The following is a 144,179-nucleotide window of genomic DNA, read 5'->3' on the forward strand; positions in this document are numbered from 1 at the left end:
GCTCTATTCGAGTTCGTTTGGAGAAGAAGAAAGAAGGCTTGTTCGTGAAAAGAGTTCTGAGAAGAAGCGTTTGTTTGTTTCCTTGTTTAAAAATTTTAATTTTAAATGGGCTACGCCAGCGCTTTTAAGTAAAGCGCTTTCATACCTCCCATTTACCAGCGCTTTTAAAAAAGCGCTCTCGTACCCCCTCCCCCCCTTTACCAGTGCTTTCAAAAAGCGCTCTCGTACCCCCCCAGGTTTACCAGCGCTTTTAACAAAGCGCTCTCGTAACCCCCCCCCCCCTTTACCAGCGCTTTCAAAAAGCGCTCTCGTACCCCCCTCCTTTACCAGCGCTTTTTTCCCCTTGTTTTTTAGTTTTGTTTTTAGCGCAACCTATAGCAGCGCTTTCCATAAAAGCGCTTTCGTAGATGCGCTGCTAAAAGACAAAATTGGCGTAGTGATTTACATTGTGTGATGTATATTAAAATAATTTTATTTAATTTATTTTTATTTGAATTTTATTTTTGAAAATTATTTATCTTATATACTATTCTCTATGATTTGCAAAACATAATTACTATATGTTTAGAAAAACTTGGCAAAAATATGTAAGTTTTTGAAAATTATTTATCTTATATACTATTCTCTATGATTTGCAAAACATAATTACTATATGTACGTTTTAGAGGAGAGATATTTCTTACTACAAGAGTAAGTTATTCTAACTTATTCCACATATTGACCATTAATTCTTTTCAATCTAATGGTTGAAAATAATAAGTAATATTTTTTTATCTCCAAATTTAAATACTTATTATTTTTAACCATTAGATTAAAAATAATTAATGGTGGAGTAATTTATAATAACTTATTCTTGGAGTAAGAATATCCCACTTCATATATATATATATATATATATATATATATATATATATATATATATATATATATATATATATATATATATATATATATATATATATATATATATATATATATATATATATATATATATATATATATATATATATATATATATATATATATATATATATATATATATATATATATATAGGGGATGTATCAAGTAGGAGGGTTTTTAAAATAGGAGATAAGAGGATTAAATTATAACCATTTGATTGGACATATGGTCTTGATGAACATTAATTGTTTATGCTTGTAATTAATGTTCACCAAGACCATATATCTAATCCAATGGTTATCATTTAATCCTCCTATCTCCTATTTTAAAATCCCTCCTACTTGATACATCCCCTATATATATATATATATATATATATATATATATATATATATATATATATATATATGGGGTGGGCCCGAACGGAGAGCCCCGCAGGGAGCCCCCCGCGAATGTGAGGGGAATATGCAGCAGTGGAGCCCTGAAGGGGCGAGAGCTAGAGTGAAAGAATGAGCTACGGGGGCCGGAGGGACAGGGTCAGGGCGGCCAACCCTGCCCGGTTTTTTAATGCAATGCTCAAATCGATTCTTAATTAACTGAAAGACTACTTAAGAAGTCTTTGAGAGAATGCTTTTCACCCTCACTGTTGGTTCGACGGGATGCGGATTCTCGAACAAGAACACATGTAGCTCCTTCTCAAAGACTGAATTCTCAAGCAGGAGTTTTGAAGATTCTTCTATCATATATATATATATATATATATATATATATATATATATATATATATATATATATATATATATATATATATATATATATATATATATATATATATATATATATATATATATATATATATATATATATATATATATATATATATATATATATATATTTATATATATATATATAAACATACAAATTAGGTTAATGAATCCTAATCTTGACATGCTTTTACCAATCGATTAAAACCTCAACTCTTTTTACTGTAAATTAATACTTTTCATGCAATCATTATGTTTTGAAACCAAAACCCTTTTATACCCTTTGCTTAAAACAATTTCAATTTTAGAACGACGGTAGTATCATCCAATCTCTGTGGATATGATAAAGAAAATATGTACCCTGTAAAAGTGTTTCAACAGTCTTCACCGACAACCATACTCCACCATAAAGAGTATTGTTGAAAGTATATTGGAGTACTTTTAACTATCGTTTCCACAAGGATTGATGAGATATTACCGCTGTTTTATATTTTATAGTTGTTTTAAGCTTAAGATTCATAAAAGGTTTTGGTTTTGGTTTTAGTAACGAAAAATGTTCGATATCATAAAAAGTACTAAGTACCGCAAAAGAGAGTTTTGGTTTTAAAACGATTGGTAAAAGCATGTCAAGATTAGGGTTCAATAATCTACTTCATATGTATTTTCATAGTATAGCATGTGAACTCATAAATGATCAATATAATCACATATCCTCTCAATATGTTTCATCTCTAAACTATATTATGAGTTTTATCATTTTGATCCTTAGATGATCTCTCAACCTAACTATCAAAATGATAACATCCAAAGCTTGATATTAGTGGATAACTACTCACAAAGCTATCTCTAAACTTTATTTGTTGATAGATGAAAAACCTAGTTCAAGACTTGAAAGATATTTCCTAATAAAAATTCAAATCACAAATAAACATAAACACAAGGTTTTTCACCATATATTAATCATCACTTGTTCACATACAAAGTATTAAAAGAAATACATAATACAAGAAAGATTATCTACCTCTACTCTTGACACAAAGAAGGATTTAGCCATCCATTATCATGGTGACTTGAGCAACAAGTAAACAATCAAGCTTTATGAACATCAAACTTGAAGTCTCAAAGATTGATGGTTGAAAGCTATGAATTTGTGTAGAAATGAAGAAAAGAGGATTTTTGCTCAACAATGGTGTTTTTAGGTCAAGAGAGAGAAGCAAAAGATGGAATGTCCACAAAAATATCTACAAAGTGCTTAAAGTAGCAAGTCCTAACTGCCCAGATTCGTCGGGCGGCTCCTTACTTCGCCGGGCGAAGCCCACTAAAAATGCCACGTGACAGCAACAGTGCAAAAGAAGAAGCAAGAAAATATCTTCATTCGCCCGGCGAGCCAACTGCTCCGCCGGACGCTCTATTACAGAAACTTTGTCAAATTTTTGCCCCTTTCGCCTGCATTCTCTCCCACTGCTCGTCAGGCGAACCTTCACCCACAAGTCCTCCACCGGGCAAAGCTTACAAGACACTGACACCTTCAACGTTGACCAAATCTTCGATTCTTCAACTTTTTTCCCTACTTTCTGTAGCATTCCTCCATGGTATGACCATTTATATTGCAATGAGTGCAAAATATTAGAATCTTCCTTTATCCTGGATGCATATGATTCTTACCACGATCTTGAAACTTTATTGAATCATAAGCATTTATCTAGGTGTTAGATTCTTCAATCTGAGGGCTATTGTCAGGTTTAAGTAAAAGAACAATGTTGTTACTTTCTTCTTGAATGACCATCGAATAGATTTTTTTGATGGAGGGTAATGATTCCATAAGAAGAACTTGAGTCTTTATAACAAAAAGGTTGTCATTCAAACCTGTGAGAAACTGCATTATTTGATCTTCTATGCGAAAATTTCTTGCATAGCGCATAGCTTAACATATACATTGTTTATTGCAAGTACATGATGGCATTCGACTATGTGAATTCAGTTCTTCCTATGATCCATGCATTTTAGTGTAGTAATCAAGAATTGATTTTGAACCTAATTTCATATTGTTGATCTCAGCTCGAAGATTTGAAACTCGAATTCTATCGACTCTTGCAAATCTTTCTTTGAGAACTATCAAAACATCACGAGCATTTTCCAGAAAAACGATAGTTTGAGCAATTGGCTCAGAAACTGAATTGAGAATTCATGAATGAACCAGATAGTTACAACCCTCCCATGCTACTCAAATCAAATCAAGAAGTTCCAAAACTTCAATCGATCCATCAATGAATGATAGCTTGTTCTTAGCACTAAGTGCTCTTTGCATTGATCTTGACCAAGATAGGTGGTTTGAACCATTCAAAAGAGGTGTAAGTTTAACAAAATTGGGACCTTCACTCGGATGAATGTAATAAATTGAAGAGAAAGTAGAGTATAATACGATGATACCATATTATGATGAGAGAGTTCAACAACGATAAGCACAAAAAAATGAAAAGTATTTTCTCATTACTTATAATAGCTGAAAGTTACAATATTTATACTTGAAGATGATGGCTCACACTATGCTATTGTGTGTCACATATATGGTAAAAAAAACTTGTAGTGTAAGCTAACTAACTTTCTAACTATATAACTAACTTTTCAACTAACTTTCTCTTATTATTCTTATTGGTTGATAGTTTCCAAGTGAAACTCAGTTTGACCTACAACCCTTTGATGCATTATTCAATAATTAGTCCACTTATGGAGTTGAGAAACTTGTTCGATCAACCAGAAATATTTAGATCCAAAGTCAGTATATTTTATTTTATGTTTTTGGGGCATGAAATTAAAAATAGACAAGATGATCAGAACCCTCAAGAAGGTTCGACTTAGGGGTGTTCATGGTTCATGAACTGCACTGAACCAAACCATATTTATGATTCGGTTCAGTTTACAATAACCACTTCAATAAAAATCTAGTTAACTGTTAAAATGGTTTCAATTCAATTTAAAACTAGTTTAAACCAGTTTATATTTTTGAACCACTTTATATTCAATTTGCAATTTTAAACTAATTTTATAATCTGAACTATTTTGAAACCAAATTTTTTAATTTTATAAAAAAAATTATATTTTCAGAATATTTAGTTTAAAAAGAAAATTTTTTTATTTGCAAAAAAAAGTTATTTTTGAAAATTGTTTTTTCAAAAAAACATTTGGAAATTCTTTCTCACACATGTAAACTGTATTTGCATGAAATTCTTTCTTTCTCGCTTTATCTATATATATGCGTTTTCTCGATCCATCTATCGCTTTGTGCTTGCTTTCTTCCTCACACAATCACTGCACCGTGCACATAATGATAACATGTCCAAATTACTAATATAACCTAATGTTTTATTATTTTTTTGGATTTTAGTGATACTTTCTTTCATATTACGATTCAGATTACAAGCGCCACAAAAAATAAAACTTTATTTTGCTTTATATCTTAATTTGATAATTACTTTTTCTTTCTGATAGTTATATAAGGAAATATATTACCAAAAGTTAACACAAATATTAATTTGTGTTTATAGTGAAAAAAAGTATTTTTTTTAATTTAAAAAGAGTTTTTTATATTTTTATTTTTTTAAACATTTTGAAAAAAAAAATTTCAGAATTTTATTTTTACTTTCAATTGATTTTATTTTTTTTAAGAGAAATTAATTTAAACCAGTTTATAAATCAAAACTGGATTTGAACCGGTTTTAAATTGAAATTGAATTGTTTAAATTAAATGGTTCAATTCATTAACCATTTAAGTGGTTCAAGTTTTTTATGGTGCAATGCAATCCAGTTCAAAAATGCAATTCAATTAACCATATTTTTGAACACCTCTAGTTCGACTGAGAATTTCAAGAATCATGCAACCATAGGAGCTAAACCTCCCATTCAATGGAAGAAAAAATATGAGATTGAAAAATTATACTTATCATTATTTAAATATTAAAGTATCAATTATTACACACAAAATATATGCCAAAAAAAAAACACACACAAACAAAGAACACATTTTATTCAACCAATAGAGTGTGATATCCTCACATGCATGACCATTGTGTTTGTTTACTACTTGTTAAGAACACATTTTATTCAACCAATAGAGTGTGATATCCTCACATGCATGACCATTGTGTTTGTTTACTACTTGTTTTGATTAGGAACACTAGCCTTCTCCAACTTCTCTTTATCTTCCTTCTCTTTTTTTTCCTTCTCATTTTTTTCCTTCTCATTTTTTTCTTTCTTCTTACGGTGTTTTTCAATCCATTCATCGATGATGAGAAACCTAATCCATGTGAAAATCTCCAAAGCAAATGCAATGGCACCTAAACATATAAGAATTCCAATGTAACTCCACTTCCATTTATCACCTCCATTCAAAATGCCAATTCCTTTAAATATGTTTATAATTATGATAGCCAATAATCCATATCCAAGAAAATGATGATATATATTCCAATATTTCCTGTAATCATCTGTTACCGCAGGCTTTAACCGAAATGCCAACATCTAAAATATAGCAAAAGATAAACATTAATAGAAGATGATTTATAAAGATAAAAGATGAAATATGATTCCATACAGACGGGCCATTGTTCAAAATAATGCATGTTTAATATTTACTATATAATTTAAAATAATTTAAAAATTCTGAGATTAACTTTAGATCATCGAATCTAAATCATGGTCCGAAATAGATGAAAATTAATATAATACCTGGATTGTACTAAAAGTGAAAATGATAATTCCAAAGTTTCTATGAGTTTGGAAGATATAGTATCTAGATGAGCGTCCAAGAACCAATCCAATGACAAAAGCAGCAGTTCCAATGAGAAAACCAGTTAATTGGCAACCAATGTGTAGGAAAAACCACCATGGTTCCCTTCTAAAAGGATACACTCTAAAGTATCTTGGGATTATTACTCCAAGAGGTAGCATTGTTCCCCACCCTATAATGCTTAGAACTCCATGCACCTAAATTTCATCATAAAAAAAAATTAGAATGGAAATCAAATGCTTACGAGTTCATGGTTTTAAACTGCAATCTGCAACTGCAGTTTCATTTTTTGTCTGTAATATATATGACTCCAACTATGATTTGAACTACAATTTAAAACTATGATTGAGTTGTTAATCTAGGGCTAGTTACCGATTGAAGGGAACTCCGGAACTGTCCGGTGCTGGGACCATGAGGAGAAGTCAAGTCTATAGTCTCAGTGCTATCCACATTGTTAAGATTTATTGGATGGCGCAAAGGACTTTCCCAACTAACAGCATGTCCAATTTGCCAAACATGGTTCAACCTTGTTATGTTATATTCATCAGAGGGTAGAACCAATCTAGCATATATAGTATAAAAATTGGACCCTTCATCTTGAAACATCATATGTGAAACATTAAGGCCAATGTTTTTGCTAGGTAAAAGAGTACAACCACGTTTGGTTTCATTTGTAACATCATAAGTATGAACTCTTAAAGTTGATGATGAAGTAGTAGCAAAATCGGGGTTTTTAATCCCTATGATTGCTTTTGTTCCAATCATTTCTGCTCTTTCTTCTGGATTCACACCCCAAGCTATCCACCCTTGGCTAGTATCTAAAATTGCACCAAATAAGATTTCAAGTGTGGTTGAGTTTGGGCTGTTGTGGTAGTTCCAACCGAATTCGGCTCCTTGAGTTCGTAATCTCTTGCATGCTGTTATGTTTTTTTGTTCGATGAGTTTCGCGAATTTTTCTCCGCATGGTCGATGATTGGCATCAATATTTACAAGGAGAAAGGACAGTATCACGAAGGATATTAAGGTAGGAGAAGATGACATGGTTTTTTGGCTCTTATGTTTTTTCTTTGTTCACTTATGGTAAAGAATATGTTATATAGAGAAAGAATATAAAATACTTAACTCTTTTGTTTCTGTTGGATACTAAAGTGTTTGTTACAGTAATTAAAGGTTACCAATCATATGTTATGTTTTGTTGCTTTTGTTATGCTGTCTTTTTCAGGAGATTAGTTTAGACTTGTTTGAGAGGGTAAGAATATTAGAACCTTCACAAAAACATTTACCAAAGAATGCTGTGTTAGAAATTTGTAGAAACCAAATCAAGTTTTGAAGAGAGAACGTGTATCATGCAGCATCAATAATTGTTATGAAAGTGACACAAGTACTAGGAAGTATGCTTACGTGAGATGTAAGAAATTCCTTTCACCTTTATATATGCTTGAAAGAGAACCACTAACAGTCAGGTAGGTTGCTAGTATTTATTTGTTCTAGGTCATATACCTTACTTTATGAGGCACTCACTAATTATGTTTCGTGGAAGGTTATTAAAAACATAAGAGTGAGAATTGAATCGAACTCTATTATGTCGAAGTGTAGTTCAATAGAGAATATGCAAATACCGCCCACAAATACAACACAAACTACCCTCTTAAGAAAACGAGAGGGTTAGAGTTCCAAAAATTAAAATTACAAATAACCGAGATTTTACTATAAGCGTACATCCACTTCCACGATCTCAAAACAATAGCCGTCTTACATTCGTTAAAGCTGAAAAATGGCATTGTTAAAAATCATATCAATCCTAACCAACCATAGACTCCAAACGGTTGCAAACCAAATCACCGCCACAGTAATTATGTGAATCTTATTTTCCACTTTGGTCGAATTAAACAAGAAATTCTTGAAATACTACAGGGATATCTTCAGCTCACTTCCCATCCAACTATATATGTTCTTCCAAACGCCATCTGAAATGCAACAACAATTGAACAAGTGCAACACTGACTCGTCTTCAGTTCTGCATAAAATGCACAATATGTCCACCATCACACCTCTCCTGCATAACTCATCCTTGGTTGGAACTCTCTTTAGAATTAACCTCCAACCGAACATAGCAATATTCGATGGAATTTTTAAATCCCAAATGAGCTTGATAACTTCCACAATCTGGCCATCCAAGGGACCCGAAACCTCCCTGCTGAAACAATTATAAAAAGAACTAAGCGAATAAATACTGTCTTCGCATAAATTTCAACTAAAGTCACACTACGCCAAAATTAAGCTGTAGCAACGCAGCTACTAAAGCGCTTTTAGCAAAAAGCGCTCTCGTAGGGTTCGCTAAAAACAAAATTAATAAACAAAGGGAAAATGATGAAAAAAAGCGCTCTGGTAGGGGGGTATGAGAGCGCTTTTAAAAAGCGCTCTGGTAGGGGGGTGTATGAGAGCGCTTTTAAAAAGCGCTTTGGTAAGGGGGTATGAGAGCGCTTTTAAAAAGCGCTTTGGTAAGGGGGGTATATTAAAGCGCTTTTCAAAGCGCTGCTATAGGGGGGTTTAATGAGAGCGCTTTTTAGTCAAAAGCGCTGGTATAGACCAGGCTATGAGAGCGCTTTTCAGAAGCGCTTTAGTAGCCTTTATTACTAAAAATTAAAAACAAAAACACGCTTCTCACCGGTTACAGTTTCTCACTTTCTCTCTTTCGTTTTCTGTTCACTGCAACCGAAAAACCCTCACTGTATCATCCTCCATCGCCCTTCCGTCCACCACCATCGGTGCCAGCCACCACCGTCGGCGTCCCTCCGTCAGTCGTTCTCTCCTCCGTCGGCGTCCCTCCGTCACTCGTTTTCTCCACCGCCGGTTAGTTTAGTTTAGTTTATATTTCCATTAGTTTATATTTTCATATTAAGATTGGGAATGATTTATGGGTTTAGTTTTAAGGGTTTCAACTAAGCATATTACATGTTTGATTAAATGTCTTTAGAGTGTATTGTCTTTAGAGTGTTTTTCATTGAATATTTTCTTTTGTTCTGTTTTGTTGATGCTAACTCTAACTTATCCAAAGCTTTACTCTACAATGTGACTGTACAATCAAGAACATCCGATTCTAATCCTGTTATTGTTCATTGTATATACATGGTGAAAAACATTTCTCTATTATTTTGATAGATATAAGCCATCTTTTGCATTGTTGTGCTTGGAATACTCACTGTTGAATCTAGCCTGTGATTCTTGAAGGTTTTGTAGAATGTAAGGTAGCTAGCTATATATGGATTCATGCTGTTTCTAGCCTGAAGATTCTTGAAAGTAGAAAATAATTTTTTACCCAAATTCAACATTGAAGAAAAATTTCCTTGATTTGTGTGACAGTATTTTACAGTTATAAAGCTGAATTAATACTTTGTTTTATCTACTTAACATTATATTTGTATCCAACAAGAATAAGGCTTGCTTGTTTTCATGACCATAATGGTAAGAATAAGCCTTTCATTTGGGTTTTTTCTGCTATTAAATTGATTAGGATTGTCATTTTTATAAAATATCTTATTTGGATTTTATTGCCTCATTTTCATTGTTGGTATAAATTTAGTCTTTTGGCTATGGTTGAGTTTACTTTCTTTCATCTTGAACTTGTTTGAAGTGAATTTTGAGAGCCAATTTATACGTATATCATGGCTGTCCGGGATGTTGGTTTAGGGATTTAGAACTTGTTTTGAACCCAATTTCTCATGGTACAATGTGACTTCTTGCATCTTGGATATTATAATGGTATTATATTAGTATATATATTGTCTTACTGATGGCTGAAATAATATCGTCGAAAATAAATTACAGGTCGAAAATATTACAGGTTGAAAACATATTACAGGTCAAAAATATTACAGGTCGACTGGGAGGATTAAATTACAGGCTGCACATTAAAATACCTCATTTAGCAACGACAGCTCTTTTAAAAAGCGCTCTTAAAGGTCCACCTACTAAAGCGCTTCTTAGTAAAAGCGCTGCCAAAGATTAATAAAAAAGCATAAAAAATAAAAAAAACGCAACATACGAAAGCGTTTTGGAAAATCGCTCTTATAGGGGGGGCTATCAGAGCGTTTTTTCCAGAAAAAGCGCTCTCATAGGGGGGGCTATCAGAGCGCTTTGCTGGAAAAAGCGCTCTTAAAGGGGGGTCTACCATAGCGCTTTTTCCAGGAAAGCGCTCTTATAGGGGGGCCTACCAGAGCGCTTTTTCCAGAAAAGCGCTCTTATAGGGGGGGTCTACCAGAGCGCTTTCAGAAGCGCTTTTGTATGCTACGCCAGCGCTATCTTTTACAGCGCTTTTAAGCGCTTTAAAAGCCCAAAATAAGCGCTTTTAAAGCCTCAGCGTGTTGTAGTGTCATCTGCTATTGAGACATCTAAAACCGCTCCATCTAGGCAATCGGTAAACTCCTCCTAGACTGCTGTAGCAACCGGCTTAAAATTTTAGAGAGTCGCCACCATTATTTTTATCTTAAGGGAAGGGAATTAAATGGATAACCCTATATTTTCAGAGATTCTAAGTTCGCGAGTTAATTAAATAAAGGGAAGGTGTTAGGCACCCTTTATTTCCCTTGTACTCAAGGGGACCCCCTTTTGATCTAGGTTTTTTCTAAGGTTTCTAAAGCATTATTTTCATATTTATAAAAAGAAACGGGATTTATTTATTTATTAGGGGACTCGCTTCAATTTTCGATTGAATGCCTACGTATCTCCTTATGGAGAATCAGAGTCCCAATTCGTAGTTCGGGTTTTTGGTTGATTATTTTTTATAGGATTGAATAATTACTTTTGAATTCTCCTTTGAATTTCGTCCGGTTTAGAAAATAAGGTAATTGTGGGCGTAGTTCGAAGTTTAGTAAAAAAACAATTGTACAATCCTTTTTTTTTATGAAATTAACATTGGTTTAGTATTAGTAAAAAGTTTTAGATGTTTTGAGTTTTTTAATTGGATGTATCTATAATAATTAAATTAAAATTTAGTAAAATATGTATTTAGAAAATATTTGAAAGTTAATAAAATAAGAGATTTATCTTAAAATAACTATATCCAACTTAGTGATTTTTTATAAAATATATTAAATAATTATATGTTATGTATTAAAAAAATAGATTAGAAATTTATAATGACATAAGATTAATAATTTAATTGATTAAAATGAACCAGAGGTGTTAAACTAAAACTAGAGGTGTATTAGAAAAGATAATTAGGTCCAGATGTATATCTGAACCCAATAAGCCAGGGAGGGGTGTATTTTATACATCTTTTGTAAAAAAGAGTAAAACAGGGGCGCAAAAAGCATTGGGCTGGGCCCATTATCAACACACCTTGATCCGTTCGGATCAGGTGTGGGGGGACGTAGGCGTTACCGTGGTGCTCACGTAATTTGGCACGCACGTTGAGATCGTACGGCTATGATTTAATATGGACCGCGGGTGTATGGTAAAGGAGAGCACATACATGGGGATCATTTTTAATTCATTTATTTTATTTTCCTTTTCATATATCCCTAACGATTCTTTCTCTTCCTCACGATTCTCTCTCATCTTTCTCTAATCACCAACAACATCCATAACAACCAAACAAAAGAAAAAAAAAACCAGAAATTATCCCACGTGAATCCAAACCATCAAACTCTAAATCCCCAATCACACAACAATCAAAAATCAAGCATAATCACCTACAGCTAAGTGTTTTTTTCGAATTACCTCCTATTGAATCTTCGAGCGAGTTCTTATGATTTCTGAACCTTCCTTCTTTGACCTCCCTTTCTTCTCTTTCACAAGTGCAAGACTTGAAGGCGGCGGCGTAGCAAGAGGACGGTGCGGATCGACGGCGGTCTGGGGTTTCAAACGTGAAACCCAGATTGAGTGGTGGCGGCCGATTGCTTTGAAGTTTCGGCTAAGGGTTCGTAATGAGGATCTGCAGCAACAATCCCCTTCTACTCCTTCTTTTCGCTTTCAATTTTTTTGTCTGATTTTTTCGGTTCATTTTTTTGGTCCCCATTCAACTAGTTTTAGGATGAATTTATAGGGTTTTAGAATTAGTTAGATTAGGAAGTACATTGATTAGTTTGATTCAGATTAATGGAAGATTTGATTTGGCGTTATTGATTTTGATTGAAATTTGATTGTGAATTAATTTCGGATCCGATTTGATTTTAAGGTTTATTGATTCAGATTTTAGGTTGTTTTTGTAGAATTTGTGTTTTAATTATGTATTGCATTTGGACGAATTTCGTATTCTTATTCACATGATAAAAGTCAATAATTTCCTTATTAATCTTTACCTTCGATTCAATTTGGACTAAGATCTGAACAAATTAGGGTTTGTAATTTAAATATTCTAATTAAGTTAATACTTTAATATAATAGAAAAAGCTACTAATAAAACTTAATGATAATAAAACTTAATTAATGTTATTCTAATAACAGTAGTAAATTGAAAGTTTCTTACTGATTGCAAAAAGGTAGTAACCGTAGAGGTTTCCTTCTTTTCGTTTTGAATTAATATTCTCTTTTTTTTTTGGAAAAAAAAATTTCTTTACTAATTGAAAAAAAAAAAAAAAAAAAAAAAAAAAAAAAATAGTAACCGTAATTCTAAAAGTTTTTTTTTTATTTTATTTTTAAATGACATTCTAATAAATAATAATCCTAATAATAAAAAAGTTACAAAAGTCTACCAAATATTAAAAGAAGATTAAAATTCTAAAAAGTAATAAATTATACTAAATCTTAAAAGTAATAGTTAATATATTAATTATATAATAATATTAATTAATAATAATAAAATAATATAATGACCATGGTAAATATATCCTTTTATTTTCTTTTTAAAACTTATGACAATAATAGTAACGATAAATTTTAATGAATTCACATCTTGAATAACCAAATAAATTCAATGATAATAACTATTCTATTTCCTATAATAATGGCTAGAATTAAGACTTACAGCAATAATATTAAACCATCTTCAAATTTTTCTTAAATGCCTTGAAACGTGATCTTTGACCATTTTTTATTTTATTATTATTTTAGATTTTATTTTTTTATTAATAGGAAAAAAAAAAAAAAAAAGTAATTGTGATTCATATATAAAGTTTTTTTTTTTTTTATTTTATTTTAAAAGGATGACTAAAATTAAAGTCTAATTTTGTTTTTTTTCTAAAATTTATACTAATAAGAATAATGTAATAAAAATTAAATATTAATATATACAACTATTAACGGTTAACAAGAGCCAATGAAATTAAACTTGAATTTTACTATTTAAAAAATAAAAAATAAAAAATAAAAAAAAAATAAAAATAAAAATAAAAATAAAAATTACACCTAGAAACCGTAGAACCAAAATAATAGCAATTATTTTTAATTGACTCATTCCTTTTTAAAGAAAATAGCTACAGTAACTATACTAATTCCTAACTATCCTTTTTTTTGGAACAAAAATAATTATAATAGTAAAATAAATTTAAGATTTTAAAAGTAACGAAAATTTAAAAAGTCATTCAAAGGGATCGAACTTGTGACCCTATGCTTGGGAGTCTTACCTCTTACCAATTGCACTGTTTGATTTATTTGAAATATAAAGACATTTGAAATTATATGAAGGGCAAGTGAATATTTGTTACAAGTAATTTAAAATACACTGTATATTTTGGAATATGCCAAATAAATTAATGTCAAAATATTAGTAAAAATAAACTGAAAATTATGAGACTCAAGTTTAAGAAAATTCGACTGTTAGAAATATGGCGGGCAAATTTGGGGTATGACAGCTGCCCCTATTTAATATTGTTCGATCGAAGGGCGCGAGAATACAGAGTTCTCGCGCGTTCGGATTGAAGAATTATTAAATACCGGAAGACCCCAAAAATTTGACCAGAAGTTAGAAAGGATGATCTACTAAAGCCTCAGGACTAACATAGCAGATTTGTGTGGTAGATTTTGCGTATTCGTCACGACCTAGAGAACGAATAAGACATATTTGGATAGTTCGTCGTCGTTTATGGACTGACACAACGAACTATATCGTAGTCACTATGCACTTACCACAACCTAGAGGATAAGTAACATAGATCAGATAACCCACTGCTGCTCAGCGAACTATTTTGAACTCCTTTATATCTTATCACAACCTAGAGAATAAGAAATAACGGGTCCCAACTCTTTTAAGATTTTGATCCTAGTAGAGCTTGAGAAAGATGGAGAATTGACTTGCCACGACCTAGAGAGCAAGTAGTCGCCAATCTATTCTTTATCTATCACGACCTAGAGGATAGATAAAGTTTGCGTTTACCCAAGATTAGTATAATGATTGTAAATAATCATATCTATGCTAACTGATAAACGTTCTCACCAAATGTTTGCACCAAATGTTCCCCAAAATATTCTTACCAAGAGTTTGCACCAAATGTTCCCCAAATTGTTCTCACCAAGAATTTGCACCAAATGTTCCCCAAATTGTTCTCACCAAGTATTTGCGTTTAACCACAATTAGATAGTAAAATGACTGTAGATAATCATGCCTATGCTAACTGGTAAACTTTCTCACCAAATGTTTGCACCAAATGTTCCCCAAATTGTTCTCACTAAGAGTTTGCACCAAATGTTCCCCAAATTTATGATATAACTAGTTTTGATACCCAAATGTAATATTGTATACATGTTCCCCAATGATGATTGTTATTGATATGCACATGCACCAAATGTTTATGTATCTTGATTTTGATGACCTCCTTTTAAACCATCAGTTTTGTTTTTGTTACTGACTTCCCCACATTCGTCATTCGCTTCATTGTGACATTCTTCAAGATAATTTGAAATTGATAACTTTGTGGTGGACCAAATAATTTTGATAGTGCACCTTGGACGCAGTCGTAGATTTCCTTTGACATATTTCTAACCAATGTGTTTTTTTCAATATTTTATTAAATGTTTTTTTTTTGTCATGTCCCCAAAATTATTTCACAAATAGTGTTCACCAGAAAATAACCGTCGTATTCTACAATCAGGTTGAATAAAGAAAAAAAGCATTGGTAAAGATTTGAAAGCAAGCTTATTTTATTAGATGAAAATGCCTTTGAATAGGCTTGAAGTACAAGGAGTAATTCCTAAAAGAGGTGATTACAAAGAAGATAAAAATAAATAAAAATGGCAATTGAAGACGATAATTGATACTGCTATTTCTCCAATGTCTTTCGATAACTCCAATGACCTTGCTTCTAAGAACGGTGATTCTGATCTAATCCATCTCTTTCGTAGTTATAGTCGTAACGAGTCCTCGTATCGCAGTCTTTTTGTTCTTTATTATTTATTTGAATGAATCCCTAATTTTTGCCTGGATCGCCCTTTCGGGTTTTCAATCCACCGGGATGAGCTCTTTTTTTTTTTATTTATGCCCCTAATTTTTGCCTGGACCGCCCTTTAGGGTTTTCGGTCCACCGGGACGCCCCTTTTTGCTTAAGTCGCCTTTTCGGGTTTTCGACTTCGCGGGCTTTCTTTTATACATAGTATTTTTTAACTGCATCCGAGTTCAGTGGGTGCGACAGTTCTTCTCCATCCATGGTAGTGAGGATAAGAGCTCCTCCTGAGAGAGCCGTTTTTACAACATATGGACCTTCATAGTTAGGCGTCCATTTCCCACGTGAATCTAGTCGAGGTAGTAGAATCTTCTTGAGAACCAAATCTCCTTCTTGGAAGGTTCTAGGGCGGACCTTCTTATCGAACGCCTTTTTCATCCGTTTCTGATATAATTGTCCGTGACACAAGGCTGTCAAGCGCTTCTCTTCGATAAGATTGAGTTGATCGAGTCGTGTTTGAACCCATTCTGCTTCTTCAAGCTCTACTTCTGCGAGGACTCGTAGTGATGGAATTTCTACTTCAATAGGAAGCACAGCCTCCATACCGTAGACAAGAGAATAAGGAGTTGCACCAGTTGATGTGCGCATTGTAGTACGATAGCCATGTAATGCGAACGGAAGCATCTCATGCCAATCTTTGTACGTCTTCACCATTTTCTGAACAATCTTTTTGATATTTTTATTTGCAGCTTCGACGGCACCATTCATCTTGGGTCGGTATGGTGATGAATTATGATGTTCGATCTTAAATTCGTCACATAGCTCCTTCATCATTTTGTTATTCAGATTGGATCCATTGTCTGTGATAATTCTGCTAGGAACCCCATACCGGCATATGATATTATGTTTGATAAATCGAGTAACCACTTGTCTCGTCACATTCGCATAGGAAGCAGCTTCGACCCACTTGGTGAAGTAGTCAATGGCAACCAAAATGAATCGATGCCCATTTGAGGCCTTAGGTTCGATCATTCCTATCATATCTATTCCCCACATCGAGAATGGCCATGGAGAACTCATAACATTCAAAGGAGTAGGTGGTACGTGCATTTTGTCGGCGTAGATCTGGCACTTGTGACATGTTTTCGTATAATGGTAACAGTCTGTTTCCATTGTTAACCAATAGTAACCAGCCCTCAATATTTTTCTAGCCATGGTATGTCCACTTGCATGAGTTCCAAAAGTCCCTTCGTGTATTTCTTTCATGAGTGCATCGGCTTCTTGTTTGTCCACGCACCTGAGTAGCACCAAGTCGTAATTTCTTTTGTATAAAATATCCCCATTTAAGAAGAACTTTGATGCTAGCTTTCTCAAAGTTCGCTTGTCTATGATTGATGCATTTTCAGGGTATTCTTGTTTCTCCAGATATCTTCTGATGTCATAAAACCAAGGTTTGTTGTCAGGCCCCTCTTCAATTGCGAGACAGTGCGCAGGTTCTTCAAAATGTCTGATTGTAATATGTGGCTCATGATTAGGCCATGCAGTTTTGAACATAGATGATAACGTAGCCAAAGCGTCTGCCATTTGGTTCTCTTCTCGAGGAATGTGAAAGAAGGTGATACTTGTAAACTGCATAGCTAGCTCCAAAACATGGTCTCGATATGGAATTAATTTGGGATGCTTGGTGTCCCATTCGCCTTTGACTTGATATATAACTAGTGCTGAATCTCCATATACATCTAAGAATTTGATTCTGAGATCGACAGCAGCTTCTAAACCCAAGATGCAAGCTTCGTACTCGGCAACGTTGTTAGTACAATCGAAACACAACCTCGCAGTATAAGGTCTGTGGAAGTTTTCTGGAGATGTCAATACAGCCCCAACACCATGTCCCAAGGCATTTGATGCGCCGTCGAACATGAGTGTCCATCGTGCCCCTAGTTCAGGTCCTTCATTAGGTCCTGGTGCCTCGCAGTCCTTTATAACCATAATGTCTTCGTCTGGAAAATCAAACTTCATCGATTGATACTCTGTCAATGGTTGATGGGCCAAATGATCAGCCAATACACTACCTTTGATAGCTTTTTGTGTCACATATTGAATGTCGTATTCGGATAATAACATTTGCCATCGAGCGATTCTCCCTGTGAGGGCGGGTTTCTCAAACACATACTTGAGAGGATCCATTCTTGCTATTAACCACGTAGTGTGTGTTAACATGTATTGTCGTAGCCGTTTAGTGGCCCAAGCCAGAGCACAACAAGTTTTTTCAAGGTATGAGTATCGAGACTCACAGTCGGTGAATTTCTTGCTTAAGTAGTAAATAGCATGCTCTTTTCTCCCCGTTTCATCTTGTTGCCCCAATACGCACCCCATAGATCTTTCAAGCACTGTTAAGTACATGATGAGTGGTCTTCCATGAACGGGTGGCATCAGAATCGGAGGCTCTTGTAGATATTGTTTTATTGTTTCGAAGGCTGTTTGGCAGTCTTCATTCCACTGTATTTCTTGATTCTTTCTGAGTAATTTGAATATAGGTTCGCAAGTGGCAGTTAGGTGCGATATGAACCTTGAGATGTAGTTCAACCGTCCTAAGAAACCACGAACCTCCTTCTCTGTTTTCGGAGCTGGCATTTCTTGTATGGCTTTTACTTTGTCAGGATCCACTTCGATGCCACGCTGACTCACAATGAAACCCAACAGTTTGCCTGATCTGACACCAAATGTACACTTGTTCGGATTCAACCTTAATTTGTATTTTTGTAGACGCTCGAATAATTTTTGTAAGTGAACTATATGATCCTCCTCCGTATGGGATTTGGCAATCATATCGTCCACGTATACCTCAATCTCTTTGTGTATCATATCATGAAATAAGGTAACCATTGCTCGTTGATATGTTGCTCCTGCGTTCCTCAGACCGAAAGGCATTACTTTGTAACAGAACGTGCCCCAAGGTGTCATGAAAGTCGTTTTTTCCATGTCCTCGGGAGCCATCTTGATCTGATTATAACCTGAGAAACCATCCATGAATGAGAAAACTGAAGCCTGTGCTGTATTGTCCACTAATACGTCTATGTGAGGTAACGGGAAATCATCTTTAGGACTTGCTTTATTTAGATCCCTATAATCTACACACATTCGTACTTTTCCACCTTTCTTGGGTACTGGAACGATATTAGCAATCCAAGGTGGATAGTCTGCTACGGCTAAGAAACCTGCGTCGAATTGCTTGAGAACTTCTTCTCGAATTTTATCGGCCATGTCTGGACGAGTTCTTCGGAGCTTTTGTCTAACCGGAGAACATCCTTCTTTCAAAGGTAATTTATGCACAACAATGTCAGTATCCAACCCTGGCATATCTCGATAAGACCATGCGAATATATCTTTGTGCTCATGCAGAAGCTTGATTAGTCTTTGTTTCACACTTTCTTCCAAGGTTGCCCCTATTTTAATCTCTTTTGGTTCTGCTTCATTGCCAAGATTGATGATTTCAATTGCCTCGTGGGATGGAAGCGTGTCTTTTGATTCCTGTTCGATTAACCTTGTCAACTCTTTAGTGAGTTCATAGTCTTCCTCATCTTCCTCTTCAGCTTGGTTAATTGGTGCATCAAAGTTGTATCGGATCGTAGCAGTATCATTATCAATGAGTATAGGTGTGGATCTGCATTTTTTATTATGTTTTGGTTCTTTTTAGAATATGAATTGGAAAATGTATATGAATAGAAAGTATTGCCATTTTAATGAAATAATGAAGAAAGAAATAGATCTTGAATGAAAGCAAAAACAACTTTTATTAATGGGAAATACTATTTGAAAACAAATGGGGGCCCTTACAAGCAACCCCTATGCCTCGGGCGGGACATAGGTTCTTTTTAAAACAAAACAAAGAAAAATTACTTTGGAAAGAAAAATATCTCTGGAATCTCCACAATAGTCCAATTCTTGAGCTCTTCATCTGGAAGGCACTCACGAATGAGGTTGGATGCCCCTTTGATGTTGCCTTTGTCCGATATAACTGACACTGATCCACCATGCTCTATCCCCTTGCTGATGAAAATACTTGGAATAGGGGGAAAGCGCTCTTCATTCTTCTTGGTAGTATCTGATAACTTATAGCCCAAACCCAAACGATCTTTCTTCTCAGGTATATCTATAAGTTTTCCCCAGCCTTCAGGTGCTTGATTTCCTACCATTGTTTGTAGGTCCCTCCATGATGTTATAGGGGTACCTGATTTTTTAATCTTTTCCACCGGGAGGGTGGATACCGCAGCAGCCTCTAGTACTTGGAATGGTGTTTCTACACAGTCCTCTTCAACACCAATATATCGATAAGATTCCAGATGACTGACAAAGATGTCTTCCTCTCCTTCGATCACAACTAGTTTCCCCTCAGTAAGGAATTTCAATTTTTGATGCAAGGTTGACGTGACAGCTCCTGCTGAGTGGATCCATGGTCGCCCTAATAGGCAAGTATATGCTGGTTCTATGTCCATCACTTGGAAGGTGATGTAGAAAGTGTGTGGTCCGATCTTTATAGGAAGATCCACTTCTCCAAATACGGTGCTTTGAGAACCATCAAAAGCTTTTACCACCATAGAACTTGGTCTTATGATGATACCCTCTAGTGTCAACTTCATTAAACTGGTCTTTGGTAGCACATTTAGAGAGGAACCAGTATCAGTGAGTACTCTGGATAGACTTGTGCTCCCACACCTGATTGAGATGTGTAAAGCTTTATTATGAGCTCTACCTTGTGGAGGTAGCTCACTGTCATCAAAGCCTAGGCGTGCCCCTGATGTTAGGTTAGCCACGACTCCGTCAAACTGATCCACTGTGATCTCCTTCGCAACATGAGCAGCATTTAGTATTTTCATCAAGGAGTCTCGATGTGCTTCAGAACTTAACAGTAACTGGAGTATGGATATTTTAGATTGGGTTTGGTGGAGTTGATCCACCACTCTATAATCACTCCTTTTGATCATTTTCAGGAACTCCTCCTTTTCTTTGTCAAGGAGGGCTTTATTGGAAGATTCAGGCTCTTGACTGGCTTCAGCTATTGCCTTTCCTTTGTCTTTAGTGGGATTCTTATCCTTTTCCTGTAAATCTGGAGCGTATACACGACCACTACGGGTTATCCCCCCTGTTCCTGCTATATTTATTATTGCAGGCTCTTGTTTTTGCCCGTTGATGTAGACAGTGGTGTCGTAACTCCATGGTACAGTTTTGTCACTCTCATAGGGAGTGGGATATGGTTCTTCGATTACCAACGTGCTTTTTGATGGTGTTGGTATCGTTAATGGTGCTTTAGCTGCGTTTGAGTCTGTGTAAGGAATTACAAGTGGTTTCTTTGTAGACATAGGACCTTGGCAAGGAATCACCAATGGTTTCCTGGTATTGACATTGATAGTAGCGATGTACTCTTCTTTAGTATAATATTTGAATTGGACCATCTTCTGATCCACTAATTTTTGCAACGTGTCCTCGAAAGCTTCATTATGTTCCAAGAGGAAACCTTGTTCGAATAAATACTCCTTTAGTAGGTCTATTGGAGCCTTTACTCGTTTTGTTCCTTCATGATCAGTAGCCACCTCGATTGCATTAACATTTGAGCCACCATGCGGAGGCATGGGGTTCGTCTTGATATTAGGCTTCTCAAAAGTGATATCTTGGGATTCTATTAGATCTTGAACTTTGTGTCTGAAAGCCCAACACTTCTCCAAAGTATGTCCTGGAGAGTTGGCATGGTATTCACACCTTACATTTGCATCATAATTGGGCGGGAGTTCTCCAATTGGAGGGGCAAGTGGTTTTAATTCCACCAGGGATGCTCTAATGAGATGTTGTAGCAGCTGCCCATGAGGCATGGGGAGAGGATCAAATCTTCTCGGAAGTCTTTGAAATTTGTTTTGTTGTTGATTTTGTGGAATCACCCATGGTTGTTGTGCTCTTAGTTGTGATGCCACAGCATTAGTTTCTCCTTCCCTCTTCTTTGTGAAGTTAGGGACGGGTTTCTTCGAGCTGAAAGAGGTACTTGGCGGTGCCCCTTGTATCTTGCCATTTTTTAGACCTGTTTCGATTCGTTCTCCAATCATAACCAAATCTGAGAAACCTGAGGAGACACTTCCTACCATTTTCTCATAGTATATTCCTTGTAGAGTACTCATGAACATGTCTACCAACTCCTTCTCGAGAAGTGGCGGTTGTACTCGTGCCGCAATTTCCCTCCATCTCTGTGCGTACTCTTTGAAGGATTCTTCCTTCTTCTGAGATAAATTTTGTAGTTGCATGCGGTTAGGAGCCATGTCCAAGTTGTATTTATACTGTTTTAAGAAGGCATGAGCAAGATTATCCCATGTTCTGATGTAGTTCTGCTCTAGCTGCATATACCAATCTAAGGACGCTCCACTCAGACTGTCTTGAAAAGTATGAATCATCAGCTTTTGATCATGAGCGTAAGCAGCCATTTTTCTACAGTACATGCGTAGATGATTCCTTGGGCATGTGAGTCCCTTATATTTCTCAAAGTCTGGCACTTTGAATTTGGGAGGGATCACAACATCAGGTACTAGACACATTTCCAAAGCACCAACCTCGAAGGTATCATAACCTTCAACAGCTTTCAACCTTTCTTCTAAAGCCTTTATTTGGTTATTATCCTTTGAATCTTCCATAACGTTATGTGACGACTGCTTAGGTTGAGGTATCCGGGTTGTATTATCTCCCTCCTGGTATCCGTATTGTAGATCCAGATAGTCATCCTCCTTAGGAGGATTGTTAGAAGGAATGCGCACTATGCGGGATGTCCCTTCCTTCTGTGGAGGGGGGATGAAGCCTTCTTGAGAAGTCTCTCCTTCCTCATGGGATTGGATGACTTTCTTAGAAGAACGCGCATGAGTTCCTTGCTGGGAGTGTACATTTTTAGAGGGACCAAATCCCGGGATATAACCTAACAGTGGGTTGCCATCATCTGGTAAATCATCATATTGCTCACAGGTTTCCTTATTTGAAGTCTCCTTAACTTTCTCTTGCTTCTCCATGAAGTCTTTCATGAAGCTTAACATCTGAGTCATCCCTCCTTTGATTTCTTCTACGCTACCCTTTAGTTGGTTTACTTCCTCACGGAGAGATGCTTGGTTTTGTTCGAGTTGTTCCATTACTTTCTTTCGGTAAGCTCTTGTTTGAATAGGAAGTCGGGAAGTCAGTTTGACTTGCTTGACGGTTTAACTGAAGATGATATGAAAAATATGAGTTTTTTTTGTATGAAATGTAATGTAATGTTTGGATGAATGAATGCAAAGATTTAAAATTTTTTTTTATGTCTTATTCACTTGGAGTTTCCTTTGATCAAAATTTTTTTTATTCTTTATACTTTTTAGGTTCTTATTTTTTAATGGTGAGCATCTCAAGAAGATAATATATTGAAACAAAAGTACTTTTTATTATAGGAAGAAGAACATTATAATCCTCTAATTGGGAATACAACCAAAACAAATACTGAACGTGAAAAGCAGAAACAAATTACTGAATACGAAGAACATAAGCAAATTGCTGAATACGAAATAACAAAGGGAAACTAAAAACTCCTAACGGCGTTTACGAATCTCCGCCCTAAAATTGTTAACCATCTCCCTACAAAGCTTGAGGAAGTCTTCGACTTCTTTTGGAAGAAGGACCATTGTAGCTTCAGCTTCTTTCAAACTCCTTGGGATATCATCAATTAGGTTGTTCGCCAAGAAGGCAAGCTTTTCATGCTTGTCCTTATACATCCTGTAATCCCGGTAAAGGGTCGGGATTATGCTTCTATTGTCCTCCCCAGCTCGGGCCATGATCTCATATTGTCTTTCCCAATATTCTTTTTCAGCTCTTATTGTTTCATATTGGTCTACTAGTGCATAGAATTCTTTTTGGCAGCCTTCTAATCCTTGAACCACTTCTTCATAATTTTTCATTTGTCGGGTAAAACGCCCTTCAATTTTCATTCTATAGATCCGTTCTCCTATCTCAGATTCTTGGCTTTCACGAAGTCTCGTGGTGAGGTCTTGGATCTTATCTTCTTGCTCTCGAGCATTACTAACCAACTTTTGGATTTGTGCTTCTAGATCTATTTCAGTTGTCCTCTTGTCTTTCAATGCTTGAGTATACCAACCCCTTAGTTTTTCAATCTCCAGCTGAGCATCCTTTATTTGTTGATTGTGAGAATCAAGATCAAAATTTGCGCTCATGAATCCATCAGTTGTCCGTTTCCTCTTGAACCTTTCTTTGTTTACCAGTTCGTTATTCTTCTGAATCTCTTTCTTATCTTGATTCATTTTTTTTTTGATGCTCACCAAAACCTTTCTTTTTTTTTTATATATTTTTTCGAAGAACTCCTGTGAATAAGACATAAAAAAAGAATATTTTAAAATTTAAATGCATGCATGTATGATAATGTAACTTGGAGGTGAGATGGTGATAAGGGTATCCTTAATAGGTAGGTTCATAAGTTTGTTCTAAGGATATTCTACCCTCCCCACTCAGGGTGGTTTTACTAAGGGTATCGTGGATGACGCTATAGGGAAAGGCAAAGGGGCCTCCCTTAAGCGGAGCCTCTTTGCAGACCGAGACTTATCTCATAGGTCATGCAAAGTCTCACCATGATGTTTTATTTTTGGTACAAAGAGTCATTGGTCAAATCCAAAGTCCTGACTCTAAGAGAGGCGAGCCCTCTTGAGACATTTCTCGAAATTTGACCGACTCTAGGCGAAGTTGTCGCAAAGACTCGTAGGGATGTTAAACCCCTTTGGCCAATTGACAATCCTTCTCTTAATGTTTCTCACTTTATTTGAAATATGATCCCACCAACAATACATATATGAAAAATAAATAAATAACAAAATAACAAATAAACAATATAATAAATAAAACACAATATGAAAAATAAATGCAAAAATAATAAAAACCCCAACAGCAAACCTAGACCTAAAGGTAGGGAATACTCTATTTTAAGGAACTCCCCAGCAGAGTCGCCAGCTGTAGCAACCGGCTTAAAATTTTAGAGAGTCGCCACCATTATTTTTATCTTAAGGGAAGGGAATTAAATGGATAACCCTATATTTTCAGAGATTCTAAGTTCGCGAGTTAATTAAATAAAGGGAAGGTGTTAGGCACCCTTTATTTCCCTTGTACTCAAGGGGACCCCCTTTTGATCTAGGTTTTTTCTAAGGTTTCTAAAGCATTATTTTCATATTTATAAAAAGAAACGGGATTTATTTATTTATTAGGGGACTCGCTTCAATTTTCGATTGAATGCCTACGTATCTCCTTATGGAGAATCAGAGTCCCAATTCGTAGTTCGGGTTTTTGGTTGATTATTTTTTATAGGATTGAATAATTACTTTTGAATTCTCCTTTGAATTTCGTCCGGTTTAGAAAATAAGGTAATTGTGGGCGTAGTTCGAAGTTTAGTAAAAAAACAATTGTACAATCCTTTTTTTTTATGAAATTAACATTGGTTTAGTATTAGTAAAAAGTTTTAGATGTTTTGAGTTTTTTAATTGGATGTATCTATAATAATTAAATTAAAATTTAGTAAAATATGTATTTAGAAAATATTTGAAAGTTAATAAAATAAGAGATTTATCTTAAAATAACTATATCCAACTTAGTGATTTTTTATAAAATATATTAAATAATTATATGTTATGTATTAAAAAAATAGATTAGAAATTTATAATGACATAAGATTAATAATTTAATTGATTAAAATGAACCAGAGGTGTTAAACTAAAACTAGAGGTGTATTAGAAAAGATAATTAGGTCCAGATGTATATCTGAACCCAATAAGCCAGGGAGGGGTGTATTTTATACATCTTTTGTAAAAAAGAGTAAAACAGGGGCGCAAAAAGCATTGGGCTGGGCCCATTATCAACACACCTTGATCCGTTCGGATCAGGTGTGGGGGGACGTAGGCGTTACCGTGGTGCTCACGTAATTTGGCACGCACGTTGAGATCGTACGGCTATGATTTAATATGGACCGCGGGTGTATGGTAAAGGAGAGCACATACATGGGGATCATTTTTAATTCATTTATTTTATTTTCCTTTTCATATATCCCTAACGATTCTTTCTCTTCCTCACGATTCTCTCTCATCTTTCTCTAATCACCAACAACATCCATAACAACCAAACAAAAGAAAAAAAAAACCAGAAATTATCCCACGTGAATCCAAACCATCAAACTCTAAATCCCCAATCACACAACAATCAAAAATCAAGCATAATCACCTACAGCTAAGTGTTTTTTTCGAATTACCTCCTATTGAATCTTCGAGCGAGTTCTTATGATTTCTGAACCTTCCTTCTTTGACCTCCCTTTCTTCTCTTTCACAAGTGCAAGACTTGAAGGCGGCGGCGTAGCAAGAGGACGGTGCGGATCGACGGCGGTCTGGGGTTTCAAACGTGAAACCCAGATTGAGTGGTGGCGGCCGATTGCTTTGAAGTTTCGGCTAAGGGTTCGTAATGAGGATCTGCAGCAACAATCCCCTTCTACTCCTTCTTTTCGCTTTCAATTTTTTTGTCTGATTTTTTCGGTTCATTTTTTTGGTCCCCATTCAACTAGTTTTAGGATGAATTTATAGGGTTTTAGAATTAGTTAGATTAGGAAGTACATTGATTAGTTTGATTCAGATTAATGGAAGATTTGATTTGGCGTTATTGATTTTGATTGAAATTTGATTGTGAATTAATTTCGGATCCGATTTGATTTTAAGGTTTATTGATTCAGATTTTAGGTTGTTTTTGTAGAATTTGTGTTTTAATTATGTATTGCATTTGGACGAATTTCGTATTCTTATTCACATGATAAAAGTCAATAATTTCCTTATTAATCTTTACCTTCGATTCAATTTGGACTAAGATCTGAACAAATTAGGGTTTGTAATTTAAATATTCTAATTAAGTTAATACTTTAATATAATAGAAAAAGCTACTAATAAAACTTAATGATAATAAAACTTAATTAATGTTATTCTAATAACAGTAGTAAATTGAAAGTTTCTTACTGATTGCAAAAAGGTAGTAACCGTAGAGGTTTCCTTCTTTTCGTTTTGAATTAATATTCTCTTTTTTTTTTGGAAAAAAAAATTTCTTTACTAATTGAAAAAAAAAAAAAAAAAAAAAAAAAAAAAAAAAATAGTAACCGTAATTCTAAAAGTTTTTTTTTTATTTTATTTTTAAATGACATTCTAATAAATAATAATCCTAATAATAAAAAAGTTACAAAAGTCTACCAAATATTAAAAGAAGATTAAAATTCTAAAAAGTAATAAATTATACTAAATCTTAAAAGTAATAGTTAATATATTAATTATATAATAATATTAATTAATAATAATAAAATAATATAATGACCATGGTAAATATATCCTTTTATTTTCTTTTTAAAACTTATGACAATAATAGTAACGATAAATTTTAATGAATTCACATCTTGAATAACCAAATAAATTCAATGATAATAACTATTCTATTTCCTATAATAATGGCTAGAATTAAGACTTACAGCAATAATATTAAACCATCTTCAAATTTTTCTTAAATGCCTTGAAACGTGATCTTTGACCATTTTTTATTTTATTATTATTTTAGATTTTATTTTTTTATTAATAGGAAAAAAAAAAAAAAAAAGTAATTGTGATTCATATATAAAGTTTTTTTTTTTTTTATTTTATTTTAAAAGGATGACTAAAATTAAAGTCTAATTTTGTTTTTTTTCTAAAATTTATACTAATAAGAATAATGTAATAAAAATTAAATATTAATATATACAACTATTAACGGTTAACAAGAGCCAATGAAATTAAACTTGAATTTTACTATTTAAAAAATAAAAAATAAAAAATAAAAAAAAATAAAAATAAAAATAAAAATAAAAATTACACCTAGAAACCGTAGAACCAAAATAATAGCAATTATTTTTAATTGACTCATTCCTTTTTAAAGAAAATAGCTACAGTAACTATACTAATTCCTAACTATCCTTTTTTTTGGAACAAAAATAATTATAATAGTAAAATAAATTTAAGATTTTAAAAGTAACGAAAATTTAAAAAGTCATTCAAAGGGATCGAACTTGTGACCCTATGCTTGGGAGTCTTACCTCTTACCAATTGCACTGTTTGATTTATTTGAAATATAAAGACATTTGAAATTATATGAAGGGCAAGTGAATATTTGTTACAAGTAATTTAAAATACACTGTATATTTTGGAATATGCCAAATAAATTAATGTCAAAATATTAGTAAAAATAAACTGAAAATTATGAGACTCAAGTTTAAGAAAATTCGACTGTTAGAAATATGGCGGGCAAATTTGGGGTATGACAACTGCATAATGCAGAGTTGCTGTACCATCCACCATAACATCATAGCTCCATGCCCATATGTCGTTATCCCACGTACCTGCTTGTTCAACAGACATACCAGCCTCTGTTGCGAAAGCGAAAACTTCAGGAAAAGCGTCTTTTAGAGACTGGATGCCCAGCCAGTTATTATGCCACAGAGCCGTATGGCTCCCGTTCCCTGCACCACAATTTACCGCCCCTGTAAACCCGCCGCTGACAGTAGAGGAAAGACGTTTATCACACGTGACTAAGTCCCACCACCATATTGAATCTTTACCCGATAGCGTCTTGTCGTCAGCAACTAGCACCTTGAGCTTTACATTACCGTATCTACTGCATAAGAGTCTCAACCACGGCGTATCGGATTCCTTCAAAATTCGCCACTTCCACTTGTTCAACAGTGCCAAGTTCATAACTCTAATATCTTTGACACCCAAACCACCTAAATTGCGAGACTTGCAAACAATTCCCCAACTCACCCAATTCCATAACTTTAAATGTTGGTTTATGTCTCGTAAGAAACCATTAATTGAGTCGTGTAATAGATTGCTCTATTTGGAAGCAGACTATCAACTACAAAATTTTTAAAATAAAATAGCTCAGTTAAATTATACGGTTTTATAAATAAATGTTCAAATAATGATTGTTTGACCACTCAGAATAATTTTTTTGGATGAGGAGAAATTTATATGTTGTTTCATCCATGAGTGGTGTGCCCTTAGTCAAGACTGTTGGAACTTGGAATGATGATAACTTGGAGGAAGAGTTGGAAATATTTATTGACATTAAATGAGCAATAAATAAACACAAGTAAGAGCTAATATGGAGATGAATTTGAAAAGATTCATTTATAAGTCCCACATTGGAGGGAACACAAATATTAGTAGTGTATATATATTCCAACTTGGACAATTGTTGTTGGGCCTAAGGGCACCTACAATTTTATAAAGGAGTGAGGACACACCAATGTGCCAAGAAGACACACGCGCGCGCCGGCTCGGCTCGGTCCGGTCTACATGAATTAATTTTTTGGAACCCGAATTAATGAAAATTAATTATCATTGAATAATTAATTAATTCGGTAAAAATTAAATAATATTAAATATGGAATTAATTAAAATTTAATATTAATTAATACGAGTTGGTGACGTGTCCTTAGACCAAGTCTTAACCTAGATTTTGACTAGGTTTACTTGTCCTCCAAGTCTGCTGACCAAGTAAATAACGGTTACCTTGACTGGGCCGGTTCAACTCTCCCACTATATTTTCGCCCACGATTTGGTCCATTCGGGTGGATCCTTTTGCCTATAAATACATTTCCCTCATTCACTTATTCTGCACTCCAGAATTCATATCTGAATTCTCTCCTCTCTCCCTTACTCTGCTTCATCTTCTTAAATATTCTTTTCTTTTTCGACTGGATCTACTCCAGATACTAAGACTGGTTTCTACCATCAGAAGGTGTATCATTTAGAACGATTCATCACACGTGCAAGTGTGAATCGTATTGAAACGAGTTGTTTTATCCTAGAGGCGTCGTGGGTATTTAAGAGCTGCTTTGCATAAATCTGGCAGTACCGCGAAACGTCTTAAAGAAAGCGTACTGATCCGCGACTCAGCCGATATTTTCCTCTGTGGCATTATTTTCTTAAACCAAAAAACAACAAAGACAATGATAACATTTCTCATTGCCAAGAAAAATAAAACCTTTTGTTGTCATCGTTTGAAGTGATTTTCCTCAAATTCAAACGGTTTGTTGATAACAGAAACAATGCAATTATTACCAATAATTTGTTCGATAGACATGGCAGAGAGAAAAGTTTTAAAATTGTTGTTTTTGGATTTTGAAAAGTTTTGAAAATTTGATCTATACTACGTGAGAACTTATTAGTTGAGTCGTGTATCAAAAATCTCCTTATAAGACGTTTCGTGACACTATCCAAAATTGTGCAAGTAGACTATCGACACGAAGTCCCATAATTAAACAACTCAGTCAAATTATAAGTTATTCTACTGCACTATGGACATTGTTCTAGATTATACCCTCAAACAATGGTTGTTTGACCTCCTAAAATAATTTATCAGACGATGAGAAATTGCTTAAAAGACAACTAATTCTCTAGAGAGAACTCAAGAAATACTCGGAAAATTCAATGAGTAAAAAGAGCAAGAAGATGAGTCTCTAATAACTCAAGAGCGTAAAGATAAGAGAACAAGGAAGGAAAAACTTAGAAGAGCTTAATTTTGTTGTAAACAGAGAAGTGATTGAAGGTCTCTATTTATAGCGAATGAACGATCCATATCATTTGACCGTTAACAAAGTGGACAATTAGATGGAAAAACGCGTGGGAGAAAACTTTGGAGCAAAGGATTGGTCTTCTAAGTGGGAGAGATTTCGAAAAGAGTTGACACTGCTCTCCAAAACCCTAAACTCAGTCAGAGTAACCGACGAATGATGTGTCAACTATAATAGACAAATGATGTGCCAATTTGAATATTTTTTTTCTAAAAAAATTAAACTTTTTAGTACCAAAACAAAATAAGATTAATAGCAAGCCAAACCATAAGCTCAAGTCCACTCTGAACCTAGTTAGTTGGCCAAACCGATCGTTATATTAATTATTGACATCGCTTCATCCGTTTACCAAACTTTTATACCTCTTGGGGAACGCCCCAAGAAGACATCATCCACTATATAAACCGTTAAAAGAAGTGAAAATTGTCTAACGTAGGACTTTAAGAGTTTTTTCAACTCATACCCACATTTGAACTTTGACACTTGCTTTTGACAAAAGTTCTAACATTTGTTGGGTAAGCATATGGAGCAAAGAAACACTGGTGAACACCAAAAAAAAAATGAAACGAAAGTAATTTCTCATTACTTAGAATAGCTGAAATTTATAATATTTATACCTGAAAATGATACCTCACACTAAGCTATCGTGTCACATGTTATAACTAACTTTCTAACTATATAACTAAGTTTCCAATTAACTTTCTGTTATTGTTCTTATTGGTTGATAGTTTCCAAGTGAAAACTCATTTTCACTTACAACCCTTTAATGCATTATTCAATGATTAGTCCACTTATGGAGTTGAGAAACTTGTTGGATCAACCAGAAATATTTAGATCCAAAGTTAGTATATTTAATTTTATATTTTTAGAAATTAAAAATAGACAAGATGATCAGAACCCTCAAGAAGGTTGGACTGAGGATTTCAAGAATCATGCAACCATAGGAGCTGAACCACCCCATTCAATGGAAGAAAATGTTTGAGATTGAAAAATTATACTTATCATTATTTAAATATTAAACTATCAATTATTACACACAAAATATATGAAGAAAAAAAAACACAAAAAAAAACACATTTTATTCAACCAATAGAGTGTGATATCCTCACATGCATGACCATTGTGTTTGTTTACTACTCCTTTAGATTATGAACACTAGCATTCTCTTTATTTTCCTTCTCTTTATTTTCCTTCTCATTATCTTCCTTCTCTTTATTTTCCTTTTTATTGTTCTTCTCATCGATGTAGAGATACCTAATCCATGTGAAAATCTCCATGGCAAATGCAATGGCACCTAAACATATAAGAATTCCAATGTAACTCCACTTCCATTTTTCACCTCCATTCAAAATGCCAATTCCTTTAAATATGTTTATGATTATGATAGCCAATAATCCATATCCAAGAAAATGATGATACATATTCCAATATTTCCTGTAATCATCTGTTTCTTTAGGCTTTAACCGAAATGCCAACATCTGAAAAATAGCAAAAGATGAACATTAATAGAAGATGATTTATAAAAATAAAAGATGAAACATGATTCCATACATCCATACATACGGCCATTGTTGATTGTCCGATCTTGATTTAATAATTCAAAATAATGCATATTTATTTAAAAATTTAGATCATCAAATCTAAATCAAATGGCTATTATTCATTAAATTTAGCGCGACTCAGTCAATAATAGTCTTAAAAAAGATGAAAATTAATATAATACCTGAATTGTACTAAAAGTGAAAATGAGAATTCCAAAGTCTCTATGAGTGTGGAAGATATAGTATCTAGATGAGTGTCCAAGAACCAATCCAATAACAAAAGCAGCAGTTCCAATGAGAAAACCAGATAATTGGCAACCAATGTGTAGGAAAAACCACACTTTAGAGTTTTCCCATTTAACAGGATACACTCTAAAGTATCTTGGGATTATTACTCCAAGAGGCAACATTGTTCCCCACCCTATAATGCTTAGAACTCCATGCACCTAAATTTCATCATAATAATAAATCACAATATATAAAAAAATATTAGAATGGAAAACAAATGCTTACAATTACTAGTTCATGATTTTAAACTGCAGTCTGCAACCGCAGTTTCAATTTTTGTCTGTAAAATATATTACTCCATCTATGACCTGAACTGCAATTTAAAACTATGATTGAGTTGTTAACTTAGTAGTATAAAAGAAAAAGGGCTAGTTACCAATCGAAGGAAACTCCGGAACTGTCCGGTGCTGAGACCATGATTAGAATTCAAGTTTATAGTCTCGGTGCTATCCACATTGTGAAGATTTATTGGATGGCGCAAAGGACTTTCACCACTAACAGCATATCCAATTTGCCAAACATGGTTCAACCTTGTTATGTTATATTTATCCAAGGGTAGAACCAATCTAGCATATATAGTATAAAAATTCGACCCTTCGTCTTGAAACATCATATGTGAAACATTAAGGCCAATGTTTTTGCTAGGTGAAAGAGTGCAACCGATTTTGGTTTCTTTTGTGACATCATAAGTATTAACTCTTAAAGGTGATGATGAAGTAGTAGCGAAATCGGGGTTTTTAATCCCTATGATTGCTTTTGTTCCAATCATTTCTGCTCTTTTTTCTGGATTCACACCCCAAGCTATCCACCCTTGGTTTGTATCTAGAATTGCACCAAATAAGATTTCAAGTGTGGTTGAGTTTGTGCTGTTGTAGTGGTTCCAACCGAATTCGGCTCCTTGAGTTCGTAATCTCTTGCATGCTGTTATGTTTCTTTGTTCGATGAGTTTCAAGAATTTTTCACCGCATGGTTGATGATTGGCATAAATATTTACAAAGAGAAAGGACAGTATGATGAAGGTTTTTAAGGTAGAAGAAGATGACATGGTTTTTTTGGCTCTTATGTTTTTTCTTTGTTCACTTATGGTAAAGAATATGTTATATAGAGAAAGAATATAAAATACTTAACTCTTTTGTTTCTGTTGGATACTAAAGTGTTTGTTACAGTAATTAAAGGTTACCACCAATCATATGTTATGTGTTTGTTGCTTTTGATTTGTTATTTTTCAAGAGATTTGTTTTGACTTGCTTGAGAGGTTAAGAATATTAGAACCTTCACAATTACAAATTTGTAGAAACTAATTCAAGTTTTGAAGAGAGAACGTGTATCATGCAGCATCAATAATTGTTATGAAAGTGACACAAGTACGCTTACGTGAGATGTAAGAAATTCCATTATCCTTTATGCTTGAAATAGAACCACTAACCGTCAGGTTGTTAGTATTTATTTGTTCTAGATCATATACCTTACTTTATGAGGCAGTCACTAATTATGTTAATATGTTTCATGGAAGGTTACTAAAAAGATAACCCAATAAAATGTGAGAAATTTTCAATATAGTATTCTAATATGAAAAAACAAAATCCATACCTCCAATTTAACTGTCTAGATTAAGTCTTCGAAAAAGCAAAAATGATTATAGAACAAATTTTCTGTTAAATAACTTTGTTGAAAACTTCAATAAACTTTACTCCCAAACTGCCTTGGCTCTTTGGACTAGAAACCTTGCTCCAACTAACCTAATTAACATAATGGACTTTCCTCTTTTCTTCAGAATTTCCCCACAAAAAGTTTTGTTGGATTTTTATAATTTCCTTCCAAATTTTCACAAGAGCCTTAAAAAATAGGGAGACTGCTAAGATAAATAACTTATTTTACGAAAAGATTATTCTTCGAATTTATGGGCGACGTAAGAAAAGTGTCCTAGAAAGTCGCCACTTTTTCCTTAGTCAATCTATAACTGAGGAGAAAGGTGGAATTGATAGTAGGTTCGATCTCCAACAACTACATATTTGTATTTTTAAACATGCTATTTTACCTCTCGATTTATAAAATACCTGAGAATATTCATTGTTTTATTAAAATATAAATTTCTTATTTTTATATTGTTTGCATTTCAATCTACAAGATTATATTTTTGACAAATTTTAAATCTGATTCATCGTCCATCAATATCAATCTTAGTGAAGATCATTGGATCCTCATCTCATTGAATCTTAGGGAAGAACAAATGTTGGATCTAAGTCTAATGGTTTTCGTATGCAATATATTCTCAATGACTTTTGCATGTATTTGTTTAGGCTTAAATACACTTTTCGTCCCTGTAAGTTAGCGTGTTTTTGATTTTCGTCTCTGTAAGTTATTTTTTTGAGTTTTAGTCCCTATATCTTACTTTTTGCTCGAGGTTTAGTCCCTAAAGCAAAAATCCGCAGGAAAATCTGCAGGTTACCTGCGGATTTTCTTGTGAAATTTCCTACGGATTTTGATTTTAGGGACTAAAACGAACGCGAAATTGAAATATAAGGACTAAACCCCAAAAAAATAACTTACAGGGACAAAAATCAAAAACACGCTAACTTACAGGGACGAAAAGTGTATTTAAGCCATTTGTTTATGATATAAAATAAATAAAAAAGGTTAGAAAAGTAAAATAAATTTTTAGTTACATGATAAAAGATTATGTAAGAACACCAACATTGCACCAATTTTTATCTGCTCTAGCAATCCATCTCGGCAATTATTTTCAAGTTTCTTTAAGCTTCACTCATTTCAATCCAAATGCTTTCATTATCAAATTTTGAGTTTCACTATGTTGCATTCAAGATATATAGTTGTGATGTCCACATTCTGAATGGATGTAGAGTGTTTCTAATCCATCTCAGAAATTATTTTCAAGTTTCTTTAAGCTTCACTCATTTCAATCCAAATGCTTTCATTATCAAATTTTGAGTTTCACAATGTTGCATTCAAGATATATAGTTGTGATGTCCACATTCTGAATGGATGTAGAGTGTTTCTAATCCATCTCGGAAATTATTTTCAAGTTTCTTTAAGTTTCACTCATTTTAATCCAAATGCTTTAATTATCAAATTTTGAGTTTCACAATGTTTTAAGATATATCGTTGTGATATTCGCGTTCTGATTGGATGTAGAGTGTTTCTAGTGGATTATGTGTTAGCAATATATCTTGAGCGTTGTTAGTGAAGGTGCAAGAAATGGGGGGCTGAATTGGGTTGCACCAAATATAATTTTTTCTCCAACTCAAAACAAGAGATTAACAAGTGAATAAAAATAGATGAACACAATCATTTTTATCTTGGTTCACTGTTAACGAAGTTACTCCAATCCACTCGCCAAGGTGATTTTGTCTTCTCAATATGGACTTAATCTACTATAGTCAAATTGATTAGAGACAACCACATTGACTGCATCCAATGTCTTCTTCAGACTCTTGACTAACACCTAGAGTCTCATAGAAACAATCACAATAAGCTTATGATCAACCTTGTTGAAAATTCCAACAAGTTCAATTGATCCTTGTCGTGAAACCACTATGACCGTAGCCACAGTCTTTCTCGAGGCTTCTAACAAGCACTTAGTCTCCCAAGGAATAACCACGTTGATTACAAGTGTGTATTACAAGATGCTTCTAATAAGATGATTACACAATGTTTAAGTACAATAACATAAAAAGATTGATAAGCAAGATACGAACAAAAGCTCCTTGCTAAAAATACAAAACTATACAAAGAATTTCTCTAACAGAGTTTGTGCAGCGCTTTGGTGTAGTTTTGTAGAACTGATTCGTTGATTTCAAATTATTTCAATGGCTTCCTTTATAGAGAAGGATAGATCCGTTGGAGGAAAGAATAAGAAAGCAAAGTACAACTGTAAAGTCCCCAACGATCATGGTGGGAATGATAAATAACAAGTACAAATTGGACTGTCCTTACGCCACCGTATAAAAGTAGAGGTCGCAGTTTACGTTAGTACTTTTATACTCACCATCACAGGCAAGTCGTCTTTGATCTTCTAAGTCTTCATAGGCTTTTGATTGTATGTTAATTGAAGCATGTTGTAGATGATAAGAACTTGAGTCTTCAGAACCTAAGTCTTTGAGTCTTCAAAACCTGTTTAGTAGAACATTTGTCTTCACAGTCTTCAGCACTTGGTCTTCAGAGGCGATGTCTTCAAATTTTCATAACTCGTTCAAAAGCAGGGGACAAAGAAGCAAAGCTTTAGAAGGCCTCTAGAGCTTTCTTTATAAGTCACGACCAGGAGCTCTTTTAATAACGTTCCTTTGAACTGTTGCAGAAGTAGCATTCTAGAATCTTGACTTCCATTGTAATACAACACTAGTATTATTCCAGAGTGTTGAGTTCAGAACCTGATGATGTCACACGCCTTCTTACTAGAGTCTAAACCTGCAAGGCAAATCTACACACTAGAAAAAAACCGTTAATGTATATAATTGATCCTTAAGATAACATGTAAAGTTATCATTAAAACGTAAGACCAGATGTAGAACCAATCAGACTAAAAAGCATCGTAAAGGGCAATATTACGAATCAGGCGGGTGTGACATGGAGGGTCATGAGACTCCCATTCTAACCCATCACGCCTAGGACATGACTCACCCGACCCAAACTTGTGTCCATCAAATGACAACCATATTAACATGTATCAAATTTTTGAAATTTTAATATACTTTAAAATGAATTTTTATTTAATACTTTAAGCACATTTTTGGAAAGTGAGAAAGTTTGTGGAAAGAGGTGTAAGAAGGGGTATGAGCACTAGGTTTAGAGATAGAAAGTTTGAAGGAAAATTTATTTTCCCACCCTTATACTTTGTTTTAAATCCGTTGTGAAAATTCAAAAATACCCATAATTTTCGGAGATGTATTCCCAGACACACTTATTTCTTACAAAATTGAACGCAAACGAGCGAGTCACCCCTATTATACTTAATTTCATATATGCACATCCTGATAAATCTTTTTTATAGGAAAATATGGTGTTTTCGGATATGTATATCTGAAAATTTTCCTCTTAGGTTTTTTTTTTAATTTGGTATTAGGTGTATCGAGATAACTAGACCTAGTATTTATGCATCAACAATGAAACTGACCCATGATGTAGACCTTGCGCTGGTCTCCCCTACCCACGTAGGATCCTGACAGTCTTCTATTTTGGGCTTAAGAATCCGGCCCAAAATGGAGACTTTGGCTCAGCGTTGGGGCACTATAAATACCCCATTTCATAAGAGGGTCAAGCATTTTATTGATTCTAATTTCACATTTGTACTCTTTCACTCTTAACCTTACTTGAGCATCAGAGTGTCTTGCAGGTACACCCCTTTTTTTTTTCATCCACCGCAGAATACCAAGTGTTGCAGGACACAAAAGATCGTTCTAATCTCGTTAAGATCAACAACAAATATGTAAATACCAACAATGTTCATATTGAGAAAAACAATTAAAAATAGAAAAAAAATTAAAATAAAACTTAAAAAATACAACTAAAATCAAATAAAGAGTCTACAATTTTTTCTGGATTTTTTTGAAAATTGAAAATAAAAATTGAATCAAATAAAATAGAAAAACAAATAATTTAGGGGGAGGTGTTGCGTATTTAGGAGTTTGGGACTTTGATCCCTAATTTTTTCTGATGAAATGACACGGTAAAATTTTTTCTGGATTTTTCAGAAAACTGAGTTTTTCGCTAGACCGCGTAAAGGGCAGAAATGCAGGAACGTAAGGGTCAATATGCAAGGATACAATTTCTATGACTCTAGTATTGGTTAAAATCGAAAGAGAGTCCTTGACAACTACGCCAAATTCAATGAAAAACGTGTAGCAAATGGTGTCATGAGTGTTTTCAGAGATGTATCTCCAAATTCATCATGGAAAATTTCTGAGATACATCTCCCAACTAATTTTTAGCTCAATTTACGAAGGATGAGGTGATTTAAAGTGTTTTCAAATATGCATTTCCGAAATTGTTTTTGAAGATATTTTTGAATTTTTAAAAGTGTGGTTGAAGGAATAAGGGTGGGAAAAGAAATGGCCTAGTTTAAAATTCATTTAATCAATGGGCCTAAGGCCCAGACTTACCATTGAATTTGAAAGAATAGGCCTGTCCTTACTACTAGGGTATACTACGAGGGACAGAATCATCCCAAATTTTCATTTCATTCCTAAGCAAATTATAGCGACAAAATAACAAATTATACAATCTTCAATAAATCATCATTTAATTCATACTATGTTCAATTTTGTTTTCTGAGATTCAGGGAGAAAAATACCGCGTGTGAATTTGATTCATCAAATCAGATTTTCATTCATCAACCAATCTACGGTCGAGAATCGATGGATCTAGCGGTGGTTGGTCGACACGCGATGCTCTTCGACGACGACGGCATGGCGGCGTTCGTGAATTCACCGGAAGCTCTCGTTGATTGGAACTCCCTCTCAATCGATCGCTACGATGTTCGACATCTCCTCTCTGGTCCGATTCCGCCTCGCCCCAAGCGCCGTCCTCTTCATCCTCCTTCTTCCGTCGAAGCAGACCTTGATCATCAACGTTATCTGGATCTTCCTTCATCTCCTCCTCACGAAGAATCACAAGGTAAATTAACGTAGTTTCTCTTCTAGCTTCTTATTCCTTTCTTTTATATTTTGTTTATTCGCTGTTGTTTTATGCTTAGTTTCTCTTTTATTTAGCGTTGTTTATATTGGATCGAACTTAGCGGTGTTGAGATTGCTTTATGTTTTACTGACGAGAGGAATTGCAATTTTTTGTAAGTGTAAGAGTTGGAACGTTAATTAGTGGATTTAATGGAAGATAGTTTAGTTAATAATTATATAGGAAAATTTTAGCAAAAAATTATGAAACTGTTTGACTGGAATTTTGGTTTCTGATGTCAGTACTACCTAGTGAATAAGGCATTATGGCTTGATTATTATTGTAGTGCTGATTTTTGTTCCGTAGATGGAAAAGTTGAATGTTTTGATGTTTGATGAAAGGATTGCATGAACATATTGTTGTGTGTAGATTAATTTTAGATTTATCCACATGGAGGAGGGGATGTAAACCATGAATTCAAGCTGAGTGGTTGAAATGGAGGAGGATTTAAGGGGTTTTATGTGACGCAACGGTACCACTTGAGCTGAAGGGAAAATTTTATCGGACTGCGGTAAGATTTGCGTATGGTACGAGATAGAATGTTGGACAATTAAGAAGCAACACAAGAATAAAGTTAGTGTAGCATAGATGAGGATTGGATGTGAGGTAAGACCAAACATGATAGGATTAGAAATAAAATAATAGAGTGTTGGGTTAGCACCTATAGTAGAGAAGATGGTGGGAAATAGACTTAGGTGGTTTGAGCATATAAAGAGAAGACTTGTAGATTCTGTGATAAAAAGAGTAGATCTGATAGAGAGAAGTCAAACAATTAGAGGAAGAAGAAGACTTAGAAAGATTATAATAGTAGTTATTAAGATAGATCTTGAGATTAACAATTTGGATAGAAGCATGGTCTTAGGTAGAATATTATGGGGAACGTTGATCCATGTGACCGACCCCACTTGTGTGACAAGTTTTGTTTGTTGTTGTTGTATTGCTATACTGAAGACTTTTGTATTTTTGGAACAATATTGTGTTAATGAATCATGGCTAATTCTCTACTTTTTTTTTTTAAAAACAAGCGAGAATGAAAAGTTTTTTTAATTGGTTCTCATCTTGGTGACACATCACACATGGATATGTTTAGTTTTTTTGTTTGTACAACAACAATCTTTACATTTGCAGGATGCAATCTAATATGCTACGGTTCCTGTGTCAGACTACAAGTAAGGATGTTTTCAACTGGCTTCCTTTTTTGTTGTTTTAGTTTCTTTGGTGTTAGTGCTCTTACTCTTTTAGGTGTATGATATAATTGCAGTTGAGAATTGTATGTGATTCTGATGAAGATGTCTTCTTTCTGTGTTTGTTTAGATAATGATTCAGGTGCAGTGGATTCAGCTGGCTATCGTGCTGTTGCATTTTCATATGAAAATTCTAATGTGTCAACTGAGACAAAGGGCGATGATACTGAGTCTGGTTTTCGTCCCAACTTTCCAGTACCAGAAAGCTTACGTCATAACCTGGTGAGTAATCTGTCTTAGAATATACTCCGATCATGTGATTTTCATATGTTTTAATTGACCCTCTCATTGTTTAACCAATGTGACTAGGTGATAATTGTCTAGGGTACATATGTTATTCTAAGGCTTATGATGTCTAAGTTTCAGATGCTTGGAGCATAAACGAAGTTCTTGTGACTCGAGGTAGCCATTCACAGGCCACCTTTTTTCCTTTTGATATCATGAGAAGGGGCTGTGCAGGTGGGATTAGAATGGTAGAAATTGTTGATTATTTGCCTCTTGAGAGAAAATGGGATGAAACATATCTTCATAAACCTCTATTTCTTGATCTTTAAGATTATTCAAGTATATATGAGGTTGTCTTGTGTCTGTTTAATAAGTTCTTTATGTATATATATTGCCTGGCATGACCCTTTTTCAAAATTAGAGTTATGCTAATGCTAATTTGAAATTCACATTTATTGACAAAAACCATTTTTTGTTTTTGTTTTTGTTTTCCAGCCTCCAAATGAGAAGCTACACCAGATTATTTCAAGGACTGCAATATTTGTCAGCAAGCACGGAAGCCAATCAGAAATCATTCTGAGGGTGAAACAAGGAGATAATCCAACATTTGGGTTCCTGATGCCTGATCATCATCTTCATCCGTATTTTAGGTTTCTGGTTGATCATCAAGAACTTCTGAATGTCGAAACAGTTGATGCAGATTCAGCATTGGACAAGAATAGAAGTCAGGGGCTGGATCAAACAGGTGGTGCATTGTCTTTGCTTGGATCTGTCTATGGATATGGAGAGGATGAGGATGGCACAACAGAAAATGCTAGTGACCTTGAGAGAAACACACATGTGGGAGTTGTTGATGTGAGTACCACTTATGCATCTAAAGGGATAGAACAAGCAGAATCATCCTCAGATGCAACCAAGAAGGATGAAAGCATTTCTAAAACTCAAATACCTTTTAAAGAAAAAATTCCTGTTATAAAGCGGAATCAGTTTATCACTAATGTTAAGACAGTAACTTCAGGAAAGACAAAAACAGGAGATATCCTGGATTCAGGGTCCAATGCTGCAAATAAATCACAGACTTCTGTGCCCAGTACAGCTAAGATTGAACTGCCTGTTGTTGAACCTCCATCTGACATAAAAATTGTTATTGAGAGGATCGTTGAGTTCATCTTAAAAAATGGCAGGCCATTTGAGACTGTTCTTGCTGAACAGGATCGTGCTCATGGAAGGTTCCCATTTCTTCTGCCTTCCAATCAGTATCATACTTACTATCTGAAAGTTCTTCAAACTGCTGAAGAGGTGTGTTTCTAATAATCATTAAAATTTCCCCTTGCAATTCATTTGTTTCTGTGATTGAAATCATGCCCTGAGAAATGAGAAATTAGTTGCAGTTTACTGCCTTATAGAACATGATTCAAGAACACTGATTTAATAATTTACACATTAGGCTTTCCCTCTAATTATGTTGGTTATTCTTGTTTGTAATTATTTCATGTTCGTATTATGTGGACGAAATGCATGCTTTTGTATAATTCATTCAATAGTTCACAAATTTCACAGTATACAAAATATTTTGTTTGGCCACGCAGTACATAATTGTGACAACTTATGTGTATTCAAAGCAATAATGGTTACTTCTATTCATCTTTGCTTTATAAAATATTCCTTTTGGCTAAGTTTAAATATTTGGAGTTATTTTATTTGGGTTCAGGAAGATTTTTTGTGTGATTAGTTCATCTTAGGAATTTTGGGTAGACTTTCATTTGATTAATTTTAAGGTTTGTTAAATTTGATTTCGATCTGACCATCTTTTCAATTGCTCTCAGTCTAAATTACCAGGTAAGGGCTACCAGAAGTACAATCCAGCTGGTCGTGCAAGAGATAATAACTCTGCTGCATATGAAGAAAATGACAATAAATTCAAGATGAATATTGGCAATTTAAAGAAGGATGGTCAAGAGCCAACTCCCAAAGACAGCCAATCTCAAACTACAGTTAACATCCATGCGGCGGCAGCCGCTGCTATTCTTCAGGCAGCTACCAGGGGCATTAAAAGGCCCAATTTAGAAATTTTTAGTAAGACGTCAAGTGGTAATGGTCAAGGCCTTGGAAGTGATGGTAGGAATTTGTCCAGCTCTGGGAGTTTGCCGTCATCTCAACTGCAGGGTTTTGTTCCACATTGCAATCTGAACGCAGAGGCTAGTGCTTCTGTTCCAGTTGCCAAGGCTATTGCAGAAAAAGTGGCTATTGCAGCAGCAGGCGAGGCAGACTCCTCTGAAGCACATATGACTAAAGAGCAAAAGCTTAAAGCAGAGAGATTGAAACGAGCCAAGATGTTTGCAGCTATGATAAAAAGTGGAGCTGGAGCACTTAAAAGTGAACTGCCAAGAGCTTTATCTGTTGAGCCACCAGGCTCTGGGCTCTCAGGTTCGGATGCTGAGATTGGAAATCTTTTGATTAAAGAAAGGGAAGGAAGTTCTGTTCCGTTCAATGCTGATAACTCAGATAAAAGTCATAAGTCTGAAGAAAAGCTTTCTGATGATAATTCAGATGGAAGTCACAAGTCTGACGAAAAAGTTGCTGTTGATGATAATATTGAAAGGCGATCAAAAAGAAAATACCGTTCAAGGACCAGTAGACTTGAAGAGGAAGAAGAGGAAGAGGAAGAGGAAGAAGAAAATAAAGAAGATATAAGGGATCAGAAACGGTCCAGAAAAAAGCATCGATCACATCGATCTTCACACAGAAGTCGGGATAGAGATTCAGACAGAGACAGGGACAAAATCAGGCGGAAGCACAAGAGAAGAGATTCAGACAGAGATAGGGACAGGATCAGGAGTAAGCATGATAGCTCTTCAGATGATGAGCATCAACACTCAAGGCATCATCGCAAATACAATAGCTCCTCTGATGAAAAGTACGGCTCTCCTAGGCGACATCGTGGAGAGAATGACTTGTCAGACCGGGAGCGTAGACATTCGCGTAAACATTATAGTTCATCTGAGGATGAGCATATACACCGACACCGAAGCAGAAAGACAAAGCATAAGAGTAGGAGGTCTCATGCTGAAAGAGAGGCTGAGTTGGAGGAGGGGGAGATAGTGAAATCAGACAAGTCGCAAGTAAGCGAACTTGGGCGAGTTAGCAGGGAGGCTTCTGCTGAATTATATAAGTCTACAAAAGCACCATCTCAATCACCTGAAGTAACTAATGTTTCTGATGAACTTAGAGCCAAAATTAGAGCCATGTTGATGGAAAATTTGTGAAACCACATTTGGGCTCATAATGTATTATTGTTAATCCTCGTTAAGTTGTTGATTATTTATCTAGTCTTTTGTTTCACCTTACCTAATACATTGCGTATCAATCATATAATTTTATTACTAAGTGGATTTTGTCTAAGTTAATTAAGAAGATACTGACCAGGATTTGAGCATCATTCTTATAATTCCAAACTCTAATAAACACTTTTTTCTGCATAAATTTATCGACAAAGTAATAGTAGAAGTGTGCTAAAGAAAAGAATCTAACCACCAGCCAATAAATCATCTTCTAATGACTTTGACAAATTTTATTCACTTATGTGAATTTATATGTTCTTATTTTGATACATTCCTTTTCTATAAATGCTTCTTTGAGGGCACACATAACCAGATGATCCTCACGAGTTTTATCACAATGGGAAGATTCATTGCAACAACAAAACTATTAAACATAAAATAAAACAAACTAGTGTTAATAATATTATTTTGTTGTCTAAATTTGTTTATTTTAATTTTAAATATTTATTTATCATTTTTTTATATGTTAATATTTTTTAAATTCATTATGAAGTGAGGTAAATAGAGTGGCTCCATTAAAAAATTAAAATTGAAATTAGTCCCTCAATTAAAAATACAAAATGTTCTTTTTTTATTATTGAATTTTTAAAAATTTAAAATAAAAAAACCTTAAACCTAGAAACCTTTTAAAAAATAAATAAAAATAAATATTTTATTAATTAAACTAATGATTATTATTTTATAATTGTCTATGAAGAGAGTTGAATTTATATCATAAAATTATAAGGTTAAAAATTTGAATTAATATATTTCATTTATTTCTATTATTAAGTTAAATTATTAAAATAATATTAAGAGATTATATTTTTTCATGAGTATTATATATTTCATTTAGCTTGTTTAAAAGTTTAATTTCTCATTTTCAGCAAATCAAATTTAAATATATTTAAAAATCATATTAGATGATAAAATAATATATATATATATATATATATATATATATATATATATATATATATATATATATATATATATATATATATATATATATATATATAAAGTATTCAATAATACTAATTTAACTTTAATATACCTTTGTTGTAAATAATAAGGTTTGGCAAGTTATCAGGGATGATGCGTTGAGGATTGGTATCCAAGCTTATCATAATTGGTATGATTGGTTCTTAGCTAGAGAAGAGCATAATTTGGTGGCGGGTAATAATTTATCTATAAGTTGGATTCTGCCTTCAGTTAATCACTTGAAATGTAATGTTGATGCAGGTTTCAATAATGTGTGTGGTACAACAAATAGAGGGTGGTGTTTTAGAGACCACTTTGGAAGGTTTATATCTGCAGGGGTGTCCTGGGATGTGGGTCTTCTCTCCGTTGTCGAAGCTGAAGCAACCGCTTTAAAGGAAGCAATCGAAAATGCTATTTTTCTTCAGTTATCCCACGTCATTTTTGAAACTGATTGTCAGAATGTCACTAAGGCTATTTATGCTTCTCATGTTGGTTCCTCAGAATTTAGCGTTATTATTAAATCTATTCAGCATTTGTTAGTTTTATTTCCGAACTTTGAGGTAAAGTTCATCAAACGCCAAGCGAATTCGGTCGCCCATACGTTAGCTAAGGCGGCCAATTCTTGGTCTCGGCGTAGCTTTTTCAGATATGTACCTCCTTGTATTGAACGTTATTTGATTAATGATATCAATTAAGTTTGTCCTTGTCAAAAAAAAACCACAGCACATCATATTTGTTATTATTGATTGAAAATTTAATGTTTCTTAAGATTTTAATAAATATAATTGATTGAAATACATAATGTTTATTTCTAAATATTGTCTATAAACTAAATATTTTTATTGAGCTTTTAGCTTTATTTTCTTAAAAGATATATAACTAAATGTCGTAGTCAAAACTTATTTTATTTGTTTATTAGTTTGTTTGAGCTTTTTTACATATATTTAAAGATACTTTTAAAATGAAACAATGTAATAAATTCTAAAATGATGAAAATAAGATAAAAATAGCAAGAAAATGAATTTATTCTAAATTAATACAATGCTGAAACCTTATCCAATCTTAAAGACTTGTTACAAATTTTCATTTTGCTTATTACTACACATATATTAGTTATCTCAATGATTCTTCAAGTTTTGGTTATGTTGTACATGTCTCATATTGTAGCATCACGAAACCCTGTACAATAAAAAACAATGTTTAGAACAGAATACACATGTGCTAAAAATTGAATAATACTAATTTGTTTTATGAAGAAAAACTTACGTGTTGCAATCAATGCTAGGGTCAAATGAAACAGAAAGCTTAATGTTACAAAGTTGTGGTAATTGTTTAGATCTGTCAGGATTAACATTAAATCTGGTTGCAGCAGGTTTGAGACAATTGCAGACATCTCTTCTACTCTGAGTGGTGTCTGCCTTTTGATTTAAATTATTGGCACCTGCACAACATGCACTAGTTGGTGGTGTAGCAGGACCAGTTCCTTGCAAATAAGGAAGACATGGAAGCAAGGCTAAAAGTGCTTCAGGACAAGTTATGGCATCAATTTGACGTGCATCTAATGTTGTTACTAACATGCCTAAAATCATAACAAAAGAAACAATTCTCTTATCCATCATCTTAGTTTGATAATGTGTACAAGTATGATGTTTATGTAGAATTTTAGAATGTTTGACTTACATGAATATAGCTTAATTTATAGGCAAGATATGTTATCATTTTATGGTAATTTATTAGTGTCGATTTGTTTTTAATATTTTTTTTAAAAGATTTTATTAGTGATTTATTATTTATTTAATATGTTTGGTAAGAGTTAATTATTATCTAACTTTTAAAAGACTTTATTAGTGATTTATTATTTCTTTATTTCTTTAATATAATTTTAAATATTTAATTAGGCATTTGTTTTTATTTTTATTTTTAAATAATTTTTGAAAGAAATTGTTTTAAATAATCTTTAATTATGTTAGGTCAAAGTTAATTATTAAGATAATAATATTTAAAGATTATATTGTGAAATGTTAACCACTAGACAAGGGCACAAGTAATTCATTTCAGACAAAAAAATTAGAGAAGGAAAATTTTATATTAATAATTGAAATACTAATAACTATTTTATAATTACATTCTATGTAATATGAAGTTTTGAACTCGTTTCTTAAAATTACAAAATCAAGCTTTTAACAATGGATTGACACTTCATAGAATAATTATTCAAAATTATTCAAAATTAATACTTACAAAAGTAATTCTTTTTTTGTTAAGTATTAAATAATAATTAAAAGGTTATGGGCAACTTTAAATTAAAATTTGAATTGAATTGAGAATTAAATTCTGAGTAAACTTTTTAAAAATATTTGCTAATATATTTTAAAAAGAAACGTATAGATCTTTTAATTATGTACGATAAAAATTGTTTAATATCTGCGTGATTGACATCTCTCATGAGATTTTTTAATTTTGGTGTGTTAATCTATTTATTGACTCTAGAAATGCATTTTAATATATCATCTATTCATCATCAATTACTTGATAAAGATAGAATAATTTGCATGCCTAATATGCTATCCATTCTTTGATCATTAGTGCTATTGAAGAATATACTCTTTTTATTTTTTATTTGTAGATAAAGTGCCATTAACTATCATAAATGTATTTTTATATATGTCGGATCAACTTTGAACCAATTGATATCTATGCAGTGAGAAAGGAGTTTGAAAACATATTATATGATAGAAAAATACAATTTTTATAATAAATATTTAATAAATATTTTTTGAAAAGTTCAATTAAAATAATTCTAAAATATTAATGATTAAATTATTTCAAAATTATAAAATGTTGAATAATCATAAAAAGCACATGTAATTTTCAATAATGCGTATTTTATTATTTTTTATAATTTAAAAGACTTAAAACTTATATAATTACATTTCAAATAAAAAATAGAATTGATTTAAAATAAATATAGTTAAATTAACTCATATTTATAAAATTAATAATTATTTGCAAATGTTAAATCTAAATTAAAAAAAATTATTTTGTATTAATTAATTTAAATGTTAATATTGTTTAAATTTGAATTTCTCAACTCTCGTACTGAGAAAAACAAGTGTGAAATGGAACAGTTGAAAAAGAAGTGTGAAAAAGTCCCACATATGTTGAGATTTTTTTCTATTATAATAAAAAAAAAATCTCATAAGCAATTAGTTTATTTCCTCTCTAGAGCACATGCTAAATGATGCCATCAACTTCATAAAAGGATCAATTTTCAAATGTTTTGTTAACATGTCAGCTATTTGCTCGTCACTTATTATCACAAAACAAGATAGTTAGGCCTTCTTCAAATTTTTATCCAAATACCTTAACAAGCACATGATAGAACATCTATAAATTTTACTTCAATTATTGATAAAATGACTACAAGTATTTATTCGAAGACCAAGAGACTCTATCTCCACTTTAAAAAGGACATATCTAAATGTACTTTTGCGATTATTTAAATTTTCGACTTAATTACTATCGTTAAATCCAATTAAATCTTTTGTTTTAATTTTCTTTTATAACAAACCATAGCTAGCCCCTTATCCAGGTGAATTTCTGCTTGAACTAGAGTTAGAGCATAACTCCCCCGGTCTCCTCCTGGAATCAGAGGAGGAGTCTGATGCTTTTTACTTTTGCATCGATCCTTTGACTAGGGAGCCTCGTCTCCTTTTGTCCTAGAGGGCACCGGGATAGCAACACGAATCTTTTTCGAAGCAGCTTCTTGAATTATATTCTCGCGTAAAGGAGCATTGTGGAGGTCCTCTTCAAGGTGTTGAATCCTTTCTCCGATAGCATTTGAGTTTTGTTGTCGAACAATGTTAAAAATATTGTTTAGTAGTTTATACATCGAGGTTTTCTTGTAGCATATGAAAACGGGGTAAGGGTTCATGTTGCGTAGTTGAAAGTGGAACATGAGTTTCATGGGATTGATTGGAACTGATCTAGCCACTTGTGAAGCTAGAATTGGACCTGGTTGTGGAGAAACTGCCACTCTAGGATCTACTGCATTTTGCGGTGGAGGAATATGTGGTTGACTACATGCTACTAAAGTAGCAATGACAACTTTTCGTGCAACAATGGATTTGGTTACCTTGGATCCAACCATTTCTATTGAAGATGAAATTTGATGATCTGACGATCTCAAAGAAATGATACTGAAGTTGTGCTAAGTCGAATCGAAATATAATAGATCTTCGCGTTCGATTACGATTAATTACACCGGTGATTGGAAAGAGTTACGAACTGCGAAAGTCGAATAACAAATATGAGTTTATGGAAATCGTAGAAATCAAGAGTTGATTCCCACAGACAACGATATTGTTCCGTCTTGGAACCAGAAATAAGAAGTTTGAACAGAGGTGACAGTGGGTCGTAGCCTCCGATGCAGTTGAGTGGGGGTACCTACAAAGTTAGCATACAAGCCCAAATCAATATATGAAGAAGAAGAGTGAAATGAAATTGTATTTGAAACTTGTTACCTTAATCTAGAGCTACTCTATATATAGAGAGGGGGAAAATAACGAATTAGCTATTTGCTCATCGTTCTTTATGGATGACCGTTGGATGTGATTTATGCTTGAAATCTCTTAGAATCGTAAAAGTAATTGTCTTCACTGACTAGGAAGATTATTGGTGGAACAAAACTTTTATTAGCTTGTGGAACGGGTCTTTATGATTGGCCCAGAACACCATTCTTATCATGTCATGCCACATTACTAGTGTAAATACTTCATAATAATCAACTTTGTACTTTTGAGTGTACTTTTTAGCTACTATACGAGCCTTGATTGAACTCTATTTATCAATCTTTGTGTTTTATTATTCCATATTTATCGCTTTTCATTAATCTGACTTTGGAGAAATTTGACGAAGTTTCCTAACAGTTGGATCCTTTATGATACCACATAACAATACAAGATTCAAAATTGGTGCATGAGAGAAGATATAGTTAAATGGAGAACATGGAAATATTATTCGGGAATATTTCAATTCTCATGAAATATAGTGGGGTTAATGATGACTCCAATAAAGAATAAGAAGGAAATTGAGAAGAAGAATGAGACAAAGATGGGAAAGAAAATTACATGGAATCAAATTTTAACTGAAATGGAACGTCATAGTTGTTAAATGAAATTTTATAAACCTTCCATTCATTTACTTCTTTTGATTTATGTTTCGTGCCGGACAAAGTCTCAATTACACAAGGCACATTTATCTAACCTGCTCCATCGAGCCCAAGGTATAAATGTTTTTACAAAGGGTTTCCAGGTACACAATCTCTAATCTTCACTTCCACTATCACTATCTTTAACCCTAAACTAACTTGGGCGTTGAGTGCTAACCATGCAATTACCACCTTCTCTGGTCCTTCATATTAGAGAATAACGACGCTGATTCAAAATCAACATCCCTGGTTCAATGAGCACCGTAGTCGCAACATTCGATATGCAGTGCATTATCACTGTAGTGCTCAAGGAACCTCGTTCCATCGTGATTCCCCTGATTCTCTCTATTTATAGTTCTGCAACGGAACAATTTCAATAATTTTTATTTGGTTCGTAAACAAAGTGATAATAACTACTAAAAACTCATACACACAATTGTAAATACTAGAATTTGAACCATGGTGATGACGTCTAACCTAGCCATATCTATTTCAGTAATCTCCTTCTCATGTTTTTTTTTTCAATCAATATAAACTCAAAATTTTTTACCAAGTAATTTAAGAAAGAAAAAGTTAAAATAAATGTCATTTGGAAATGGGGGGTATATGTCATTAGAAGATAAGCCCGACCCGACCCGACCCAAAAATAACACAATGAACAGATTGGGCTACACAAAACTTTTGCCCCATTAAGTAAACAAAGGTTTTAGTTTCGACAAAGCCGCCTTCTCTTGACGCATCTCTCTATATTCACAGACAGACAAACACAGTGGAATCTTTGTTTTCAAGCCGTTGCTTTCTCGTGTCTTCAAAATACAACATTCGCGGTACACTTTTTATTCCTCCCATTTCATCATAATATCTCTGTTTTATTCATCAAATTCACTCTATTATCTTCAATAACTTGTTGTGTTTTCACTCTAGATTCTGTTGCCGTCTCTTTCTAATCCGTGTTAGATTTCAGGTGATTCTTCTTTTGTCTCTTTTTGGTTGTATTAAAAAAGTATATCATGTTACTTTCATACTCATACCCTTTTGCTTTTGAGTATTAAATTCATTGTTTTTGGTATGCTTCTGTGTAAGTTGTAATTTATAAATGATGTTGTAATAGTTCATTGCAAACATTACATGACTTTGTTCTGTGTTTTGTTTTGTGTTTTGTAGCTGATTATTGTATAGAACAAAACACAATGACAGTTGCTTCTATGTTATTCTCATGCTCTATGCATGTGGGAGTTTCTAATCCAAAGATGTCTTCAAAAGCCTCTGCTTGTTGTTTGCTAAACCGGCCATGGACGTCGAGTCGTTCGATGTCAATTTCATCATGTGGGCAGGTTGGAGTTTCGGAAAAATCGAAACTTTTGTGCCGGGCAGGTGCGCTTCAAGTTGAGAGTGCGCCTTTGTTTTCTGTTGGGCAAAAGTTTCAACTTGATGATGTGATTGAAGCTCAACAGTTTGATAGAGAAACTCTCGGGGCTATATTTGAAGTTGCTCGGAGTATGGAGAATATTAGGGGTAACTCGCCGGGTAGTCAGATGCTTAAGGGTTACCTCATGGCGACGTTGTTTTATGAGCCTTCCACTAGAACTAGGCTTTCGTTTGAGTCTGCTATGAAAAGATTAGGTGGTGATGTTCTCACAACTGAAAATGCTAGGGAGTTTTCGTCTGCGGCTAAAGGAGAGACGCTTGAAGGTGTGTATGCCGTATTATGTGACAAAAAACAAAGTTCATTTGTGGATTCATTTCATTTTTTTTATGTTTTTTCATACGAGTTTTCTTATTGCAGATACTATAAGAACAGTTGAAGGTTACTCTGATATAATTGTATTGCGCCACTTTGAAAGTGGTGCAGCGAGAAGAGCTGCAGCAACCGCTAACATTCCAGTTATCAATGCAGGGGATGGCCCAGGACAGCATCCCAGCCAGGTTTGAATGAATTTTCCATCATACAGCAAAGTCGTCTTAAGTTTTTGGAGACCCTATGTATGTTAGTCACGGTTCAACCATGACAAAATAATTAGAGACCCTATTTAACCAATTAAGATAGAAACATATTAGGATGATACATTTCTATCTCTTAAAAAGCAAATGAATGGTACTATTATGCTCAAACTCTCGCTTTCTTTCAAACTTCTCAGGCATTGTTAGACGTTTATACCATTGAAAGAGAGATAGGAAAACTGGATGGAATTAAAGTTGGGCTTGTCGGAGACCTTGCTAATGGAAGGACAGTTCGCTCACTTGCATACTTACTTGCCAAGTACCGTGACGTTAAATTATATTTTGTATCTCCTAACGTGGTTAAAATGAAGGTAATTGTTTCACTGCAAATGCTTAGTTATGATATCATGAACAGGATACACGACATGCTGCTGAACTATGGAGTTTTCTTTTACAGGATGACATAAAAGAGTATCTGACATCAAAAGGAGTGGAGTGGGAAGAAAGTTCCGATTTGATGGAAGTGGCTTCTAAATGTGACGTGGTTTATCAAACTCGCATTCAGAAGGAAAGATTTGGAGAGAAACTTAACCTTTACGAAGAAGCAAGAGGAAAGTATATCGTGAATCAAGATGTTCTAAAGGTGATGCAAAATCATGCTGTTGTAATGCACCCTCTTCCAAAACTCGACGAAGTAAGTACACAAAATACAACCATGTCGTATGATATTTTTACGTTCTAAGTCATTATATAACCTAACTCGGTTGGTTTTATTTGATGCAGATCGAAGCTGATGTCGATAATGATCCTAGAGCCGCATATTTTAGGCAGGCAAAGAATGGTTTATACATTAGGATGGCTCTGCTAAAGGTTTTGCTTCTTGGTTGGTGAAAGATGCATTCACTTTCCAAGTGATCAAGATGATAAATTGTCTCAGTTGTTATCTTTGTTAACTTGTTTTTGGTTCCTATGTTGGTATGAGAGTCTCACATATAAAGTGAGAAAGAGAGGGAAAAATAATTTTTAGACATTAGTATTAACTTTTGATATGCAAGTTTTTCTATTTACCATAGTGCAGCATGACCAAAGTATACTATTAAGAAAAATTAAAAGGTAAATATATTAAGTCCTTATTAGACATTCTCTTGTGAAGTTTAGTGCATATAAATATTCTATTGATGTTAATTATCCAATTTAGTAATTTTTCGAGGCTAAACATAAGTGTGGAGTTTTACTAAAATCACTAAACTTTCAAATGTTAATTTTTTTACCGCATAATAAGGCGATACAATGTCGGCGACAATAACAGTAAAATCCATGCAATAAAGGAAATGCATTACTATATCGTTTCGAAAACTTTAGGTTAGCTCCCGTGTTTGTTTTAACGCTTCTGAATGGTATGTTTCAAAATCATGGATCCTTTTATCATGATAATGATTTATATGAATATAAACATACACTTGAAAAATGTTTTTGGAGACAAGGCGTCTGGATGAATCCTTTCGAACCAGATCGATGTGAAGTTTTAGGAAGTCCCTAAAAAAAGAAATGGGTAGAAACAATATAGATTAAGTTGCACTGTAAACCAATCCATTACAAGGAAAATAAGGTGAAAAATATTCTAACCAATGCAAAAGTTTCTCAAAGGATTCTAAAAATAAGGTGAAAAATACAAGGAAAATGAATACAGCACCCCTACAAAAATATATAATAATCAAAGTTAGAAGTATAAAACTTGATCAAAATTTAACTACATAGCTAATAAGTGGGAAAGTTAGGATCAACATTTTTAGCCCAACCCTCCAAACCTCCAACAATATCTTTAGCAGAAGCAAACCCCATTTTGTGAAGGTATTGAACAGCCCTTTGAGAATCATTTCCTCTTCTGCATACAACATACAATTCCGGACTTTTTTCATCTTCATCTTTCTTCAAAATTGATGATATTTCAGGCAACTTAAACTCTATATCTGCGTATGGAATGTTGACGGAATTTGGAAGAGACACAATCTTGAAATGGTGAGCCGGTCTAACATCGACAAGCACATGTGATTCCTTGTTGAGAAGGATTTCGTTGTACTCCTTGCTGCTGATTCTTGACTCACTAGAAAGTAGATTTAACTTCAATGGAGCCTGCATTTGCATGGAAAAAGAATGCGTTAATGATATGAAAAATATTCAGCTTAATAGAGATGCACCCGACCACAAGTGTTGATTAGTTTTATAATGATATTCAATGAGAACTCATCGTATTGAATTTTCGTTAGATGTCGGTGTAAAGCTAATTTTTGTGATAGTGTATGTGTATGTCTTGGCTTGCAGGTTATAACTTTCATTGATAGCAGTAATGCAGTAAAGCACTAGATCTTAAGAGGATCGGCCGGCCAGTGAAAGATCGTAAAACTAATATCGTAGCGCACAACACGTATCCTACCGAAGGGAAAAGCCTGACCTAGTTAGACAGGCCCAACAAAAAACGCCTGACCTAGTTAGACAGACCCGACACAAAAAATGCAGCACTTTTCTTTTACAATTTTGCTTCAAAGATCTCGATCTTGACAACGTCGACGATGAAAACGGTCTTGCTGTGATCGTATCGCGCTCTGGCAGTCATGGCATGTAAGATCTTACGATCCAACACTCAATCTTGATTATACTGAATAGCAGTGTTGTTAAACGGCAGCATTGCAGTGCTTTAGTGTAGAGAAATTTGAACAAATTTTTACTGTTCCTCAATACGCTATTTAGTACAAAACCACTAGGCGGAATTTGAACAAACTACTATTTTCTGCAATCCGCAATTGGCAATGCTGCTTGATACCAAAACTAACTTCTGATATTTGGTTAGCAAAAGTCATTTCAATTGGGTCAACCTGATATCAACCCTAATAAGGATTGTTTGGGCCAACTAGTGAGGTGTAAGTTCTTATTCGAAGCTTCAAACATCTTAGGACTTAGAACCATTGATATGTGACCACCACTTGAAAATGGCATACAGAAATCGTAGCAACTCAAAAATTAAATGCAGGAAGACATTTTGTAGTCTTTTGAGGATTTTATTTTACCTCCAATATAGAAAATGCGAAAAAACAACTAAATGTAAACAACTACGTCTGAATGCAGAGGATTCTATGAAGCATGGACACCAGAAACACGACACCGACACTGACAAGTCGACACCGGTAATAATTTGAAAAAATGAAAAAATTAAACGGAATCACAAGTGTCGATTTCAGTTTCGGAGACCGACACTAACACAGACACACCTTTTCTCAAAGGTGTCGGTGCTACAGAGAGGGGATTTGCTTTGAAAACTCAAGGCAATAGTAAAAGAAACCATACCTCAGACAAGGGAGTTTGAGTGAACTTCTCATAATCAAATTCTCGAAAGTACTGCTGATTCATTATTGCATTTTCTCCACAAGCTTCACATTGTGGAGACCTTCCTCTGATTTTAACCTGTGCAATGAGATTATATAAGCTCTTACCATAGACATTAGATCTTAATCCATAATCTTAATATTTCTTTCTCATAATGCATCCTTCAAAAACAAGCATTCCATTACTATCATTGATAAAAGCTATGAACATACAATACGGATCCGTGCAGCCAATGCATCAAAGAGAAGCATCCTTCCAGAGAGTGGTTCACCAACAGAAGCCGCAATCTTAATTGCCTCGAGAGCTTGGAGACAGCCAATTATACCAGGAACTGAAATTCAGAACAAATTGAAATACAAATGTAAGTTGAAACATAAATGATAAGTATTTAAAAGGATAAACATAGATGATAAAAACTCTGCATTTAGTAATCCGAGCTTGGCTTAAAGAAACTTGTACAAGAATTAAACAATCAGATAATTTTTTTGGTATTGCCAAAGAAGAGAGCATACCTACTCCTAGTACTCCACCATCAGCACAACTTTGGCATGCTGCTCTAGGTGGTGGAGTTGGAAAGAGGCATCGAAAGCAAGGACCACCATTGTGATTGTAGATAGTAAGCTGTATCATACGTTTTTGCCATGAGTATACCTCGAATTAATACGATATAATAAAGCAACTAAGAGTACAAGTTTCTCCGTGAACTTAAATGGTAGAATAAAAAATAATTAGATGTATACCTGTCCTTCCAATCCCACAGCCGCACCTGATACAAGGGGCTGCACGTGTACAACGAAAGCAATTAAAAAAAAAGTTTCAATAGAAGTAACTTATGTTGTACTTGTGCAAATTCAAGATAGGAAATATGATTTATAGGAAAATAAATTTGGGGGGAAGAGACCGATCTACATTAAGATGTACCTTTCCTAGTACGACACAGCAGTCACTGATCAAATACCGGGTGGGAGCATTATCTGTTGCATCCACTATTATATCGTATCTAGCAAATTCAAGATAAAAAAATATATCACGCCATGCGGATTCAGCGGTAATATTCAAAGGGAAATGAAAAAAGTAAGCATAAAAGAAAACAGGTCTCAAGAAAAAAGAAAGATCGGTCTTATTATAGAAAGGAAACGTACTTGCTGAAAATTTCCAAAGCATTGGAATTCTTCAAAGCTTCTTCATGTTCCACAACTTCAATAGATGAGTTGATCCTAAATATTAATATAAACTTAGTTCCATGTTCCAACAATTGTGATACAAAGTTGTACAAACATTTGACCGAAAATCAACATGAATTGTAGGTAAGATTAAAGAGAGAAACATACGAGCGACATGCAGCAGCGGCGGATTTCACTTTTGGCTGACCAATATATGCTTCCGTGTGTATAATCTAAAAACACCATGAATGAGTTGAACTGAATAAGATGCATGTTCAGAATAACTTGTACTCACAAAAATGCAAACACCGCAATACAACACATTAACAGTATACAAACTACATGTTGCACAAACCATGTCATAAGTTTAGGAAAAAAACAGTACCTGCCTATGCATATTATTCAACTCAACCTTGTCATGATCAAGAACACCCAGTTTACCTGAGTACAATTTTCAAAATGTAAGCTTTAACAAGAATATAGATTATAGAATAAGGTAAAATTTATAGAAAAAGTGTCATATTTTACCAACACCAGAAGCTGCAAAATATAACAATGCAGAAGCACCAAGCCCTCCAGCTCCCACAACTAAAATTGACGACTTCAACAAATTCGCTTGTCCTGTGCAACAAAAGAATGAAAAAATGTATCATTCCAAAATGTCTTTCTGCTCAAGGTGCCATAATGAAGAAGATAAAACTATTTTCAAAGCTTATGAGTTAGCAAAACTTAAATACTTCTAATTTCAATAAAGCAATTGCAACCTAAAATCAATTACTATATTCTAAGCTCTAATTGAATTGACTCACTTGAATTTATTTAATGACATTGCGTGTGTTTGGTTCTGCGGTGACAAAAATTGATTTTAAATAAACTAAGCGTGTGTTTGGAAACTCGGTCAATTGCCGCTACCTCACGTTTAAATATGCACCGTGCTTTCCTGAAGCAACAAATGCTAGCTTCTGTCAAACGTGCGGGTTTAGAGTAATACCAAACATAGGCTAATTCAGTCGAATTGATTTGGGCTAAAAGTGAGTTGAATCTAAAGTGATTTATGTTTGCATACATTATTGAAAAGGTGAGCTTAATCAGTAAATTTCAGAGTAAAAAATCACATTTAGACTCAAAAACTACAAATCATAACTTTATTAGAGTCAATTCTGCATGCATAATCAATTCTACATTTAGAAAACCAAACACATCAAAATCAATTCTACACCTCTAAAATTATTAGCTTATTTAACTAAAGAAAACAACTTATACCTTAAGTTTATTTAATATTTTTCTATATAACAACAAAATAGCTTATTTTAAAGCACTTCCACGATAAGCGCTTAATTAAGTTGCTTAACTAAACAGAACCTAAGTAAAGATAATGAGTACCCTTAGATTTGTACCTTGAACACCAAAGGAAGGAAGAACAAGGTGGCGACTGTATCTATGAATCATGTGAGGCTCTAATCCATTAGTAGGGTACCGTACAGAGTCATTGGATGATGATGATGATGCAGCGGCGGCGTTTTGGAGATTAATTTCCTTCAATTGAGCTTCGAGAAGTGAAATTTTGTGGTCGATTTTGGACTTTTCTTCCTTCAGAGTTTCGAGTTGTTGAAGAATCTCTGAAGACGACATTGATTTGGTTTTGGAGAATGTAAAGAAAGGAGTATTATTATTGACTTTGTTTCAGCACGATGTAGAAGAAATGCTGCAGGGTTTGGTTTTTTGGTCTAATGATGTTACTGTTTGTTGCGGGAAACAAAATGTCCTTTTTCTTTTTTCTTTTTTAATTTATTTTTCTGATTAGATTTTCGCTATATTTTTTTGGTGATTTTCTTTTTAACCTATTTGATTTCTTTATCTATTACTATAACTATTTACAATAAAAATATATATAAAATAAGTTTGCAACTACTAATTCAACTCATATGTGTTGATATTTTGTTATTATTTTTAAGTTTCAAAAGGGGAGAATAGCGATTTGCGCACTGTTGAACTAACCTCTTCTTCTTGATTTTCATCTTTAATGAAAATCCTTTTCATTCTCTTCTCTGAAGTCATTTTTAATGTGTGTGACATTCCTCTAAGCCAGCTTTTTACTCCTTGTGTAAAGGGAGATAGAATTTCCATATTCATCCCTAAAGAAGAATGCATTCTGGGTTTAGAGTCATGTGAGCATAATTTTCATGGATGCATCATTTGGCCGAAGGGTACAACTCCCTTAACTGTGGTAGGTTTAAGAGCAAAACTTGTAACCCTCTGGAGTTCAATCGGTAAGTGGGGAGTTCAATGTCTACAGAGTCTGTTCAGTAAGCTCATTGAATCTGAGTCCAAGTGTCTTGAAGTTTTTCCCTTGGAGCAAAGATTTCAACCCCGCTATTATTGGACAAACTTCTACCCAGGTTTAGATTTGTATTCATGGGCTCTCTCGTGAATATTGGAGGTCCAAAATTATATTTGCAATTGCAAGTAGTATAGGTATTCCTATTTGTATAAATTCCTCTTCAAACAAGTCCCCTTTTGATAGGCCTTATGGTCACTTTATCAGAGTATTAGTAAACATTGACCTTGTTAAAGATCTTACTTCAATTTTCTATTGGAAAAAGTAAGTTTTGCTTTTTTTCGTTGAAATTGAATATGATAGAATATCTGAATTTTGTTCTGCTAGTCAATGCATTGGGCATTTTATTAGTAATTATAAATGAAGAACTGGTCTAATGGTATGAAAGGAAAACCTCCAAATTTAAAACCTAATTCTACCAAAACTTATGTTCCTGTTAAAGAGAAGCAAAAACAAGATGAAACCTTTGAAACTGCCTTTGTCCAGAATTTGGAGCCCTTAAAGGGTATTGTACATTTGCCTTCACAAAAAACATACTCTTCATAAGGGTGGAGAACTAGTGGAGTGAATAAAGAATTGGAGGTTCAGGACCAATTGTAGAATAATGTTGAACCTAATTTTTATCATGAGGTAGAGATTAACATAGATAAAGCTCATAATTTTGAGATTCATCTGAGTCTTCAAAGCAAGAGTGGAAATTCAAGTGATCACATAAGCTCAGAAGAGTCTGAATTGTGGATGTTACTCAAGTTAATGATGATACTTAAGAAGTTAATACAGAGATACAGAAGGAAACACTAGGTTTTTGCATAACTCTTGGGCAAACTTGCTAAATTCAAACTAGCATTAACAAAATCTAGAAAGAAAAAGCTAAGACAAAATTCCAAGTCCAAAACCACCTACCTAACCAGATCTCAATCTGGTGCCCAAAACCAATCATCATGAAATGCATTTTTTTGGAATGCACGAGGTTTGGCCAATGCTTCCACAAAATTGGTCCTTAAAAACATTCTTAGAACTCATAAAACGGACTTTTGTGTCCTAGTTGAACCTTGGATGAATTTGGAATTTTTTTCCTCCTAACTTCCTCAACTCTCTTAACCTTAAAATGTTTGCAACCAACACCAGGCACCCCAAACTTTCTAATATATGGTGCATTTGTTCCATTCAGCACAATCCTCAAATTCTTTGCTCTTTTGATCAATTTGATTCTTTTATTGTAGAGAAAGATCAAACTTTGTTAGGTATAACAACCATTTATGCTTCAACTTGCCATGTCCATAAAAGAGGTCTTTGGAATGATTTATCTAACCTTCACTAAAATCACCTTATCCTTTGGTGCTTTGTTGGATACTTTAATGCCATATTAGGAGCTCATGAACACTCATGATCTCACTCCCCTTTTAGGGCTTCTATTTTTAATTTTCAGTCCTGGTTTAATTTAAATTGCATGGTAGATAAGCCTATTAGTGGTGCTTTCTTCACATGGTCCAATGGCAAAACATTGTAATGCTTTTGTTGAGAGAAGGCTCGATAGAGTTTTATATAATCAAAATTGGGTTAATGTTTATAATTCTTCATCCTGTACCACCCTCCCTAAATCCATATTTGACCATTATCCTATTCTTATGGAAGTTTCTTTCTTTTATAACGCCTAGAGTGCAGACCCTTTTCAGTTTAGGACTCTCTACATAAAATTTTCTAGACATCTTCTAATCTCCTTTGATAACTCTTACTCGCCCATTACAGAGCATGTACTTCATGCATAAATACAAAATGAACAAGGCGGCGTCCAACTGGTTAAAAGTTGACCGTCCATTAATCATATACTAGGAAGAGGGAACATCAATAATCAAATACTTGACCTTTATTTCTTTGGCATGGTCTTGCTCTCTGAAAGTTATCTTTAGAGTGATGTATCTCTTTACTTATACTTGTTCCTTAAAGAACACAAACATCGAACCTTTGAAGGGTTTTAAGTCCTCTAAGTTGAGGCAGAGTCTTTCAAATGCCTCCTAATATAAAATTCTCTCTTTTCTCTATTTCTTTATTTTTCTCTCTTTTCTCTTTACTTACACTATTTTTCTCCCATTTTCTCCTTTTTCTCTATATTTCTTTCTTCTTCAAATTCCCTCCCTATTATTTCTAATAGTTCTAAATAATAATAATGATAATAATAATAATATTAATAATAACAAAATATATTAAGTTGAAATAGTGATAATAATAATAATATTAATAATAATAATAATAATAACAATAGTAATGACATTAATAATAATAATAATAATAATAATAATAATAATAATGACATTATTACTATTACTAATGATAATAATAATAATGATAAAATCTTAAAAATATAAAAGATTGAAATAACAATAGTAATAGTAATATTTTAATTATTTTTGTGGTGTTACCAAAAAATATGGGTAGTGTATTTTGTGAGAGACACACAATAGACATTATTTCGATTTGCTCAAAGTGTTCATTGAAAAGGAAGAAAATCAAAGAGTTTCTCATTTCAAGTTTTATCTTTTAGAACAAGAGATTAACAAGTTGATATTTCAAGTTTAGAATAATGATGGTCATAATGATGTTGTGCACAAAAAAATAGAGCTTAAAAAGAGTATGAGTTGCATGAACAAAACGAGCTTTTGGGAGAAGATACTTTTAAGTTGTATATTCAAATTTTAAAAAGTGAGAAACAACTTGGTAATGTGCAAGGAGAATTGAATAGAAAAAGGGTCAATTTGATAAAGTGCACGAAGAATTGTAGCTAAAATAAGAGGCATTGAATAAACAAAAGGAAATTTCAAAAGAAGATATTTTCAAGTTGAATGTCAAATTAAAGAAAGTGAGAAGTTCTTCATAATGTGTGGGAAGAAATAAATTTGAAAATAGTGCAGTTGCAAAAATAAATTGTGGATTTAGATATTCATATTCTACGAATCGTCAACAAGATTACAAATTTGACCGAGCAACCTGAAGCCACTCATAAAAAGGTTAAGATTTAAAGGATGAAATTAGAATTTTAAGGACCATAGAAGAAAGTCATCTATGACTCATCAATTGCAAATTTGCAATGTTAAAAAGAGGGTAATTAAAACATGAATGTTAGTTAGAAACCTTAATTATAATAAGTGAGGAAAATGATCTTAACCATGAGGACGGAGTGAGAAAATTGAAGATAAAGATGCTTAATTTGTAGTCTATAAGTTCTTCAAGGAGAAAGATCGACTACATTTTGATATTGCAAGTTTGTCCCAATTGAAAAAAAAATTAACCTATAAATTGGGAAATCGCGAGTATAGAAACAATGACTTAGAAAAAAAGTAATGTGATATAAAACTAGAAAATTGAAACAGAAAAAAAGCTTCATTTTACTAAACTAATGGTTTTGCAAGATGAAATCAAATTTTTGAGGAAAGGACTTGGTCAGAGAATAACTGATGTAGCGTGTGTTTGGTTTTACGGTGAAAAAAGTTGATTTTGAGTGAATTGATCATATAAAACTGATTCTGGATAAAAGTTAGTTAAAGGTAAAGTAATTTATGTTTGGAGAAATTCTTGCAAAAGTGAGTTGAACAATAAATTTCAGTGTAAAAATCACATTTAAAAATCATGTTTGATCAAAAGCTACAAATCCTAACAAATATAAACAATCAATTAGTTATTCAAATCATGTTCTAGACTTTGAATGCATTAATATATAGTTTATATCTTACTATATATACTAAAGATACAAGAGCTTTGTCTAAATAAGCACTATTCAATAACAACATTAATAATACACTATACCAAATTTTATTTCTCTATAATGTTATTTAGTTACGAGTTATAAAAATTGGTTACTCTAAATTATATAATCTAGCAAAAACCCCTACAAGTGCAGCAGTATTGTATGTGCAAGCCTCCAATTGCTCGTAATTTCCTCTTGCATCTCTAAATTGGTCATTATTATCAGGCCCACCAACAAGAGCACCAATAAGTATGTTTGGATTGGGCTTAGGATTTCCATACCAATTATCGAAGCCTTGAGTGCATCCAATAAAACACTTATTTTCTTTATAGGATTCAATGGATGCACCCCTATGATGCACCCTTTGTGGGAATTTGGGACCATAGCCAACCAAATAACTCATATTCATTCGATTAGAACCCAATATATAATCAACTTGTGATTTTGCAAATGAAAAGATTTCATTAGGATCCACTTCACTTTTTTGGCATTGTAGCTTTTGATTTGTGGCTAAGAGGTGGTCTGAGTATACTGTGAGAAGAAAAGCTGCATTTGCTACGTATTGTATATTGTTCCATTGTCGAATATATAGTAACCCTCCTGGAGTGCGATCCACATTATTCTTACTTGCGTTGTTGAGGTTAAGACATGCACAAATATAATAATTTGCTTTTGAACGATATTGTTTGAGTATTACTTCATGTTTCTTGTGTTTTTCTTGCATAAGAAGCTGTTAAAAGAAAATGTCAATATATTTGAAAATACATTTAACTTATACTTTTGGTAATGTAAATAATTTTATACAATCAATTAATTAAAAGTATTTGGTTATTGAATTGCTTTGACTTTTATTATAATAATAATAATAATTAAAAAGTCATATTTATGAATAGATGTTATTTCCTCTAGTCCATATTATAGGAGGAAGTTCACTTTTTAGATTCATAGAAAGATTAATGTATCTAGTCCATATATATATGCCAAATACATTAATCATTCTGTGAATCTAAAAAGTAAACTTATTCTTATAATAAGGACCAAATTTCTTCTTATAATAAGGACCAGAGGGAGTATATGCTGAATGCAAGAATTTCATACCAACAATTTATATCAATTAAATTCTTTGAAAATATTTCATTTGAATTTATTTGTAAGAAAAAATTTACTTCTTAAATACATTAAATAATTAATATATCTAAAAAAATATGAAGATCAAATACAAATAAATATTTTCATATAAATAAGACCATATAGAGTCTATAATAATAATAATAATATTAATAATATTAATAAAGAAATATATGATTGTAAAAGTTAAAGTAAATTTGTCAACAAAAAAAAAAGTTAAAGTAAAATTTTGAACTCAATACAAAATCATATTAATATAGTTTCAAATCCAATTGTGATTTTTTTTTTTTGTAACAAAAAATAAACTAAGCTTTTGAAGTAAAACCAATTTTATTTGGCAAATTAAAACACATATTGTTATTATAATTGTGTTTGATCATAGATAAAATTAATGTTAAAAATATTTTTTCTTGAAAGTTAGAATAAATAATTAAAAACAAAATAAACTTTAATAACCAATGATGGAGTTCTGACCAAAATAATAATAATTAACGACTTGTTTTTCAATTGGACTTTAATCCATTTTTAAAAATATATTGGTTATTAAGTAGTTTTTCAATTTACTTTTTTAAAAAATAATTTTTTTATATTTTTTATTATAAGTAAGTTTTAGTTTTTAAAATTTATTAAATAATAAATGTATCAGATTTATATTTAAACAAAATTACAATATATTTTAGTAAAAATGAAAGAAATTATGAATCCCCTGCATTTTAGAGGGGTGAATTGAGAGATTATGTTATTATTATTTCAAATATAAAATACATTTCAAATAGGATTCCTTTAAGTTAAATGTTTTTAAGAGCTTATTTATTTTTTAAAATTTAATAGTAATGTAGGATCCGTTTGTTTCTGTTTTTTTTAATGGTTTATATGTTATATATATTTTTAAGAAAATTACAAAATTCTTATTTTTAAAAATACTTTATATATATAAAAATTACAAGTAGGAGGGTTTTTAAATAAGAGATAAGAGGATTTAATGTTAACCATTGGATTAATCAAGAGAGAGAAATAAATTATTTATTAAAATACTAATATAATTATTATTTCTCTCTCTTGATTAATCCAATGATTAGCATTGAATACTCCTATCTCTTATTTAAAAATTCCTCCTACTTGATACATTCCCTATATATATATATATATATATATATATATATATATATATATATATATATATATATATATATATATATATATATATATATATATATTATAAAATAATATTTGAGGTATTTAATTTTTTTATTCTAACATTTTTTGGGATATTAAAATTTTAAAAAATCACTTAAATTTGAAAGTTATTTTGAATAAATATTATAAAAATTATTTTTGAAATATACCTTTTTTGAAAATTATTTGACTTGACCATACTTTAATCTTCAATAATATTATGTTATTGGATATCAAAATTGATCTTTTAATTTATAAAAAATGAGATTTTTTTTTTAGTATTTTAATTTTTTTTCATAAAAATCAATTTTTTTTTTAAAAAAAGAATGCATTTTTGTAAAGTTAAAACAAATGGCTCAAAACTCTTTTTATGCTGTCAATATTTAGATCAATAACTTTTAAAATACATATGTTACTAGAAAATTAACATATTTGTTAGTATTTATATTATGTGACACAAATGATGTGTTTAATCCATAGAAATTAAACTAAGAAATTCCTTTTTCTATTTATTGAAACATATAATAAAACTTAAAGAGTGTGAGAAAGAAGGATTTACCATTGAAGCAATGGCTTGAACACCAGCATACTTAACATCCCAACTAAACTCTGTCATGGCCCAAGTAGTCCCACCAAAATCATAAGCATTCTCCAAAACATATTTCAAATATTCTTCTTTTTCTGTAGCCTTATATAACCATAGTGCTGCCCATAACAACTCATCCATGTAACCACTAACTGAAGTATAATACCCTTTAACCTCTTCAACACTCTCATCATATTTACCTCTAAACTTGTCACCAAACTCAAACAACTACAACATTGTAACAATCAATTAAAATTTAACTTCAATTAAATTAAATCAAATCAAATCAAATTACTAACTAATTAATTAATATCTATATTATATACCTCTTGGGCATGATGCAAGAGTAGTTGAGAGTAATGTGGATTTGTTTTTCTAAACAAAATTGATGCGGATGCCAAGGCTGCCGCAGTCTCGCCAGCAACTTCAGAGCCGGGGTTGTTTTCGTCAATTTTATAAGCTCTTCTTGACGTTGTCATGTCCTCCGGTCGCTGCCAACAATAATGATCCGTTTCTCCGTCACCCACCTGAGAATTAAAATCAAATATAAAAATCATTTGAATTGAATGAATTTGATCATGAAAATTTTCGAAATCTAATTAGTCTAAACTATAATTTTAGAAAAGAAAATACCTCTACCCATAAAGTATTTGGTTTTGTGTGAGCCTTGATGAAATAGTCAGTCCCCCATTTGATAGACTCCATTGTATGGGCATATTCGCCGGCGCTCGCGATTTTTTCGCCGTATTCTATGGCAGCCCAAGAAAGGAGAGTTATGGTAAAAGCCATTGGTAGTCCAAATTTCACATTATCTCCTGCATCATAGTAGCCTCCCACCAGGTCCACCTATGAGTGCCCAAAAACAATAATCATATTATTGAAAAAAATATCATAAAATATCAAAGGCATAATTATACTGTTAATTTACGATTAAATATAACCTATTTAAAAAATTCACAATTCAACTTAAACTAATTGCAGATCGATACACAAGATCTTTTAAAGGTTCGACACGGCTCTGCATAATATATATATATATATATATATATATATATATATATATATATATATATATATATATATATATATATATATATATATATATATATATATATATATATATATATATATATATATATATATATATATATATATATATATATATATATATATATATATATATATATATATATATATATATATATATATATATATATATATGGAATGTACCTACCCCTTGTTCTAGGCCATCACTGAGACCAGAATGGTGACGCCAATTGACCCTTTGATTGTAGGGTAAGTGACCTGAACGTTGTGACTCAAAGTAGAGGAGACTATGTGACAAGGCTTGGCCATAGTCGAATGATTCACAAAATGGAAATGAGATTGTGATGAGAGAAATTAACACAAAACATAGTGTCAAAGACCATGTTACATTCTTTTCAACTTTGCTCGTCTTCATTTCTCTCTCACTATCTAAAACTCTCTATCACTAGTTATATATAAGTGCGTGTCATAGAAAGTAATTATCTAGACTCTAGTTTATTTGAACATCGAAGTTTATTATATTAGCTATAAATGTAATATTTTCTATGAAAAACACTCTCAATTCCTTATTATGACTTTCTTTTTAATTATATCTAAAAGTTAATTTTCAAATTTATTAAAAAATTAATGTATATAAACAGTATATAAGTCAGATACATTGATTATTGATTATTCAATAAATTTATTTATTTTTTTTATCAAAGTATTGAAAAATATATTGAAGATACGTCATGATATAAATATCAGTCTCTTATTTATATATATATATATATATATATATATATATATATATATATATATATATATATATATATATATGTGAATTTTAAATTTTTTATATGTATGATAAACTATAATTATTTGATTATTTTTTATTATAAATACAAGTAAACGAGGATGAATATGGATACTTAGGTACTCATAAAGTAAGAGTATGAATATAAACGTTATTGTCCACACATATATGAATTTGGGGATGAGGTTTTTTTTTTTAAACGGCTTATATGTGAACAAATACTATAATACCTTGCTCATACCCTACCCATTATCATCCCTATTTATCGTAGAGGAAAGTATCATATCATACTTAAATAAACTTTAAACATTAAATATACATGACATGTATTACTCCCTCCGTTTTATTTATTTATAAATCGCTTTGGGGAATAAATTGTACTAAAATATAAGTTGTTTAAATCATTGATGTTATTTTTTTTATTATACTCTTAAATATTTATTATCATATACTTTTTTATTATTTAAATTTATTTTTTTTATATAATTAATAAAAAATAATATTATAAAATCATTTATAATTTATCTTTTCTTACAACAGAGATTTTTTTAATATTTTATGAAAAGTCCAAAACCACTAGTATAAAAAAAACTTAATTTGTAAGATTCAATGTTTTAAATACTGAAACACTTTCTTAGTTTGAACAATTTAAATGCCATATTATATTAGTCAAAAAGTTGTATTGTGTTAATTATTATATTATTTAATTAAAAAATTGATTTATAAATATCAATAATTTATTTATAGTAATATAAATATTAATATTTTATCACACTTCATTATATTTATGTTATATACTTCTAATAATGTTATATAATGTCATTTTACTTTTTTTTTTTTTAAAAAAAAGTGTATTTGGACCAGATTTAGATTAAAAAACATCTGACTTTTTAAATCTATTTTTACATATTTTTTTTATTAAGAGAATATTATTTTTCTTATTCTTATTCCATAGAGAATATAATAATGCCACTTTATTTATAAACATTTACCATATGTTAAAATTGCTACCCCTTCAATGAGATTAGTTTATTTTGATAACTTCGTAAGAATTTAGAAAATGATAAATTACAGTAATTATTGATATTAATTTTTCTTAGATTTTTTAAAAAGATAAAATATTAAATTATTGGATCTCATATAGGGAAGAGAATGAATAGAGTTTAGATAGAGTACTATAGTACACATTCCTATGTTGAAAAAAAATATTTCGTACCTAACTCATACCCACTAGAGTATCAACGTTAGAACTCGTACCTGTGTCTTATGGACATGTAAGTACTCATATACGTACTTATTATCCGCATTTCTATTAAAAATAAATATATCATATTATTTTTGTTGGAACAATTAGAGTTCCAGGAAGAAGAAGAAGAAAAGAGAGAGAAGTGAGAAAATTATATTAAAAAAAAGGAGATTTTATTAAATTGAAGTTGTCGTATCTATTTATAACATAACATGCCTATTTATAGGCAACCAAAACCCAAAACATACAAGTTACACTTTAACACAACAACTATATGATGTATTCAACGAATCTACTCAACTATCTTAACTATGTCGACTCCAATTGCTTCACCTCTGTCGAACATAAACTTGTTTACTGAAACCATGAATTACATATTCTAACACCCCCCCCCCCCCCCCCCCCCCCATAATTCACGCTTTTAAGGCTTCTCATCCCAATGTTTCTCTTCAACTCATCAAACCTGGTTTTCTTCAGAGACTTGGTGAGTACATCAACTAGTTACCATTTGGTCTTGCAATGCTCAAGTTCAAGATTTCCTTTATTTACTTGATTCTTGAGAAAATGATACCTCCTCTCTATGTGTTTACTTAGACTATGGCACACATAATGATTAGCTAGGTCGATAGTTGACTTGTTATCGACAAACAACTTCATTTTTTTAGGTTCCATGATCTTGAACTCTTCTAGCAGCATCTTTATCCATATTGTTTGACATGTTGTATATGATACATCCACGTATTCAACTTCACAAGATGACAAAGCCACAATGTTTTGCTTTCTTGAGCTCCAAGAGATCGAAAACACCTCCAGTCATGAATATGTACCGTATAATACTCTTCTTCTCATCTTTATCTCCACTAAAATGAATCAGTGTAACCATGTACTTTTGTATTTGTTTTGGTATTTGTAACACCCGAGGCTAAAGAAGGCGAGGGGTGGTTGCACCGCATGTAACACCTAATACCGAAGAGGGCTAGGGTGGTCGCCACATCGGAATGAGAGGGAACCTGAGGCTGTGCTGGTATTGCATGGTTGAAGGAAAGCTTATAAGGATTGATGGGTACTACCTATACCAACAAGATGCATCTTCTTTTTGGTAGCTCATTCCATAAGAACTCCATAGTTAAGCGTGCTTGACTTGGAGCAATTCTAGGATGGGTGACCTTCTGGAAAGTTTCCCGGAAAGCATGTGAGTGAGGTCAAAGCATGTTGAAAAGACTCGTGTTGGTTTGTGGGGTCAGTCGATCATCCTAAAAGCACTCTGGAACGTTTCAAATGGTATCAGAGTCGGACCTCTCCCAGTACGATGTGGTTCAAGGACGAACCATGTCAAAGCATGTTGAAAAGACTCGTGTTGGTTTGTGGAGTCAGTCGATCATCCCAAAAGCACTCTGAAGCGTTACAATATTCTTCTACCTTGACATCAGTACACCATGATCGATAATATATTTTATGTATCTCAACACCCTCTTGACTGCAGTGAGATGAAATTCTTGTGGATTCTCCATAAATCTGCTCAACAACCCGACACTTTGAAAAATATATGGCCTTATGTTGCAAAGATACCTCAATGATCCAATGAATTATTTGTACAATGTTTTACTTACAAAATCATCACTTGGCCTCAGTTTCATCTTGAACACCCACTTCACATCAATTGGCTTCTTGTTAGATCTTTCGACAAGCTCCTAGTTCTTTTTCTTCTCAATTTCCTTGAGTTCTTCGTTCATGACTACCAACCAATTTAAATCATTCATGGCTTGATCCAAATTAATTGGTTCTGATTCAGCCATTATCATTGCTTCTTCTATGAGATCACCATCTGCATTAATTGCTTGATTTGGAAATCTTTCATATCCAACTATCCTTGTTGAATTAATTCTCGCTATAGTCAATCTTCTACATTTTTCTCACGTGGTTCTTCATTTTGATCGGTTGTAACTTCAGTTTGTTGGTCTTCTTCTTCAAGCACAATTGGGATTGTCTGTTGCATATGTAGAACCGACTCCCAAGTCCAATTCCACCCTTTAGTTTCATCCACCAGAACTTCTCTACCGATCACTAGCTTATTATCATTTGGAAAATACAATTTATATGCACTAGTCGAATGATAACCTATGAGCACTATGCCACCATGGTCTGACTTTGATCATCTAGCTTCTTCCTTAATTTCTCAGGTACATTCCTGCAACACATTGATCCAAATACTCTAAGATGAATAACAAGGTGTCTTCTCAACTATTTTCTTGGTTAAACATGTACTCATTATGTACACTACTGTCGAAATCGATTCTCCCCAAAAGTCATTTATTTTTTTATCAGGTTGGTTTGTAATGGAACTCAAATTTAAAATAGAAATCATGACTAAAAAGACATTATAACAAATTTAAAAGTTAATGTATTTTCTTAAATTTTCCAGGGTGATCCTATTTTCATTGATTTGATGATGCAAACTTTCAAGGAGTTCTCCCAATCCACAAGCATATATGTCAACCCTAACAAGTGTAAAGTTTATTTTGACAATGTAGAGGAAAGCAATAAGCAGGTAATTTAGAATCTAGCCATGTTTTCTATTGAGTCACTTCCTTTTAGATATCTTGGCATACCCCTTACTAGAAAAAAATTTGTCTGTTGGGAAATGCATGATCTTGGTTGATAAAATAATGGCTAGAATTAAGCATTGAAGTTCCATACTCCTGAGTTTTATTGGCATAACTCAGTTGATTAATGTGTTGTTTTTGCCATTGCCAACTATTAGATGCAATGCATTTCTGTACCCAAGAAGGTGATTAAAAATGTAGAGGCAGTGTGTGTGGTCTGGTATTGAAAAAATTTCAAGGAAATCTCCAATAGCTTGGCAGAAAGTTTGTGCTACTAGGAAACAAGGTGGTTTGAGCATTATATCTCTTGTGGAGTAGAACAAGGCTAACCTTATAAAGTTACTTTGGAACTTATCTGGCAAGGCTGGTAGTCTTTGGACCAAGTGGATCGATCGTTACTACTCTAAGAGCATCTCCAATGGTGTAACCCATTTTTGGGTTCTTTATGGGTCCCACTAGCCACATCATCTTAAAATAATTTTTATAATTTTTATTTTAATTGTATAATTCTAAAAAGTTATTATTGGGCCCACAACTTTACCTCATAAACTAATTTGATTGGGTACCATAATTTTTTCATAGTTGCATTGCAATGCAATGGTACTATAATGTGGCATGTCTAGGTGGAGAACTTATTAGAAGGAACTACCATTGGAGATGGTCTAAAGGGTGTGATATAATGAGTGTGCTTGTGAGATGCCATCCTAAAGTGTGTTTTAGCTAAGACGGTCTACAAAATTTGGAAACTCATAAATGCTTTTTGTGTTGGCAACAATGGTTGATATTATTGTGTACACGGTCTGGTTAAAGCCTAAACTTAGGAAACATGTGAGTAAACTTTTGGTGCCTTAATTGTGTTTGTGCAACGTTTTCTTTGGGTGGATGGATTGTTTGATCGTCTTGGGCTGTATTGTTTTCTTTTGTTTCAATAAAGTTTAATTCTTTCAAAAAATTATAATTTAACATATCCTATCTTGATTAACAAACACATTCTAAATATATAATAATAAACTTGTTTAGTTAAAAGAAAACATAAATTATTATTCTAAAACCCTAGCGTTAATCAACTTAAACAAGACAATAGAATTTGGTTTCCCAGAAATTCATCTGAACTTGTTTCAGATTTTATGAAAAAATTTTGCTTTGACTGGATTTAGATTTGACTTTGGATTTTCTTCCATTACAAAATATAGAAATAGACCGAGTAATGAAGACGCTAGTACCCACTCATCTCAAACTCGTTTTGTTTATATGTGTTTGTATTTTATATCAGTTTTGATAATTTAGAATATTAATTGTATTGATTAATGTTTTGATATTTTTGTTTACTCTATTTTTAAAATTTGTGTTTGTTTTTTTTTTAAATATTTTTTTACTTTTTTATTTGTAATATAATTTAATATTAAAGAATAATATTATTTTCATTTTAAAAAATGGATAACACTTGAGAAACAACACACAAAAAAAAAAAAAAAACTCAAATTCAATCCAAACTCGTGAATTTGAAACTTAACTCTTTATTCTTGACGGAAATTTAGATTGATAACAAAAAAATTATCAAAGATTAAGATTTGAATTTAAATTCAAAGAAGATAAAAATCGTCCCAATGTCACCCCACTTCCATGCCTAAATTAAGTAGCTTATCCAACACTTTCTTTATGTAGCTAATAGTGGACTTTATTATAAATTAATCCTTCTCAACCATTACTACCATTTCTATTTTTAAAAATAAATAAATAATTTCTTACTATCTTTTTTCTTTTCAAACTAAATTATAATTGTAGAAATTCTTTTTACTAAATTATAGTCCAACAAGTTTTATTTACCAAATTTTTTTGCCAAAAGTTTATAATAAATATTAACTTTAATTAATTAAATAAATACAACTAGTAAATCCATATTTAAAAAAAGAAAAGAAAAGAAAAGAAAATATAAAAGTTTTCCACCAAAATTTCCCGACAAAAATTTATAATAAATAATAATTATAATTTAATAAATTTATAAAATTAAAAACTCTACATTAAAAATATAAAATAGTCACTTAACCCCACTTAACCATCATCACACATTATAACTCGCCATTTAAACACAATAGTTTTTTAACCCCACTTAGCCAAATAAAACTAATAACTTTCTATTAGAAAAAGAAATAGCCCATATAACCCCACATAACCATTTTACTACACGTTATCACTCCCCATTTAATCAAAATGATCTTCAACCCCATATAATCAAATAGAGTTAATAACTCCACATTTAAAAAAAAAAAAAAGAAGTCATTTAATCCCAATTAGCTTCTTTTTTTTTTGTTTGGATTTTTTTTTTTTTTTTTTTTGAGTGAGTTGGATTTTGGAGGTTTACTAGAATCCAGGTAAGCCTCAAAACTAAAAATAAACACTTAAAAAATGCAGCATTTTAAGAGGCAGATTGAACAAACAATCATCTAACATGAAGGCAGCCATAAGGTGAGTTATTCAACTCCCTTCCCTTAAACAACAACCATTGCAATAGATAGACCATGAGACACATCGAATATCTTCAAAATATCAATCAATAACAAAAAGAATGTTCAATTAAAAAATAGTTATACATCAATACTTTTAGAGAAAAAAAAAATCAACTTTTGATATTACAGTATCCGCAAGGTTCTTATGTTATACACACAGCTAAACAAACTACTATTATGTTAACATGGTAACTTGAAAAGAATGTGGAAACTGATATGATAGATGCGCCCTTTCTTTGGCTCTTCGCATCTTATGCCCCACCTCCATAACGGTATTGTGATGATTCATCTATATGCAAACTGATATTTCTAACTTAAATCTGTATTCAAACTCCTAAAAATCTTGGGGGCCTACCTGCCACAACATTTTTAATAGTGATGCCAAATAACAGAATACATGAACCAAAAAGTTTACTGATCATTGAACCAAACCTACTTGCAAATAGGATACATATCTCATATGTACATCTCATCATTTAGTTGCTTTGGCAGCAAGCCACAGAAGGATGAAGATGAGTCCAAATAAGTTGTGAAAAACAAAAAACAAAAAAACTTCCTTGATTGGTACATTAGGCCACAAAGAATATGAAGATCATCAGAAAGAATATCAAAATGGCAAATATTTTGATCATAAGCCATCTATTTGATGATATTTGGTTGAGATGCCTCAATAAAGAACTGCGGGCTCCTTCAACATTTGCCAATGACTCATCCATGTTGTCATCAATCCTGCCCGAGTCAATTACAATTTACATGTTTAAGATTAATGACTAGAACCTGTGAATAATTTATAATGATACAATTTTTTTTACACACATGACAATTTGAATCTTCAATTGTCAAAAATTTAAGAAAAGGTTGAAACCTGATAGCTAGCTCTCCTTGATGGGCAACCATCGTAGCCAAATGAGAGAAGATTCCACTAAGTTCAGTAATAGTAGATTCCACATTGTGCAGAGCAGTTGATCGACTTTGGGCATATTCTTCATGCCGAGGAACAACCTGTTGTACCAAAGACATCTCCATTTGCTGGGATGGATTGTTGTCCACGGCTAACCTTCGCCTGTATCAGCAATGACAGCAAATTTACCACATATGGCAGTCTAAGTTAGAAAATAAACACATCCTAAGCATACCTAAAAAATTTAAGCAACTCAGGCCCAAAATGCAACAGATATCAAGAACCTAAGCATAAATATTTATCAGCCCATTCATAAGCTTGGTAAGTCATTAGCCAAATAATTGAGATATGACAAGTTCTAAATTGAAGAACCACATTAAACAACTATCCTGTGTGATATTCTAGTAATTGCCCACTCATTTAATGCAAATAATATATTTAATCAGAAAGGATGTAACTATCAAGATGTTTGAAGCTTGATTTGTAGAAAAACGACGGGCATAACTGACACCAGACAAGACAGTACCATAACTGATGGATATATTGACAAATCACAGGGTTCAAAAATACTAAAGACCAAAGGATGGTTTGGACTGGGTTCCCCTCATTTGAGCAGGATTCCGAGCTAGGTTTCAACTCTACAGAGCTGGGTTCATTCACCTTAGTGGTCTTTTGGATGTAAACTTACAACGATGGGTTTATCATGTTTTGGAGTTTGCGACTTCGTTTGTGCTTGGAGTTATAGGGTTAATACAACATCATTAATCTTTTATGGCTATGTGTTGGGATATTAGAGCAGTTTGTGGAGTCAAGTGCTATAACTCCAAGGCTAATGTTTTTGTACTATGTTGTTGTATCCTTTAGCAGTTGCATTTTCTTTTAAAAACACTAACTACTATCATTTTAGGCACGTCCGAGGAAAATTAACCATTTGTCATAGACTCATCCAATCATTGCCAAACTCCCAATCTATGAAGTCTAGCCAAATTAATACAAAAATGATTTTGTAAGCGAGTTAACTCAGTTTTGATACCTATAGTCGAAAACTAGTTGATTATGACTTATGAGTTAACTCGAAAGTTTGACAGTCATTGGGAGGAGGGTTGGCTTGGCTGGATCACCTTTGGGAACTACACATTACTTGGTGTAAATGAGGTTAGTGGTGGAAATTTAAACAAGTGAAAAGGGGGAGGCTTTTTTTGCATGCCCGATTAGGGTAGATGGTTTTCTATGTGAATAAAGTGCAACTCTGAATTTTCAGAGCATCTTCTGGGTTTTTTACTTCTTCATTACGTTTGTTTCCTGCCATTTCATGAATAGGTCCCTAAGATGATTCCCTGCTTGTGAGAACTCCACTCCTCGGTTACATTCAGAAAGCTCAGTACTAATTTCTGTTCTTCTTGGACTAGGTCTGCTTAAGTTCATACACAATAAGAGATTTATAATCCATGAGAACCAAATGAAAGCCACTAGTTTTTACATTTTACATAAAATGCTAGCTTAAAAGTAAAATCTGGGATTCTTAGAGACCAGCAAATAATCATGTTATATAGAAAATAGAAGTGTACAGGGGACAATTTGATCTTATAGCTTTAAAAGAAAATGTACAGGGGACAAACCTTAGCTGATTGCCAGCTGGAGGAACTCCATTTGATGGTGGTCTGCACAAGACAATCAATTTTAAGGAATTAAACATCAAAGGCGTATTATTTTCAACAAATAAGACATGTAGATCCATTATTATAAATCATTCAAGGAAAGGTTCTTCGCTCTTCAAGACTAAATTTTTAAAGAGTTATAGTAGGCTTGGTTACATTACAAGTGTTTTATATTATGTGGGAGACTCTATACAAGCTCTCATGAGCTTGAGTTAAGTTATATTAGCTTTATGCTTTCTTGTACAAGAATGAAAGCTCCGCTATGTCAGTGTTTCTGTTACGGAAGAAATGAAGTATTGATACTTGACAGTTAGAAATTAAGACTAACGCACATTCACATACATATAGTCAGATTGTACCATTCATTGATCAATCCATGACATGACAACAAGAGTATTGAGGAATATAGTAGTTTAAAATTTTTCAAATACAGATGCTCCATACAAAACTAGAAAGTGACAACCACCAGAACAACTTTCAAGTATTTGCGCAATGTGCCACTTCCCTATTTTTGCATAATGGGCAGAGTTGGGAAGGAAAACTCCCGAGACCAAGGTATAATAAACAAAGCCACACTTTACAATTAACATGATAATCAAATTACTTACCCTGGTGTTTGTAGCAAACTCTCAGTTTCAAATGCATTTGTTGAATTTGACCAAGGTGGCGGCTCAGTAGTTTGCTTTGGCTGATGCTGTAAAGGGTTCTTGGAAAATATCTGCTTCCTATTCTCATGAGCCTTGATGTTCTAGGGTTAATGACATACATTCACAACATAAATTTCTAGGGTTAATGACATACATTCACAACATAAATTACATGGCGAGAGAAAAATTGTATGGCATGTGATATGCATAAAAATTTGATTGCTCGATTGTTTTATATTCACAACAACTAAATTTACCAAACATTTTAACCCAATCAACTAGCTTTTCAAACATAAGCTATCCCGTTATAAGCTATTTATTTTCATCTATCAGCTAGCTTTTCCACTATATGCTAACTTACGGTTTAATTTTATCAAACGGAGCCTCAATCGTTAAATCATTCAAAATGTTGGATACAGATATAAGTTACTTTGGTGCAAATAGTTTGTAAAGTTTGTGTGATCAACATATAATTTACCTCTGTCCTTGTAGTTAAAACATCTTGAAGATGCTTTGTAGCTCCCATGAGCTTATTCTTCAAGTCATTGCAAACAGCATTAGAATGCACAACCCTATCTTCTGAGTAATTCTCATCAGCCGAATCAAATTTCTGAATATTTTGCAAATTCAAAACAGCTGAATTCAACGTCGTTATATCAGTCTTAATCAATGCAGTCAGTTCTTGAATCTCTATAATCGGATCATTAAACAGAGACGATTTCTTCGCCACTACAACAACCAACCAATAACAAATCATTACAAGAAATTCAATTCAATATATAAAATAAACGATGATGATGATGATGATGATGATGAAATAGCTTACGCTTAGCGAGCCTTGCGATTTTCTGTGAGGTTTCGTGGATTCCTAATCCGATTTGTGACGCCTTTCGGTTGAATTCAGATCTTGAATAGGAACCTTGAGATGTAGACGGTTGTTGATTCGGCGGTGCGGTGGCTTCTCCTCCGCCACCAGTCTTCTTTAGAGTCTCCGTCAGTGATCGGAACTCCGACGTACGATCACGGTAGGTAGAAGCCATTGAATCGGAGATAGATCTCACTGATACACCAAACGTATCAGTTTCATTGAGCAAAAACGAACAATGAAACGAACCGATTCAGAAAAGTAGATTGGACCGGAAAACCGGTCCGGGTCGGCTCGGTTGGAGAAAGCCTAGCCAAATAAGCTGAACCGAATCGAATGTTGTGTCTTGTGAGAGATGCGTAATACTAACTTAGGGGCAAGAAAGACATTTACACGTTCAGTTTTTGATTAGTGTTGGCTACTTTGGAGTTTGGACTTTTTAATCAGTTTTTAATGGGTGAAAATTGTAAGAAAACTTCTAGTTTCACCATATAATTTCAATTTACACCCCCGATTAGGTTTTAAAAAAGCTCATACTAGCCAGTCCATAATTTCATATAAAAAATTTAAATATTATATAAAGATACTTGAATTGGATTTGCTTAAACTTATTTGCATTGAGGTTGCATAACCATACTTGAATTGAGTGTGTAAGATTTAGACTCTGAAAATTCATCTACTTACATGATTAAATTGAATTTATGTAGATATTTTTTAACTGAGATTATATGAAATATTTATAAACCGAGTTTGCGAAGATGTACTTAAATTAAATTTGCGTAAAACAAACCAAAGTTATATAAAGATACATGAATTGAGTTTGTGTAGTTGTTAAAAAAAATTAAACCTTCATGAACTGAGTTTGTGTGCTTGTTAAAAAAACTAAACCTCCATGAACTAATGGAAGACCTTGTGCAAGTTTCTTTAACATATGATCAACTTTTTCACATGAGGTCTTACTTTTTTTTATTGAATTCGAAGCATAGGGCTAATTTTCATTAAAGGTGAATTGAGAAATTGGAAGTATAAGGTCATGTAACATGTGTTTCTCATAATGTTTGTGTTCCTTCTATGCAATGTAATACTTGTGCTTAATTTTCTTGTGTATTTCTCAATCACAATGTTTAATGATATTGATCAATCTTTTTATATTATTTAAACAACAAATCTATCCCTCATTGAAATTCCAACATGTGTAGTGACCGAAATATTTTGATTTAGAACTAAACATCAGCTCATAAAACAGCTTGTAGTGATACTACACAGATTTTGGAGATTCTTCCCAATTTTACACCTTCACACCAAAGATAAATAGTATAACCACAAAAGAAACATTGAGAACTAAAAAGTATACTAAAAAAAGATACAAAAACAAACCAAGACTAGTATCAAATAAATAAACTACCGAGGAAGCTATTTAATCTAGTAAAAGTTCTTGGGAATTATTGGTAATGTTCTTTAATCTAGTTGTATGATGGATATTTCCAGAAATTATGCCTTACATACAAGGAATGAAGCAATACAGTAGCAACAAACTTCAGCTAACAGAAAACAATAGCTATCAATTAAAGATTATCGATCATTAACACTTATCCTAAAAAGATATGAACCCTTACCAAATATGCACCAGAGGTTATAAGTTACGAACCACGAGTCCTAAAATTATATGCAATAGCCACAAATTTAAACAACTGATGTAAATATAATACCAAAACTGTATTGAAACCTCACATTGTATACCTGAAAAAGATCTTTGATATCTATCTAGAAAAAAACAAATCAAGCTGTTTAACTTCATTCTTGAAAGCACATAATGTATGTTTGATGGTTCACAATGTTCAAGGAACTAAAGGTATCACAAAACATAACTCCTCAACTATATAATACGCATAGAAACAAGGTGTTACAATTATAATTTTAAAAACAAATTTCTAACCATAATCTCAACTCAATAAACAAAGAGTAGACATCAAAGATCAGATTCTATGGTTCCACAGTTGTCACCTGTTGCCACTCTCCATCTACTGCTTCCTTCCATAATGTAACATTATTTCCCCCATCAGCCACAGCCAATATATTTCCAGTCAATGACCACGAAACTCTCCAAACAGGGGTATTGAAATCGTTCAAAATCTTTCCATCCCATTGATCCCCCTCCTTGGCCACAGTCCATATAATCACCTTCCCATCCTGTGAAGCACTTGCAATAGTAGACTTTGGAAGTCCCAAATTCGGTGCCCAAGCAACATCTCTAACCCAATCTGTATGCTTCTGAAGAGCAGGGAAGCAGTCCATCTTCCAATGCCCGTTGTTAAGCTTCCACACCTTCACAGTACTATCACAACCACCAGAGCAAAGCTTCTGTACAGGATCAAGCAAACCAGAACCAACAAGAGCGCCAGGTGCCAAGGAAGGAGCCCACGACACAGAAGTGACACCAACAGGGTGAGCTTGGTCAATCCTTGAACTGTCCCAACCACCATCTGCTCGTGCAGTAAAAACCGAAATATTCCCATCCGACGAACCACAAGCCAAGCAAAGACCCAACTCATGCGGTGCCCAAGCAACCGAGTTCACAGACGACTTATGCTCATCAAACACATGAGCTTGGATCCATTCGTTTTGGTTACCTTCCTTCCATACAATCACACGCCCATCAAAAGAACACGACGCAAGTAAAGAACCAAATTTCGGGTGAGCCCACGTCACCTGCCAAACAGGTCCTTGATGACCGGTAAGAGTTGCTAAATGCTGTGAAGCCGAGTTACTCACTCCAATTATCTTAATCGTATGATCTGAAGAAGCCGTAGCCAACCGTTTACCGTAGTGATCCATCGCAACATCATGAACCGTGTCTTGATGACCCGTTTCAACCTTTTGACCAGGCATTATTTTTCTGCAATCAAACCAACAACATCAATGTAAAATCCAGTCTTTACAAATTAAACCAAAAATTACCAAACCAAACCAAACAAATAGTTAATTTTCCTTCCCAATGTTATATAAATCATCTCAATTCAAACTAAAATCAAACCCTAAAGATTCAGTACAATAAATTTTTAATTTCTATCCCCAATGTTGTATAATTCATCTCAATTCAAACAGCAAGATGAAAATCACGGACTACAGATTCAGTGGGTTGAATAACAATCTACTTAAACAAGATCCAAATCATGAACAATAGCATAAAACCCTATACCCTAAATACAGAAAATTTGGGGATTTGATATTCGAAACCCAGAATTGAAAATTAAGCGATTGGTGAAATTGAAAATAGAGAAAGATTGAAGCGAAGAAAAAAAGGGAAATTGAAGATCTAGTTACAGATCGAGAGAAAGAGAGTACCTAGAAATCGAGAGAACAGTGCGTAGTGTATTTTTGCTTTGATCTTATTTTTGACTATTTTTTCTTCTTTTCTTGTTTTAAGTGTTAAATACTAGTGCACTTTTTTTCTAGTTTCAATTTTTATTATTTACGGATTTAATTTCAATAGTTCTTTTTATTTTTTATTTAAATAAAATTTTACAGAATAAAAAAATAGGATTAAACAGTATTTTTTTTCCTCTAAGTTAGTGAATTTTTGCGTTTAGTTCTTAAATTTTTTCTAGGTTTAAGTCCTTATATCTCATGTTTGTGTTGCATTTCGTCTCTGGCGTTAGTAATTTGTTTAAAAAACACTTAGTTGGAAAACGATATTGACGTGGAATAACATTTTATTTTTCTTATCTTTAATATTTAACAGACGTGACAAATGACTTATGTTAACACTAAAACCTTTCTAAATATTCAGAAAAAGATTTTTGACATCAGTCGTTATTTGGGAGGAGAAGTGTGGTGGCCATTGGAGAACGGTGAAGGCGAATGTGAGGTGACAACCACAATATGACGACGGGACCCTTCGGGTTGACAATCTCATTTGCGGTATTTTGCATTTATCTTTTAATCTTATGTTGCATTATCTGTTCGTTGCATTTATTTGTACCAACTCAGAGTACTTGTGTACCATCTGGTATAATAGTTTTTGAACCTAACTATCTTTTATCTGCTCATGTTCAAACAACAGTTGAAGCACCTGCTGAACCTAGCTCTTATACTCCTATATGTCTTGAACCAGTTGAGTACTAAACCTAAAGTTTCAAGGATCTTATTCTAATGATTTGTGTTATTCTGAGTTGAGCATTAAACCTCTAATTATTCTCATTGTTGTAGAAGAAGAAGAGTAACAAACCTAAAATTTCAAGGAAATTAGAATTAAGGAGAAGTCCTAGGACAAGGAAGAAAACATTGTGATTCTAGCATTTGTGTGTTTTGGCCTTATGGCGTTATATTAAGTTATGTTTATGTAATTCTAAGACAATTTATGTCCTGCTTGTGTAATTCTTAGACAAATTATGCTTTTGAGACAAATTATATTATTTTTATGTAATTCTAAGATAACTTATGCTTTTGAAACAAGTTATGTTCTTTTGTGTATTTTGCAACCTTATGCCTTTTGGATTAATAAAAAAATGACATAACTAAGTATGTCTTTTATCATTATGTTTTGTTTTTACCTTTATGTACTAAAGAATTAGGCAAACTACAACTATAGCCCACTTACATAAGTAATAAACAAGAATTAAAAAGAAACATTTCATTAAGATTAAGGGATGACATTCAAACTACATAATAGAAATAGGGACAAAATGCAAAATGCTAAAACGATTCAGGGTCTGAATTCTTAACCAATTAACCAATATAGGGATGAAATTCAACAAATAACCATCTTATAGGGACTAAAACATAAAAAATTACAGATGTCGTGAATATGGACCTCTCTACCATTTTTGGTAAGCAAAGAACAAAACCATGACAAAATCAACATCCTAAACAAATTGGCCTTTTTCCTTTCGTTTTCCAACTTCAATTTCGTCTTCTGTTTTTTCTTAGCTTCAACGTCTTTGATTATGCAACCTAGATCCTGCTTAACTTCTGAGAAATTGCAACCAATTGAATTTTTCGATTCACTTGATATGTTGCACTGAAGCTCATCATCCCACAAGAATAGCTTGCAACTTGATATTACACCCGAATTTGCATATTTCCATAATCTTCATTTTAGGGTTTTCACTTGAATTTGAGATGAACATCTACATTGCCTTATGGCAACCACAAACAGGGATCTGAGAATGAGAGTAATTACCTATAGATGGTGTTGTCATGTTACATAGAAGAAAAACACAACAACCTGTTACAAAGAGAGAAGAAAAACTACATTTTTTTGAAGAGGAAGAAGATGAAGCAAATGGTATTTTTTTTATGTAGTCCTCCTTTAAATGACCTCCAAAATATTGATTCCACATCTGCAAAATATTAAAGAAAAGAAAAATAAAAGGCCATTCTATGTCACTTCGGTTTTCCTACTCTACGTTTTTTTTAACAGACTACTAACGTCAGAGATAAAATGCTACACAAACATGAGATATAAGGATTTAGACCTAAAAAAATTATGAATTCGAGCTCGTTTGATCTAACTTTTTTAAGTCTTAAAAGTTACTTAAAGTTAAAGTTAAAAAATAAGAGCTTTTAAAGTAAAGTTAAAGTTGTTTGGTTATAATTATTTTTTAAACTTTAAAATTATTTTTAATTTAAAAGTTGTTGTATATATATAATGTGTATTGATTAATTATTGTATTAACATATATATAATTTAGTGTATAGTACAAGAAATTCATAATGTTATTATTGAAAATCATTATTATTAACATATATAATTTAGTGTATAGTATAAGGTATAATATACAAAACAAACAAAAAGTTGGACAATACTAGTATCTACCAAAATGATGATTTAAAATAAAATATAACTCTAGATGTTATGAACCATAGAAAAAATTGAAAAACTTACGTCTATTGCACAAGTGCTGTTTTTTTAAAGAAAAGTGCTTTCATTGGGATTCGAACCGCGACGACATGGTTTAAGCTCCGAAAAAAGTTGGTTTCAACGCTTTTTTTACAAGCTCCTTTTATTCAATTTTTGGTCTTAAAAAAAACTACTTTTTTTTATAAGAGCTTTATAAAATTTGTGTTTGGCCCTCCATCTCCTTATAAGGAGAAGAAAAATAGATAAAAAGTTGGGCCAAACAATATCGAACTAAATGCAAATACTCGTTAACTTACAGGACCACAATATTATTTAAGCCAAAAAAGAATATATGAATAAACCATGTGTAAATTCTACATAACACAGTTTTTAAAATGAGAATAAAAAAGAAATAAAATATTTATAATTTATTTTAGTCTGTCCACTTTCTCTTTATTTGTAACTAGATCTTAAAAAAAGAAAGATGATTATATATATATATATATATATATATATATATATATATATATATATATATATATATATATATATATTATAGAATATCTAAATAATGAATAGTACTCTATTCCATTTCATTTTAATGGGGGAGGATATAGAGTTTGGATTAGCAGATGACACGTGTTTAGTTGAATATGAATAGGAAAATTAGTTACAGGGTACTGAATCGAGCTGTGAGTTTGAGGATGTGTCCTTGGCTGATAACCTCGTGAATCAACTACACGTTGAAGGGTCAGTAGATGCAAATGAAATGCAAAGAGGCGGGGAGGAGTGACCTTAGGAAGATTTTAATTTAAAAACTTCATATGAACGACGCGATCCTTCGAGTTATGGATTTATCAAAAGAAAGAAAAATGGAGGAAATATGTTCTTAGGGTGATAAACTTGGAACTATTCATAGTAACCAGGATAATGGGAGATGCATGTGTAAATCTTGTAATAGGATTTTTGTTTCATTTTTTCTTGATATGAAAATAGTCGCAAGGTTATCAACTAAAGATAGGTTTGATTTAATTTAATTTCTTAAAGGGAGAAAAAAAAGTTGTCTAGTAGGTCATCGAGGCCTTCTTCTAAGGATAAGGAGGGGGTTTATTTGTTAGTGAGTTCTAAAGCTTCAAGCTTTCCAATGAGGATTGGAAAAATTGGATGGTGGTATATGGTAAGCCTTAAGAGGTTATTGATGATGTTTGTGTGATTGGAAAATCTATAGGGTTAAAGATCAAGGGTGATTGTTCAAATATGTTCAGTGTTTTGTTAAGAGGAAGAGGTGATTGGATTAAAAATTAGGGAGGATGTGAGGGTGGTGAGGTGGAAGGGATAAAGTTATTGGGGTTGAAAATGAAGTTTTATGTTATGGTGTTTTTGGGGTTATGGAGAGGGAGTAGGGTGGATATAATGAAGAATGTTTCTTTTAATGAGACAGTAAGGTGGTTAGGAAAAGAGGCATTGAGGGGAGGGGGTTTCAAAGGTTGGTGAGAGAGAAATGTCCACTAAACATGACCATTCAGTAAATGAAATTAGAAGTGATCGAAGATGCTATGTGTAGGTATCTTTGGGGATCCTCTGAGGTAGGCTATTCTTTTTGGCCCTCCGTAGGGGCATCTGGAGGTTTATTGACATTATGGAATATTAGTGAGGTGGCTGTGAAATTTTCATTCAATATTGAAAATATTTTGATTATAAAAGGGTGTTTTAGAAAGTTAGGGCATGACTTTCCTATTGCAGATGTTTATTCTCCTTTTGATAGTGGTGGTCGGTTATCTTTATGGAATCACTTGGGTGTTCTGATTAATGATGATGAAGGGAACACTTGATGTATGAATGGAGATTTTAATGTTATTCGATCAATTGAGGAAATAAGAAGTAGAATAACTGTTGACAGAGTTGAGGATTATTCTCATTTTAACCAGTTCATTGAAGACAACTTTCTAGCTGATGTACCATTAAATAAGAGAAGATTCACGTGGTATCGGGGGGGGGGGGGTGGCAGTCTTTCTATAAGTCGTCTAGATCGTTTTTATTATTGGATGCTTGGGTTTTTTTGGCCGAATTGCATTCAGGTGGCTCATACTCACACTATTTTTGGTCACCGTCTGATTCTGATGATTATTGACAGAGAACTGGGGTCCTAGGGCAACAACAATGTGAAAATGTTAGACAGATTTACCAGGCTACAATGAGTTTGTGAAGGAATAATGACTATCTTTTCAGGTGGATGGTTGGGGAGGTTTTGTCTTGAAAGAGAAACTGGAGCTGGTAAAGGGAAGTTTGAAATTATGGCATCAAAATTACACTCAGAATTTAGAAGGAAAAATCAAAACGGTAAAATACTGTATTTCTTTCTTGTATGTTAAAAGAGATGAGTATGATATAAAGGAGGAGGAGTTAGGAGAGTTACACTCTTATTAGTATAATTATACATATGCATAGTGTTGATATAACCTTAATTCAATATAATTACATCTCCCTCACTCTCTCTCTATCTCTCTTTTCACAATTGATTCAAATATTTTTTTTTGTAAATGATACATAAACATAAATAATATTTTTATATGAGAAAAATATATTATTAATCTAAATATTTTTATATATGAAAAATGATATTTATGATCCAAAATTTTTTTATTGAAAAAAGGTATACGGAAAGAAAAACTATTATTGATTTAAATATTTTTATATACGAAAATTTACAATTGATTTAGATATTTTTTTAAACGATACCTAAATATAAATAATATTTTTATATGGGAAAATTTTATTAATGATCTAAATATTTTTTATATATGAAAAATGGTATTTGTGATTAAAAAATGATATACGGAAAAATATCTATTATTAATTTAAATATTTTTATATACGAAAAATTTACTATTGATCCAGATATTTTTCTAAATGATACCTAAACATAAATAATATTTGTATACGGGAAAAATTTATTGTTGATCTAAATATTTTTATATACGAAAAATTATATTTATGATCCAAAAATTTTGATTCAAATTTTGTTTTTGATTTAAAATAAGTATATTATGTAAACAAATGCGTGTATCAAACCAGAACCCATGCGTATGCATGGGTTTGTTAATAGTTAACTAAGAAAATTAAAGACTTTTTCATTTCATTCATATCCGAAATGTGTCAAAGACACTACATTATATAATGTCACTAATAGATAATCTAACCTAAAAGTCCAACAACTATTAAAAGCCCAAACTATCCTAAGAATGTTCTAGAAAACATCATAATATAAAATAACTCTCAATACATCAAAATACTAATAAAACTCATTTAACTAATACTAAATTACTCTATTAATCTCTCTATCATTGCCGCGGGATTCACTCGAACCTTGTCCTCAAAGTTCTAAAATAAAACTTAAAGATGCAAACTCCACTGATGCATGTGAAAATCTTTGTTTGTACCCACGTTATTTTGACAACACAATAAAAAGACAACACAACAAGTGACCACATTATTCAAAACACTTAGTAACCACATTATTTTGACAACACAACACACTCGGTAAAGTTAGAAGACAAATAAAGATAAATCTAAACAAGAAATGTCTTTTTGTTTGTATACAATGTGCTATATACATTAAAAAGGCCAAGAATAGCTATATACATTTTCTTACGGCTTACGCCCCTTCCTGCAACTAGAACATTTGTGATTGTGAATTTGAAAATAACCTAAATAACAACAAAATCTCCTCATCAAATCAAAATAGAGCTATATACCAGAAACAAAATCGACAAATGAGAAATTATATATCGGAAGCCAGAGATTGTAGTCGACGGAGTCGAAGAGACAGAAGGAGGGACACGGAGGCGGCGAAGGGAGGGAGTTGATGGAATGAGAGAGTTGACGAAGGGATGGAGAAGATGACGGAGGGAGGGAGACGAACAGGAGGAATGGAGACGACATAGGGAGCGATTTTTTTTCTCCTCTTGCGTTTCGGTTCTTTATCCTTTCCGTTTTTTTTCTCTTTTTTTTTAAATTTTTTTTTTTACTTAACTTTAATAATATAATATAACTAAACAAAATTGGACCAGGTGGAGCCCGGGCATAGGTCCACCCTGATCGTACTGTAGATCCACCCTTGATTATAACCACCCCATGTTTTCAGACGTGAGTTGTGGGAGACGGCTCGATTAAATTTGAATGTGAATAATCATCAAAACAACAAAGATTGAGTATTGGCCTCTTGATTATTGACACACCTGATCTTCAACAACTTAGTAAATCTCTCTTTAAATTATGCTTTCTTGTGATTGAACATCTCCGTTTTCAAGTCTATTGCGGATCCCAAACACTATAAACAGTGGTAGATTAACAAAGGAGCGGTAAGGGCCGCTGAACCCCTCAAATTATTAAACTTTTTTTAATATATAGCACAAAAAAGTTTCAACTTTATCCATTGATTAGATGGGATCCATTGATAGATAGCACAACTACAAAAATTTCTATTTTAATTAAACAACTACAACATATGAATTCTTGTATTTTTTTTACCTGACTTGCTTTATAATAAATAACACAACTATTGTTTTAATGTGAAATGATATTTGGGTGCTTAAAATTGTTGTCTTCACCACGAAAAGAATTTATTGTCTAAAATGTGTCTATTTGTACGTTATTTTAAATATATTATTGTATTTTTAAAATTGTATAAGTGTGTAAAATCAAAAACTAAGAGAGAAAAAAATATTGATATATAATGTTTAATACGTTGCTATTAATACCTTCTGGTTGATTTATTTCTAAAGATTCAATAATAAATTGAGTTTAATTGCTATGCATTGTGAGTGTAAATTTTTTTATACCATCACTATATTATGACCATTAAATTATATTACTTTTTAAAAAATTAAAATAAAAGTTAAACATTACTAACTTATCAACGGTTGTGATTAATTGACAGTGTAAAACTTCTATACACTGTCAGTACATTACAATTAAATTTTAATAAATTTAATAAGTAATATTGAATTGATATAATTTCTTTTACCTACATTAAATTATTTAACTTTTTATAAAATTAATTCATAAAATATCTTAACAATAAATTTGAGTTAACAACTTTTTAAAAAAACTTAGTTCATAAAATACCCTAACTATAAAATAAACTTGATTTTAAAAAAAAAACTTAAATCATTAGAAAAAAAAAATCTTAAATCAATTGATACTTTTAAGTTGTACTTCAAGTTAATAATGGAGGTCATAATATTTTTTACTGTTGAAAATAGCTATTATACTATATAGTTATCTGTGTTAGTGTTAAACTAATTAGATTTTAGTAAGATTTTGGTGTTTTTGGCAATTTAGTTGTACTTTTTTTTAGAAGGCTGACTTAAGGCATTAATGAGCAATACCAACATTCCAAACCCAATATGTCATTACTACTAGTCCCTTTTTTACAACGGTAGAAATACTTAAAATTTAATTTTAATTTTTTTTTTTAATCTTTTGTTTAGAGAATTGAAGTTCAATAAATAAAAAGGCATATGCTGCATGTCACGTACCAAACCTAACTAGCTGCTAGTACTATTTATTAGGGGAAATGCCTTACTCTCCGACATGTAGTATTAATTAGTATTAATTACTATTCATCCCTCAAAGAGAACAAAGATACACTTTCAAGTTTCAACCTACCTAGGGATTATACTAACTAGGTTACAATTTCCATCATACTATTGAGTTTTGTTCTCGTCTCTTCCTTTATTTGAAATGTGGTCCATGGTCATTTTTTCTGTTTTAGGAAAATGATTCCTTCTGGCTTTTTATAGCAGCATTGTCATTTTCAGTTATATTTCTGCTTCAAACCTAATATAACAAATGCTTGTGATTATAGCTCCACCAAAGTTTGTATTCAGACTTATCTAACAAAATTAAGTTGATAAATGATAATGTCATAAACATTTATTTTGCGTCTACGTAGTTGTTAGAATAAAATGTAAGAAGTTGATAAGTATCATAAATATATTATAATTATTTTATTTTTATTTAAAAGAGTTCAATTATAATTTTTTTTAGTGATAAACACATAATATAGTTGATGAAAATAAGCGAGTCTATAATTGATGTAAATATACTAGTCTATAAAGAATTAGATCCTTTAAGACAAATGAAGAATTTCCGTATTATGATAAATATTAAGTAATATCACACCATAAATAAAATGAGATAATAAAATTGTCAAACATATTATAGATATATACTACTATTGAGTCTCACATTGGATATGTTCTTAATACTATGTTAAGAATCAGCAAGGATCCAAATTTTCTTTGCTAATTAGTTATGTTTACTTGCATTTGTATTTGTATATTTAGTTCAATACTACTAATAAGTTTTAACTTTCTATAACAGTTTGAGAGTTAAGAGCATGTTTACTACAACACCCTTAACTCCAACTTATTGTAGTGGTACTCTGCTACATATCGTTTTCACCTCTTTACACATAAGCATGGTTTCCTTTTTTACCTACTAATAAATGGAATGTATTGAATTTTAAGCATGTTAGCATTTGATTGGTGTATGGTACTATGGTAGGGTCTTCATCACCAGTCTATTTTCATAGAATGAAAAGGACAAACATTGATTAAAATATGTTTTAATTCCACAGGCAATAATTCAACTTCTCATGCAACTTATAGCAAGTTTTCAAACCATATATTCTCTACTTCGTTTTTCATTTCATATATGTGGAATTAAATGCGTAGCTATATGTGTAATTTTGATAATTCAACTTATTTTTTAATTTATATTTATGAATCATTTTTTTTATAAATTACATTAAATGTTGAAACTATCTTTGAACATACACATATTAATAACGAGCTGTTATAGTTCTATTGAATGTTATCCTTATTTTACTTTTTAGTAGTTGAGTTCATAAATATATCAGATTTTACTTTTTAGTAGTTGAGTATAAAAATATATCAGATTTGTTGAGATTGCTGTATTGGACAACTAAGATTATAAATTAGTTGGCATGTCATTTTCTCATCAACTCCTTTCTCATCAACTCCTTTCATATCTTTTTTTAGGTTATTTACTTTTATATTTTACACTGTGAGTGTATTACCCTTTTCTCATATTTTATTATGTTATTAGTACTTTTTAAAAATAATTTTGTAAACAAAAAAAATAATTGGGAGTTGAACAGACAAATTATCACTTATTTTTGGAAAATTTTATGAAAAAATAGGAGATCAACTGTCCAATAAATATGTATTCTGTAAAATCATTTTTTATTTTAAAATTATTTAAATGACAAAAAAAAAACTGTTAGTTTATTAGTGGACAAGATTGTAAAATTATTTTATACTATTAAACTCAAACTTTATATAATCCAACAAAATTTAATTGCATTCTTTATGTTGTGAAGTTGTTGAAAAGAGATTCTTAGACTTTAAAATGGTTTCCTAAACTTCATCACTCTAATTATAGTGCAGTAAATATAACATTTAGTTCACTGTTTGATTAATAAAGGATTTGTGAGAATGATAAGACAATGGATTTGATAAGGCAAAGTACATAGATGTTTGAATGCAAAGTAAAGCTAAGTAAATGTGGCAAGAACAAGATGGTAAGAGACTATGCCGAGGGAGCCACAAGCAGCAAAAAAGTAAATCTTAGACGCGAAGCTTATGATAGAGATGGTGCGGGACCGGGATTGTTTGATTTCGAGTGGATAGTAGTGCTCTGCACGGGTGATGCTGCATAAGCAGATGGTGTTAAAGAAACAGACGTATGATACAAGTGCCAACAAAAAGTCAGCGTCGCTGATGAGCAGCCTGCCTTTGGCGGAAGCTACAAACATGCTGATGCAGCAGGAAATGCTGCCTAAAATGTATGAAGCTCTCATCATTTTCCTGCCTGAAAACCAAATGTACACAGAGTTACTCAAAATGCATAAAATGAGTGGAAAAAATAAACCCTAGCATAAAAATAAACCAAAACAAAACTTCACAGCATAAAATTTACAAAACATCAAAAAAGGCAGCACACATTATTCAGATCTGAGTTAGTATACGGAAAAAAAAAAAAAGAATGTGGTTAATAAACCTGGTTCCGCGGCTTCGTTGACGGCGGCTTCGTTGACGGCGGTGGGGTTTCCGGTAGGTTGTTCGTCGAGCAAAGCCATCGGAGAAATTTCAAGAAGCAAGCAGCGTGTGGGTTTTGTTTTGAGAGAGAGAGAATGGGTTGGTTATGGAGATTATGAAGAAGAGAATGTGGATGATGGAATATATAAATAAATGGACAAGGGAAAATAGTATTTTGTTTTGTTAATGTTAATGTGTCTGTGTGACGTTTAAGGTTGTCATCACAAACTTGTTTAAATTATTTAAAGGCAACATCACCTACATCATTTAATTTCGTAATAAATAAGTTGGTAGACTATATTCAAGGACAATTCAAACGAGACTTGATTCTAGTAGAATTGAGTTTGGTAGAATTGATTCTAGCGGAATTGAGTTTGGTAGAATTAATTTATGTTTGGATATATTTATGTAAAAGTGGGTTGAACAAAACATTTCAGTGTAAAAATCACCCAGAATCAATTCTGAAGGCAAAAGCTATAAATTGTAGCTTCAAGTAGAATCAATTCTGAAGGCAGAATCAATTCTACTTTTGTCTAACCAAACATATCAAAATCACCCAAAATTAATTCTACACATCTAGAATTGCTTTTGGCCATTCCAAAAGCTAATCCAAACATACACTTAGTGTGTGTTTGGAAATAATATTTCCACGGTGGAAAAACGTGCGTTTGATTGAAGCTTGAACTACTAACTTCTTAATTTCCACTGTGAGAATATATTGCACCGTGATTTTGTTGAGTTGCAACGTGAATCCAAACATACCTTTAATTTTAATTGAAGGAAGTGATTAAGTTGATCATAATTTTGATGTGGATTTGATTTTGTTGTTTAAATATTTATCTCTTTTTTTTTATATTTTAGTTTTAAATATTTTGCATTTTTTATTCATATTTATCATAGTAATAAATTTGTTTTGTAATTTTTTAATGTTTATATTTACATGATAGAAATATTTAGTTTTTCATATCTCTATCATGTTTCAGAAATTTTTAATATTGAGTTTTTTTTTAAACTCTTTTAAATATCTTTATGTTTAAGGATCTTTCTAAAATGAATGCATATGTATGTAATTCCTTTTTTTTAAATTTCATTTAAGTTTTTTTTTTTTTTTAAATCTTTCAAATTTTTCTCAAAAATTGAATTTTACCATCAATCAGAGATGGGAAGAGGTAATAGACTTATTTTGATGATATTAGTGCATGAGGCACTTGAGGTAAGAAAAGAATGAAGGAGAGAATGAAAAATATTGAATTAGGATTTATTATTGAATGTATTAAAAAATTGAATTAACTATTTATATACAAGGTTCTTTGCTTTCTATGTAACTAGAATGACAAATTAACTTAGTGACTAATTTGGATTATATCACCACATATTCTTTATAATTCACATCGTCAAACATAATCTAATCATAATCGATTTGAACTAGTTTTAATTTTTTTCTCAAAGTTAGAAATTTTTCGATCTTTAATACTTTAGTGAAAATATCGGCCAAATGTGCTTCCCTCGAGCAATTTCTCACTTCAAGTTCACTCTTGTTTACCTTCTCTCTCCGAAAATGAAACCTAGCCTCAATATGCTTACTCCTTTCATGCATAAATAGATTCTTAACAAGATTCATGGCTGACTTGTTAGTGACCTGTAGCACCAGAGGTTTCTTCACTTTCCAACCCATCCAACACATATATGATTTTGATTGCTTGACAACCAGCATAGGATCCGGCTATATATTTAGTTTCACGCGATGATAATGTCACTACAATTGCTTTCTTGAGTACCATTAGATTGGAGCACCAAATACTTGAAAGAAATAACCAGTTGTGCTTATTTGATCTTCCTTATCTCACGCGATGATAATGTCACTACAATTGCTTTCTCGAGTACCGTGGGATTGTCGACCCTGTTAGGTATCCTTGGATTCTTCTCCCAACCTTCATATGTGACACATTTGGTTCATCCATGTATCTACTCACCAATCCAATTGAGAAGCCTATATCAGGTATACTGTTGCACACATACCTTAAATACCTTATAATTTGTTTCAACAAAGTAACATCGACATTGTCTTCCTCTTCATGCTTCTCCAGTTTCATATTTGATTCGACATAAGAGGACGCAGGATTTGAATCATCCATCCAGATTCTCTTGAGCATTTCTTTGACATATTTTCTTGGATGTAACAACATACCTTTCTTAGTAATTTTAAATTCCATCCGTAGGAAATACGACAAGTTTCCCCAGATATGCGACATTTCAACATCAACCTGGACATAGACACAATACTAATAGCTATATTTTATGAATTCCAAATCGACTAAGTATGAGCCAATTTTATTGTTCCATGCTCTAGATGTCTATTTGAGGCCATAGAGAGCTTTCTACAAGCTATGCATTTTCCTTGCTTCTTTCTATACCACAAACCCAAAAGTTTGCGCGATATACACAACTTCATCTAGGGGACCTTTAAAAAATGTTGATTTAATATCTAAGTGAAATATCGATCAACCTTGCTTGCATGTAAAGGCTACCACCAATAAAAAATTTCCAATTTTGTTATTGGTGCATATACTTCACAGTAGACGACTTCTCCTCTCTAAAGAAATTTTCGAGTTATTAGTCTTGCCTTATATCTTGCAATCGACCCATCAGGATTGTGATTCAGCTTGAAAACCCATTTTACTTCGATGGCTTTTGGTGTGATATGAATATATTGATTTTTCTCTCTTTCGTAATCTCAACCACCCCATGAATCCAATTAAAAATAAAATTAAAATTAAAATAAATTCAAAAAATACTATTTTTTATTAGCTGTGCCTAAGATTGCGAATTTAGGGTTGTGTCCATGCAAGAATTGCTCTTGTACATTTACTCCAAACGAACAGAACCCGTGCATATGCACGTGTTTGTTACTAGTTCTTAATACTATATTAAGAATCACCAATACTATAAATAAAGGATCCAATTTGTCGTTGTTAATTAGTTAAGTTTACTTGCATTTGTATTTGTAGATTTACTCCAAACGAACAAATGGTAAGTTCAATACTAATAAATTTTAACTTTCTATAACAGTTTGAGAGTTTTTTTTTTTAATAAGCAATTGATTATAAGAAATGCACTAGGGGTGCAACCCTTACAAAGAGACGAACCAAAAAAGGCGAATCAAAAGCCAACTAAGGGAGCCTTGTACCAATTATAAAAATCGGAGAAAGCTTGGCTAGAAATCAACCACTTCCAAGAGGAAAAAAATAATGTTGTTATACACCCAATCAAAGCAAAAAGGTTTGTTTTCGAAAACCATCGATTTTCTCATACACCAAACACTCCAATTTGTTGCAATCCAAATAGAAAGGATCTTGTCTTTTATGTTGGAACTCTTGACCCTAGCAAGAATGGATCCGAAATTCATAAGCTCCGCCAAAGACAAGTTAGAATCCGATCCCAGCCAAGCAAGAACTTTGTTCCAGATGTTGACAACCACCGGACAGACGAAAAACAGGTGAGAAAGAGACTCCGGCTGATCCTCACAGAACAGGCAAGCGGGAGAAGGAATGTTAGCAACTCCCCTATGATATAATTGGTCTTTAACAGGAAGTTTCCCCGCGAGGAGCCTTCACGCGAAAATCTGAATACGGATCGGTATGTTTAAAGACCAAACATATTTCATGTGACTGACAGTGATGGCTGGCCACGCGAAATCTTTTACTTCCTCTATCTTACGCGAAACAGAGGACACCGAGAACCCGCCATCAGAATTCAAGGTCCACTCGAACTCATCCTCTTTCTCCTCATCCAACTCGACTTGCTGCAGCAGGTTTTGAAGGTCCCTCCACTCCCTCTGTACAGAGATGTTGCTGGGAATCGAGTGCTGAAGAGCCGTATCAGCTTCTCTCGAATCCGTGTTCTACAGAAAAGCACAAAAAACATTGAACAGCCTCTGAATATCCCAGCACTGATCTGCTCCCCTGGCCTGAAAGAATTCCTCAACCGAAGCTAGCTTATTGAATGAGAGATCGTACATATCCGGGAATAAGGCCCTGAGAGACTGGTTTCCCAACCAAGAACAATCCCAAAACAGAGTATTTTTGCCATCTCCTACTCTAAAATTCACATAGCTATGGAAGCCTTCCTCCACTCCTTCTAGTTGCACATTGTTGCTCATTACATCTTTCCACCACAAAGAGTCCTTGTTAGAGATGGATGTTCCGACAGATGCTTGCACCTTGAGTCTTGGATTAAAGTATCTTAAATCCACGAATCTCCTCCAAATAGGGTCGTTCTCCGTAAGAATGCGCCATTTCCATTTGAGGAGAAGCGCTTTGTTCAAGACTCCCACATCCCTAATCCCCAACCCTCCTTTTTCCTTTGGCTTGCACACAATCTCCCATCTAACCCAATGAATACTTCTTATACTCGCGTCTCTGCTCCATAAAAAATTACTTTGGATTTCTCTTATCTCTTGTAAAATCTTCTTAGGAGCTTTGAAGAACGATAATGAGAAAATAGGGATAGCATTGATAACCGAATTGATAAGAGTCAACCTTCCCCCTATGGAAATATTCCTCCCTTTCCAAGAAGAAAGTCTATTTTTGATTTTAGCAATAAGCTCCCTCCAAGACTTCTTCCTTCTAGGATTAGACCCCACCAAAATGCCAAGGAATTTGGTAGGAAAACCACCTTTTTTGCAAGCAAGAAACGAGGTTGCCGAGTGCATGAACCAATCACTCACATTAACTCCTAACACATTGCTTTTGTTAAAATTGATTTTGAGCCCCGACACGAGTTCAAACGCTCTAAGATTCACTTTCAAGCTCCAAAGATTGTCACAAGTTGGTTCCCCTAAAATAACGGTGTCGTCCGCAAATTGAAGAATGTCGACGAACTCTCCCTCCTCCACTCCATATCTAAATGGTTTGAAATCCCCCACTTCAATCGATTTGTTGAAAATAGATGTTAAACCTTCCATTGCCATGACAAAGAGAAAAGGCGACAATGGATCTCCTTGACGTAAACCTCTTTGGACCGAGAACTCTTTGGTAGCACTTCCGTTAACCAAGATGGAGAAATGACTCGAGAAGACACATGCTTCCATCCAAGACATCCATCTCATGCCAAATCCCATCCTCTTCAAAATGAACCGAAGATAGTTCCAAGAAACGGTGTCGTAAGCTTTCTCAAAATCTACCTTAAGCAACATGCAACTCATCTTCTTTTTCCTCGACCAATCTACAATCTCGTTGACCAAAAGCACACCGTCTATCATGTTTCTATTTGGGGCAAACGCGGTTTGGTTGAGCGAAATCAAATTGCCAATCACACCTTTTAACCTATTAGCTAGCAACTTAGCCAAGATCTTATAGATGCTCCCTACCAAGCAAATGGGGCGATATTCACTAAGCTCCTGGGGATTGATGTTCTTCGGGATCAAAGTCAAAAAAGATGATGTTATAGCTTTGATTAATTTTCCTTTTGAATGAAAATCGTTGCACAAAGCCATGATATCTCCTTTTAAAAGCTCCCAAAACTTTTTAAAGAAATCTAAGGAGAAACCGTCTGGCCCCGGACTTTTGTTGCCGTCACACGCCCACACAGCCTCCTTAACTTCTTCTTCCGAAAACAGCTTTTCGACATCAATAGAATCCTGGGGCAGCAGCTTCTTAAAACTGATGCCTGTGAGTTCAGGTCTGCATTGAACTTCCTCCTTGAAAAAATCACGATAATGATCAAAAACGTACTCTTTAACCTCCTTGACAGCTTCCAATCTCCCACTGTTAGAATTAATAGAGCACAAGTTATTTCTCCTCCTTCTTTCCCTCATGAAATTATGAAAGTAACGAGTATTCCCATCTCCTTCGGAAAGCCACATTTGCCTAGATTTGGTACGGATAAGCCTTTCTTTTTTGGTAAGATTGAGCCAATAATCCGCCAACGCCTTAGATCTTTTAGCCACCACCTCCTCCGAGACATTTCCTGCAAAATTAACAAACATATTATCTAAAATATTCATTTCCTCCCCGGCCTTCTTTATGTTGAGGTCAATCCACCCGTACACCTCCTTGTTCCACCCCACTAAACTCTTCTTTAGGATTTTCATCTTCTCAACCATACAGTAGTCCCCTCTCCTTTTAACCTCGATGGAATTCCACTCTTTTATGATGAAGGATTTGAAGTCGGCATGATCAAACCAAGAATTATTGAATCTAAAGGGTTTCGGGCCCCAATTTTGTCTATTATGTTTCAACCAAATCGGAGCGTGATCCGAGACGTCTCTAACACCAATGTATTGACCTTCTACCTTCCAATCTTCTATGAAGTCCTCCGATAGGAGAAATCTATCAAGCCGACTCATAGCTTTGCCGTTGCTATTGAGCCAAGTAAATTTTCCTCCTATTGAAGGAGGATCCACCAATTCCATATCATCAACGAAAGCCTTAAATCCCGAAATCTCCCTTTTAAAACTCCTCCCCATCTTTCCGACTCTTTCTTCCGAGGAGGATATAGAGTTGAAGTCACCTCCTACACACCAAGCTCCCTTCTCATTTTTCTCCTTAAACTCTAGCAGACTCTTCCAAGACTCCATTCTACTGTTAAAATCACACGAGGCATAAACATTGACGAAATAAATCAACTTTCCCTCCTTTTTTACACAAAGACCAAGGTAGCCTTGACCTCTAAAACTGAAAATCAAATTAAAGAAATCTTTCTTCCACATAGTCAGAAGACCCCCAGACGCCCCTTCCGCCTTCGAGAAAGACCAATCCACCGAATCACCTCCCCACAACTCCTTAACAATGCTTTTGTCCAAAACACCCAATTTGGTCTCCTGGATAAAGCTAATGTCAACCTCCCCTGTCCTTATTAAGCAGCCAACTCTCTTTCTCTTAACGATATTACCACCACCTCTCAAATTCAATGAAAAGACTATCATTAAACAACCTTATCAGGATTCGCCTTTATCTCCCTCTCCTCTTTTCTCTCTCTCAACTCAAGCTTCCCCAATTTGCTGATAGGATCAAAATCCGAAGAAACATTAGTAATGCCCAACCTGATCATTGAATTCCATAGCCCATTAGAGGCTTTATTCATCACTCCATTGACTATCCTAAGGTTGCAATTTCTAATGTCAGCACTGTTGAGAGAATCTCCCGAAAGAGAAAGCGGCCCCTGAAGAAAGTTATTGTTAGGATAGAAAGAAGAACCTGGGTTTGAGCCTTGAGGGGTAAAACGAAGGTCGTTCCTGACTGGTTCAAAAACTTCCACCGGATGAACGAAATCCTCCACCACCGCTCCAAGGTTAAGCACCTCTCTCATCTTTTTACGCACCTTTTTTGAGTTTTTCGTTTTACCTTTCCTAATCTCCTCCCCTATTTCCAAATGAATATCGTTATCAAGATTAGGATCAAGAAAAGACATCTTCTTAGCTTCTGAAACCGTGAGAATCCGAGATGGGCTGGAGTGTCCACAAATCGGATCTCCCATAGGAGCGCTGTCTAGGACTTTGTCCACAACCCCAAATGGGCCTGCCCTATTTTCACCACTTGGGCCTTTGTAAAAAGAGCACTTTATTGTTGTTGGATGGCCCAACAGAAAGAATAGGAAAGGGTTCCTCTTCTTTGGGCGCTATAACGAATAAACCTGCGGGTCCCTCCCTTTTCAAAAAAATCGCATCCTCCCCCTTAGGGTTAAACCCTAATCTTTCTAGACTACAGGCTACGTGGCTCAAAGAGAGTGGTGAAGAGTTGACCGAATTGCACAATCTCTCAGAGCCTAGGAATGGAGATTCCTTAAACTCTGAACCCTCATAAATGCCCTCTGCACAAACATCATTAGGGATAACTTGATCCCTCTCCCCAGGTAAAAACTCATTTGCCTTTTTAGAGTCAGCGGTGTCCTTCTCGGCAACATCCCCTTTTCCAGTGCCTCGAGCCTCTCCCATATCTTCCAACCCATCAGCACCCCTATAATCCATCTTAGATGAAGCTACACTAGCAGAGAATTCCGATGAAGCAAAGGATGCACCACCGGAGACTTCTCTCTCCTCCATGAGAACCTGAGGTTCCTCAATCAACATAATGTTATGCCAATTACCATCTATACATGCCCTAACATTGCTCCTGATGCTGTCTACCAAGTGAGTGAACACCATAATTTTCAGAACGTCCAATCTAGTAGGATTACCTCTAATGCAATCGAAACTCGCCACGCTCCCGAAGTCTGATAACAAGGATCTCAGGAAATCTTCGTTTCTCACGTGACTAGGGATTCCATAACAAGAAATCCAAACCGCCCTAGCACATTCCACGTCAGTTGCCTTCCACTCCCTGATTTCTTTGAACCAATGGTTTTTCCATTCACCTCCATCCTTGAGTAAAGCTTCAAGATCCCCTTATACCGACTCCTCCAGGAGACATAAGTTAGGACCTAACGGAATGGCCTTAACAGAGAATATGCCTTCATCAAGCAAACTTTGACACACACCGTATGCTAAACCTGGGGAGAGGGAGATCCCCACCTTCTTGTTACTAAAGGCTTTCTTCTCTAACTCGCTAGAAGAAAAGAAAAAGGATTTACAGGCTTCCTTATTCTCCGTTACAACACTAACGTTCTTGCCCTTCAGCACTTCTGCGAAACTCTTTGAAGGGCCAGAGCACGGAAAATAGCTGTTAGGGCCTAAAAAAGGTAAAGAATTGTTCCTCTGATTAAGATCTTTGTCCTTCGCGAAGCCCTTCTTGCCATGCAGAACAACCTCCTTCCTTTTAATTTTCGAGATGTTAGCTTTCAACTTCCTCCCCTCCAGCCAAACATTGTCCAACTTGATCTCCAAAAGTCTAGTGTCCGCCACGTCTAGAAATCTCACGAAACCGAACCTCGAACCCCTCCAGTCTTTTTTTGGTGGAATAACTATCTCCTCAATCAAACCAAAATCCTTGAGCTCAAAGTACAAGTCTTCAGCTCTCCATTTAGCTTCAAAATCTGTTAAGAAAAAGGTTGAGGACACACCACCCTTGCCTACAGAAGGATTCTTCCAAATGTCCCACCTAGGGATGAAGGACGCGGGACCTTTGCTCCTACTGACTTTAGTCCATCCTCCGACTCCTCTGGACCAAGCCTGAGCCATCCCAAGACCAAGAAGAAAAGCAAAGAAAACTAAACCCTAGTGCAGCTTCTCTCTCTAACTTTCTCTCTCTTGTTAATTCAAAATTTTGATGTTGACCAAAAATCAGGAGTTTTAACAGTTTGAGAGTTAAGAGCGTGTTTACTACAACACCCTTAACTCCAAATAAATTAGTCTAATATTTTTTAACTTATTGTAGTGGTACTCTGCTACATATCGTTTTCACTTTATGTCAGTTTTAGAGCAGTAACTATAGCTGTTCCCCAAGAAAGGATTTGTGATCTAGAATATGATGTCATACATATATCTTTACTATAATATAGGAGTATGTTCTAATTTAATGTGTGTGTTGTGAACTTTACACAGAAGCGTGATTTTCTTTTTTAAGCATCTTAGCATTGAATTGGTGTATGGTAGGGTCTTCATGAGTCTATTTCGAATTCCTAGTATGAAAAGGATAAGTATAGTCTGGGGTTCCACTCTCTATTTTCTTATGAAAAGGACAAATAATTAAAATATTGTTTTAATTTCACATGCAACTTATAGCAAGTTTTCATAACATATATTCTTTACCTCACCGTTTTCCATTTTATATCTTAGGAATTAAATGCGTGGCTATATATTAGTGTAATTTTGATCATTCAACTTATTTTTTAATTTATATTTATTAGTGATATATTTTTAGAAATTACTTTAAAATTGAATCTATCTTACAACAACATACACTTTAAAAGTGAGTTGTGTAAATATTACACAGGAACCAGAAGCAAAGTGGGTTGTGTAAATATTACACAGGAACCAGAAGCTACAAGACAGAATCAATTCTATTTTTAATAAAATAAACATCTCAAAATTATCTAAAATAAATTCTACACCAATAGAATTAATTTTAGGTCTTTTAAAAATCAATCCAAACATACTAATAATGTGGAACTGCAATAATTTCTATTGTTATCATATTTTACTTTTTAGTAATTGAGTACATAAATATATAAGATTTTACTTTTGAATAGTTGAGTACAAAAATATATCTGATTTTCTGATGAGAGATTTTTTTTAATAGGCAATGGAATTAAATGGAGTATAAGGGATATCCCAACCGATGAAAACAAACGGAAAACTTCTACTTCTCGAAACAAGAGAGATGTAGAATATTCCAAATGTGAAAATTACAAAGATCCATTAGACTATAATAAGAACAAAGTCATGTCCCAGAATTAAGCATAATGTCCGAAATACATTCGGTAAATCTAAATGATGCGTTCGTAAAAATAATCGCATTGCGCCTATTCCAAATGCACCACGTAGTTGCTAGCCAAATGACCGCAATCGTAAATCTTTTGGATAAATTCTTCACCTTCTCCATGACAAAGAAAAACTCGTTGAACTCTTCCAAGGTTAAAGCCTCGCCGTAATCCATCCACTCGTACACCTTCTTCCAAACCTTTGATACAACCTCACACCCTCCTAAAAGATGCGAAGGACATTCTTCTTCTGAAAGACAAAAAACACAGTTGAGATCTCTACTAACATCCGACATACCGCGCTTGTGTAATTGATATTTGGTTGAAAGTCTATTATTATGAATAATCCTCCAACCGAAAAAGAGAATTTTGGGCGGTGCTTTTACCTTCCATAAGTGCTTGAAAGCTTTGACCATGCGAGTATTGAGAGGGGGTCCGGAGAGCTTCGATTTGAAAGTGTCATAACAGGATTTTACTGTGAAAACCTGCTGCCCACTACTGCTCCACACGAACTTGTCCTCAACATCCAGCCGCTGCGTAACTGGCGTGATGCAGTCAAAAAGATCCTCCAACAGTCTGTTGGGAATGCTGCTGCTGTCCGTAAAAACAGAATCGGTACTCCATTCCCAGCCCCCATCCGTAAACGAGCCCGCTTCAGCCACTATCATATTATCTTTTCGCGCTAGAGCAAACAACTTCGGATAGGCCTAGATTAAAACTTGCCCTTTTCCCAACAACTGTACCAAAATGGGACATTGTAACCATACCCAACCAAACAGTGCACAGCAGCCGCGAAAGAGGATTCATGCAACAACAAATAATTGTTAGAAATAAGGATGTCTCTCCGCCATATTGATTCATTCTTCTCCACGACGAAAATGTCGCCAATGAGGACCTTCCATTTGACATTTCTGTATCTAGTGTCAAGAATAGCGCGCCATACCGGTTTATCCTCCATTAAGATTCTCCATTTCTATTTACTTAATAAAGCAATATTCATCACCTTCGCATTCTTAACTCCAAGCCTACCTTCTTCCTTAGGCTTGCAAACGATATCCCAAGAAACCCAATGTATCAATCTCCTCGCATCACCCCCATTCCACAAAAACTTACTCTAAATAGACTGAATCTCATTTAGAATTTTCGTTGGCGCTTTGTAGAAAGATAAAGAATATATAGAGACAACATTAAGGAAAATAATTTATCAAACATACCCGACCCGCAATATTGAGGTGCAGCCCTTTCCACACTGCCAGCCTTCTATTAAAATTAGAGATTAACTCCCGCCACATAGACAACTTCCTCAGACTATCTTCCACCCAAACTCCAAGAAATTTGAACGGAAGAACATCGACCTTGCAAGAAAGAAAATGATATAGTTTCTTTCCATTGGTCTGGTTCCACCAGTCTGGTTTCCGGTCCAGTTCTCGGATCTAGAGGTCCAATAACAGTCCTAGTAACCACGTTGTTTTGACAACACAATAAGAAGACAACACAGTAAGGGACCACATTATTCAAAACACTTAGTAACCACATTATTTTGACAACAGAACAAGTGACCATATTATTCAAAACACTTAGTAACCACATTATTTTGACAACACAACACACTCAATAGTAAAGTAAGAAGACAAATAAAGATAAATTTAAACAAGAAATATCTTTTTGTTTGTACACAATATACTATATACATTGAAAAGGCTAAGAGCTATATACATTTTCTTACGGCTTACGCCCCTTCCTGCAACTGTAACATTTGTGATTGTGAATTTGTAAATAATCTAAATAACGACAATATCTCCTCATCAAATCAAAATAGAGCTATATACCAAAAACAAAATCAAAAAATGAAAAATTATACTGAAAGCCACAGATTGTAGTCGACGAAGTCGAAGAGACAGAAGGAGGGACATGGAGGCGACGAAGGGAGGGATTCGATGGAAGGAGAGAGTTGGCGAAGGGAGGGAGAAGATGACGGAGGGAGGGAGACGGCGGAGGGAGCAATTTTTTCTTCTCCTCTTGCATTTGGATTCTTTATCCTTTCCGTTTTTTTTCTTTCTTTTTATTTTATTTTTTTTACTTAACTTTAATAATATAATGTAACTAAAAAAAATTGGGCCCGGTGGAGCCCGGGCATAGGCCCACCCTGACCGTACGGTAGATCCGTCCCTTTATAACCACCCCATGTTTCCAGACGTGAGTTGCGGGAGACGACTCAATTAAATTTGAATGTGAATAATCATAAATAAAAAACAAAGATTGAGTATTGGCCTCTTGATTGTCGACACACCTGATCTTCAACAACTTAGTGAATATCTCTTTAAATTATATATTTTTTGTTATTGAACATCTCCGTATTCAGGTCTATCGCGGACCCCAAACACTATAAACAGTAGTGGATTAACAAAGGAGCGGTAAGGGCCGCTGCACCCCTCCAATTATTAAACTTTTTTAATTAAGGTTTTATAGATGGTGAAATCTTATTTACCCGATTCAAAAAGTTGGATAAGATTAGCCTTAGTGTAAAATATTTTGAAAACAACAAACAAATATATTATTTAATAAATAATTAAATATGTAAAAGCTAAATGGTGTCATGTGATTGGCTGAAGATACACTATCCATTTTTTTGTGATGGGTAGAGAAGTTGTCTCCTTTGTAGATACGATAAATAGCACAAAAAGGTTTCTATTTATCCATTGATATATAGATAGCATAACTACAAACATTTCTATTTTAATTAAACAACTACAACATATGAATTCTTGTATTTTTTTACCTGACTTGCTTTATAGTAAATAGCACAACTATTGTTTTAATGTGAAATGATATTTGGGTACTTAAAATTGTTGTCTTCACCACGAAAAAAATTTATTGTCTAAACTGTGTCTATTTGTTATTTTAAATATATTATTGTATTTTCGAAATTGTATAAGTGTGTAAAATCAAAAACTAAGTGAGAAAAAAACATTGATATATAATGTTTAATACGTTTCTATTAATACCTGGTTGATTTATTTCTAAAGATTCAATAGTAAATTGAGTTTAATTGCTATGCAGTGTTCGTGTAAAAAGTTTTAAACCATTACTATATCATGACCATTAAATTATAGATTTTTTCTTTACCCACCTCCCTATGGGGGGTCATCCCCAGCGAAAAACCCAAACTACCCCTGCTTCGGAAATGAACTTCCGAAGCGCTTTTTTTTTTAAAAAAATTCCTTAATTCGGAAGTTCATCTCCGAAAACACCTCATGGGGGGTGCGTTCGGAGATGAACATCCGAAAACACCTCATGGGGGTGAATTCGGAAGCTCATTTCCGAATTATGCTGTGTTTTTTTTAATGTTTTTTCTTAAACAGTCTCGCATTTTAATTAAACGCAAACGCCAAATAAAATATGCGACATATAATTTGGTTGCCATTTCTGATTCGTGCTGGTTGGTTGCCATTTTTTTTCAATCACATCCGAATCATTCTCTATCTTTACTCTTTTTCTATACTCACACATTTTATTTCTGTTCTCTTTGAGTTCGGCTCTGATCTTCATCGAGAGCCTTACTGCCGAAGTTACGAATTGGGAAGGAAAATTCAAGTTCGTGCTAATCATTTTCAGTTACGGTTAATTGGGAAGATAAAAGTGGTGCAGATCCTTATCAGCCACTCGCAACTGAATATGATTAGCACAAACTTGAATTTCCCTGTCTGATTCGTGCTGGTTGGTTGCCTGACATGTTCCTGTAAACAATTGAAATCGATTAATATGCGAGACAAAATAAAAAAACAAAAAAATTTTAACTTCTGATACATTTCGGAAGTTCATTTCCGAAAACTGGGATGGAGGTGTTTTCGGAAATGAACTTCCGAAACACCCCTTCGCAGAACTTCTCTGCAGCCTCCAATGGCAGACCCCTAAACCAAACATCAAACTTATTTCTACACATTCTAAACATCATAAATATCAGTATAAACCTAACCTAATACAATTTTTGCTATTTGTAAACACCCTAATATACATTTTAATCATAGATCTAAAAATCAAAATGCTTACCAATTGAATGGATTGGAGGACTTTTGAATGTAATAGAGCAAGTAGATGGAGGCTTTGAGGTAGCTTGGAACTGGTTTGCACAAAAATCTCTTGGGGTGTGAGTTTGGAAGAAGTTTAGGGTAAATGATTTGGGGGAGGGGGCTGTTTTGCTTAATCTGAAAAACGCAGAATATTTCGGAAATGAACTTCCGAAATGGTGTTTTCGGAAGTGTATTTCCGAAATAAGTCAAATTTTTAAAAAAAAAAAGACGCTTTCGGAGATGCATCTCCGAAAACACCTTTTCCTTGCATTTCGGAAGTTCATTTCCGAAGTCAGGGGTATTCTGGGTTTTTCACCAGAGGTGAGCTAGAAGGTTGGGAGGTGGCCAAAGAATTTTCCAAAATTATATTACTTTTAAAAAATTAAAATAAAAGTCAAACATTACTAACTTATCAACGGTTGTAATTAACTGATAGTGTAAAACTTTTATACACTGTCAGTGCATTCCAATTAAATTCTAATAAATTTAATAAGTAATATTGAATTGATTTAATTTCTTTTACCTACATTAAATTATATAATTTTTTATAAAATTAATTCATAAAATATCTTAACAATAAATTTGAGTTAACAACTTTTTAAAAAAAATTAGTTCATAAAATACCCTAACTATGAAATAAACTTGATTTAAAAAAAAAAACTTAAATCATTAGAAAAAAATTCTTAAATCAATTGATACTTTTAAGTTGTACTTCAAGTTAATAATGGAGGTCATAATATTTTTTACTTCTGAAAATAGCCATTATATTATACTATATAGTTATTTGTGTTAAACTAATTAGATTTTAGTGGTGTTTTTGGCAATTTAGTTGTACTTTTTTTAGAAGGCTGACTTAAGGCATTAATGAGCAATACCAACATTCCAAACCCAATATGTCATTACTACTAGTCCCTTTTTAACAACGGTAGAAATACTTAATATTTAATTGTTTTTTTTTAATCTTTTGTTATAGAGAATCGAAGTTCAATAAATAAAAAGCCATATGAGAATATATGCTGTATGTCACGTACCAAACCTAACTAGCTGCTACTATTTATTAGGGGAAATGCCTTACTCTCCGACATGTAGTATTAATGTACTAGTACTAGTACTAACAATTAGTAGTTTGGAGAAGCTACATAACTATATTGCATTGCAAAGATAAGGGAAGTTGTACTTCATCCTCAAAGAGAACAAAGATACACTTTCAACCTACATAGGAATTTTACTAACTAGGTTAAACTTTCCATCATACTTTTGATGTTTGTTTTAATTTTGTTCTCGTCTCTTTCTTCTCTTAAAAATGTGGTCCATGGTCATTTTTTCTGTTTTAGGAAAATGATTCCTTCTGGCTTTTTATAGCAGCATTGTCATTTTCAGTTAAATTTCTGCTTCAAACCTTATATAACAAATGCTTGTGATTATAGCTCGACCAAAGTTTGTATTCAAACTTACCTAACAAAATTAAGTTGATAAATGATAATGTCATAAACATTTATTTTGCGTGTAGTTGTTAGAATTAAATGTAAGAAGTTGATAAGTATCATTAATATATTATAATTATTTTATTTTTATTCAAAAGAGTTAAATTATAAATTTTGTTAGTGATAAACACATAATGTAGTTGATGAAAATAAGCGAGCTTAAAAATGAGTATAATTGATGTCAAACTCAACACCGACTCAACATCATAATATATATTTTAATTATTTAGTATATAGATTAACATTTTTGTAAATATTTTTACTTAGTATTTAGTATAATTTGTTTACACACAAAACATATTATTTTCTATGAAATTTTAAGTTAACAATCTACTTTTTTAAAATTTATTTTACTTCAAAATGAGATTTATATTTAATGACTATTGTACCGGTATGTCTATACCGATCTCTAAACTTTTTGTTCATAATGGATCGAGCTTTGTTGTAGGTTAAAACACTTTCTTCATGCAAATCTTATGCTTGGGGGATTGTGTGTTAGTATGTTTATAACTGTGTCTTATATAAGCTTAATGGCTTAGCTCCGCTCTACATTCACAGAGGTAAGACTAGACTTGTAGAAAAATTAGATGAGATAGACGTTTAAAAAGGTTGAGGGTGAGTTTGGCTGATCTTATGTTTAGGATAAAATTAAGGCGATGTGTGAACTTGAAATTAATGATTGATCCATGATGAATATTTTAACAAGTATACTAAAATGTCGCAAAGTAGTAAAATCTAAATTTATTTTCCAATGGGGCCAAAATTTGAAAGTACTACAATAGTTTATGTTAGGGATTTATCTTGAAAAGTTTGTTTGCAAGCAAAATATAAGTAAAATAGTTAAGATAATAAGAGAATAAGTGTGATCAAGCCTTTTTTTTCGAATTTGTAATTCACATGTGTCTGATCCTTTAAAATGATTTTATAGATTTAATATAAATTAACACAGTCGTTATAGATTTAGGGTTTTCACCTCCTCCTCATGAGTCACCTTTGAACTCGTCAAGGCAACCTCCATATTCTCCCTCTTTGTTTTTCTAGTATTAAGAGAATCTGGGGCTTTAATTAGAAATTTATAGGCCCTGAAAATGATGTCTCGTCCTTTCCTAGAGCTTTATCCTTCTCCCTCATCGACTCATCCAGTTGTTTAACCTTAAAACCAAGGACGGAAAAGGAACCATGTTTCTTACCTAGGTTAATTTTCAAGGTGCTCAAAGCTCGATGTTGGACTCACTTCCCTGACTTATTTCTGATTCAGTCTAGTCGTATCCACTATCCAGTGTAGAAGAAAAGGTGGAAAAGGGTTATTGCCCTTGCCTTTCTGAATTATGATGAGCTCGTTGAGGACACTCGTGTTTTATTAAAAACCTAGGAAAACAATGGTTAAAGTAGAGAATAGACGATATTGAGAAAAGATACTTGGAATTAATTTATTCCCCTCGCCGAAGATCTTTTTATTTCTCCTTTATTAGTTGTCTCTATCAATAATTGTATCTTGATATATCGCCTCTTTTCCAAGACACCGACTATGAAAAGGATTGACTCTATCCATAAATATTAGGTCCTCCCTGGAGGTGATAAATTTAAACTTTAAAATCTCGTTCTCTAGAGACAAATCACTTGACATGTAAGCACATTTGTTATGGTCAAAGGCTAATCTAGAGTACACTCAAAGGCTAAAGTAAAACATGAATAAATACGCCACGTCTAAAAGATAACTCACTTGTTATGATCTCTTTGTCCATCACCAACCGTTAGATCCACTCAGACGGTTATCCACACCTCACATCTACCAAGTGGAACCCATATACAATATTTATCAAAAGCTATCACACAAGCAAACCTCCTAAAGGAAATCCAATGGACATTTGCACCACTCATAAAAATAACACACCTTATAATTTTTACTATCTATTGTCAACCACAATCAAGAAACCAGTTTTACATTGAACACAATTGCACTAACATCCCCTTCTTCGTCATTGAATAACCAATCATTTCTCATTTTCCAAATATTCCATGTAGTAGCCATCCAAACTATACTTTCCTTATTTTTCTCACAACTACCACTAAAAGCCTTATTAAATAGCTAAAAATACTCAGTGGTATCGTTCAACCTCGTATTCTCTCTATCCAACCAAAGCAACACTTTATCCCAAACTGAAAAATAATGTGACAGTTAAAAAATAAGTGAAACATATTCTCTTCACTTACAGTGAAAAAAGGCAACGATTCTCCATCGAATTTGATATGATGTTTCTTCGAATAAGTTGATGCCTGGTGGGTAGCTTATCAAACAACAATCTCCAATTGAAAATCTTAACTTTTGATGGAACTCTAAACCCTAAATCCTAAAACCCTAAACCCTAAATCCTAAACACTCATCATATAAAAGCCCTACCACGCAAGTTACACTTCTCTAACCCCACTGACTTATATATTGAAGTAGTAATCTTGCACGTGCACCTGTTCCACCCCATCAGAGGCCCATGCTACCGTACCAAAAAAATTATTTCTTCACATATCACCTTTTATTTGCTCCACATTAAAATAAATGTAATAAACGTGTTTCACGTTTTAACAGTATTATAAACTTTTTAAATACAATTTTTTTTTGACAAAAACCAACTTAACGACTTTCATTCAACAGATAAGTATCAATACAAGGAGGTAACATATTAAGGATACTACGCCTAGACCAAGAATTGGCCGCCTTAGCTAGCAAATGGGCAACCAAATTCGCTTGGCGCTTTATGAACTTCACCTCGAAGTTCGGAAAAGAGAGAAACAAGTTCTTAATAACTTTAATAATAACACTAAACTCAGAGTTTCCTAACTTATTAGAGTAAACAGCATGAACTACACCTTGACAATCACTCTAAAAAACAACATAGGATAATTGTAAAAAAAATAGCATTATGTATCGCTTCCTTCAAGGTCAAAGCTTCGGCCTCTATGACTGATAAAAGGCCTACATCCCACGCCACACCTGCAGTTTGAAATCTCCCCATATGATCCCTGATACACCAACCTTTATTAGTGGTTTCATAGATGTTATTGAAACCCGCGTCAACATTACACTTCACCTGACCGTACAAAGGCGGGCTCCAACTTTCCGGAACCGTAGAACCCACCCCAATATTCCTTTCCTCTTTGGCAAAAAACCAATCTTGCCAGTTATGAAAAGCTTGCACCCTAATATTAGTGGCGTCTTCTCGAGAGTCCTGCCAAACCAGCGTATTCCTACTCCAAATATTATATAACAACACGACAAATCTACCTGCATCTCTATTATCCTCTCGACTACAAACATAAAAAATGATGGATTTAGCATCGAGGAAAGTATGTAATAGAGAAGCAATTATAGATAACAAATCTGCTGTCCGCCAACTTTGAGAGGTAGAAGAACAACCAAAGAACACATGTCAATCATCCTCCTTTTCAACCTCCTGGTACTACTTGCGCCTTCCGCCAGACCCTATAGCCCGACTTCACACTATACTCTCCATTCATCTCCTCTTGCCAAATCAACTTATCCTCCACCACCACATCCTCTAATAAAGTGCAATTGTCATACTCTGTTGAAAATCTTAATAATACGCTTTCTACCTATTAACCTCTTCTATTAGTATAATACTAATTCTTCACTGTGATAAAAAAAAATACTAATTCTTCACTTATACGTGGAAATTTGTATAATTGCCTTCTCTAATGATTATTTTGTGTGGATTATATTTATCAATAACTTTAAAAATTTCTCTTAGTTAAATTTAAACGTTCCCCTACCAAAATAAAATTAAATTAAACGTTCCAATAGAAATTAAGAACAGTATGTACAAAAGGATTCAGTTTTTAAAATTAGATTTTAAATAATTCTATTAATTTTATTAATATAAAAAAATTATAGAATTAAATTATTACTAAAAATATTACTATTTAATGGTGACTTTAAAAAAATATAGAATCATTTTCACCATGAAAATCATTTAATGATTAATTAATAGGGAACATAATTCATTTAAAAATATATTTTTTCAGTTACATCATCACATTTTCCACTGAAAATTCTAAACTTTTAACAGAAAAAATATAAATATTTAATATCATATAATATTAATAATGCCAACATTACAAATATTTTAAACTAACAATACTATGACAGTAGAAATTCATAAGAAAAAGCAGAAGACACATGTTAAAGAAAACTAAGAATTGCTCCTAAACAAAAGAAAGCCATGACACTGCAGTGTTGCTAATAACTAACTCCAAGCTCCACACTAAACTGTTGCTATTACAAGATAAAAATAGTATGCAATGTAAGGAGGTGAAACAATGGCAACAAATATGTAAACATAAGGAAGAAAAAAAGCCAAGGTAAGGATGAGGGCGTTGTCGGATAGGCATTGGTGAGGAGTGAAATTGTAGGAGGCGATCATGAGTAAGCAACAGGAGACAGAAAACATAATACCACAAAAAAGCATCAAGAGGCGGAGGTAGCAGCCGCGGAAGAATCGGAACTCGGGGGTTCTTAATTGACTTTTGCAGGTTTGGATGATGAGGAGTGTCGGAAGGAAAAGGCCGACCGCTGCAAATATGACCAGGGTATCAGCGTCTAATTGGAAAATGATGACGCTCAACGTAAAGAAAATGTATGTCATTCTGAAGAGCCCTTCTAACGCTTTGATCTGTAGTTCTTCGTAAGCCATTGAAGTCAACAAATCACTTGCAAACATTAACGGTGTGTTTGGAATAGGTGAAATAGATGAGAAAGAAGTTGCTGAGAGAGAAGTTGATTGAGAGAGAAGTTAAGAAGAAAGACAACCTCTCTCTTGCTTGGTTTGAATAGAAATAGGGAAGAGAGAGATAGAAAGCATGGGCCCCACTGATTTTCAACTTCTTCTCTTATCAGCTGAAGAAAGGGGAGAGATTGGTGTTTTTTTTTTTTGTTACATTCCAACTATATGCTTGTATCTACTTGTGCATTAATTATTTTAATTTAGGGGTAATGAATAACCTCTCGGTTGTATCATCTATGACCTTTTTCTTCCTACTATAAAAAGTTTTACTGGAGTATTCTTTTGCATCATTATCATTTATTATGATATGACACATTTCAAATTCATCACCATCATCTTCTGTTGAACTGCACCCAGTCATGAGTCATCCACACTAAAGTCTTTACCTTTTTTGTTCACCCAATTTCTTTTACGCAGAATAATTATTAATGGCGCGACAGATACATATTTATAGATAAGTTATAACTTTTTGTAAAAGTTACTGGTAACATATTTATTTTAAAATATGTAAGTATATATACTTGTTAAAATAAACCTGATTGTTAAATATGAGTTTAAAAAAAACCAGTAAACTTACTTAAAAAGTTTTTAGATTGAGTTTGATTTGATATAAAAATAATATCAGTTTAATATATTTAATTTAAATTGTCATATTTATTAAATAATAATTTCTAATCAAAATATAGAATTGAAAGAATCATAATATTCTAATTAAAATATTTACACAAAGTAATAATGATTATTGAATAAAAGTAATTGTTACTTGCATAACCAGGTCTTGAAATATATAGTTTCACATCTTTTATAATCACCAAACAATTTTTCAATTACTACATTATCGCGAAAAATGAACACAGTGTGTATCACCAAAAAAGTCCCAATACTTTTATAAGAATTTTAGCAAATAATTACTTAAGATTGAAGAGATTTGCATATAATACAAGAATAGAAGGTATTGAAATATTAAATACACTAAGATTATTTAATAGAAAATCATAAAATATTGAAATATTAATTACATAGACGGGAGGGCTAGCAATATCAAGTCGGTTTGGAGGTTCACATTTTTTTTCATAGGCTACAATATCATCATCAATTATATATTTCTTTGATTACATACATAGGATAAAAAGCGTACTCAACATAATAGTTCATGATTCATTTATTTTGGGGTCAATTATAACATAATTAATATAGAGCAATTTTGAGGCATAAAAAAATAAGGGTCATGCTAACATGTTAATATAGGGCACATGTTAATGATACTATAATCAGAAAAATTTAAATATAATAAAATCATGTTTAAAGTTTCAAAAAATTAAATACACACATCTCAAAGAGAATAATTCTAATTATAGTACCATTAACATGTGCCCTATTAGCATTTTCCAAAAAATAATAGTTTATATAGAATTACCAATCCTTATATTTTAGCAAATTATTAATCTATCTAGCATTAATTTATATAAACTCATTCATGAAATCACAATTGAAAAAAGATAAAAATATTTTATTTTAAAAACAATGCTTCTAATGAAATTTCAGGCAACACTATTATTATGAACTGCTTTTCTGCATTTAACTTATCCTCGAAACATGATGGTAAGATTCGAGAGATGAGGGGTTTTCTATTGGGAGTTTGGGTGTGGAATTTTAAAGTCAATCTGGACTTTCTACTGGGAGACCTACAAGCAGTCGTGGAAGCCATTGAGATTATTGAGCTTCTATCCGCTACAAAAACTCACGGTGCGGCAATGCACAAGGTCAAATGGGCTTATCACAAGATGGATTTTTTCGATTAAGAGTTGCTATAATTTATTCCGAGATAGAGATCTCGAAGACGTCGTAACAATCGATACACAAATGACATTGTTCTGGACTGGGGCAAGATTCGGCCCAATCTACTTTCGGCCCATTTAACCTTGGGAGTCCAAGCCATCTCATGGCCCATAAGGAGCAAAGACTGCTCGTCTATTCTTTGCCCGACAGTATGCTCCCCGCAAGCCATCTGGTGCCCAGTACAGGTGCTCCCAGCGAGCACCCTCTCAGCCGAGGACCTTACTACTTGTAGTGTTCCTTCACTCCTAACCCCCCGAATAATACGGAGTCCACGTGGTTCCTAAAAGACCGCATCTCCCTTGAACTTCGGAGCGAATAACCAGGACAGAGGGCACTCACGCACCTCCGATATTTCCGCCCAGGAAACCTGGCAGTCTCCTAGTTGGACCTGGAAATCCAGCCCAATAGCAAAATCATGCCCCAGCGTCGGGGGCTATAAATACCCTCTTTTACTAGAGGGTTAGGTATTCAATTCTTTCTAACCTTTAGCTTGTACTTGCACTCATTTGCTCGTCTTCTCATTTTGGCATCGAAGTACCTTGTAGGTACACCTCCCTTCTACTTCTTAAAGATCCAGCATTCGAGCAGACCTTGGCGATCCTTCTGATCAGATGCGATCAGGCATTAAAGTTGATTTGGCGAACAAACATTCAATCTAAGTTAAAGGTATTCGGTTGGAGAGTAATTCTCAATAAATTATCTTTTAAGGATCAATTTGCTAAAAGAGAGATTATTAGTACTAATGAAGACAAGGTTTGTGCTCTATGTTATGTTGCTTTTGAAGACCTTGAACACTTATTTTTCAGGTGTAGTTTTAGCCAAAAAATTTAGAGCAATATTTATTTGTGGTTGGGCTTGGAAAATATGGGACATTTTGTTGGCTTAAATAAACTGCTACGGTTCGAACAAGCGTTGAAGGGTGAGATTTAAAAGAAGAAGATTTGTCTCATTTGGTTGACAAGGATTTGGAACGTAAGATATTAAGCTGATTTTTCAAGATGAAGTTATTGTGTTGGATGATGTCATATGGAACATCAAAGTTGTTGCTTGGATTTGGCATGCTATTGGTAATAGAAGATCTAGATGCATTGTTTTGTACAATTGTTTACATTTTCCTCTAGACTTTCTTTCTTTTAATTAAGGTTATGTTGGTCCCTTGTTGTATTTGGGTTGGAGTACCCCTTGTACTCCTATAATTTAATAAACTATTGCTTATAAAAATTCAAGAAGTACAAAAATTCAAATTTTCAAATAAGATTCGCTAAGCTGAATTCAAGGAATTGGGATTTCATTTCAAACTCTTTTTTTATTACACAAGGGTACATCTTATGAGAATGTGACAATATTTGTACAAAATCACGTTGAGAATGTGACATTTTCCTCAAGTCCACATCACCTTCTTTGTGGTGCCGAAGCAATTCGTGTCAAGCAATACCAAGTCTACAAAAAGCCATAAAGTTGTAGTGTAGATCAAATGTTCAAGCCACTAATTTATTAGATATAACACACCATTATTTTACATAGTTAATTTTATTTTATAACAATTACAATTACTGTTATTTTTATTTCTTCTAGTTAGAGTACTATTTTCTAACAAATTTATTCACTTTGGACATCAATGCCTAAATTAAGTGTATGTAATAAAAATTAAATGAGTGTTAAAAGTTTTATTTTGTTTCTTTTTATATTTTGTTGTGGGAATTTAGTGTTTGATTTCTCTGAGGTAGTATGATAATTTAAAATTTTAAGTTGTAGCGGCAAAATAGATAGAAAACGGAAGTTAAATTAAGCATGGTACCATAAAGAATATTTGGAAGAAACAAATATTTAATTGAGAGACAATTGAGTGTTCATGACAAAAACCTTCATTGACAGAAAGTTGGGGTTTTGACCTCTTATAACATGATAACTCTCATTATAAAACCAAAAATCATGCAAGTGTTTGTGTGATTAAAACATGAACAAATATTTTGCTGGTACTTCGTATCAGTGTTTTAAAAATCGGACCGATCATCGAACCGGTGAGGGTATTAAGTCACTGGTTTATCGGTCGAATTACTGGGTCACTGGTCGAACCGCACGACCAAACCGGATTAAACCGGATAACTCGGTTGAATAGACCTTTCATTATATAGGTATAAAACCGGTCAAACCGGATGATTCAGTCTCTAAAAAAATATAACTAGCTTTTACATTTTTAAAAAATATCATATCATAAATTCACAATTTCATAACTTAAATTCAAATTTTAAACCAAAGGTATCATACATAACAAAATAGTAAAAAATTACAAATGCTAATTGCAAACAAAATCTAATTACAACATAATCTAAACAAAATCTAATTACAACATAATCTAATTGAATAGTTTATAACAAAATAACTCCAATGTGTACCAAATTTAATTCAAAATAGGATCCTCCTAAAAAGAAAATCAAATAAAATTCAATATGTTTATGCTATTTAAGAAAATTTATTAGCAAAAATGACAAATACACAATAAAGTTTTTAATTTGTCATTAACGAAAAAAACTATGTGAGAATGCTATTTAAGTAATACACTACTAAATATATTTTAAAAAAAAAGTTTAAAAGAAATATTAAAAAAAAAGGTTTAAAAAAAAGTTTAAAAAAAATGTAATTAAACCGCCGGTTTTCCGGTTTTCACCGGTTCCCACCGGTTTAATGGCATATTCGATCCGACTATTGAACCAGACCGGTTACCTGGCCGGTTCCCGGTTCGACTGGTCCGACCGGCCACTCCGATTTTTAAAACACTGCTTCGTATGCTATAATTCAAGTTTGCTAATCAATTATTTTCTCAAAATAATCCAAAATATAAAAATCATTAATCTCTTCAAGTCAAATGAAACCAAGGGCTTGTTTGTTTCGGCTGTAAAAAAATTGATTTTTTCTTTGTATTTTTAAAAAAATGATTTTTCAAAATCGTTTTTCAAAATATTACAAGTTTTATGATATTCGTTTTTTCTAAAATGAAACACTAATTTTGAAATCTTATAACATAAACAATTAAACATACATTATTGAATACCAAAACTTAGTCAAAATTGCAATTTTTTTAAAAAGTTGTATTTCAAAAATGATTTTTATGAAAATCTATTTGAAATAACTTCAAAATTAATTGATTTTTTTGAAATTTTGCTTTCCATAAATAGATTCTTTGGAGCTTTTATAAAAAGTTTCTTTGTAAATATTTTTTTCACAAAATTAAATAACACTATAAAAATCATTTTTAAAAAAAGCCAAAACAAACGGCCCCAAATCATAACATGGATAAAGCTATATTGTTAAAAATAAGAAAATTTCTTCACCCACCTCCTAATCTTCTTGGGCACCTCTGGTGAATTTACCACAATACCCCTAGTTTCGGAAGTTCATTTCCGAAAACGTACTTTTTTTGAAAAAAAATGTGTTTTCAGAAATGTATCTCCGAAAAAGTGTTTTTTTTAATATAAAATATTGATTTCGGAGATGCATCTCCGAAATAAAGTTATTTTTCAGAAAATGTGGTGTTTTCGGAAGTTCATCTCCGAATTCACCCCCCTTGGAGGAATTCGGAAATGTACTTCCGAAATATTGTCTGGATAGAAGAAAGATGAAAAACAAGAACGATTCGCTTTATTTAATCGGGTGAAGATTACATCAATCACATTACATAAGATTAAAGTTACATATTGTTAAACACGGGTAGGTGGGGATGAGTCAACATTTTGATAACGTCGTTCGCCGATCTTTGAAGTTTCGCGTCCAACTCGATCGGGCCCTTTGAAGAAAATCGGTCGAACGTTGTCCACAAAACCGCTAAATCTTCGTCGTTCTTGATCTCAAAAGGTGTGGACTTAATGTGTCCCTCGTCGTTAAGCGATGGCGAGCGGTACTCGAGCTTGACAACCTCTCAATTCTCGGGATAGTGCAAAAGCGTGTTGAGCGACGTTATCAACTCCGCAAACGGCGTGTCGCGCGAGAAGCGAAATTGGAACGACATCGGGTAGCCGGTTTCAAAGTAGACGAATGCTAGGTGGGGGTAGGTTTGTGTCATTTGTGTTTCTAGGTGTGAAGAGATGAAGAAGAGTGTGTTGTATTTATAGACTTATTGGAGCAATGATGGCCCAACAAACCTTATCCTGCCTCAGGGGACTTTTCGGAAATGAACTTCCGAAAATTGGAGGCAGACTAGCATATTTCGGAAGTTCATTTCCGGATTATGCAGAAACAGAACAAAATTTTGCATTTTGTTGATTGCTTAGTGTGTTGTGTAAATTGAACAAATGGAATTCACAATAAACATAAATTAGACAAAGATGACATAAAACATACTTATATTATATATGTATTGAATCGGTCCGATTTTACATGATAAACAACAATACATACAAAAATGGTCATTACAAACAAAAAACGATCCGGAAGAAACTAAAATTCACCGAACCAATCGGTGGATCCTAAGTCCAAAATAGGTATGTTCTTCGACCGCTCTCTATTTTGCTCGCGCTCTTGGCTCATCATTTCTTCAAACTCCGCCATTCTTGAAACGAAAGGATCCGGCCAAGCGCACACGACTTTTTCTCTAACATTGTCAAGAATGGTGGATTCAACGTAATGACAAAATGTCTTAATGGAACCACACAAAGACCTAAAGTGTACCAATTTCTCGGTATACACCTCTTCGGAGTATGCATCCAAAATTTCCATCCATGCCGCCATTATCCTATCAACCACAACACCGGCTTTGATAACTTTACCATTTTCATCCGGCCTATCTTTTATCCCAACCGCGGGTTTCAACTTGCTTCTCACGTTGCAAGTTATGTGATACCGGCAAAGTAACGCAGTAGATGTCGAGAAGACGGTATCAACCGCATTCATCAAAGCATTGTCCCGGTCGGTGACAATGACGTTTGGCATAACCTCTTGATCAACTAACAAAGACTTGCAAATTCCCAAGACCCATGTAAAGTTTTCTTCTTTTTCACACTCCAAAAAAGCAAACCCGACCGAATAAGTCTTATCCGTCGAGGTCACACCGACTATCTCTAGAAGAGGAAGCCTATATTTATTTGTCTTGTACGTCGAATCCATGACTAGAACGGTTAGAAATGTGTTGAATAATTTGATACTTTCGGGATAAGTCCAAAAAATATCACGCACCGTAACTTTGTCCTTGGAGGTTCAGAAGCTTGAAACATATTTGTTATTGCCTAGTAGTTTCAAAAGTTGTTGCATTTCCGACCGAGGGCCCATATTCAAAACTTTGAGATTGTGTCGTTCATTGTAAACTTGTTTGATATTTGAAACGCTATCCGGTTTCTTACGCTTCAAATCGGCAAGTATGTTGCGAGGCGCCACTTTGACTATCGTTAAGTCCGATATCACATTCCTCTCTTCGCGGGACAAACGACACGCCATTGGATGTCCGTGTAACTTGACATCCAAGGCATGATTATGAATTCCACAAATTACGGTTAACCGCCACAAATCATCAACCCTCCGAGTAGCACGCAACTTAAAAGGACACACGCACTTTCTCGATCCCGTGTCGTCGTGTTTTAGCACCCGGTTTGATTATACATAACTCCCACCTCGTTCGCAATTCAAAACAACGAAAGCTTTCCGCCCACTATTTCCGTTGTCCGACCTTAAAATAACAATTCCAAATCCAAGTTTACTAGCTTCGTTCTGAACCCACTCAATCAGTTGTTCGCGACTACCGAAGCTCCGATCATTTGTAAATTTTTGCCGAACATCAGCCGCATTGATCATAGGATTAACGTCGATAACCTGATCGTTATTAACGCTGACTGTAACACCCCATTTCTACCCGACAAATATATATAAATCAGAGTTTTCAAAATTTCTCAATAAACAAATGAGGCGTCACATAATAAAAACAAAACAAATCAACTCGTCGCATAAAGCGGATACATAGCACCTTTGAAACAAAATAACTTATTTTATTAAAACACAGCGGAATCACTTAAGAATGTATTCAATAAAATATCCTCAGTTAACTCATCATTTTTTTCAACCAAGATAACACAATTAAACAACAACATCATGAATGACATAAATCGTTTCCCCCAGAGTGCTACGTATCAGAGCGACAACTGATTCGAGTAACGACAACTAAATCTTCATACGTGAATACCTGCACGTTACCAATATAAAGGCAACGACGAAACAAGAGAAAAGGGTGAGATATCAAATCATATAAGTGGGCATATGATAAATTGCATGCTAGGATTCAGACATATAAAATCATCACATCACAAGTATCAATAGCTACTATACACATCATACTTCTACAGTTCATTAATCTCACATACTTTTCATCACACAACAAGTCATAATCATGTAAATAGTATCATCTAATAAATTTCACATATTCAAGTAAGCACAAAATTCAATAGTATAATACTCAAAGATTCAATACTATTATCCCAAATATATACACAATCCATCATTATCACATATTCACACGTTTAACCAATTATATATCAAAACATCACCAATTTCAATTATCACATCTCATGTACATATGACAATCACATAAATGCATATATTCAAACATCACTTAACCTCAATGTGACTCAATGCAAGACATGTGACTCTATGCATGTGGTACCCAATGTGGACCCAAAGTTCCACCGCTTCCGATTCATATAGAATCTAGCCACGCTTCAGATCCGGACAAGATCAAAGCCACCAAATGTAAACATATAGTTTACCGCTTCCGATTCACTTTAGAATCTAAGCCTCGCTTATGTTTCAAAGCAAACCACCTTTGTTTCAAGGCATCCATGATATGAATGTATGTACAATGTTAATCAAACATATGCAATTAAGATCATCTCTACCATCTTAATATTTAGCATATCACAATAATTCAACTCGATGAATTATCCACCAATTGTACACAACATTCACAACACATACATATCATTCACATATAAAAGGTCAATTAATCAATTACGATTTACAAAATCCAATTAACACTAGTAACCATACTATCTCATGTTAATTCTCATTTTACCAATTATATATGAACATACACATTTAAAATCAAGCGATTAATCATTAAAATTAATGCTATCCAACTACCCACAGAGAATCAATATCAAAACAACATCATTGACATAATAATATATATTTCTCAACATACATACTCAATCAAAACACAATTACGGATAAATTCTCAAAATATCGTAATTTACTGACAAACCAAATAGTTAATCTAATTCCAAATTATATTCTAATCAATTAAACACATTGAAATTAATTCAACTATTAATTTAATCAACCAATTAATAATCACACTATATTAATTTAATTCACTTCTATTTCTACTCCATTTCCAATTTCTAGCATTCTATTGTTCAAGACCATTTTTATTGAAAAGAATATTACGCTAGCTTTCTAACGCCTCGAACGGAGACTCAAACGGAGTTACGGTTCAAAAGATATGAATTGTTAAAGTTCCAATAAAAAACAAACACCGACGTTATACACTGACAACTCTAAACATGTCAGAATTACTCAAAAACAAATAAAAATACTACTCTTAATAATTCAAAACAACTCTGACAACTTATTATCGACTCTAACAACTCTATTGACAACTCTAACAACTCTATTGACAATTCTATTAAATTATTATAATTTATTTATAAAGAATATTTAAACCAAACACAATTTCAGTCGATTCGTAAAATATCACAATTTCAACAAAATAACACACCATGTTAATCTACTAATTAAATTTAGCTACCACGTAAATTTTCATCAAATTCCGGACAACTAACTATACCACTTAATTCGGCTATTTAGATCAAACGAGACTATTTTACTTTTTTGATAAAGTTCCATAATGCCACTGTTACATACTATATTTATTTTTTCTTACTAAGTTAATTATATATATATATTTAGATATATTAAGCAACTGTATGTATGATATATATGGAATTAAGAAAATAGAACATACTATCTCACAGTAACAAAACAAGGTCACATGACCAATGTCAATAATAGAACACACGGAAAATGGTATAATGCTTAAGCTTATGTGCCACCCGTCAAGAGTCATCATGGCAACAGGCGCACGATCTAGTTCCGTCATGGGGATGCCGTCCATCAGACTACACACAGCAATTCAACTCCATTTTTTTTCTTATTTACACGCACAACAGTAACAACAACTCATATAAAACAGTATTTCATGAATTTCCAATTTCTAGCAACAATTTAATACAGCAAATGCAATAAATCTACACACCTAATTCCCCCACATACAAGATTTCATAAGCCCCATTATAGGAAGAGAACCCCACCCTTACCTTATCAATTGAAGCAACTCAATGGGTCTCCGATTCACACTTCCGATTGGGCACCATAGATGGAAATCTTCAAGCTTTGTTCATCTTCTCCAAAACTTGCCTCTTTCTCTTCTATTCTTGTTTCCTCCAAAAATGACAACTACTAATTCTCATCTCTAAAACCCTAATTTAAAATCCAATTTGGGCTTAGTGGTTAACAACTCTTATTTATTTAATATCCTCCAAAATCAATTTAGGCCCAATAAGAGATATAACTCAATAACCAAAATATCACTTGTAATAATAATTCCTTCAATATAATAATTCCGACTTATAAATAATATTATTCTTAATATTATTTTCCGAATATCCGTCTTCAATTTATATAATTCCAAATACGCCCTTAAATAACACCGACAATCCAAATTCGACTAAATCAATTATTTAAATCCTTCAATAATTTAATTAACCAATTTAATTAAATTCGGGGTGTTACAACTCTCCCCCACTTAGAATATTTTCGTCCTCGAAAATTCGCTCAACACCATCCAAACACAAACCTCGTGTCCAAATCTCAAATCTCCAAATCGCGCATGGTAACACTTCGATCACTACCTCTTTCTCACAACAACGATTCTCATGAACACAAACACATTACAATTCTTACCAGTTTCTTAATAATCAACGACTCAATGCAGTATTCCTGGCGTATCACACTTATTCCAACAGTCCATTAATTTAAACATCAAAATAACTCATATTTACCGACTTCTTGCATATAGTTTCATACTCCCTCAAGTCTTACAATAACAGTGTCACATAAGCTTTCGCTGCTCAACTCTGATAAGTCTCTTTTAAATTACCAGTCTCAATAAAATTCCGTCTACTTATATGGTTCACAAATTCTTGATCCAATACAAACTTTCCTCAATACTCATCCTCACATAGTTGTTCACTTGATATTTCCAATCTTTCACTTTGCGACACTCGCTTGCATAAAACGTACCACACCGATTGTTAATCTTATCTAATTCTAACTCAACAATCCCTCTTACCAAGCTACACAACTGATGGGCGACTAACTTCACGATAACATTATAAAAATCTTTCCACACTATTAGGACAACAAGACAAATTTATAACATCTAACACGTGTTTCGTCTACCATTAACAATAGATTGAGGGTGATCAGTTCCCCAATTTGTCAATTAGTATCCGACAACCATAGTGGAGTATAAATCGTTGTTACATCATAATAGCGTTTTTTCTTCTTCTGAATTTCCACTTAAATCTAATAACACGACGTAATCCAATGATTCACTTTGGGTGTTCACAATTCCTACAACTTCTTACTCAATCGATCTTGTTGATGAGACACCGACGTCCCAACATAATACAAAATCTGATTCACAATTACTTAGCATCACACAATAGTCAAACATCTTTAATACCAACACCTCGTCCTCTTATTTTAATCATCAACAATAAGTTCTGCTTAACTTCACTTCAGACATTTCCGGTAACAACCATTCTTATTCAACAGGCTTACACATTTCCATAAGGTAGAATACAACTTCACCTCTTCGTAGGTCCAAATGGTACGTCCAATTGATACTCAAAACTCAAGATACGAATCTCTGACGTTATCCGAATTGCAAACATCGACTTCAGACATCGACAATTTTTATGTTTATCTCCCAAACTACTCAAATAACTTTGACGACAAACTGCACCTCATCCCAACATCATCACTAAAAAATCAAATCTATTACGGTTGCGGCAATCATTCTTATAATACACTTCATCTCGTTATCTTTCGGACGCTTCAAACGAAGTTCAAATCAGATATCCAAAACTCAAGCTACGCGCATTCTCGAGTTCCAACTCTGGTTCGCGATTCACAACACTTCACACATCGACTACGTCCGTTAATCACTTATGCGAGTCAAACATAAAGTCTACCGCAACCTCATCACTTTAACACTTGTCAAACACCGGCATCAGACGCAAAGGTTAAACGCACTGACAACTTCACTGTCCTCAACTGTGCTGAACATCGCCACTTTCCAAATTATGGCTTCCAAAATAATTCTTAACTTCAAGTCATTTCCGAATCCGGGTGACATCCAAAACTCTCAACAACACTTGCATCGTCGCTTGTTCACAATATACCGAATCATCTCTTACAGCAGAAACATCATCAAGAAGTAAAACTTCTCCCCCACTTGGAAACAACCAATTCCTGCAACAAAACAAACAAGCTCAGACAGTGTTTCACACACGTGTCGTGTACTAAAGACTAAAACACTGACAACATTCAACTGTCGCACAACTCAACACACTAGACAACTTGGCCGGACGGACCGACCTGCTCTGATACCACTAATGTAACACCCCATTTCTACCCGACAAATATATATAAATCAGAGTTTTCAAAATTTCTCAATAAACAAATGAGGCGTCACATAATAAAAACAAAACAAATCAACTCGTCGCATAAAGCGGATACATAGCACCTTTGAAACAAAATAACTTATTTTATTAAAACACAGCGGAATCACTTAAGAATGTATTCAATAAAATATCCTCAGTTAACTCATCATTTTTTTCAACCAAGATAACACAATTAAACAACAACATCATGAATGACATAAATCGTTTCCCCCAGAGTGCTACGTATCAGAGCGACAACTGATTCGAGTAACGACAACTAAATCTTCATACGTGAATACCTGCACGTTACCAATATAAAGGCAACGACGAAACAAGAGAAAAGGGTGAGATATCAAATCATATAAGTGGGCATATGATAAATTGCATGCTAGGATTCAGACATATAAAATCATCACATCACAAGTATCAATAGCTACTATACACATCATACTTCTACAGTTCATTAATCTCACATACTTTTCATCACACAACAAGTCATAATCATGTAAATAGTATCATCTAATAAATTTCACATATTCAAGTAAGCACAAAATTCAATAGTATAATACTCAAAGATTCAATACTATTATCCCAAATATATACACAATCCATCATTATCACATATTCACACGTTTAACCAATTATATATCAAAACATCACCAATTTCAATTATCACATCTCATGTACATATGACAATCACATAAATGCATATATTCAAACATCACTTAACCTCAATGTGACTCAATGCAAGACATGTGACTCTATGCATGTGGTACCCAATGTGGACCCAAAGTTCCACCGCTTCCGATTCATATAGAATCTAGCCACGCTTCAGATCCGGACAAGATCAAAGCCACCAAATGTAAACATATAGTTTACCGCTTCCGATTCACTTTAGAATCTAAGCCTCGCTTATGTTTCAAAGCAAACCACCTTTGTTTCAAGGCATCCATGATATGAATGTATGTACAATGTTAATCAAACATATGCAATTAAGATCATCTCTACCATCTTAATATTTAGCATATCACAATAATTCAACTCGATGAATTATCCACCAATTGTACACAACATTCACAACACATACATATCATTCACATATAAAAGGTCAATTAATCAATTACGATTTACAAAATCCAATTAACACTAGTAACCATACTATCTCATGTTAATTCTCATTTTACCAATTATATATGAACATACACATTTAAAATCAAGCGATTAATCATTAAAATTAATGCTATCCAACTACCCACAGAGAATCAATATCAAAACAACATCATTGACATAATAATATATATTTCTCAACATACATACTCAATCAAAACACAATTACGGATAAATTCTCAAAATATCGTAATTTACTGACAAACCAAATAGTTAATCTAATTCCAAATTATATTCTAATCAATTAAACACATTGAAATTAATTCAACTATTAATTTAATCAACCAATTAATAATCACACTATATTAATTTAATTCACTTCTATTTCTACTCCATTTCCAATTTCTAGCATTCTATTGTTCAAGACCATTTTTATTGAAAAGAATATTACGCTAGCTTTCTAACGCCTCGAACGGAGACTCAAACGGAGTTACGGTTCAAAAGATATGAATTGTTAAAGTTCCAATAAAAAACAAACACCGACGTTATACACTGACAACTCTAAACATGTCAGAATTACTCAAAAACAAATAAAAATACTACTCTTAATAATTCAAAACAACTCTGACAACTTATTATCGACTCTAACAACTCTATTGACAACTCTAACAACTCTATTGACAATTCTATTAAATTATTATAATTTATTTATAAAGAATATTTAAACCAAACACAATTTCAGTCGATTCGTAAAATATCACAATTTCAACAAAATAACACACCATGTTAATCTACTAATTAAATTTAGCTACCACGTAAATTTTCATCAAATTCCGGACAACTAACTATACCACTTAATTCGGCTATTTAGATCAAACGAGACTATTTTACTTTTTTGATAAAGTTCCATAATGCCACTGTTACATACTATATTTATTTTTTCTTACTAAGTTAATTATATATATATTTAGATATATTAAGCAACTGTATGTATGATATATATGGAATTAAGAAAATAGAACATACTATCTCACAGTAACAAAACAAGGTCACATGACCAATGTCAATAATAGAACACACGGAAAATGGTATAATGCTTAAGCTTATGTGCCACCCGTCAAGAGTCATCATGGCAACAGGCGCACGATCTAGTTCCGTCATGGGGATGCCGTCCATCAGACTACACACAGCAATTCAACTCCATTTTTTTTTCTTATTTACACGCACAACAGTAACAACAACTCATATAAAACAGTATTTCATGAATTTCCAATTTCCAGCAACAATTTAATACAGCAAATGCAATAAATCTACACACCTAATTCCCCCACATACAAGATTTCATAAGCCCCATTATAGGAAGAGAACTCCACCCTTACCTTATCAATTGAAGCAACTCAATGGGTCTCCGATTCACACTTCCGATTGGGCACCATAGATGGAAATCTTCAAGCTTTGTTCATCTTCTCCAAAACTTGCCTCTTTCTCTTCTATTCTTGTTTCCTCCAAAAATGACAACTACTCATTCTCATCTCTAAAACCCTAATTTAAAATCCAATTTGGGCTTAGTGGTTAACAACTCTTATTTATTTAATATCCTCCAAAATCAATTTAGGCCCAATAAGAGATATAACTCAATAACCAAAATATCACTTGTAATAATAATTCCTTCAATATAATAATTCCGACTTATAAATAATATTATTCTTAATATTATTTTCCGGATATCCGTCTTCAATTTATATAATTCCAAATACGCCCTTAAGTAACACCGACAATCCAAATTCGACTAAATCAATTATTTAAATCCTTCAATAATTTAATTAACCAATTTAATTAAATTCGGGGTGTTACACTGACAACTACTGGAACTACTGCGTCATCGTCTTGCACAATGTTGTCCGGATGCACCATACCTAACAAATGAAAAAATTAGCAAAAGTTGGCTAAAACATTTTTTTTACTGCCAGGGCATATTTCGGAAGTTCATTTCCGAAATTTGTTAGGTAATATATTTCGGAAATGAACTTCCGAACCATATCAGTTTCAGCATAAAACTCATCAATCAATGTAGTGAAATAGGGGAATAATTGAGTGATGTTTACCTGAAATTGTAGCTTTCTATGCTCCCTTTAACGTGATCAACGGTTTGAAACTTGATTTTAGGACGAAAAATGGATGGAGATTGATTGAGTTTTGGAGAGGGTTTGGGGAAGTTTTGGAGAAAAATGATGAAATAGTGAAGGAGGGAAATTTGTATATGCAGCAATATTTTCGGAAATGAACTTCCGAAAATATTCACGGTTTTGAATTTTTTTGACTTCGGAGATGCATCTCCGAAGCAGGAGCAGTTTTAGGTTTTCGCTGGGGGTGACCCCATAAAGAGGTGGGTAAAGAAATTTTCTAAAAATAATTACATACAATTCAAACTATTCAATTCAATAAATAAAAATATAATTCAATTCAAACCATTCAATTCAGAATATGCTACACTGATAAAGAGAAGATAAATACTCATTTAATTGTCTACCGAAAGGGAAGGTAAATATGTATATAAATGAAAATTAATTTTTTTAATGATGATTAATACAATAGATAGCAATTAATCATGAAACAACTTTTTACCGTGAGAGATAGCAACATAGTCCTGAAACAACATATTTGTTGATAATATAAATAAGGGTCATGCTAACGAGTGCCCCCGGGCACTCTTTAAGGTTTTCAAATAAAGAAAATATTATCTAAATAAATTAATCATTTCAATATTCAATTCATTAAATACAAATATTTTCAATAAAACATAAATTTTGTTACTTAAAAAAAGTCAATTATTTCTATTTTTAATGCAATGATTACAAGTATTAATAACAAAACATATTATTTTTAAACTCTTAACCAGTGTTCCTGGGGCACTCGTTAGCATTGCCCTATAAATAAAACATAAAGTAGATAATAAAAAAAACATAATATTACAAATAAATTAGACTGAAGAGGGTATATCATATGAGAATGACATGCCCTCTTAGACTAAATAACAATATTATATTTTGCAAATAAAAATGGAAGATTAGTATTCTATATAATGAGTGATACATGTTTATTAAAATATAAAATAAGAATAAAAATTCAAAAATGTTGCATCGGAAAGATTGCATAGAGGTAGGCATTTAAAAAAATAATGAGTAGCATTGGAAATATAGATAGCAGGAGTGATGGTTTCATTGAAAAAACTCGGACTTGGATCCTCTCCTTTCAATTTTTCTCTCCATTTCTCTCCTTCATTAATTTCTCTCTATCTCTCTCTTATATTTCATCTCTCTTATTTAATTTATAATTTTTTATTAATCATCTCTTTTATTTTACACTTATTTGAATGAAGAAGGGAGGGAGATGATCCAAACTAAAAAAAAAAACTCAGTTGAGTTTGTTTACAATGCAAGATATGCAAATATCATACTCTCTTTCCTTCTTGAATAGTTGAAGGATAAATATAGTCCCTCTCCTTCTTAATTCTTATGCAAAATCGACACAAATCATAAAAATAAATAAATAAAATTTTCAATCTCAAACAAAATGGTAGAAGGGGAAAATAAATAAGAAAAAAAAGGGAAAAATCATAGTAGAAAATGAAGATCTCTTGTGCAAAAATATATATGTGCAAAAATCAGCACAAAGAAAAAATAAATTTCTCAATCTCAAAATAACTCAACAGAAAGAAAAATCAAACTCTAATCAGCCTCTTGTTTTAAGATATATTTTCTTCTTTGTAACTCCATCTCCAGATCTATGTACAACCGATCAAAACAAAAGAAGGAGAGAATGTTGTTAATTAAAAAGAAGTCGATGATAGGATTATTAAATTTTGTTAATGTTTTCACTTACATTAATAATGTCATATTCTTCTTATCTCCATATCTATGTTATCCTCGTTTCCTTCTTCTTATATCCAAATCTATATGTAATATAGAGAAAAAAAATAAAAGAATAAGAAATATGGAAGTAAAATAAGAGTTCCAAATCTATTATGAAATGAATAATTGATAAGGATTTAGGCTGTACAAGAATCAATAAGTGAAATATGAAAGCAAAAGAAATATATAAAATTGAGAAAATAAAGAGAGAAAGAACATAGGGATAAGAGAGAGATAAGAGGCATGGGAAAGATAATGAAAAAATAATGGATATAAGTCTGAGTGGAAATGAAAAATGTTGGTCGTGAACTACTCATAATATATGACACGAGTAGACTGATTGGGAAAAAGATATACAAATATAATAAACTAATGGTAGCAGTTTGAAAAACGAAAAAAAGCAAAAGAAATAGCTTGCAGTGCATTTATTTATCAGTTTTGGCGTGTCAAAATGCACCAAAAAATAGAAAAAGAGTTAGACTTTGAAAACCATATAATAATTAATCAATTTGTTATGCTACGTTAGGATTGTTCATGATAACCAAACCATTTTTTTGGTAAAAGTTTAAAAATCAAATCGGTATTCTAGATAACTGGTTCATGATTTGGAAATGGAGTAAAACCGGTTTGAGTCTAATTTAAAACGATTTTTAATGAAAATCCAATTTTCAATCAATGACCTCATACGATAATGAACAACACTATTTTTCTCAGCACACGTGAGTTCCGTGAACGACGTTGAATGTCAATATGTTTGTAAGCATTTTCGTTGAATGCCACCGATTTAGTGAGACTCGATGAACGCCACCAATTTCCACTGTGTTTGAGAGAGGAAAACCTGATGAATATGAAAGGCCTCACCAAAATTATGTCTTTGAGAGAAAACCATATCAAAATTAAATCAAGACGATTGGGGAACATGTTAGAGGAATTAATGGAAACACGAGAGATTGATGTAGTGAATGATGTTGATTTTTTTTTATAAATTTAATAGAAGAAGTACAATGAGAGAAGAAGGGAAACTCTGATCAGAAGATCCAAGAAGCAATTGCTATTGATATATTTGGTTTACAAATTTGTCTTTAAAATGAGAATCAGATCTAAAGTTGGCTTTTTAAAGTGTGTACCCAATTTTTTGGGTTAGGAGTGTTCAAAATCAAACCAACTCAATAGAAAACCGCAAACCAAACCAAACCGAAACCGCAAAAAACCGCATTTGGTTTAGATTAGTTTGAGTCATTTTTTAACAAAACCGCACGGTTCGGTTCGGTTTGCGGTTTGTATTTTGTAAACCGAGGCAAACCAAATCAAACCGCATTATGTTACAACCTAAGTTTTACTTAACTCACATCCAACCCAAACTTAAACCACTATGCCAAATTTATCTTTTAGCAGCACCCCTACGAAAGCGCTTTTAGGAAAAAGCGTTGGTATAGGTTTCGCTAAAAACAAAATTAAAAAACACGCAAAAAAAACACTCTTATAGGGGGGTTACGAAAGCGCTTTCAAAAAGCGCTGGTAAAGGCATGGGTACGAAAGCGCTTTTCAAAAGCGTTCTTATAGGGGGTTATGAAAGCACTTTCAAAAGCGCTGCTATAGGGGGTGGGGTACAAGAGCGCTTTTATCCTAAAAAGCGCTGGTATAGCCTTAGTTACGAAGGCGCTTTTCAAAAGCGTTGTCATAGCTGTTTTAAAATTAAATTTTTTAAAAACAAAATTAGACAGAACGCGTTTGCCCCTCACAAATCCCTAATTCCCTCTTTCTCTCTTGCCATCGTTGCGCCCATAAAAACTCAGAAATCATCTCTAATCTTCGTTGCCACCGTCGGAGAAGAAGACCGTGAGCCACCATTCCAACTCAGAAAACTCACCATCTTCGTTGTCACCATCGTGCGAAAAAAACCGTGAGCCACCATTCCAACTCAGCCGTCGGAGAAGAAGACTCACCATCTCAGCCGTCGGAGAAGAATCACCTTTGAATTGCACGAAAATCGCTTATGAATTGGCATTAGAGGTATGTTTATAAGATTATGTGAATTTGTTTTCAGTTCCTATAGTATTACATTTCGTTTTTGTTGAAGAAAACTGTAGTTTCCAGTTCTAGTTGGTATAAAAACTGAGTATTTAAGTATTGCTCTAGTTACTACAGAACTGTTGTGGATACACTTTACTTTGACTTAACCATCTATGCTTTATGTGATAATCTGAATGTTGTTGTTGCTCTGGCCATCAAACCAATTCTTCAAACCAATTCCGTTTGGATATCCTAGGGTTGAGGTGTAGCTATGATTCAACATCCATTATAATACTTAAACCATGTTTTTTTTTACATTTTATTATTAACAACTACACATAACATAAATGTTTATGAAATCATCATTTATCAACTAAATACATTAATTTCTAGAAATAAATTACTTCAAAAATGTTGTTTGAAGATATAACTCATACGTGACATAATTCTTTTTATCAGTAATCAATTAATTAAATATTTTATATCTTAATGAAAATATAATAATTATATTAATTAAAATATATTATATAGGGATTAATGGTTATACGCTGTTAGTGTAAAAAGTTTTACACGATCAATTCATTCCAACCATTCATAATTATTATTTTATATATAATTAAAATAAAAGTTAAACATAATTTAAAAATCTGACGGTTATAATTCACTGGCGATGTAAAACTACTTTACACCGTCTGTGTATTCCCATTAAATTCTATTATATAAATCAAATCCGGGGTAAATATTTTCATTGAAAAAAAGAGAACAATTTAAATACACCGTTTGTGATTTTTTTTATAAAAATTAGACCATAAATATTGGGTGAGCAATTCATACGTGGAACAACCACTTATAGATAATGAATTAGATTTTGAAGTTTATTATAAAAATTATTTATAAAAAAACAAATTTTTGTGTTGAGACTTTGATCTCTATTAAAATTGGGTTGAGATTGGTTGTCCTTCTTTTTTATTTTCTTTTTTGGCCTTTGCCTTAATTTTGTATGGTGTTGCACCTTCTTGGGCTTATTATAAATGCTTATAAAAACAATATTGTCAAAAATAAAATGATATGAACTATAATTTCAAAAAGTCAAAAGTCACCCGTAAAAAAATATTAAAAGATATGAACTATAATTTCTGAAAGAAATATGATATGCTTACACTATTTTGCAACACCCACACCATATTCTTATACATATCACATACTATTTTCATTTTTTAATATTTTACTTTGCTTTGATTTGTGTGCAATGTAATCTTTCTTTGTTAATATATACGGTATAGCAATACTGTGTAAGAAAACAAGTGTATACATAGGAAGGCTCTTTCTGAAAGTGTTATTATTATCAGCAATCTATCCTTACACAATTTCCTACACCTAATACTTACACCGTATATACTCTTCACTGTATTTATACGGTGAACAATGTTTTTAAATAAAATAATATTAAATGGTGAGTAGTATTCGTGAACAGTGTCAATAAATAGCGTCGATGAATATTGTTTATGAATTGTATATGAATAGTGACTTTTAATAGAAAAATAAAGTTTGGTTAATAAAGTCAAAAAAATTGGTTCATGAAATGATGAAGTTGGTTAATAAATATTCTGATGTTAAAAATATTTTTTTAGTAAAACAAAGTTGGTTAATATAATGTGAAAAATTGGTTAATGAAGTTTGTTAATAAACTGTCCAGATTTTAAGTAGTTTGAAATTGGTTATTAAAATATAAAAAGTTGGTTAATTACATAATTTTATTTTCATATTCTCTCAATCTTAAAATTAAATAAAAAAATTTAAAAAATTAATATTATTATTATTATTATTAAATTTTACTATTCACTGTATAAGGGAATAATAAAATAGGTGCAGGTGCAGGTGTAAGAAAATGAGTAAAGATCCTATCCATTTCTCAAAAGAAATGATTACTATAGTTTTAATGTATAAATGTGTAATTAGTGTCATAACTTTTAGAAATGTGTAAATATATCTTTTATTTACATTAAAATTATAGTAATGGACACCTCTAATTTTTTTTTTTTAAAATGGATAGGATTTCTGTGGTAAATATATATCTTTCTACCAAACAACTAAAATATCACCTCACTCTCTATTTACTTTTTTTCAATTTTTCTATCCTTTCACTATTTTATCTTTCGCTTTCTTTTCTTTTATTTCTTTTATTCAAACAAAGTGTTAAACTCATTTAATACAATTAGATATGGTGATAAATTAATAAAGTGGTGGCACAAAGTTCCATTAACGTTAAGTTTGGAACTTGTCCAAATTAAAAAGCAAAGCAAAGCGAAGCGAATGCGTGTGCAAGAAAACTGTGCAAAAAAAAAAAAGATATTAAAACTCTCTTTCCGTTAAACTCTCTACTTAGCTGATTAAACTTGTTTAATCTTGATGTTGTTGTTATTGTTGTGAAACGCAACAGAATATTGTTATTCTGCTATCAATGGAGTTGGATCCGATCCCAATCGGTTCGTGCTCCAAAGAGCATCAGAGCATTTACCAACTCTGGTTCAATCACGCTGATGCAGGTTTTTTCTTTATCCATTTTTCCGTTTCGTTAACCATGGAACGATGAAATTCACCACCGTGCTTACTTTGATTTTCAGATGCTGATGGCCGCGTTACCGGGAATGACGCCACCAAGTTTTTCGCCATGTCCAATTTGTCTCGTCAAGATCTTAAACAGGTTTTCTGTTTGTTATTTACTTTTCTTCTATTGCTTCTATTAAGAAATAAATTATCTAATATATGATTGGTCACTTTTAGTAATTAAGAATTTGGTCAACTTTATCTATATATATTGTTTTCATGAATATGAGTAAACTAGTAAGTTAATCCGTGTGTAAAATACTCTTAAATTACTCCCTCACACTCATAATGTTTGAGTTTAATGAATATGCACTCACTGTGTAAAATAATTTTACACTGTCGTCTCATAGGAATTCATTAGTTAGCCATAACATACATCTAACTTGAAAACAAACATGTGATTGGTCGACTTTTACACTGACTGTGTATATCCTAATTTCGCAAAATATTTTAAAAAGGTTTTGGGTTCTATTACAATTTCAAGTTGATCCCTAAATTTAACAATTTACTATCAATTAATTCTTCATATTATAACTACTTATTATCAATTTAATCCCTAATATTAATATAAATAAAATTTTGCCAGAGTCAGCTGTCATTTTGAAATATTAATATTCTCATGAATCTATTTGAGAGCATCCTATAGAGACAAGGTGGAAGTGAACATTTGGATTGGCGATGGATCATAAAAATTGCGTTGAAATATCAATATATAGCTTCAAGAAAGTTGCGTTTATTGTACATTGGAATGTGATTTTTTAGATGCATACGCTAATCCAAACATACCAATTAAGAGCTTACTCCAAAGAATATATATAGCAGGATGTTATTGATTTTCTGTTTTTATAACTATTTATCTACCTATGCTGTCAAGGATGCGGATGCGTTCCTCCAATTAGAACCTCCCCTGCCCTTCCTTATACCTAGTGAACTAAACTGTTTCTTTCTTTGCTCCTTACCAAAATTAGGTGTGGGCTATTGCAGATTCAAAGCGACAAGGTTATCTAGGACTCCAAGAGTTTATCATTGCTATGCAGGTAAAAGTATGTTATATTTTGTGGAATTTTAATGCATATAGATACCCTGAACCTTACTCATTTGAAATGTAGCTAGTTTCTTTGGGACAATCTGGACATCCAATAACACATGATTTGCTGAGTAGTGATGGTAAGTTGTGTGAGTTTAGATTTTTCTTCTACTGTTTTATTTGAATAACTGTTTGTAATTGTATTGGTCAAATATTAAAATGCACATAGTAGGTGCTGTCTGCACATGTTTATTGTGAATTTCTATCTTATAACTTTTTAATCTAATAGAGCTTATCATTTATTGCAGTTGATTTGAAAAATCTGAAACCTCCCATAATGGAGGGTTTGGATGTATTACTGGCTGTAAGTATTTATTTGTTTATGGCATTATCTTTTTCATGTTTATTTAGTGAAGTACTTACTGCTTGGCTTTGTATATTCAGAAGAAAAAGCATAAACAAAAAAACGAGGATGCAAATGGTAATATATTTCCCATTTTACTAAATTTGGGCACTCATTGAGTATGGTTTTCATGTTTGTTCTTTTCTCTTCAAATTCTCCATTCAGTAATTAGTGATAATGCAGGTAGTTCTCAATTACAGCCATCACTATCAAGTAGTTGGTTTTCTTCAAAATCCACAAAAAAGGCAAGCGTTCTGCTAACATGACATTGATTTTTTGTGTGTGCGCATTATCCTTCTCTGCTGCTAGAGAGAACATACTGAGTATTCGTGTCCAGTTTTTAATTAATAACAGTAGCATACTTGATTTTCATTCTTTACCAGCTTTATTACGCTCTAGCTTTCATTTTGTGCCATCATCATCTTGAGGGGAAAAAAGTATCCTTTGTTTTGGTTTGGTTATTTACTGTCTCAATATGATGTCATTAATAGGAGCCTAAAACTAACAATATTTGTTGCCTTTTAAGTAACTTTCTTGAGTGATGCAAGCCGATACAATTAGTAATAATCTACCTGATATCAACAGATGAATATTAATGTGTCAGTTTTGAGTTGTTAGTTTCAAGGCTTACCAAATTTTCATTTTGTCTTGTATCCATCTAGTTTAGTTTCTGATAAAGGCCGTCCTGTAGTATAAAGGTCCTTTAATCTGTGTTGTTGCCACTTCTTTGCTGTTGCCAAATATTAGAAATTATCAAATATATGTTCTTTTAGGTATTTTACTTGGATTTTGGTGCATATTTCCACAGGTTCCACTTTCCTCTGTGACATCAATAATTGATGGCTTGAAGAGACTCTACATCCAGAAGTTGAAGCCTTTAGAAGTTACTTATCGCTTCAATGATTTTGTCTCCCCGTTATTGGTCAGTAAGTTACTATCCTTAGAAATGACTGATCATCCAAGATTTAGTGTCATATTTCTTTACTTGGTTGTATTTATATCGTTTCTATGTTTCAAATACACTGTTGACATCTTCATTAATTGCAATTCTTCACTCACTGTAGACAAATAGTGATTTTGATGCCAAACCTATGGTTATGCTTTTGGGTCAATACTCAACTGGTAAAACAACATTTATCAAACATCTGCTTAAATGTAGTTATCCAGGCAAGTAATTCTTCTTTCTCTATATCCATGTTAGTAACTAAGTGTGGCACTTCTCATATCTGTCTTGTAGACATAAGTACTGAAGCTTGTCCTGTTTTCCCATAACTGTCAATAGGTGCACATATTGGACCCGAGCCTACTACTGATAGGTTTGTTGTCGTCATGGTATGTGCCAGAAAACCAGATTCTCTCCCAAAACTCTATAATACATAAAGAAAAAATTTCAAATTATTTTTGCAGCAGTACATATTTTTAACAATTTGAATTATTGTATTCATTTCAATATATCTTCATATCATTTTGGAAAATGAGTTATTACATTAGTTTTAACTAGCAAATGATGTTGGTGTACAGTCTGGACCTGATGAGAGAAGCATTCCTGGAAATACTGTTGCTGTCCAAGCAGACATGCCATTTAGTGGACTCACAACTTTTGGCACAGCTTTTTTGTCAAAATTTGAGTGTTCACAAATGCCTCATCCTGTAAGTTGCTCTCGCTCCATTGAACAGGTTTATAAATTTTTCTTGTATGCATTTGGAATAACTAGTTTTTGATTGTCCAAAGCTACTAGAGCACATTACATTTGTGGACAGTCCTGGAGTTCTATCTGGAGAAAAGCAACGGACGCAACGAGCATATGATTTTACGGGCGTAACATCTTGGTTTGCTGCCAAGTGTGATTTGATACTCCTCTTGTTTGATCCTCACAAACTTGACATTAGTGATGAGTTCAATCGCGTGATATCATCTTTACGGGGACATGATGACAAAATTCGAGTGGTTTTGAACAAGGCAGATCAAGTTGATACTCAGCAAGTAAGTGCGTGTTGTTATACTTCTGTAGGTTTATAAAATGAATCTTTTATTACCGGATAAGGAAATGTTCACCTCACCTCTATTTTGTCCCTATGTTGCAGCTGATGAGGATTTACGGAGCCTTAATGTGGTCACTCGGGAAGGTGCTGAACACACCTGAAGTCATCCGTGTGTATATTGGGTATGTTACTATGTATATGTATATGTATACTTCAGTCAGTGTTGAAATTTTCTCTTTGACATGGAGAGTTGAAAAGAGACCAATGTGTTTCTATAATCACTAGTTATTTTAAGCTTCTCTTTATTTGGTATCAAGAAGTTGCATCAATGTTATTTTTGTATGGAATTGTGGCAGATGTATTTTATCTCACCTTTATTTTGCAGCTCTTTTAACGACAAGCCTGTAAATGATGCTGTCACTGGTCCAATCGGAAAGGAACTCTTTGAAAAAGAGCAGGAAGACCTTCTTTCAGATCTGAAAGATATACCCAAGGCGGCTTGTGATCGAAGAGTGAGTTTATTGATTTCATTTTTGTTTATTGAAGAGTGATTTTATTTTATTTTGCACTAATAATAATTAACGAATAAATTCTAAATAGATTGATAAGATTAAATTACAATCAAATCAGCCTTTTGATTTGATTTTTTTCTTTCTTTTCGCGATTATATCTTTTAGAAATATTTACTTCTTGAACCATATTCACCAGTTAATTTTATCTTATGTATTGAATTCATTGCCTACTGAAGATCAACGAGTTTGTAAAACGAGCCCGAGCAGTTAAGATACATGCTTACATTATTAGTCATCTTAAAAAGGAGATGCCTGCAATGATGGGCAAAAGTAAAGCTCAGCAAAAACTAATTGATAACTTGGAAGGTGAATTTGGAAAGGTATGAATGTGATTCTACATCTGCCATGCTCACCTACATGTCTCTTTGATCTCACTTATATATTAAATTGTGTGTATATATGACCTGTAAAATTCAAAACAGGTACAAAGGGAATTCCATTTACCTCCTGGTGACTTTCCAAATGTTGAGCACTTCAGAGAGAGCTTGCGTGGTTATAATATTGACAAGTTTGAAAAATTGAAAACAAAAATGATACGAGTAGTTGATGACATGCTTGCGTACGATATTCCTAACCTCTTGAAGAATTTTAAGAATCCCTATGATTAAATTTTCCAGTACTTGATTCAGTCGTGAGTTGATTTAGTTGGAGTGACATTTGTAATATACAAAAATTACAGGTTATTGATGTAATTAATGTAAGTTCGTATTGGATCTTTATGCAAAAAATATTCACCTGGAGCCCATTCTTCTGTAGTAGAGTTTTATTGTTCAAATATGAACTCTGTATTTTATCTCTGTCATCAACAGTTTCACAAATTATAATAAATTGAAGACTAAGTTACTTATTCTTATCGCTGTCATCAGCAACAGTTTCAAAACTTATACTAAATTGAAAACTAAATGTTGGGGTGTGATTTGATTGTTGGTTTATGTGTCTCTTTGATTAGTAAAAATCTTCATGTAATATTTGGTTCGAATTTTTGTCACTATTTTTGTTAAAATTGACTGCATATTATAGCAATGTAAGATGAGAGTGCAATAATATGATTAAGACTTTGAATCAAAATCAGTCATTAGGTGATTACAATTATATACACTACTATCTAATTAGAACTAACATGTAATAACCTATATTTCTAATAGTCCCCGCAACTTCCAACTTGAAATGAGTAATTACATCAAATCGAAAGAAAATACAAGGAAAGCCGGAAATACATCGGCCAAGATCAAAGCCATAAAGACATAGTAGTCACAATTCAAGACTTAGCCACTTAACAGAAGAACCAAAGCTTAATTAACATAAGGTAGAAAGACATAGTAGTCACAATTCAAGACTTAGCCACTTAACAGAAGAACCAAAGCTTAATTAACATAAGGTAGAAAGCACAAACAACAAAGTCATTATAGACTAAACATATGTGCAAGCCATAATAGGATAATAAGAAAAGGATTTGTCTTTATTGAAGAAATTATGATGGATTCCTACTCAAAAACAGAACAAATTTGCATGTTTCTTAAATTCCAAACCTGTATTTCATTATCACTTGAAACAAGGGCAAAGGAACCTTGATTTTTCAACTCTAAATTATTAAAGAATGTTTGCTCAGGAGAGATCAGAATTTGTTCAATAGAGTGTTCCTACAGCCAAAAGACGTTGAACACCATCAAACGCAAAGGAAGACGAAATTGATGGAACTCCATAGTAAAGAACAACTCGTAGATCGATTTTCACTGATGAAAACTTCTTTGCACCATGTTTTGTTACTTCTTCAATTGGTGCAATAGTAGCAGTATACATTGACATGTTTCACAATTGCAGGAGTAGTAATACAAACAGTTTCAACAAAAACACTCTCGAATGCAATTATGTGACTTCTTCATCAGCCGGCAATACTTTCCTGTATTTATCCATAAAGTTATCTTGTAATGACCGACTTTCGGTAAGTTTCTTGCATCTCAAATTTTTGGAATACATATAAGAAATTATATGAGGAACAATTAGAAGTATGAGTGTTTGGCTTTGTTATTGATATGCAGATTATAAATCCACTAACTTAACTCGTATGAAGTATAAATGCATTATGTTTAATATTTTTTATAACTAATGAAGGATTCATCATTCCATTTATTTAGAATAAAACAAAAAAAAAACTTTATAATATTAGCTTGAATTCGTAAATTTGGGCATTATGGTGCCTAACAAACTGGTTTTATGGGGTAAGTTAGATTCAAAATCTAATATACTATCTCAACTTATTCTAAATGTGTTGTTGGGTCACTTGAATTACTAAAAAGCACAATATTGAGGTCATTGTCAAAATCAAAGTACAACAAAACTAGATTTTGTTTATTTTAGTTTTCATTTAAAAAAAAAGATTTTTCATCACATTTATATTAATAGGATTAAAATAAAATATTAACGAATATCAATAGGATAAAAAAAGTTTTTTCATCTCATTTATAATAATAAAATTTAAAAGGGAATATGAACCTGTTTCGGGAAAGATCTACCATATAAATTTTACTTAAATTTTATTTTTCAAATTTTTATATTTTTTTATTAATTTTATTTTTCGAATTCTTCATACCTTTTTTAAAATACTATTATTATTTTTAGAAAACACTTAAACTTGTTAAAAAAAATTGCAAAAAAACTTTTTATTTAAAACAGAAATATTTTATATTACTTTTATTTTTAAAAATACAATTTTTTTTATTATTTTAATAGTTGGAAGATTTGGTTCTTTGGATTTGATTCATGAGTTATCAAAAGAACCAATAATAAGATTTAATTTAAATTTTAAAAAAATAGGAGAAATTTAAATTGGAAGATTTGGTTCTTTGGATTTGATTCATGAAATTAAATGAATTTAATGGGAATACACAGTTTTACACCGTCAGTGAATTGTAATCGTCATATTTTAAGTTATGTTTGACTTTTATTTTAATTATATATAAAATAATAATTATGAATGGTTGTGATGAAATGACAGTATAAAACTTTTTACACTCACAATGTATAACCATTAATTCCAAATTAAATATTAAGAAAATTAATGGGAATTATTCATTTGAATTTTGTTTAATGGTGATAATTTTGGCATTCTGTATAATATTATCTTCAAAAAATGTTCTTGATGTTTAATACTATTAGTAATTTTCTCTCTCACGTTTTTTGGAGTGTTATAATGGTTAAACACTAGAAAAAATAAATTATATTTTAGAGATTTTTTATAAATTTTATATATATATATAAATTGTTAAATCACTTACTAATTTTTAATGCCAAAATTGATAATAATGTTCTAATTTCATATATTTATATTAATTCAATTATTTATTATCATTGATCCCACCAACAATTTATTATTATTTCTTTAACTAGCCATATTTTAATCTCTTCTTTAATAATTAATTATCCCACTTATTAACTAACCATTTTTTAAAATATAATTAATAAGGAATTATTTGTCACATTTTCAAAATTTTATAATAAATAATAATAATTATTTAAATAACAATTTCTTTGCTAAGGAGTTTTGAAACTAGCTATGAGCAATTTCTTTGCATTCTGATGGTGCGATTGAGGTTGAAATTGGAGAAGATATAATCTCTAAACTGAAATACTAGGAATCATCGCTGTGAAATTGGAGGTGATTTGAGCATGAACGCTGTGAAATTGTTCATGATGAAGAATTGGAATTTCATCGAATTGTTAGAGATGTTTTACAATGAAGAAGTGTATTTTATTCTTCAATTCCACTCATTTCAAGACAAGGACACAGTGTTAATGAAAGGTCCATACACTATTCATAACATGTCTATGCTATTGAGAGATTGGAAGCCTGACTTTAGTTTGAATAAGGATATGTTGCGTACAATACCCATATGGGTTAAACTCCCACAATTCCCTCTATACATATGGGGGCAGAAGAGTTTAGAGAAGATTGGTAGTGCTTTGGGTAATCTTGTTGTCACAGATGAATGCACCGCGCAGAAGCTTATGGTGACATATGCTAGAATCCTTGTGGAAATGGATGTTACCAAACCCTTAGCTAATGAGATAACCAAAAAGGATAATGAAGGAAACAAGATGAGTCAGCTGGTGGAATACGAGTGGAATCCTAAGTTCTGTCAAAGATTCCAAAGGTTAGGACACAATTGTTATGAGAATCCACAACAGAAGATTTCAAAAAAAATGGAAGCCAAAGATAACACAAAAGAAGGTGAACCAGGAGGAAAAGATAGAGGATAATCCTAAGGAGAAAGTGGAAGCTAACTACCTCGACCATAGTGGAGAAACACATAAAGGGCAAAGGGCATGATGTTGACGAAACACCCCAACCTGTGAGTTGTGATAATGTTTTTGATGCACTAAGGCTATTGAATAAGCCATTAGTGATCAAAGGTATTACATGATGATATCTTGGAACATAAGGGGGCTAAATAAGCTAGATAAGATTAAGGAGATTAGCTCCCATCTCTATAATCTTAAACCTGATATAGTCATTTTGCTGGAAACTAGGGGCAAGTATAATAATGCTCAGGATGTTAGGAAAAAACTGAAGTTTAAGGGTTCAGTAATTGACAATTATGATAAGCACCATAATGGTTGCATATGGATGATGTGCGATGATAATTGTGTGGAGATTAAACATAAATGGAGTACTAGTCAGCTTCTGCACTGTTGTGTGTTTTATATGTAGGGGAAGTTTATGCACTGGATCACAACTGTTTATGCAATGAACTAACTGGAACATAGGAGAATCTTTTGGAGAGACCTAGAGAAGATCCATCAGCATTAACTTGTCCCCTGGTGCATTGTTGTGGATTTCAATAATGTGTTGAATACTAATGATAGAATAGGAGGTAGAATGGCGATTGAGGCTGAGTATGGGGGTATGAAGAAAATGATGGAGAATTATGGATTAGATGAGATGGATAGTGAGGGAGATTACTATACTTGGTCCAACAAGCAAATTGAAGGTGTTATCTACCTTAGAATAGATAGAATTCTAGGGAATCTTGAGTGGATGCATAAGCATGACAAATCCACTTTCACTATGATGGCTCCAAGTGTATCTGACCATGCACTTTTGTGTCTTAAGGTGCAAGACCAAAAGCCCCTGCGCAGGTACAACTTCAAGTTTAATAATTACCTTACAAAGATGGAAGGTTTCCTTCATGATGGAGCTGAGAGTTGGTACAAACCAATTCAAGGTAAACCCACGGTGGTGTTGTGGAACAAGATGAGGAGGCTAACCCCTGTGATCATAATGTTAAGCAAACCACTACAGGGAATGAGAATGAATATTGAGGAGACTAGGCATTAGCTCCATAAGGATCAGATGGAGCTAAGCAATGATAGAATGAACACATAACACATTGAACAGACGAAGAAGTGGACTACTGAGGTGCTAAAGTGGAATGAGCTAGATGATATTGAGGTTATCCAAAAGGAAAAAATTGATTTGTTAAGGCTAGGGGATGGAAATAATGTATATTTCCATGCCTATATCAAAACCAAAAATAGGTAGAAGAACACGACAACCATTACTAGGCATGATGGTAGTGTGGCTCAAAAGTAAGAAGACATTGAGATGG

At 33.0% G+C, this 144,179-nt stretch overlaps 13 protein-coding genes across 15 annotated transcripts; 3 read left to right on the forward strand and 10 right to left on the reverse strand.

Annotated features, from left to right (window-relative positions):
- Window positions 1-5,583: 5,583 nt before the first annotated feature.
- LOC131637275 (cytochrome b561 and DOMON domain-containing protein At3g25290-like) lies at window positions 5,584-7,524 on the reverse strand. Its single transcript, XM_058907856.1, has 3 exons — window positions 6,824-7,524; window positions 6,391-6,648; window positions 5,584-6,183 (listed from the first exon to the last, which is right to left on the reverse strand). The coding sequence occupies exons 1-3, from the start codon at window positions 7,490-7,492 to the stop codon at window positions 5,818-5,820; spliced, it is 1,293 nt and encodes a 430-aa protein (XP_058763839.1). The 5' UTR covers window positions 7,493-7,524; the 3' UTR covers window positions 5,584-5,817.
- An 8,445-nt stretch (window positions 7,525-15,969) lies between these two features.
- On the reverse strand, window positions 15,970-22,925 carry LOC131637289 (uncharacterized). The gene is made up of 3 exons (XM_058907871.1): window positions 19,669-22,925; window positions 18,792-19,432; window positions 15,970-18,620 (listed from the first exon to the last, which is right to left on the reverse strand). The coding sequence occupies exons 1-3, from the start codon at window positions 22,923-22,925 to the stop codon at window positions 15,970-15,972; spliced, it is 6,549 nt and encodes a 2,182-aa protein (XP_058763854.1).
- Window positions 22,926-31,456: 8,531 nt separating this feature from the next.
- LOC131637273 (cytochrome b561 and DOMON domain-containing protein At3g25290-like) lies at window positions 31,457-33,349 on the reverse strand. The gene is made up of 3 exons (XM_058907855.1): window positions 32,657-33,349; window positions 32,175-32,438; window positions 31,457-31,929 (listed from the first exon to the last, which is right to left on the reverse strand). Exons 1-3 carry the CDS (start codon window positions 33,323-33,325, stop codon window positions 31,585-31,587), a joined length of 1,278 nt encoding a protein of 425 aa, XP_058763838.1. The 5' UTR covers window positions 33,326-33,349; the 3' UTR covers window positions 31,457-31,584.
- Window positions 33,350-38,451: 5,102 nt separating this feature from the next.
- Window positions 38,452-43,788, forward strand: LOC131637272 (uncharacterized). 2 transcript variants are annotated; one of them, XM_058907854.1, is made up of 5 exons: window positions 38,793-38,910; window positions 40,096-40,136; window positions 40,282-40,433; window positions 40,932-41,735; window positions 42,263-43,788. In XM_058907854.1, exons 2-5 carry the CDS (start codon window positions 40,097-40,099, stop codon window positions 43,700-43,702), a joined length of 2,436 nt encoding a protein of 811 aa, XP_058763837.1. In that variant the 5' UTR covers window positions 38,793-38,910; window position 40,096; the 3' UTR covers window positions 43,703-43,788. The 2 variants fall into 2 exon arrangements, with proteins under 2 accessions (XP_058763836.1, XP_058763837.1); XM_058907853.1 differs by lacking the exon at window positions 40,096-40,136 and having other exon boundaries at window positions 38,452-38,910.
- A 2,118-nt stretch (window positions 43,789-45,906) lies between these two features.
- LOC131637290 (non-specific lipid-transfer protein-like) lies at window positions 45,907-46,356 on the reverse strand. Its single transcript, XM_058907873.1, has 2 exons — window positions 46,004-46,356; window positions 45,907-45,916 (listed from the first exon to the last, which is right to left on the reverse strand). Exons 1-2 carry the CDS (start codon window positions 46,354-46,356, stop codon window positions 45,907-45,909), a joined length of 363 nt encoding a protein of 120 aa, XP_058763856.1.
- Window positions 46,357-50,630: 4,274 nt separating this feature from the next.
- Window positions 50,631-53,025, forward strand: LOC131637295 (aspartate carbamoyltransferase 1, chloroplastic). 2 transcript variants are annotated; one of them, XM_058907878.1, is made up of 7 exons: window positions 50,639-50,773; window positions 50,871-50,910; window positions 51,111-51,638; window positions 51,733-51,872; window positions 52,085-52,258; window positions 52,345-52,581; window positions 52,671-53,025. In XM_058907878.1, the coding sequence occupies exons 3-7, from the start codon at window positions 51,137-51,139 to the stop codon at window positions 52,776-52,778; spliced, it is 1,161 nt and encodes a 386-aa protein (XP_058763861.1). In that variant the 5' UTR covers window positions 50,639-50,773; window positions 50,871-50,910; window positions 51,111-51,136; the 3' UTR covers window positions 52,779-53,025. The 2 variants fall into 2 exon arrangements, with proteins under 2 accessions (XP_058763862.1, XP_058763861.1); XM_058907879.1 differs by lacking the exon at window positions 50,871-50,910 and having other exon boundaries at window positions 50,631-50,773.
- A 240-nt stretch (window positions 53,026-53,265) lies between these two features.
- Window positions 53,266-58,176, reverse strand: LOC131637294 (adenylyltransferase and sulfurtransferase MOCS3-like). The gene is made up of 11 exons (XM_058907877.1): window positions 57,829-58,176; window positions 56,960-57,052; window positions 56,817-56,872; window positions 56,600-56,664; window positions 56,411-56,485; window positions 56,190-56,268; window positions 56,009-56,047; window positions 55,781-55,889; window positions 55,481-55,599; window positions 55,230-55,346; window positions 53,266-54,020 (listed from the first exon to the last, which is right to left on the reverse strand). The coding sequence occupies exons 1-11, from the start codon at window positions 58,061-58,063 to the stop codon at window positions 53,646-53,648; spliced, it is 1,362 nt and encodes a 453-aa protein (XP_058763860.1). The 5' UTR covers window positions 58,064-58,176; the 3' UTR covers window positions 53,266-53,645.
- A 4,345-nt stretch (window positions 58,177-62,521) lies between these two features.
- Window positions 62,522-66,863, reverse strand: LOC131637291 (endoglucanase 11-like). The gene is made up of 5 exons (XM_058907874.1): window positions 66,636-66,863; window positions 66,035-66,247; window positions 65,728-65,928; window positions 65,375-65,629; window positions 62,522-63,241 (listed from the first exon to the last, which is right to left on the reverse strand). The coding sequence occupies exons 1-5, from the start codon at window positions 66,861-66,863 to the stop codon at window positions 62,621-62,623; spliced, it is 1,518 nt and encodes a 505-aa protein (XP_058763857.1). The 3' UTR covers window positions 62,522-62,620.
- Window positions 66,864-73,627: 6,764 nt separating this feature from the next.
- Window positions 73,628-77,977, reverse strand: LOC131637270 (syntaxin-31-like). Its single transcript, XM_058907851.1, has 6 exons — window positions 77,633-77,977; window positions 77,285-77,535; window positions 76,768-76,907; window positions 76,121-76,162; window positions 74,466-74,663; window positions 73,628-74,329 (listed from the first exon to the last, which is right to left on the reverse strand). The coding sequence occupies exons 1-6, from the start codon at window positions 77,844-77,846 to the stop codon at window positions 74,170-74,172; spliced, it is 1,005 nt and encodes a 334-aa protein (XP_058763834.1). The 5' UTR covers window positions 77,847-77,977; the 3' UTR covers window positions 73,628-74,169.
- Window positions 77,978-79,436: 1,459 nt separating this feature from the next.
- LOC131637285 (protein transport protein SEC13 homolog B-like) lies at window positions 79,437-81,104 on the reverse strand. Its single transcript, XM_058907868.1, has 2 exons — window positions 81,017-81,104; window positions 79,437-80,567 (listed from the first exon to the last, which is right to left on the reverse strand). Exon 2 carries the CDS (start codon window positions 80,558-80,560, stop codon window positions 79,655-79,657), a length of 906 nt encoding a protein of 301 aa, XP_058763851.1. The 5' UTR covers window positions 80,561-80,567; window positions 81,017-81,104; the 3' UTR covers window positions 79,437-79,654.
- Window positions 81,105-91,040: 9,936 nt separating this feature from the next.
- On the reverse strand, window positions 91,041-91,733 carry LOC131637267 (uncharacterized). Its single transcript, XM_058907848.1, has 2 exons — window positions 91,602-91,733; window positions 91,041-91,412 (listed from the first exon to the last, which is right to left on the reverse strand). The coding sequence occupies exons 1-2, from the start codon at window positions 91,678-91,680 to the stop codon at window positions 91,096-91,098; spliced, it is 396 nt and encodes a 131-aa protein (XP_058763831.1). The 5' UTR covers window positions 91,681-91,733; the 3' UTR covers window positions 91,041-91,095.
- Window positions 91,734-101,955: 10,222 nt separating this feature from the next.
- Window positions 101,956-102,663, reverse strand: LOC131637292 (uncharacterized). Its single transcript, XM_058907875.1, has one exon. It carries the CDS (start codon window positions 102,661-102,663, stop codon window positions 101,956-101,958), a length of 708 nt encoding a protein of 235 aa, XP_058763858.1.
- Window positions 102,664-134,257: 31,594 nt separating this feature from the next.
- On the forward strand, window positions 134,258-139,375 carry LOC131637269 (EH domain-containing protein 1). Its single transcript, XM_058907850.1, has 16 exons — window positions 134,258-134,527; window positions 134,606-134,685; window positions 135,557-135,625; window positions 135,698-135,755; window positions 135,924-135,979; window positions 136,060-136,096; window positions 136,202-136,263; window positions 136,827-136,940; window positions 137,083-137,185; window positions 137,301-137,350; window positions 137,540-137,668; window positions 137,751-138,002; window positions 138,104-138,183; window positions 138,387-138,513; window positions 138,750-138,893; window positions 138,996-139,375. The coding sequence occupies exons 1-16, from the start codon at window positions 134,443-134,445 to the stop codon at window positions 139,179-139,181; spliced, it is 1,632 nt and encodes a 543-aa protein (XP_058763833.1). The 5' UTR covers window positions 134,258-134,442; the 3' UTR covers window positions 139,182-139,375.
- Window positions 139,376-144,179: the final 4,804 nt, after the last annotated feature.

This window comes from Vicia villosa, unplaced genomic scaffold (assembly GCF_029867415.1).
Source record: "Vicia villosa cultivar HV-30 ecotype Madison, WI unplaced genomic scaffold, Vvil1.0 ctg.001961F_1_1, whole genome shotgun sequence".
Taxonomy (NCBI): Eukaryota; Viridiplantae; Streptophyta; class Magnoliopsida; order Fabales; family Fabaceae; genus Vicia; species Vicia villosa.

Excerpts from the sequence above, each read along its gene's own strand:
- LOC131637289 (XM_058907871.1), bottom strand. The coding sequence starts at position 22,925 with ATGGAACAACTCGAACAAAACCAAGCATCTCTCCGTGAGGAAGTAAAC. Across the intron at positions 19,433-19,668 it reads GAGATATTTTTCTTTCCAAA|ATCCACACCTATACTCATTG; the intron begins GTAATTTTTCTT and ends TAAAAAATGCAG. Across the intron at positions 18,621-18,791 it reads AGTTTTCTCATTCATGGATG|AGATTGAGGTATACGTGGAC; the intron begins GTTTCTCAGGTT and ends TGATACACAAAG.
- LOC131637270 (XM_058907851.1), bottom strand. The coding sequence starts at position 77,846 with ATGGCTTCTACCTACCGTGATCGTACGTCGGAGTTCCGATCACTGACG. Across the intron at positions 77,536-77,632 it reads AATCGCAAGGCTCGCTAAGC|TGGCGAAGAAATCGTCTCTG; the intron begins GTAAGCTATTTC and ends TGGTTGTTGTAG. Across the intron at positions 76,908-77,284 it reads TTTTAACTACAAGGACAGAG|AACATCAAGGCTCATGAGAA; the intron begins GTAAATTATATG and ends CATTAACCCTAG.
- LOC131637292 (XM_058907875.1), bottom strand. The coding sequence starts at position 102,663 with ATGATAGTGGCTGAAGCGGGCTCGTTTACGGATGGGGGCTGGGAATGG.
- LOC131637285 (XM_058907868.1), bottom strand. The coding sequence starts at position 80,560 with ATGCCTGGTCAAAAGGTTGAAACGGGTCATCAAGACACGGTTCATGAT.
- LOC131637294 (XM_058907877.1), bottom strand. The coding sequence starts at position 58,063 with ATGTCGTCTTCAGAGATTCTTCAACAACTCGAAACTCTGAAGGAAGAA. Across the intron at positions 56,048-56,189 it reads GCTGTGTCGTACTAGGAAAG|CCCCTTGTATCAGGTGCGGC; the intron begins GTACATCTTAAT and ends GTACACGTGCAG. Across the intron at positions 54,021-55,229 it reads CTCAAACTCCCTTGTCTGAG|GCTCCATTGAAGTTAAATCT; the intron begins GTATGGTTTCTT and ends ATGCAAATGCAG.
- LOC131637267 (XM_058907848.1), bottom strand. The coding sequence starts at position 91,680 with ATGGCTTTGCTCGACGAACAACCTACCGGAAACCCCACCGCCGTCAAC. Across the intron at positions 91,413-91,601 it reads CAACGAAGCCGCGGAACCAG|GCAGGAAAATGATGAGAGCT; the intron begins GTTTATTAACCA and ends TTTGGTTTTCAG.
- LOC131637290 (XM_058907873.1), bottom strand. The coding sequence starts at position 46,356 with ATGATGGATAAGAGAATTGTTTCTTTTGTTATGATTTTAGGCATGTTA.
- LOC131637273 (XM_058907855.1), bottom strand. The coding sequence starts at position 33,325 with ATGTCATCTTCTTCTACCTTAAAAACCTTCATCATACTGTCCTTTCTC. Across the intron at positions 32,439-32,656 it reads TCCGGAGTTTCCTTCGATTG|GTGCATGGAGTTCTAAGCAT; the intron begins GTAACTAGCCCT and ends GATGAAATTTAG. Across the intron at positions 31,930-32,174 it reads TCACTTTTAGTACAATTCAG|ATGTTGGCATTTCGGTTAAA; the intron begins GTATTATATTAA and ends GCTATTTTTCAG.
- LOC131637291 (XM_058907874.1), bottom strand. The coding sequence starts at position 66,863 with ATGAAGACGAGCAAAGTTGAAAAGAATGTAACATGGTCTTTGACACTA. Across the intron at positions 65,630-65,727 it reads TCTTGCATCATGCCCAAGAG|TTGTTTGAGTTTGGTGACAA; the intron begins GTATATAATATA and ends ACAATGTTGTAG. Across the intron at positions 63,242-65,374 it reads TTCAAGCCATTGCTTCAATG|CTTCTTATGCAAGAAAAACA; the intron begins GTAAATCCTTCT and ends TTCTTTTAACAG.
- LOC131637275 (XM_058907856.1), bottom strand. The coding sequence starts at position 7,492 with ATGTCATCTTCTCCTACCTTAATATCCTTCGTGATACTGTCCTTTCTC. Across the intron at positions 6,649-6,823 it reads TCCGGAGTTCCCTTCAATCG|GTGCATGGAGTTCTAAGCAT; the intron begins GTAACTAGCCCT and ends GATGAAATTTAG. Across the intron at positions 6,184-6,390 it reads TCACTTTTAGTACAATCCAG|ATGTTGGCATTTCGGTTAAA; the intron begins GTATTATATTAA and ends GCTATATTTTAG.
- LOC131637272 (XM_058907853.1), top strand. The coding sequence starts at position 38,652 with ATGGATCTAGCGGTGGTTGGTCGACACGCGATGCTCTTCGACGACGAC. Across the intron at positions 38,911-40,281 it reads TCCTCACGAAGAATCACAAG|ATAATGATTCAGGTGCAGTG; the intron begins GTAAATTAACGT and ends GTGTTTGTTTAG. Across the intron at positions 41,736-42,262 it reads TTCTTCAAACTGCTGAAGAG|TCTAAATTACCAGGTAAGGG; the intron begins GTGTGTTTCTAA and ends AATTGCTCTCAG.
- LOC131637295 (XM_058907879.1), top strand. The coding sequence starts at position 51,137 with ATGACAGTTGCTTCTATGTTATTCTCATGCTCTATGCATGTGGGAGTT. Across the intron at positions 51,639-51,732 it reads TAAAGGAGAGACGCTTGAAG|ATACTATAAGAACAGTTGAA; the intron begins GTGTGTATGCCG and ends TTCTTATTGCAG. Across the intron at positions 52,582-52,670 it reads CTCTTCCAAAACTCGACGAA|ATCGAAGCTGATGTCGATAA; the intron begins GTAAGTACACAA and ends TATTTGATGCAG.
- LOC131637269 (XM_058907850.1), top strand. The coding sequence starts at position 134,443 with ATGGAGTTGGATCCGATCCCAATCGGTTCGTGCTCCAAAGAGCATCAG. Across the intron at positions 136,941-137,082 it reads ATTTTGTCTCCCCGTTATTG|ACAAATAGTGATTTTGATGC; the intron begins GTCAGTAAGTTA and ends CACTCACTGTAG. Across the intron at positions 138,003-138,103 it reads ATCAAGTTGATACTCAGCAA|CTGATGAGGATTTACGGAGC; the intron begins GTAAGTGCGTGT and ends CCTATGTTGCAG.